This window comes from Giraffa tippelskirchi, chromosome 13 (assembly GCF_054371585.1).
Source record: "Giraffa tippelskirchi isolate mGirTip1 chromosome 13, T2T-mGirTip1v1.2.pri, whole genome shotgun sequence".
Classification (NCBI taxonomy): Eukaryota; Metazoa; Chordata; class Mammalia; order Artiodactyla; family Giraffidae; genus Giraffa; species Giraffa tippelskirchi.
In genome coordinates this window covers 32125622-32269800 of record NC_137287.1, presented here as the reverse complement: position 1 = coordinate 32269800, position 144179 = coordinate 32125622, and the positions used below count along the sequence as shown (strand labels likewise).

The 144179-nt window shown below is 40.8% G+C and overlaps 1 protein-coding gene, 2 long non-coding RNA genes and 1 other non-coding gene across 42 annotated transcripts; 1 reads left to right on the top strand and 3 right to left on the bottom strand.

Annotated features, from left to right (window-relative positions):
• Positions 1–8998: 8998 nt before the first annotated feature.
• LOC145533661 (U6 spliceosomal RNA) lies at positions 8999–9105 on the bottom strand. The gene has a single exon (XR_014074241.1). It is a non-coding gene; the product is annotated as a U6 spliceosomal RNA (small nuclear RNA).
• A 20587-nt stretch (positions 9106–29692) lies between these two features.
• On the bottom strand, positions 29693–40655 carry LOC145532986 (uncharacterized). Its single transcript, XR_014073741.1, has 2 exons — positions 39414–40655; positions 29693–29845 (listed from the first exon to the last, which is right to left on the bottom strand). It is a non-coding gene; the product is annotated as an uncharacterized LOC145532986 (long non-coding RNA).
• A 31732-nt stretch (positions 40656–72387) lies between these two features.
• Positions 72388–142367, top strand: ATF7IP2 (activating transcription factor 7 interacting protein 2). 39 transcript variants are annotated; one of them, XM_081559250.1, is made up of 15 exons: positions 72388–72468; positions 73567–73713; positions 73810–73913; positions 90071–90187; positions 91399–92255; positions 93272–93396; positions 97561–97695; positions 101126–101224; positions 104213–104370; positions 123828–123965; positions 129048–129118; positions 130151–130212; positions 130650–130719; positions 140604–140689; positions 141301–142367. In XM_081559250.1, the coding sequence occupies exons 5-15, from the start codon at positions 91409–91411 to the stop codon at positions 141712–141714; spliced, it is 2205 nt and encodes a 734-aa protein (XP_081415376.1). In that variant the 5' UTR covers positions 72388–72468; positions 73567–73713; positions 73810–73913; positions 90071–90187; positions 91399–91408; the 3' UTR covers positions 141715–142367. The 39 variants fall into 39 exon arrangements, with proteins under 39 accessions (XP_081415376.1, XP_081415378.1, XP_081415373.1 ...); XM_081559252.1 differs by having other exon boundaries at positions 73798–73913; XM_081559247.1 differs by lacking the exon at positions 90071–90187 and adding an exon at positions 73014–73132 and having other exon boundaries at positions 73798–73913.
• Positions 121274–126810, bottom strand: LOC145532985 (uncharacterized). The gene is made up of 2 exons (XR_014073740.1): positions 126456–126810; positions 121274–122487 (listed from the first exon to the last, which is right to left on the bottom strand). It is a non-coding gene; the product is annotated as an uncharacterized LOC145532985 (long non-coding RNA).
• Positions 142368–144179: the final 1812 nt, after the last annotated feature.

Here is a 144179-nt window from a genome sequence, read left to right as displayed (position 1 = left end):
GAGTCATCATAATGACCATAGCAATGTCTCATGAGAAGCCAGGATGGCTCACATGCCATTCCTGTTTGTAGCCAGCAATGTGGCATAATGTGATTGGCCTACCTTTCCCCAGGTCAGGGAATCTGAACAAGATCTACACTAGCTGGGAAGAAGAGAGGGAGATATATGGTTTTAGGCAATAAACAATGTCTGCCACACTAGAGGAATCTGTTGAATGGTAGGGATATTTAATAATATCCTAAAAACTGAGAACATCAAGGCTATATATTGTCACCCTGCTTATTTAACTTATATGCAGAGTACATCATGAGAAATGCTGGGCTGGATGAAGCACAGGCTGGAATCAAGATTGCCAGGAGAAATATCAATAACCTCAGATATGCAGATGACACCACCCTTATGGAAGAAAGTGAAGAAGAACTAAAGAGCCTCTTGGTGAAAGTGAAAGAGGAGAGTGAAAAAGTTGGCTTAAAGCTCAACATTCAGAAAACTAAGATCATGGCATCCGGTCCCATCACGTCATGGCAGATAGATGGGGAAACAGTGGAAACAGCATCTGACTTTATTTTTCTGGGCTCCAAAATCACTGCAGATGGTGACTGCAGCCATGAAATTAAAAGATGCTTACTCCTTGGAAGGAAAGTTATGACCAACCTAGACAGCATATTAAAAAAGCAGAGACATTACTTTGCCAACAAAGGTCCATCTAGTCAAGGCTATGGTTTTTCCAGTGGTCATGTATGGATGTGAGAGTAGGACAGTAAAGAAAGCTGAGCGCCGCAGAATTGATGCTTTTGAACTGTGGTGTTGGAGAAGACTCTTGAGAGTCCCTTGGACTGCAAAGAGATCCAACCAGTGCATCCTAAAGGAGATCAGTCCTGGGTGTTCATTGGAAGGACTGATGTTGAAACTGAAACTCCAATACTTTGGCCACCTCATGCGAAGAGCTGACTCATTGGAAAAGACCCTGATGCTGGGAAAGATTGAGGGCAGGAGGAGAAGGGGACGACAGAGGATGAGATGGCTGGATGGCATCACCGACTTGATGGACATAGGTTTGGGTGGACTCAGGGAGTTGGTGATGGACAGGGAGGCCTTGCGTGCTGCGGTTCATGGGGTCGCAAAGAGTTGGACACAACTGAGCGACTGAACTGAACTGAACTGAAAAACTGAGAAGGAAATTTGAGACCAAAACACCGAGCATGCACTTTATGGAAGTGCAATTATGAAGTTTATTGTGGGTAACTTACATACAGGCAGGACTGGGCAGATGACAATCCAGAAGCATTCGCATCTGGACTCTGAGCCTTTAAAGGGATACAGTGGGATTTAAATGTCAGGGAACGTAGGATTCCTGTGTGCTGTTTTCTGTCTCTCATGAGCCCTCTGTTCCTTATCAGTTCCTGGTAACAGGAACGAGTGGAGCGGCACGCTGCTCCCAGGACTGAGGTCATGGGATGGAATGTATGCATGGATTTCCTTCATTAACTTTTCCATACGGTGAAAGTGATTAGTCACGACCCTCTTTCTTAAGATATGGATTGTCTTCTGGCCTTATGACCTCTATTACTCCTGTTTCCTTGGTAACTTGCAAGTCTGGTCTTTTGATCTTTATCGTTGCTGAAAAAGCTACCTTGTAGAACAGTATATATACTCTCACGGAGTTCAATAAAACACCCTTGTTCCACTAGAGACTTGGGTCCCCGTGTCTTTCTTTCTCTCCCTCTCTTTCTCTCTCTCTGACTAAGTTCTCTGGAGTGTGGAAACCTACCGAGCTCACTTTCCTGCCTGGGCTTTCAAGACCTCCTCGAGAGGACGCCCTGTGCCTTTGTGAGCGGTACAAGCCCTGTTCTAGGGCTTTATTGGTTTTCTGCATAACCCAGGGAATATTGGTCTCTTTCCTTCTTTCACTTTCTTACTGTCGACTCTGGACCACCAGATTCCGGTCCATTAAAGGACAGAAACATTAAAGGGGCCAAAGTTGAAGATATAATCTGAACACTAAGGGAAAAGCACGACTACAATGATGGGAATTGGGGATTTTTTTTTTTCCCCCGGGGTGGGTCTCATGATCATTCACCATCTGTGTGAACAAAGACATTCTCCCAGTTTCCACATCAGAAAAAGCCAAGGGTAAAAGTTGATAGGAAACTTATCTGGCTTGGGCACATTCCTTGTGAGTAAGTTAAAGTTCAGTCATGCAGAAAGGGACAGGGATAGGGCTGAGGGCCTAAGATGAAACTGACAGAATGGAATCAGTATGCACCAGTACCAGTACCAGTACTAGTACCAGTTAGCTACTGCTGCATAACAAACAAGTCCAAAACTCAATTACTTAAAACAATAGGTATTTGGAATCCATAGGTCAGCATAGGTGGTTCTGCTGGTCTTAGTAGGCTCACATATCATCAGTGATAAGTGTGGGTTGGGTAGGTGGCTCTGCTGATCTGGGCTGGGCTTTCTCGCATGACAAGAGGCAGGCTGGCTGTAGGCTGAGGTGCCTCAAATTTCCCAACAAGGTTTTTCACTCTCCAGCAGTCTAACCTGGCCTTGTTCATATGACAGAGTTGGGATTCCAGAAGAAAAAGCAAAAGCTGAAAGGGCCTCTTAAGGTCTAGGCTCAAAACTGACATACCTTCAATTCTGCTGCATTCCATTGGCCTGAACATCTCATCAGACCAACCCAGACTGAAAGGCTGGGGAAACGACTCTAACTCTTGATGGGAGGAGCTACAGAGTCACATTATAAAGGGCGTTGTTAAAGGAAGAGATATAAGTGTTATGATGTTTTTTTGCAATCAAGCTGCCACACGTTTTTTTGTATTGAGAAACATTAAGCACACTTGTAAAGTGAGGTCATGTTTGTAAGTGGAAATGGATCACAACTGAGATGGAAAAATTGACCGTGCAAAAGGGAATTTCATTATCCTTGCAATCACACAAACCCACAATTTACACAATTGGGTCATTTGGACCATAGTGCTTTGGTGAGAATTTTATTGCATTATATACACACAGTCTATATACGCTGGCGATCCACTGTCCAAGAACTGATAAAGCCTGTCAATCAAGCAAAGCCATTGATTGGGTGTACTGCAGTAGAGGAGAGCATCATTTACAAGAGTCTTGGTAGTATCTCAAAACGGGGAAATTAGTGTTGGAAAGGAAAAGCTTTTCCTCTGTCTTCTTAGGTTCTTTATCAAGAGGCCTGTGAATTGCACTTTGCTGTTGTTGTTGTTTAATCACTAAGTCATGTCTGACTCTTTGCAACCCCATGGACTGTATAGCCTGCCAGGCTCCTCTGTCCATGGGATTTCCCAGGCAAGAATACCGGAGTGGGTTACCATTTCCTTCTCTAGGGGATCTTCCCAACCCAGGGATCGAATCTGAGTCTCCTGCACTGACAGGCAGATTATTTACCACTGAGCCACCTGGGAAGCCCTGTAAATTGCACTAGCAAAAGACCAATTAATAGGGGAAAAAAAATCACACAATTTTTACTAATATTTAAGTGCATGGGAGTTCACAGAAAAGAAGCGAAAACTTGGAAAAGTTGTTCAGGGACTTATGTACCCTTTTGGGGGCTGCTCTGGGGCTTCATTGCTGCCCTCAGACTTTCTCTAGTTGTGGTGAGCAGGGGCTACTCTAGTTGTGGCGCGCAGGTTTCTCGCTTCAGTGGCTTCTCTTGTTGTGGAGCACGGGCTCTACCTGCTCGCACTTCAGCAGTTGCAGCTCAAAAATTCTAGAACATGGACTTCAGTAGTTGTGGTGCACAGGCTTAGTTGCCCCCGCGGCTTATGAAATCTTCCCCGACCAGGGATGCAGATTTTTAACCACTGGACTACCAGGGAAGTCCTAGGTACACTTTCAAAAAATGAAAGAGAGTTTGGACTTCAAGAGACAATAAATTACGGGGAAATTACTAGAAAATATACAGAGAGAACTAATAGGAGAGCAGGAGTTATTTTAGTGAGGTCTGTGTATGCAAACTCACTTTGGTACAGACTCCCCACATTCAACAATAAGAGTCGCTTTTCTCTTGCGAGTAGTGGGGGAGAGGGGTGGATGCCATCCTCAAAGGGAAATGTATGCCCTGCTTTATAGTGCTTCCTAGGTGGCACAGTGGTAAAGAATCTGCCTGCCTGCCAATGCAGGAGACACACGTTCGATCCCTGTGTCAGGAAGATCCCCCTGAGAAGGAAATGGCAACCCACTCCAGTATTCTTGCCTGGAAAATCCCACAGACAGAGGAGCCTGGAGGGATACGGTCCATCGGGTCACAAGAGTTGGACACGACTGAGCACACACACAGGTGCACTTCAGTCAGATAAGGGGAGGGCAGAGACCTCTTCCTGTATCTGTTGACTCAACTGCCTTCACGGGAAAATAAACACCAAAATGGCATATTTTAAGGTGGCATATTCTGATCTCCTTTTTTAGCAGAGGGTATTTGCGGGACTTTAAGGCCTGGGCTGGGTGATTTTAATGTAGGCTCTGCAAGGTAGGAGACCATCTAGACTTGGACATAGCTTGTGACATAATAGCTTTGGGTAGGTGAGCCCGGTGATTCTAAGATCTTAAAAGCAAACCTTGACGAACAGTCTATTTTAGCTGGTTTGCAGTCTTATCTTCTAAGAGCAAGCATTTCCTGGAATCAATAGCTAACTGTTTTATGCCTGGTTTCTCTGTTATTTAATGTACGTATGGAAACACATTCCTGGTCCCAGTATGGTTTAATTCAGGCACAGGAAATTATGTCAGTTTCTGTTCTCATATATATTCAATGTGTTTTGTTTATCCCCTCCTTTTCTCCAACTCCACCTGTCTCCGGGTGAAATATTCCACGACCTTACTTCTCAAAAGTATGAAACAATTTTTGAACTGCACACAAAGTGTGTGTGTAAATCCAAGCAAAACAGGCAACACAACTCTGAAAAAGTTATCTCAGTTCTAGGCAGGGAATTAACTGAAAGCCCTGATTTCGCTATTTTTGCAAACAGGACACAGACTCCCACACAACCTCTTTTAAAAATCACTTCATCTTCAGAAAAGCTAGATTTCTCAACCAACGTTCGGTACATTTTTACAGTAACACTCTAAAAAGCTCTGACATTGACGGATTCCAAAGAAAATGAGGCAAGATCTAAAACTTAGAATACTACTCATGGAGCATATGGCTAGACGCTTTATTTAAAGGAAAGGACAAGGAATCCAGAATGACTATAATTAGAAAAACTTCATGCACTGCTCACAAGAACAAGTAGCTTTCCTGGTACCTGAATGTTTAAGATAATGGCCTCTGACATTTTGAAAAATGGCTATATTGTACCAAGTCAACAAAAGTGAAAAGGCATGGTCGGTGAGCTGAAAACTGTGTGATGTGACTTGTTTCTGGTGGTTTCTAGATAGGGTAAGATGATGGGCTGTAAGTGTCTTTTTTGTTGCCATGACAATCATTTCCTTTAGTAAGATGGACAACTGCACCATGAGCTGATGAGTTCAGCCAGTGCTGTAATAAGCTAAGATGAGTGGAAATCAGCCTCCTTTGGCAGATATGATCAGGCAGGCCTTCGACTCCCACCCTGCTCCATTCCATTCTTCACAGGGCAACAAGCACGCCCACAGTCCGGTATACAAAACCCATCAATGCCATCTTCCTGTGTCAGACTTAACGCCACTACCTGCCCCTGGCTCTCTCAACTTCTCAATTACATGAACGAAAAATTCTATATTTATTGCTTACTCTAGTCCGGTTTGTGTTTCTATCCTTTTCCACTGAAAAATCATTTTAAATATGTTTGGTGGTGATGATGGTGTATACCCTCCTATTTTGATATCTTTCTACAAACTTTGTTTTTGAAGTGGCCACTACTGAATTCCTATGTGCAGCCAAGTTTTTTTGTCTGGCAACAGAGTTTTTCCACAGAGACTCTCCAGAACTGGTTATTGACAATGGTCATAACTACAGATTTTTGTTAATACTGATGTTCTCTGTATAAACCCATCTGGAGTCAAAAACTGCAGTTGGGGAGGGAGGTAGGATTGGGGTTGCGCTCCAGTGAGGGAAGAGAAATCAGTGACCTTGTCAGCCATGAGAACTCAAAAAGGAATACAGAATTGTTATAAAGTCCCTGGCTTTCCATGTAACCCGGGCTTTGAAGACATATTAGAAGGGGTCCCCAATTTCATATTTTCTCAGTCCCCCCATCTCTCAAGCCTCTCTCCTTAAAGCTATATGAGAATATATTTTATTTAGGGGCCAGCTGCTCTGCCCAAGGAAAATGGAAAACAAGCATGTCTCTGAGGATAACAAATGTGGTTGACCTTGGGTGGAAGGGAGTGGTGCAGATAAAGGTCCTTGAAAGAGGAACAAGGAGCTGAAAAATATCACATGTCTTTGGGAAAGAGAGAATCATTGTAGAACAAGATAAGTGAGTGCTCCGAGCCTGTGTTGGGGTGGAAAATAGGACCCCTCAGCCCTTGGGCAGGAAGAGGAGGATAGTGGGTCTGAATGGTCCAGGGAAAAGCAGCTCGGAGAGAAGGGAGCGGGGATCAGGGATCTGTAGTAACCCATGTCTGCAGCGGCTTTTTCGACCTCAGTAATGAAGATGTGTCTGTACTTTCATCGGTTGGGAAGCTGATGTGAAAGGCTGAAAAATTCCTAACAGAGCTAAGACTGTGTGCCAGGTATCATTTTAAGTGTGTCTCATCTGGTAACCTACATAATGCTGTCAAAGAAAATGCAGTAAGGTAAAGTGGCGAAAACAAGATTGACTCAGAACTATCGCAACAGAGGGAAAGAGACCTCTGTGGGGAACCGGGCTCAATTTTGAAATCAACGAGGACCAGTGGGGACTCCTAGCCAGGGAGAAAAGTGGTGATTGGGGGCTGGAAAATCACTAAGAGGAAACACTGGGGATTCTGCCTAAAACAATCTAATGAGATTCTTGCTGAAAGTGGACCAAAGTGATCAGACATCACCTAGTGGTCAGACATCACCTGGAGGATGGGGGTAAAGGAGGAATTTGGTCAGACATCCATGCTGAGGGTGGGGGATGCTGGCTAAGCTGACTTAACAGCATTCTTGCTAAGACTGGGCCATGCCAAGAAGAGCATGGGAGCCCCCAAACTGAGTTCTACTTGGAAAGAGAGTTTAGAGGAGCTGATTAAAGTTTAGTCAAGGAGAGAGCTTTTGTCAACCCTTAAAACAGCTCTGAGAAATAGATAATGTTATTCCCTTTTACAGATGAGAACACTGGGTGTAGAGAGTCTGGCCAGCCACAGACTCGGTTCTCTGTGCTTAGGCAGAATACTTTACCGAGGGCACGGTGTGACTACATTAATCTAATGTAGATCTGACTCCTTTTTGCCAATCAACAGTCACACAATTTTTAACTTGTACTTCAATTTCAGCTCCTTGGAGAATCACTAACTACCACTTCAAGGTAACACTCCAAGGCCTCTCAAAATGAAATCCACATCTTTTCAAGTGAAGGGGATACGGACAGGCCACCCTGAAACATTCCACTTTGGCTTAAGCATCATGTTGAACTGAAGACACCTCCTGAAGTCCCTCATCTACCGAAAAGTAGAACCTCCTGAAAGAATTCAGTTGTCCTAAGTCCCCTCTCTATGAGCCACTCGAATCATCTCCTGAGGGGAGAAGTCAGTACCCCACCCAGACAGACATTGTCACAAGACTGTCCTGTCTCCCATCTAACCTTTTAAGGACTCATCAAGCTTTCCAAAGCATCGTTTTCTTCTCTATAGATACTCATTCTCCCACTACTGTTTCCCCTACTAAGGAACATAGATCTCAAATTCTAACCAATCCTCTGAGCTAGTTGTTATTGTTTAGGTGCTCAGTTGGGTCCAACTCTTTTAAGACCCTATGGACTATAGCCCATCAGCCTCCTCTGTTCATGGGATATTCCAGGCAGGAATACTGGAGTGGGTTGCCATGCCTCCTCCAGGGGATCTCCCCATCCCAGGAACTGAACTCTCATCTCTTTCGTCTTCTGCATTGGCAGGTGGGTTCTCTACCACTGAGCCACCAGGGAAGCCCCCTGAGCTACTTACCTTTCTCCCACGTACATGCACAGTGTACATGCTAGCACACATCTATTTGATTGATCCTTGTTTTTTTAAATTTATTTTCTATTGAAGGATAACTGCTTTACAGAATTTTGCTGTTTTCTGTCAAACCTCAACAAGAATCAGCCATAGGTATACATATATCCCCTCCCTTTTGAAACTCCTCCCATCCCCCTCCCCATCCCAGCCCTCTAGGTTGATACAGAGCCCCTGTTTGAGTTCCCTGAGACATACAGCAAATTCCCATTGGCTATCTATTTTACACATGGTAATGTAAGTTTCCATGTTACTCTTTCCATATATCTCACCCTCTCCTCCCCTCTCCCCATGTCCATATGTCTATTCTGTATGTCTGTTTCTCCACTGTTGCCCTCTAAGTAAATTCTTCAGTACCACTTTTCTAGATTCTGTATATGTGTTGGAATGTGGTATTCATCTTTCTCTTTCTGACTTACTTCACTCTGTATAATAGGTTCTAGGTTCATCCACCTCATTAGAACTGACTCAAATGTGTTACTTTTTATGGCTGAGTAATATTCCATTGTGTATATATACCACAACTTCTTTATCCATTCATCTCGATGGACATCTAGGTTGCTTCCATGTTCTAGCTGTTGTAAATAGTGCTGCAATAAACAATGGGATATATGTGTCTCTTTCAATTTTGGCTTCCTCAGGGTATATGCCTAGGAGTGGGATTTCTGGGTCACATGGTGGTTTTATTCCTAGTTTTTTAAGGAATCTCCATACTGTCTTCCATAGTGGCTGTATCAATTTACATTCCCACCAACAGTGCAAGAGAGTTCCTTTTTCTCCACACCCTCTCCAGCATTTACTGTTTGTAGACTTTTTGATGAGGGCCATTCTGACTGGTATGAGGTGATATCTCATTGTAGTTTTGATTAAAAATACGGAACACTTCACGAATTTCCATGTCATCCTTGCACAGAGGCCATGCTAATCTTTTCTGTATTGTTCCAATTTTAGTATATGTGCTGCTGAAGCGAGCACTGATTGATCTTTGTTAATTGGTCTTTTGTTGGTCTCGTTTACAGGGCCCCAGCTGAAAACACCTAAGATAGGTAGAGGGAAAAGATTTTTTTCTTCCCCTACACAATTCAGACCATCTTAAACACACCCTCCCTGTTTGGTGAAAGTCCATCCAGTCTTTTTTGCACAGTGAAGCAACAAGTAATTAAAAGCGAGTCCTATTTATCCAGAAGACAAACTTCATGACGTGGTCACATTTTCTGATGTCTCTACTCAGAGGTCTGGAGCCTAAAGGGTTGAGAGGAAGGGATAGCATGCAGTTTCTTTGTGGGTTTGGGGTTTTTTTTGCTTTTTTTTAAAATCGAGCGAGTTCACTTGGAGAAGGAAATGGCAACCCTCTCCAGTATTCTTGCCTCAGAAATCCTGTGGACAGAGGAACCTGGAAGGCTACAGTCCGTGGGGTTGCCAAGAGACAGACACAACTTAGCAACTAAGTAACAGAGAGCTTACAAAAACAGGGGGAGGAGCAAGATCAGGTTCTAGAAAGAAATACCTGGTTAAAGATTGTTAGGCAATAAAATTCATGACTAAGTTATTTGGGGTAAATGTTAACTTCATAGACAGGGCCATTAATCAGATAAAACCACCAATTAACAAAGACATCAAACAACAAAATTCCACTTCTATAGACAAGTTGCTCAAGTCTGTTGCCTGTTATCTGTACAGTGGAACTTGGTCTTGTCTTAATTTTTGAACAACTTTTATCTTCTCAACAAATAACCCTCTTTATATCCCCAGCCACTTCTCACACCCTAATTTCTTGGGTAAAGATGTCCATTGTGAAAATTAAGGCCTGTTGAACACATAAAACATAAAATCTTTCCTACCACACAACTCAATTTGCAGTATTTCTTGACTCTTACTGCTACACAGATATAAAGAGCACATGTCAAAATTTGAATCGTAATATCCTTGCCCTTTGGCTTCTTTCTTGGTCTGTTTTGAATGGTTTTCTTGTTATCGCATCAGATGTAATGGCGGTATCTATTATGATCCTCTGAGTAGCAAGCAGTGGACATCCATGTTCACTGTCTTGAACAATAAGAAAGATATGCATGCTAAATGCCATCATTCAAGTCCAACTCTTTGTGACCCTATGGGCTATAGTCTGTCAAGGCTCCTCTGTACTAGGATTCTTCCAGGCAACAATATTGGAGTAGGTTGCCATACCCTTCTCCATAGGATCTTCCCGACCCAGGGATCAAACCTGCAGCTCTTATGTCTCCTGTATTGGCAGGTGGGTTCTTTACCACTAATGTCACCTGGGAAGCTCCTAATAAGGATATGCTGCTGCTACTGCTAAATCACTTCAGTCGTGTCTGACTCTGTGCGACCCCATAGACGGCAGCCCACCAGGCTCCCCCGTCCCTGGGATTCTCCAGGCAAGAACACTGGAGTAGGTTGCCATTTCCTTCTCCAATGCGTGAAAGTGAAAAGTGAAAGTGAAGTTGCTCAGTCGCCTCCAACCCTTAGCAACTCCATGGACTGCAGCCTACAAGGCTCCTCCGCCCATATCATCCCACAAAATTAATAAGCCCAGCAACAGAGAGCATTTAGCTGAGACTGATATAGCAGCTCAGTGATGTCACCAATGACCTGGTTTCTCTTGATTTTTCCTCAATTTCCCTAAAACTGGCTTCAAAGTAAGACTGAGAAGGGGTTCAGAACATGGCACCCCCAAACATGTCTCTTTGACATATTGATCAACTTAAGCTGCTGACATCTGAGAAACAGCAGATGTAGAAAGGTCTCTGTGACCACTGTTTACTTTTTTTTTTAATATATATTATTTATTTATTTGTCTGTGCTGGGTCTTAGCTGTGATCTAGTTCCCTGACCATTGGGAGGAGTCTTAGCCACTGGACTACCAGGACAATCCCTACAAACATTCTTAAGACAGTCATGACTCCTGAGAAATAAAACAGTTTTTCCTGGTTGCCTGAAGTTGATCAGATACCAGCCCCAACTCTGTAGGTGGGGTCTCAATCTTACCTCAATTGTTTGGCTAATTTTGTTTAAGAAAATTCAGTGGACTGATGCCAATAGGAAGGAATGGGTGATAGGCAACAAGGAATAAGATTCAACTACAATAGCTTAACTTAATTGTGAACACTGTACCTCTACCTTCTAAAACATATTGAGACAAAAGATTTAAATATCGGTGGGAAGCTTTCTGGGCTTCCCTGATGGTGCTAGTGGTAAAGAATCTGCCTGCCCATGTAGGAGGCATAAGAGAGCGGGTTTGATCCCTGGGTCAGGAAGGTTCCCTGGAGGAGGGCCTGGAAACCCACTATAGTTTTCTTGCCTGGAGAATTCCATGGACAGAGGAGTCTGGCAGGCTACAGTCCACAGGGTTGCAAAGAGCCAGACACTACTAAAGTAACTTACCATGCATGCACAGAAAACTTTGTAAAAGTGCTTCTGTTCAAAAACAGTATGGAAGTTCTTCAAAAAAACTAAAAATAGAACTACCATCAGTTCAGTTCAGTCGCTCAGTCCTGTCCGCCTCTTTGCGACCCCATGAATCGCAGCACATTGAGGCCGGGGGTGGCGGCCGAGAGGAGTTACCCCATGCCCGAGGCCAGGGGCAGCAGCTGAGAGGAGCTAGCCCGCACCCGAGGCGGGGGGTGGGGGGGGGCGGGGAGGGCAGCAGCGGCCCAGAGGTGGAGAGAATTACCCCAGGTCCAAGGAGCGGCGGCTGCGTGGGCACAGGAAGGCCGAGAGGAGTTACTCCACATTCAAGGTCAGGAGGGACCGTCATGACATGGTCAACAAAAGAGTCCGAAATGCAGTACTTGGATGCAATCTCAAAAACGACAGAATGATCTCTGTTCGTTTCCAAGGCAAACCATTCAATATCATGGTAATCCAAGGCTATGCCCCAACCAGCAACGCTTAAGAATTTGAACTTGAACAGTTCTATGAAGACCTACAAGACCTTTTAGAACTAACACCCAAAAAAGATGTCCTTTGCATTATAGGGGACTGGAATGCAAAAGTAGCAAGTCAGGAAACACCTGGCGCAACAGGCAAATTTGGCCTTGGAGTACAGAATGAAGCAGGGCAAAGGCTAATAGAGTTTTGCAAAGAAAACACACTGGTCATAGCAAACACCCTCTTCCAACAACACAAGAGAAGAGTCTACACATGGACATCACCAGATGGTCAACACCGAAATCAGATTGATTATATTCTTTGCAGCCAAAGATGGAGAACTACCATACAATCCAGCAATTCCACTCCTGGGTATATATCCAAAGAAGATGAAAATACTATTTCAAAAAGATACATTTACCCCAATGTTAATAGCAGCATTATTTACAATAGCCATGACATGGAAGAAACCTAAGCATCTATCAAGAGATGAATGGGTAAAGAAAATGCGATGTGTGTATATATCCTAAAAAAGAATGGAACCCTAAAAAAGAATGAAATTCTGCCACTTACAACAATGCGGATTGACCTAGAGAGTATTATGTTTAACGAAATAAGTCAGAGAAAGACAAATACTCTATGTTATCACTTATATGTGGAATCTAAAAAATAAAACACACTAATTTATATAGCAAAAGAGAAACAGACTCAGATATAGAAAACTAACAGTTACCAGTGGGGAGCAGGAAGTGGGAGGGGCATGGGAGTGGTATGGGATTAAGAGATACAAACTATTATGTTAAAAATGGATAAGCAACAAGGATATATTGCACAGCACAGGGAAATATAACCATTATTTTATAATAACTTTAAATAGAGTTTAATCCAAAAATATTGAATCACTATGCTGTACACCTGTAATATAATATTGTAAATCAACTATATTTCAATAAAGTATATGGGATGACAGTATGCACACCAGGCCTGGAACAGTGTTTATTGGAGGAAATAATAGAGAAGGGGCAATGGAGTTCTGTGACCTCACTCCCCTCCAATGCCCATTTTCATAAGGGGCAGAAAACAGACTTTGCAGAGTCAGATAATTGTCTAGGAGATGAACCCGAACCTCCTGGCTTACCAGCTCTGCGGCTAAGGATGCACCAGCCTCTCTTTAATGTGACCTTGGTTGCCAGAGTCCAGCTCCAGCGGGTCCAGAGTTCCCTCAGGAAGGACGGCGTCGGCGATACGAATGAGAAGACACAGCAAGTCTCAGCGTTTCCAAGTATCTCCCCACTTTATTGTTTTTAAGACAGCTTTTATATTTTTGGTGGTATATAGAAACAAATGTAAAGTATAGAGTCATACCAATTCAGCTTAAGGGACATACCAATTCAGCTTAATGGGTATATCTTAATGGGCCTATCAAGTTAGCTCAATGGGCCAGCAGCTTCAACCCTCATCGAAGCTATTTGCATGTCTTTAGTTACAAAAAAGCCTCATTTTGTTTACATCATCTTCTGGCCTGGTGGCCTGCTAACACCTTGTGACTCTCTATTGATAAAGGTTGATCAATTAGAACACTTTTGTATAGGGCACATCAGGAAAGAATTCATCCACAGGAAGTTTTAAGGTAAAACCTGTTTTTGGTAATTTACTCTATGCCTTGAGCTTAACAGAAAAGAATGCAGTTCCATAAAGTCAAAGAACAGCAAGCTGAAGGTCAGCTCTAAGTAAGAATCATCAGTTAAATCTACAATTGTCTTACTATTTGTATTAAAGCTAAACTATTATTTATATAAATTTTTAACTATTATGCTTTTATTATATAGGCTGTTAAGAGTAAAAACATAGTGAGTAAATATAGACTAAGTAACAGTTTCATAAAGCAATATTTCTTATATTTCCTAACAAGCCTTTTTTCCTGTGAAGGGTTTTTGTGCCCATTGGGGCTTTCTGTGCGGAGGCTCTCAATGCTGTTTTATTATTAAGGAATAGTCATGCACATTAGCTCCAAAGGCACAGGTACATTTATTAAACAACCCAATATGTTAGCAAAAGGAATTTCGATCAGCATACTCTATATCCCAGATAATTTTATTTAGGGTGCTACCATTCAGGGGCCTTGTTGATATGAGGTTTCAGAATGATCTTTTTTAGAAGGGAATCAGGAAAGGCCTTTTACCTAAGTCATAGAAAATAAGAAGAGGTTTATTATAGTAAACATCAGAAAGACAGATATCTTTAAGGTGAGCGCTAAGGCAGCCTTCCGAGAATCCCTGAGGCCTGAGAAGCCTTGCTCAAATCAGTCCTCTTTCTCATGACCCTGTCATGAGTGGGGATCTCGTGAGCTGGCTCCCGGCACTTGGTCTGTGGTCCAAGTCTTGAAGATACAGACATTTAGTATGACAGACCACCTCAGCCTTATTCTACCACATCAGGACGCTGCCAGAAAGGTTATTCTTTTCACTCTCAGCTTTAACCAGTTTCTGTAATCCAGACAGACTTTTTCCATAGGAAGCTAGCTTCGTCTCTAGGAGGCTAGTCTGCAGGGAAACAGCATCTGGACAAGTTAATCCTTGCCTCTCCGCCCACCCCGTGATTTCAAAGGATAGCTTCCGTGTGTCCTATTCCTGTCCACTACCAGACTTGTACCTGTACCCGCTGAACCCATAGGGTTGTAAAGCAAGTCTCTGGCTTTACTGTAGTAGATACTGAAGGATGGTTAAAACAGTGAGCAGCCAAAGAATTAACACCCGAGGGACTTCCCTGCCGGTCCAATGGCTAAGACTCTGTGCTTCTGAAACCCATCTGGATGAGATGAGGTCAGGGTGCGTGTATCGTACCCGAGCTCATGGCCCCTACGAGGAAGAGGAATTTCCTCACGAAGCTGGGCAGTCAGCAGTGATCACTCCAGGCTTGTGACGAGGAAGGAGAATTTTACTGAAAGGAAAACAAAAGACTTCTGACATAAACATCAGAAGGGGATAACAGAGAATACCCCTATCATTTTCTTGAGCAGAGCATTACATACTTTTCAAAAGAATATCTCAAGGTCGTAAAAGTTTTACCAGACCCTTTCCCAAGGCATACATCCTGAGATAACACCAGTACAAGATTAGCCAGCAGGAACAAGTTCCTGCAAAGAAGGAAAAAGATGCTTTCAAACAAGATACACTGTTGCTACATAATCATTAACACAGGGCCTACCCCGTGACTGCTAACACAAAGAAAGTGTATACCTCCCTAAGAGCCTTGGACTACTTATCAACCTGCCTGAAGTTAACTATATCACTTCTAATTCAGGGGGCCCAGGTTCAATCACTGGTCAGGGAACTAGATTCCACATACCACAACTAAAGATCTCACATGCCACAACGAAGAACCAGTGCAGCCAAATAAATAAGTATTAAAAAAAATAAGAAGAAGAAGACCTAAAGTCCTCCCAAAAACCAGGGACTAAGGGATCCCAGAGCAGATAAGACAAGAGGTTCCAGGCTGCTGGTCAGGGCACCTTACTCAGTCATTCTACCTGTTTCTATATATAGGAGTCTGTTCTACCTTGCCACCAGTGTGACTCTAAGCACAACACAGTTTGGTCAGGGTACAATCCACCCCTTATCCAGTTTGCTAGGATGCTGAAACTCGAGCCACTTAACTTGCTTATCTGGTCTAGCAGTGACAGATCCCATATGGATCTCACCAGGTCATGAACCCCTCAAACTCAGAAATGAAACCTCATGTGAAGCTGAAATTTCATGTATTGGGCTGGCCAAAAAGTTCATTCAGCTTTTTCTGTAAGATGGAATACCCTACAATATTTGGCCAACCCAATACTTTGGTTGTGGATCCTAGGAGGAAGTCCTGGAAAATGTGGATGGCTACCCCAGAGTGAAGACCATATTCACTAAAGGCAGACTGCAGATGACTGTCTAGACAGTTAGAAAAGTCCAAGGGCACGTAGTTCATTCCAGGAAGTATAGTCATTCATGGTCATTGTCGGAGCTGTTTCTACTGGAGGGCATAAGCTTTGAGTAGTGAAATAAGACTGAATCTGTAGCTATGGCTGAGGAGTGTGCATGGCCCGGGGAGGAAACGAGGTGCTTTGTAAGCCCGGAAACCTGGGTCCTTTCTTAGTGGTTTCACGGGCAGGCATTAGGTACGGTAACATGATAGAGGATGCCAAGGGATAGAGTACTGGGAGCAGACCTGGCATGGTGACTACTCTCCCCTCCACTTCTGATTCCAGACTAATCCTCCACATCTCTAGCCCCATCTTAGAGACAATCAGGGAGGAAGAAGCTTTCCTCTACCCTTCTTGGTTCTTCCAGCTGGTCTAAGACTTAAAATGACATGAGACATGGGACTGACCTGGAGGTCCAGTGGTTAATACCCCGAGCTCCCAGATATTAGCGTATGTAAAATAATAGCCAATGGGAATTTGCTGTATGACTCAGGGAACTCAAACAGGGGCTCTGTGACACCCTAGAGGTGTGCAATGGGGAGGGTAGTGGGAGAGAGGTTCAAGAGGGAGGGGACATATGTATACCTATGACTGATTCATGTTGATATTTGGCAGAAAACAACAAAATTCTGTAAAGCAATTACCCTTCAATTAAAAAATTAATTAATTAAAAACTAAGAAAAAAAAAACACCCCAACCTCCCGGTGCAGCAGGCCCAGATTCAATCCCTGGTCAGGGAACTAAGGTCCCACATGCCACACGGAATGGCCAAAAATATGTGTGTGTGAGTTGCTTAGTTGTGTCTGACTCTTTGCGACCCATGGACTGTAGCCGACTAGTCTCCTGTGTCCATGGAATTCTCTTGGCAAGAATACTGGAGTGGGTTGCCATTCCCTTCTCCAGGGGGATCTTCCTAACCCAGGGATTGAACTCATCTCCTGCATTGCAGGCAGATTCCTTACCATCTGAGCCACCAGGGAAGTCCCCCCAAAACAATGAATAAATAAAAATTAAAAGACATCAATTTTTTTAAATATCAAATTTATATTAAAAAATGACATGAGATAGATTAGCAGAAGAAAAGCAAACAAAAGTTAAATAATATGCATACCTGGGAAAGACCCAGAAAAACTGAGCAACTCACCAAAATGGTTAAAAACCTTAAATGCAAAAGAGAGTGAAGATAAAAGAGAACTTTAGAAGTAGAGGTTTGGGACTTCAAGAGTGAGGAAGGCAATTGACATTGAGATGGTAAAGCAAACGTTTGCTAAACAAATGTCTGCTGGGCCTTGCCGTACATGAGACAGAGAGTGGACTCTGCTCTTTGAGAGTTTCCCCCACCATGCCTACTCCATATTCTTCTCAGTTATCTCTGGTGAGAGCTCCACTCTGGGAATAGGCTTTCTATCTAAATTCTTTCAGGCAGTTAGGGAAAAGGTCAAAGTTTCTTCTTGAGTCTTTGGGTGCGCCTTGAATGTTTTCAGTTCTAAATAATCCATAGGGACTTCTCTGGTGGTCCAATGGTTAAGAATTCGCCTGCTGATGCAGGGGACACAGATTTGATCCCTGGTCCAGGAAGATTCCCCCATGCCTCGGAGCAACTAAGTCCATGTGCCACAACTACTGAGCTCTAGAGCCCATGCTCTGCAACAAGAGAAACCACGCAGTGAGGAGCTCACGTACCACAATTAGAGACAGCCTCCTGTACAATGAAGACCCAGCATGGCAAAGATGGATAAAATTTAAAAACAAAACAAAAACAAATAATTCTCATGTCAAGAGAGACATTCTGGGGTGGTTTGTCATGCTTGCCTACAAGTTTTGCTTTGCTCTCAAAACAATCAACCTAGGGAGCCTTTTCTCCAGCTTTAGATTAGGTTGTATTTTCACAAATACCAGAGGAAGTGCTCGGCTTGTGTTTGAAAGAATGTCAAACAGAAATAACTGCTCTTATATACTAGAATCACATTCAGGGCAATAAGATAGATATTTATCCTATGATAAGCATCACTTCCAAAGTGAGGCCTGGGGATTACAGCAGATTCCTGTCCCCTATTCAAGCTCAGGAGGAACACAGACATAGGCCACCGAGTGCAAAATCGTGGGCAACAGTTACAGTGTCTTTTTCTGGTAGCCATCGCTCTCTCTCCTAAGCATTATTCATTTAAATTGAATATCTATCATGTGACTTCACCTGACAGTCTGGTTTTTGTGTGTGATTAGCTGATATTGCAGTTTGTCTATAAATTCAAGGAGAAATAAAACAATTCCTGCCAACCAAAGGCCCTTCTACACCAATATGAAAATACAGTTTAATATGAAGTAAGCATGATAGTATTTATACGAAAGCCAGGCAGCACAAAAGTGACTGCAGTCTGAACAGAATCTGACATCAATCTATATAGAAAAGTATAGGCAAGAATAATTAAAGCCACCTTCATCTCTGAGACTGTCTCTATATACCTTCAAAGTTAGCCTGGAGGGTAAATGTGTTTACAGCTCAAAGGATCAGAAACCCGGTGGATTTGTATTGCAAAATCAAAAGGTTAGCCCTCCTATAGGGCCTATTCTGTTTCCCAAAAACATCCCAAGGTGAGGGAGAGGAGGTGTCAGGGAGGAAAAAGTTTTCCTGGACCTTCTTAGAGACTCTAGGTCTAAAAATTGAACCCACAGAGACAGGAGAAGAGCATACAAATTTATTTAATATAAGTTTTATGTGACACTGGAGCCTTCATAAGGAAATGAAGACCTAAAGAGACAGATTACGGTATTTGTATACTAGGTTTGATGAAGGTGTGAAGGACGAAACAGACAGAACAGGCTCCATCTTGAAAGCAGGACTCCATCTTGGGCCAGACTGTGGACTTTGAGCTATATGCCCAGTATCTATGGAAACGACATACCAGCTGGAAAACCAGGTCCCCAGAAGGAAGAGCCCCAGCGCTCGTACCTAGACTCACTATTGCTTAAAAGAATACCCTAATTATCTGTGTAACCGAATAGAATCATACATTTTATTATGCTTATTGGGGTATGACCACAGGCCTATTGATAATTGTCCACTGTTAACTACCTAGGTTTAAGGCATATGAATCACAGGTTAACTTTGATTGTATCTTTCTTTTCCTTTGTTCAGACTAGTTTCAGGGAATTTGGGGAGGTGGGTTTGGGCACATATACTTAGGGTATATAAGGTTTTCACAAAAGCTGCTCTGGGTCCTTGGCTAAGAGGAGACTCTGCCTTGGGCCCGCCGGTTTAGTAAACTGCACTCCACTATCTGCACTGTCCTTCTGAGTGAGTTTGTTTCCCAGAACGCGTGGCTACAACAGGTGGACAGTTGTGGAGGACAAGTTAAGGAGTTGTTGTTTAGTCGCAAAGTCGTGTTTGACTCTTTTGTGACCCCGTGGACTGTAGCACCCAAGGTTTCTCTGTCCATGGGATTTCCCAGGCGAGGATTGTAGGGTAAGGGAAATAGAGAAAGCGAGGTTCGGAGAAAGAACGAGACCGGCACTTTATAAGAACAGATCACCTTTATTGAGGCGAGAAGGGGCAGCAGTCAGATTAGTGAGCTGCTGCATTAACCCAAGAAAAGAGTAAGTATATATATGCATGTATGTGGAAATCTACTGTCTTAAGGGGACCTGTTCTCTGAGGTTGTTCAGATTAGTTATCTCTTAAACAGCTGGGGCAAGAAATTCTGGAGATCAGCCAGAGGCTGGGACCAGCTGGGAGCTGGGCATAATCAACCTTAATGTATTTTTTTCTTTGAGTGAGAGAGTTCTTTGTTTTGCATAGAATGGTGGGGAGGACCCAGAGGGGAGTTTTAGCTCCAGGCTATTTTGAGCCGTGTAACTTTCCTTCAAGGATACTGGAGTGGGTTGCCCTTTCCTTCTCCAGGGGATCTTCCTGACCGATGGGCTGAACTCCAGACTCCTGTGTGGCTGGTGGATTCTTTACTTCTAGCCACCTGGGAAGCCCTAGTCATGGAGTATGAGGTCTAACTGAAGTAAATTGGGGGAAACTTAGCAAGACTGGTTGGTTAGGATTTTTCTTGGTGTCCCTCTGTCTTCAGAGACAAGAATGCTCCATTCCCAGGTATAGGGAGGGCACTTCTCACCTGAGGGTTTTATGGCCTATTTCTGGAAATGAAGGTGGGAGGGGAGGAGAAGGTCTGAGCAATTTTGCTTCTTCTACTGTTTACTCAAACTCTTTCAGCCTAAAATATTGAATATGTCAAGGTACCATGTTTCAGGCTAGTGTGTCCTGAACACATTAGAGGCAATCACCTCCCTTCTATTTTTTAAACGAAGAAAGTTTGCTCATCTTACCCTGACCTGGCCTGCTCCTGTCTTTCCTGCAACTGCTACTAATCACCTAGTAAAACAAATCATACAAAAACTGCCAGAATCTATTTTACATAGATCTTTATATGTTTATAGAAGTAATACACAAACATTCCTGTAAAGTTTTTTTGAAAAACACAGAAGTGTACAGAATGGAAAGGTGAAATTTTCTCCCTCCCCCACCCTCCACCACAGCCCACCTTGCCGCCAATCCTCCCCTTTCTTTAGAAGGAACTCTGACCTATTTTTATGTGTATCAAGAAACAAAGACAGAAGTGGTCTGAATAGTTAGGTAGATTCTCTGGCTTCCTGGGTCTTTTGCATCTCAAAGATGTTAAGGCCATCAAATCAGAGTCTGTGGCATTGAAGGCCATTTATTGCATGAGGTTTTTCATTTATTTATAATGAATTTTATCTGAAAGTCAAACCTTGCCAGACATTAACCTTGACAGTTTGATCAATGAATCGAGAAGATTTGTGATGGAGTCCTGGTCTAACTAAGATTTCTGGGCTTGTGTTGATGAATTTTGACAAATTAAAAGATCCTGGGAATTTTCCCTGGTGGTCCAGTGGTTATGTTATAGCCACGCGTTTCGGGAAACAAGCTCACTCAAAAGGACGATGCAGATAGTGAAGTGCAGTTTATTACACCAGCCGGCCCAAAGCAGAGTCTCCTCTTAGCCAAGGACCCCGACCAGCATTTGTGAAAATCTTTTATACCCCATGTGTACGTGTCTGAACCCACCACCCCAACTTCCTTGAGACTTACATAAACAAAGGAAAGCTAAATACAATCACAATAATCCCATCATTCATGTGTTATGTGTTCAAACAGTCGATAATCAATAAGCCCGAGGTTACATTCCAATGTCCGAAGGTAGGGGAATCAGTGTATGTTTTCTCTTAGGTGATGAGTAACCTGGATACAATCTTCAAGATTCCCCTGTCCGGAGGGGGTCTTATCCTTCTATCCCTGGTCTGGGAACTAAGATCTTGTAAGCTGTGAAGCGCGGCCAAAAAAAGAAAAAAATAAAAGATACTAAAGGTGCCTCTTCTCTCCCTTCTTTCCTTTCTTCCTCTGTTGCAGAAACCAGTACTCAAGAAACCAAGTACCACATTCGGAGAGTCGGAGAACTCAGGTTTATTACGCTGGTGGGCCCAGAGGAGTTCACACTCCAAGCTCTGAGCCCCGAACAGAGGGGCTACAGAGTTTTTATGTACAGATTATAGGGGGCAAAACAAGCTGCTATAGGCTGCTTTAAACTAAGGGGTTTCACGCGGGGAAGGAACAGCAGTCAAGACAGGGAGGGGGATGCGTGACCTTTACACGGACAGGCATGATTAAGCAGGTTTGCAGGGGCTGGGCAACTGCAAAAAGCAGGACAAGGATGAGTGAGATAAGCTCACTTTCTGAGACTAGGTGACCTACGTGATCCAGACTTTGTAAGGAGCAAGCTGAGTTACAGAGGCAGAATGAGCAGGAGGTTATGTAAAATTTTAACTTTTCCTCTTCACTTCCTCTTCCCTTTCTTCACACTGGGAACATTCTTCCTGACCAGTTTCACACTTGCCAAAGACTTCTATTACTGCCTTCGGTAGTGTAAGGTAACAGAACTAGAGAGGGCGAGGTTCGGACAAAGAATGATCCTCTACAGAAACAGATCACCTTTAATGAGGCGAGAAGGAGCAGCAGTCAGACCAGTGAGCTGTTGTGCTAAGTCAAGAAAAGAGTAGGTGTATATATAGAAAACATATATATGCGGAGATATATTGTTTGGAGGGGGTTTGTTTTTCTTCAAGATTATTTTGATTAGTTGGCTTCTAACAACTGGGGCAAGGAATTCCTGAGATGGGCCAGAGACTGGGACCGGCTGGGGGCTGAACATAATCAATCTTAATGTTCATTCCTTTCTTCGGGGGAGAAAGTTCTTTATTCTGTATAGACTGGAGAAAGATCAGAGGGGAGTTTTAACTCCAGGATATTTTGAGCCGTGTAGCTTTCCTTCAATTAGGATAATTCTGAAGCTCAATCCACCCTACAGCCTAGCACATCCTGATATGTCTCAGCAAGACTGGCAGCCCAGAGTGGCTCCACCACCCAACCCAACGTCCAAACAGAAATCGGAGTATAACCCTGGATTTCACCCTCTTTTCGGTCCCCCACATCAAATTGATGTCCAAGTCCAGTGCCTTCTACTTCCTTGTTAGCTCTTAAATACAGAACTTTACAACGAGTGGGCCCTACACACTGCTGTGTCCCAGACACGGTGAGGGTGGGCTGAATTATCAGTGCGGCAGCTGCAGGAGGTGAGGGGCAGATCCCCGGGCCTGGTGGCCTTGATCTTGGGTGGCCTCAGCCTGCAACATCTTGGAGTGGGTCTTGGGATCCCAGCAGGAGATTGGGCTGGGTCATGGTGGTGAGAGCACCAGGTCCTAGCCACTAGATCAGAAAAGAATTCCCACAAGGACAGAAAGTAGTAAAACTAAGTATTTATTAGGAAGGAAAAAAAAGAGTACGTGTGGATAGGCACATGGGCAGACTCAGAGGGAGACAGAGTCGCTGAATCGTGCTTTCGTGGCAGTTTAAATTACTTTCGTGAGGCATTTCTTGCGGGTTTCCTTTGACCAATCATTTTGGTTTGCCTGGTTGACCGTCCATATTTGCTGTATCTCAGGATCCTCCCAGGTGTGCACACACCTCTCTTAGCCAAAATGGATTTTACTGAGAAGGCATATGGGTAGGGAACATCCCTTGACCTAACTCTCCTTTGGCCTCCAAGGAGTCTTTTCTCTGCACGCGTGGTCAGGGAGGTCTCCTAACTTTGAGAATGTGAAATAAGTGATCTGGGCAGGGTCCAGTCTCCTCCCTTAATTGTTCTCCTATTCTCATCTTGGAGTTTCATCCCACAGGGAATGAATCTCTAATTGCTTTACTCTGGAGAGGGGGTGGGGATAGGGTGGAGAGGAATATGCCTCATGCCTCAGCCCCAACTTGTGAGCACTGCCCTCCAAGCATCCTAGTGCACAGGATGTACAGCATAACTTTTTTTCCCCAAAGGAGGAAGGATGTATTACTTGCATCAAGTAAGGAGAACACTTGCTATCCCAAAGCAGTGTCTCAATAGCAGCACTTTTCCGTGTTCCGTGTCCTCTCCTCTCCATCTCCACGGCCATCGTGACTGTGGTCCCCACCTGGTGTCATCTCTCTGCTTCAAGCCTGCGCGTCCACTCCACACTCCAGACCAGAGCCTGTCGCTGACCATACACTTTCCTGCTTCTTTGTCATCCACAGGATAAACTTCAGGCTCATAGTCCAATCAACCAGGCTGTAGGACTCTTCTGTATGCATTTAACCTTTCCTGCCTTCTCTCTCCCTCCATTCCCTTCTTCACCTACTTTCTAGGCACGCCAAACCACAGATTTATCCATTATTCCTTCAGTGCCATTCCAAAAATCAAAACCCAAAATCGTTTTAACAACCAAACATTTTCCTTTCTTTCACAGCAAATTCATTTCGTAGCAAATGACTGACTGGTGGCTATTTATGGTCTTAATTTGTTACACTTAGTGTACATATTTATACATTTTCCCTACAGATGAATTAATAGTTTTCTATACTCACTGAGAAGTTATGAAAATATGTGTAGGTATCTGTAAGGCGAGTACGGAAAAAAGAGAAGGAGCCGGGTAGTCAGGCAAAGAAAAAGGAATTTATTAAAGGGAAACAAAAGAGTGACTGGCCCTTGAGAAGAACCAGCAGCCCACCCTTCTAATGGATCCCTCTTTTATTTTTTTTCGTCTTGCATAACTAAAACTTTTTATTCGTTAAACAGAATTCTGATGGATCCCTCTTATACCCCGTAGATGGGAAATCAGGTCCCCTGAAGCAGGGTGGTTAGTTTATCTTTAGCCTGCAACTGGAGTCACGTAGTCTTGAGAGAGCCAGAGGTGTTCCATGGTAGGGTAGTCACGTAGTCTTGGGAAACTAAGTGCCAGAGGCGAAAACAGGATGTAGCTTGAGCAAAGTAGTCAGTCTCATGGGTCACTGTGACTTCTTTTGTTTGCAAGGTCAGCACAATGATACATTTTAACAATAAGCTCCCATGCAGACCCTATCAGTATCAAATTGCCAACATCCACTGGATCATAGAAAAAGTAAGAGAATTCCAGAAAAACATCTACTTCTGCTTCATTGACTACGCTAAAGCCTTTGACTGTGTGGATCACAACAGACTGTGTGGGGGGCAGCCTGAGAACAAACAGGATCTGCTTTGGGAGCTGCCTTGTTGGCTCAAGGGTCAATTCCAGACATAGTTCTCTGTCCCGCCACCCCTTATTAATCATTAACCTTAAGGAAACATCTTGCAGCCCCTGGAGCGCATCTGACGCAGGACAATGGCTTTTACGACCTGAGTCCTGAGAAACAAAGTCTTAAGATCTTGATTGATCGCTTTATGTTCTTTATGTGATCTTTGGTGCAAAGAATGTATTGTATAAGAATTTCCTGGTATAAGGGTATAAAAACCTGTGTGTAAAATAAACAGTCATCACTGACTGCAGTGATCCTCTCAACCCCGCTGTGTCTGTATCTACTTATTTCTCAGCCGAGAAATCCCACGTTTGTGCCTACGTTGACTCGTCGGCCGGTCCCGACAAGACTGTGGGAAGTTCTTAAAGAGATGGGAATATCAGATCACCTTACCTGCCTTCTGAGAAACCTGTATGCAGGTCAAAAAGCAACAGTTAGAACCAGACATGGAACAACGGACTAGTTTCAAATTGGGAAAGGAGTACGTCAAGGCTGTATACTGTCACCCTGCTTATTGAACTTATATGCAGAGTACATCATGCGAAATGCCAGGCTGGATAAAGCTCAAGCTGGAATCAAGATTGCCAGGAGAAATATCAATAACCTCAGATATGCAGATGACTTTACCACTAGAGCCACTGGCATATCAGGTGGCCCTAGTGGTAAAGAACTCCCTTGCCAATGCACAAGACTTAAGAGACCAGGATTGGATCCCTGGGCTGGGAAGATCTCCTGGAGAAGGAAATGGCAACCCACTCCAGTATTCTTGCCTGGAGAATCCTATGGACAGAGGAGTCTGGCTGGCTACATTCCATGGGGTCGCAAAGGATCGAATACAACTGAGGCGACTAAGCATGCATGCATGCACATGCAGATGACACCATCCTTATTGCAGAAAGCAAAAAGGGCCTACAGAGGCTCTTGATAAAGGTGAAAGAGGAGAGTGAAAAAGTTGGCTTAAAAGTCAACTCAACATTCAAAAAACTATGATCATGACATCCAGTCCCATCACTTCATGGCAAATAGATGGGGAAACAATGGAAACAGTGACGGATTTTATTTTCTTGGGCTGCAAAATCATTGCAGATGATGACTGCAGCCATGAAATTAAAAGATGCTTGCTCCTTGGAAGAAAAGCTATGACCAACCTAGAGAATGTATTAAAAAGCAGAAACATTACTTTGCCAATGAAGGTCTGTCTAGCCAAAGCTATCGTTTTTCCAATAGTCATGTAAGGATGTGAGAGTTGGACCATAAAGAAGGCTGAGCACTGAAGAGTTGATGCTTTTGAACTGTGTGTTGGAGAAGACTCTTAAGAGTCCCTTGGACTGCAAGGAGATAAAACCAGTCAATCCTAAAGGAAAAGAAAAGATAGTGCTAAGTCATGTCCAACTCTTGCAATCTCATGAACTGTAGCCCACCAGGCTCCTCTTTCCATGAGATTCTCCAGGCAAGAATAATAGGGTGGGTTGCCATTTCCTTCTCCAAAAGTTGCTCACTCGTGTCCGACTCTTTGCAGCCCCATGGACTATACTATCCATGGAATTCTCCAGGCCAGAATACTGGAATGGGTAGCCTTTCCCTTCTCCAGGGAATCTTCCCAACCCAGGGATCAAACCCAGGTCTTCTGCATTGCAGGTGGATTCTTTACCAGCTGAGCCGCAAGGGAAGCCCAAGAATATTGGAGTGGGTAGCCTATCATCCCTTCTCCAGTGAATCTTCCTGACCCAGGAATTGACCTGGGGTCTCCTGCACTGCAGGCAGATTCTTTACCAACTGAACTATCAGGGAAGCCCAATTCTAAAGGAAATTAATCCTAAATATTCATTGGAAGGACTGACACTGAAGCTGAAGTTCCAATACTTTGGGCCACCTGATGCAAAGAGCTGACTCATTAGAAAAGACCCTGATGCTATGAAAGATTGAAGGCAGGAGGAGAAGGGGGTGACAGAGGATGAGATGGTTGGACAGCATCACCGATTCAATGAAGATGAGTTTGAGCAAACTCCAGGAGATGGTGAAGGACAGGGAAGCCTGGTGTGTTACAGTCCATGGGGTCACAAAGAGTTAGACACGATTGAGTAACTGAATAACAATTCTAAAATAAAAAATTCTGATTTCTGAAATATAGTTCACCATTAGGATTTTGAATAAGTGAGAGTAGACCTATAGCAGATACTGGAATCCTTTGGGCAGGGGGCCTCAGTTCCTTTTCACCTGAGTTTCTTCTCCTGACCCTCTCCACAGGCTGAACAGCCTTGCTCACAGCATGGCGGCTGGGTTCCAAGAAGGGGACAGAGGGAAAGGAAGTGAAAGTTGTCCATTTCTTTCTTTACATTTATTTATGTATGTATCTATTTATTTATTTATTGGCCATTGCATGCAGGATTTTAGTTCCCCGACCAAGAATCAAACTCATGCCGCTACAGTAGAAGCACAGAGCGTTAACCACTGGACTGTTCGGGAATTCCCAAAGCTTTCCATTTCTAAAGCACAGCATCACTTCCACCTACACATTACTAGTCACAGATCTTGATGGGAGGAGTGTCACAGAATTTTGCAACGTTTTATTAAACAACCAGAATACTACTACCCACTCTTCAAGTAGCAGTTCCAACACCATCCCCTCTGAGAACATTCCTGAACTTCTTGTAAGAATGCAAAATACTCCTCCTTTGTATTTACCTACAGTGGGTAGAGAATTTCCTTTTTTTAAATCAACTTTACTGAGACAAATATAATATACATACATATTAAACATAATATACATACAATGAAACTCCCCTATTGTAAGGCTATAGTTTGATGGGGTTTTGACGAATGTATACACGTGTGTAATCACCACCACAATCAAGATCTAGAAAATTACCATCATACTAAAAAGCTCCCCACACGTGAAAGAGCTGTGTTGAGGCTTTTGTTGCTCTTGTTTTTTCTGCTGCTGTTTTCTTGTTCATTTATTTGTTTGTGTGATTGGTTGGTTGGCTGGTTTGAGCTAGGAAAAGGGGAAGTGAGAGTAAAGAAAATCTATGGTTACAGTCTACTCTTCTGAATTAAGGGATGTAGATGGAACCATGCATTTGTCCACTGCTGCTAACTATAAAGGGGCTTCCCCAGTAGCTCGGTGGTAAAGAATCCGCCTGCAGTGCGGGAGCCGCAGGAGACTCAGGTTCAATCCCTGGGTCTGGAAGATCCCCTGGAGGAGGACACTGCAGCCCACTCCAGTATTCTTGCCTGAAGAAGCCCATGGACAGAGAAGCCAGGCGGGCCACAGCCATAGGGTCACAAAGAATTGGACACAACTGAAGCAACTGAGTACACACACAAGCCAACCATAAAAGTTTGGTAGTTCCAAGCCTTGTTATGCTTTGTCTCACTAAGCAAGTTGGGTATGAAGAGGAAAATTTTCAACTTACACCCAGGTAGAAATAACTTCATGCTCCTCTGCTTCTGTATCTCAATTTGCTCCTTGCAAAGTCAAGTAAGATACATAGTTTCCGCGGTGGGCGGGGAGGGGGAATGGAAACTTACAATGCTAGGAGCTGAAACTTACCTCACTCACCCTTGTCCTACTTTTGAAATTACCCACCCCCTGTAATCCTGCTTAACCATGTTTGTTTGTGTAAAGGTCAGGCATTCCCCCCTTGCTGTGCCCTAACTACTGTTCCCCACTGCACAAAACCCCTAAAAGGAGCCTATTATCAGTCAGCACCGCCCACTGAAGTCTGATGTCATGCACTGCCTATAAAAACTTTGTAAACCCTTTGTTCCAGCCTCAGAGCTGGAAGTGTTAACTCCTCTGGGCCTGGGGGCGTAATCAAGTTCTCCAGCTCTCCACGTCGGTCAGGCTTCTGCAACAGGTGAAGTGAGTAACGGTCAAGTCTCCAGCTCTGCAAGCACGAGTTACATTCAATCTCATTTCTGCTTAAAATGCTCCAATGGCTTCATGATTTTTAGAATTGTTAGGTAGTTAGAATAGGAAACAGGAGTCCAAAATGGCGGTGGCTAAAAGACAAGGAAGGGAAAAGCCCGGGAAAATAGAACAAAGGAAGGGCAAAGGAAGGTCCGAGGACCGGAGTGAGAACTTCAGGTAGAACAGCACTCCTGGCTAAGCCCAATTTGCATAGGGCAGGCCCAGGGGGAAGAGAAAAACATATAAAAAGAGGAGCCAAAGCGTGCTGTCTCTCTCTCCTGCGCGCTGGGGCGTTCCTCTCTTCGTGTCTTTGGGTCGACGGTCGGCATGCCCTCATGCTTCGAGGATGGATTTTCCTGCTATTATCTAAATAAAAGAGCTGTAACACTGATTCGTCTAAGAGCTATAAGACGGTCTGTTCGAGACCAGAGAGCTGTAACCCGGTCTGTCCAAGACCTGAGAGCTGTGACCCACCGAGGGCTCTAATGTCCATCACTCCAAATCTTTGTTGTGATGAGGCAGAACCAAGGAGCATACACTCGCCTGACAGAATGAAATTTGACTCCCTTGCCCCAGATGATACCACTGTGACCTGGCCTCTGGGACTCACTCTGCTATGTTCACATGGCTATCCTTTAGTTCTCCAACTCAGGGTGTTCCTACCTCAGGGCCTTTGCACTAGCTGTCCCCTCTTTCTGTCCATCAAACAGCTCTTTACAATGTCACCTCCTCAGAAGAGCTGAACCTGAATTCCTGACCCAAATACATTCTCTTGGGTATCACGGTATCAGTATGAATCCAAAGATTCCACTTTTGAACAGGGAGTGTAGAAATATGTGGACCTCAGGCCCTTCTCTAGTGTGTGTTCTGGTAATAAGCTGTATCTTAGGGCTAAGGATCCCTGGGGGCACTCTGTTAGTGAAATCAAACTTGTGACAAAACACATGATTGTAGCATTTATCATACAGTATTAAAATTACTGATTGACTTGTCCACTTTAATTTCAGGTGACAAATCCCTTGAGGACATAAACTGTTCTTGATCACCGTGACCCTGGCACACAACAGATATGCTCATTAAATATATATTGAATGACTAAAGAAATAAATGAGTAAAACTGTTGATGCAAATAATCAATAATCTATGATAAGGAACAGAAGACAGTTTTATTTGAGCCAAACTGAGGACTATAGCCCAGGAGATGATCTCTCAGTAGTTTTGAGAAATTCCTCTGGTGGAAGCTGGGTTTTCAGCACAGTTTTATATCAGAACAAACATCAAACACGACAGGGGTGCATTCCTACAAGGTTTCAAAAGAGATAGATTAACATGTACACAGAGAGCGTGTATGATCCTGGGGTCTGGGAATGGAACCTTCTTTTCAAGGGAGTGCTAACATTGGACCCATAGGAAGGAAATCATTTTATCCTTATCTTCAAAGAGGACATTCTTTACCTGAAGAGTTAAGGCTGATGTACAACGTATGTTTGACAGGACATAAGTCAGGCAGTTGTGCTTCACACAAAATTTAAGGCCTAATCATGTATAAGCCAGAATGACATCCCCATACTTGAATATCTGAACTTTTTTTCCATCAAAACCTATAATGCTAAAACTGACCAGTTTAATATGAGAAGCCACAGTCACTGATTGAGGCTTTGAGTTAATACCTAACAAGAATTTTGTCATTTCTATGTTGGTCCCTTACTCTAGTTCCTCCATGTGATGGTTAATTTTATGTGTCAGCTTGACTAGACTAAGGGATACACAGATAGCTGGTAAGATAGTTTTCATCTTCTAATAATCAATTTTTGACCCCTTGGCTAGATATTTAGTATATGTAGAAGTGGAATTATTGAGTGGTATGATCAGTTCAGTTCAGTTCAGTCGCTCAGTCATGTCTGACTCTTTGCGACCCCATGAACCGCAGCACGCCAGGCCTTCCTGTCCATCACCAACTCCCGGAGTTTACCCAAACTCATGTCCATCGAGTCGGTGATGCCATCCAACCATCTCATCCTCTGTTGTCCCCTTCTCCTCCTGCCCACAATCCTATCCAGCATTAGGGTCTTTTCCAATGAGTCAACTCTTTGCATGAGGTGGCCAAAGTACTGGAGTTTCAGCTTCAACATCAGTCCTTCCAATGAATACCCAGGACTGATCTCCTTTAGGATGGACTGGTTGGAACTTCTTGCAGTTCAAGGGACTCTCAAGAGTCTTCTCCAACACCACAGTTCAAAAGCATCAATTCTTCAGTGATCAGCTTTCTTAACAGTCCAACTCTCACATCCATACATGACCACTGGAAAAACCATAGCCTTGACTAGACGGACCTTTGTTGGCAAAGTAATGTCTCTGCTTTTCAATATGCTGTCTAGGTTGACCATAACTTTCCTTCCAAGGAGTAAGTGTCTTTTGATTTCATGACTGCAATCACCATCAGCAGTGATTTTGGAGCCCCCCAAAAATAATGTCTGACACTGTTTCCACTGTTTCCCCATCTATTTCCCATGAAGTGATGGGACCAGATGCCATGATCTTAGTTTTCTGAATGTTGAGCTTTAAGCCAACTTTTTCACTCTCCTCTTTCACTTTCATCAAGAGGCTTTTTAGTTCCTCTTCACTTTCTGCCATAACAGTGGTGTCATCTGCATATCTGAGGTTATTGATATTTCTCCCAGCAATCTTGATTCCAGCTTGTGCTTCTTCCAGCCCAGCGTTTCTCATGATGTACTCTGCATTTAAGTTAAATAAGCACGGTGACAATATACAATCTTGACATGCTCCTTTTCCTATTTGGAACCAGTCTGTTGTTCCACGTCCAATTCTAACTGTTGCTTCCTGATATGCATACAGGTTTCTCAAGAGGCAGGTCAGGTGGTCTGGTATTCCCATCTCTTTCAGCATTTTCCATAGTTTATTGTGATCCACACAGTCAAAGGCTTTGGCACAGTCAATAAAGCAGAAATAGATGTTTTTCTGGAACTCTCTTGCTTTTTTGATGATCCAGCAGATGTTGGCAATTTGATCTCTGGTTCCTCTGCCTTTTCTAAAACCAGCTTGAACATCTGGAAGTTCATGGTTCACGTATTGCTGAAGCCTGGCTTGGAAAATTTTGAGTATTACTTTACTAGCATGTGAGATGAGTGCAATTGTGTGGTAGTTTGAGCATTCTTTGGCATTGCCTTTCTTTGGGATTGGAATGAAAACTGACCTTTTCCAGTCCTGTGGCCACTGCTGAGTTTTCCAGATTTGCTGGCATATCAAGTGCAGCACTTTCACAGCATCATCTTTCAGGATTTGAAATAGTTCAACTGGAATTCCATCACCTCCACTAGCTTTGTTCGTAGTGATGCTTTCTAAGGCCCACTTGACTTCACATTCCATGATGTCTGGTTCTAGGTGAGGGTTCACACCATCATGATTATCTGGGTCATGAAGATCTTTTTTGTACAGTTCTGTGTATTCTTGCCACCTCTTCTTAATATCTTCTGCTTCTGTTAGATCCATACCATTTCTGTCCTTTATCGAGCTCATCTTTGCATGTAATGTCCCCTTGGTATCTCTAATTTTCTTGAAGAGATCTCTAGTCTTTCCCATTCTGTTGTTTTCCTCTATTTCTTTGCATTGATCGCTGAGGAAGGCTTTCTTCTCTCTCCTTGCTATTCTTTGGAACTCTGCATTCAGATGGGAATATCTTTCCTTTTCTCCTTTGCTTTTCACTTCTCTTCTTTTCCCAGCTATTTGTAAGGCCTCTTCAGACAGCCATTTTGCTTTTTTGCATTTCTTTTCCATAGAGAGTGGTATGATAAACATGTTTAATTATGTATATCAATATATAATATATGTCAGGTCTTCCCTGATAGCTCAGTTGGTAGAGAATCCTCCTGCAATGCAGGAGACCCTGGTTTGATTCCTGGATCGGGAAGATCCACTGGAGAAGGGATATGCTACCCACTCCAGGATTCTTGGGCTTTCCTGGTGGCTCAGCTGGGAAAGAATCCACCTGCAATGCAGGAGACCTGGGTTCGATCCTTGGGTTGGCAAGGTCCCCTGGAGAAGGGAAAGGCTACCCACTCCAGTTATTCTGGCCTAGAGAATTCCATGGACAGTATAGTCCATGGGGTTGCAAAGAGTCAGACATGACTGAGCAACTTTCACTTTCACTTTCATACTCTATGTATGTATATTTAAATTATATATACATTATATATATATATATGCGTGGTAAGTCACTTCAGTCTTGTCCAACTCTTTGCGGCACTTTCGTCTCAGGTTAAAAGGATTTGTTAACAAAATAGGTCACTCGTTATATACAAATAAATAATGCCGATATTTATTAGAGAATTATCTATCTTACATTCAATATACTAACATTAAAAGAAAAGAAATAGAAACAGCAGAGGATACATCACCAAACTGAGTTTTGACCAACATCCAGATTTAAACAGCACTGGGAAGTCATGTGTCACAGCACATCTGGAGTCCCAGTTTGGAAAAGTTCCCAGGCAGCGCAACTCTGTAGGTGAGACTTCAAACATTGCGTTTGGGGTTCCTGTTTATAATCCCAGCACACAAACTGATATCATCATTAATCTGTGAGTAAATAGCAGCTCTGGTTTCATGTTAATATTGTTTGCTTTGTCTTGTAAAAGTTGGAATGTTGTTAAGCCTGGGGCTTGGTTGGCCAGAGCCCCTCCAGGGGCTCAGGAATCTCAAGATTTATCCGCCATCTTATCTATGGGGCTGCAAGTCTTGCCCTCACAGCAGGCAGTCATTCACAGTCTGGGCAGTGTCCAGGCAGATTAAAAGCAAGGTCAGAGGCCTGCTCTGCTTTGTCTCTGAAGCCTAAACTAGACTAGTTAATTTCCCTAGCAGTGACTCTATGGACTGTAGCCCATCAGGCTCCTCTGTCCATGGGATTCTCCAGGCAAGAATACTGGAATGGGTTGCCATGCCCTCCTCCAGGGGTTCTTCTAGACCCAGGGATCAAACCCATGTCTCCTGTGGTTCCTGCATTGCAGGCAGCTTCTTTACTGCTGAGCCACTGGGGAAGCCCCATATGTGTATGTGTATGTAATATTGCCAAGCTATGTTCCAAAGTGGTTGTACTATTTGTCATTTCCACCAGCAAAATACAAGAATCCAGTGTCTAGACATCTTCATCAACACTTGGTATTGTGTGTCTTTTTTTTAAATTGTGAGTATAGTGATTGACAATATTTCAGGTGTACAGTACAGCAGAGTACTTCAGTTATACCTACATGTATACATTCTTTTTCAGACTCTTTTCCATTATAGATCACTACATGATACTGAATATAGTTCCATTTGCTATGCAGTAGGTCCTTGCTGTTTTGTGTATCCTTTAAATTTTGGACATTCTACATACTGAGTGAAGTAAATAAGACAGAGAAGGAGAAATATTGTGTGACATCCCTTACATGTGAAATCTAAAAAGAAATGATACAAATCAACTTACTTACAAAACAGAAAGAGACTCATAGTCTTAGAGAATGAACCTATGGTTGCCAAGGGAAATGGATAGTTTGGAATGGACAGGTACACACTGCTATATTCAAAATGGATAACCAACAAGGACCTACTGTATAGGAAAATATATATATATATATATATATAAATTAATTCATAAATCAACATACATTTTCATAAAGTGAGAAATGTATGGTTAACATCATGTATTGTTCAAGGCCCTGAAAATAAAACCTATCGTACCAAAAAAAAAAAGTTTTTTTCAACATTCTAGAGGGTGTATAATGATATCTTACCAGGGTTCTATGTGGCATTTCCCTGATGACCAACTATGCTGAAACTTTTTCATGTGTTTCAAGATCATTCTGAGACAGGCTGAACCTGGCACGTGGGACCCTTTGCTGCAGTGCATGCTGCTGCTGCTGCTAAGCCGCCTCGTGTCTGACTCCGTGCGATTCCATAGACAGCAGCCCACCATATACCTGGACAAATATTTCCTCGAGCAACAAAATACCTAGAAACCATAAGGGACTGAAAATAACTGAATGCATGCTTGGTTGGGGCAAATTATGGAAAAGATACAAAAAGACCAAAGAAGCCCAACTGCCACTTCTGAAGAGCCAGGAGCACAGACTGGATACTAAGCATGACCTCCGTACATAGCACCACCTAAGGGGTGGGGAAGCCACCTAAGCCATCCCCCTGACCTGACCCCTGGACGTGCCCCTACACTCACCCCATATAAGGAACCAGCTCGTCCCCTCTTAGGGAGGGAGCAAGGGAATCTGTTACTTGTTTTCATTTCCTCCTGCTGCCTCAGGAGCCACAATAAAGCCTTGCCTCAATTTTTTGTCTGGCCTTATATCAATTTCTATTGATTAAGGAAGGCCAGGAACCCTGGTTGGTAAGTAACAACTCCAAGGTAAAATAGAATAAATGAACTTCAACCCAAAGGCAAAAAATGAACAAACAAGAAAACACAAGCTTCTAACTTGTACCCTGAAACCTCTAACCAATGGATTTAAAGACCACTTGCCTCTAAAATTCAGCTTCATGCACTTCCTAAAGTTCAGATATGGTGAACCCCTTCCTGCTTCTCCCATTTTTAGAAAGGTCTGTGCAGTTTCCACCATTCCGATAACACTATGGCATAGCTACAGTCCTGCACCCAAGTTGCTTACCAAAATGGAACCAGATGTAGAGTGAACAATCCCCTTGTTCTTGTGTAGACCAAGACTTGAAAGCAACCTGTAGAGTTTGTCCCACTGATGTGGACATTGTAAAAATATTTCACTTATCATATTTCAGAAATTGATATATTTTTTAAGAGAATATTAAATGCTGAGATTTGTTTTATATGCATCTTGCATTTAATTGGCTGAAGATACATCTGAATTCTTAAGAAAAAATATCAAATGCCTTCAAGAAGTGGGCTTTGATTGGATTGATAGAAGAGAGGATACTTATGTTACAGTTACGAAAAGAGGAGTGACTTGTTAGGGAAATTAAAATGGAAGAAGTCTTGTTCAGGCTTCAGAAGCAGGAGAGTATCAGGCCTCTGACCTGTTTCTGACCTGCCTGAACACTGCCCAGATTCTGTACCTGCCCACAAGCACAGCAAGTCATGTGGCACTTTAGATAAGAAGGGGAGTGGAAGGAGGAAGGGATTGTTAGGGAATTTGGGATGGAAATGTACACACTGCTATATTTAAAATGCATAACCAACAAGGACCTACTATATAGCATGTGGAACTCTGCTCAATGTTATGTGGCAGCCTGGATGAGAGGAGAGTTTGAGGGAAGAACGGATACATGTGTATGTATGGCTGAGTCCCTTCACTGTTCATCTGAAACTATCAGACATTGTTAATCAGCTATACCCAATATAAATTTTTTTTTTAAAAAAATTGGGGGTAGGGGAAGAGTAGGTCTTGGAATTCTTGAATCCCTGGAGGTCTGGTCAACCCTCTGGGGTCTAATGAAATCCTATGACTCACAAGAAACAAATAGCATTGTAAAAAGATTAAAGTAAAACCAGAGCTGCTTTTGCACACAAACTAATGATGATATCAGTTTGTGGCCTAGGATAATAAGCAGGAGCCCCTGAAATTACAACGTGCAGTCTCACCCATGGAGTGGACACACTGCCTGGGAACATTTCCCAACTGGGACTCCAGATTGCTGTTTACAAGTCAATTCCCAACGCTGTTTAATCTGGATGTTGGTCGACTCAAATTGGTGATGTATGTGCTGTTATTTTTCTCTATTGTTTATATTTCATTTCTTTTAATGACTGTATATGGAAATTAAGTCAAATAATCTTCTATTAAATATTGAAATTGTTGTGTATGTTGTGTTTCTTTTGCTAACGAATCCTTCGAATCCAAAACAAAAGTAAAACTTTCCACAAAACAGAACTATCAGTTCAGTTCAGTTCAGTTGCTCAGTCGTGTCCGACTCTTTGCGACCCCATGAATTGCAGCACGCCAGGCCTCTCTGTCCATCACCAACTCCTAGAGTCTACCCAAACCCATGTCCATTGAGTCAGTGATGCCATCCAACCATCTCATCCTCTGTCGTCACCTTCTCCTCCTGCCCCCAATCCTACCCAGCATTAGGGTCTTTTCCAATGAGTCAACTCTTCTCATGAGGTGGCCAAAGTATTGGAGTTTCAGCTTCAACATCAGTCCTTCCAATGAACACCCAGGATTGATCTCCTTTAGGATGGATTGATTGGATCTCCTTGCAGTCCAAGGGACTCTCAAGAGTCTTCTCCAACACCACAGTTCAAAAGCATCAATTCTTCGGCGCTCAGCTTTCTTCAACGTCCAACTCTCACATCCATACATGACCACTGGAAAAACCACAGCCTTGACTAGATGGACTTTTGTTGGCAAAGTAATGTCTCTGCTTTCAAATATGCTATCTAGGTTGGCCATAACCTTCCTTCCAAGGAGTAAGTGTCTTTTAATTTCATGACTGCAATCACCATCAGCAGTGATTTTGGAGCCCCCAAAAATAAAGTCTGACACTGTTTCCACTGTTTCCCCGTCTAACTCCCATGAAGTGATGGGACCAGAGGCCATGATCTTAGTTTTCTGAACATTGAGCTTTAAGCCAACTTTTTCACTCTCCTCTTTCACTCTCATCAAGAGGCTCTTTAGTTCTTCTTCACTTTCTGCCATAAGGGTGGTGTCATCTGCATATCTGAGGTTATTGATATTTCTCCCAGCAATCTTGATTCCAGCTTGTGTTTCTTCCAGCCCGGCATTTCTCATGATGTACTCTGAATATAAGTTAAATAAGCAGGGTGACAGTATACAGCCTTGACGTACTCCTTTTCCTATTTGGAACCAGTCTGTTGTTCCATGTCCAGTTCTAACTGTTGCTTCCTGACTTGCATACAAGTTTCTCAAGAGATAAGTCAGATGATCTGGTATTCCCATCTCTTTCAGAATTTTCCATAGTTCATTGCGATCCACACAGTCAAAGGCTTTGGCATAGTCAATAAAGCAGAAATGGATGTTTTTCTGGAACTCTCTTGCTTTTTCGATGATCGAGCAGATATTGGCAATTTGATCTCTGGTTCCTCTGCCTTTTCTAAAACCAGCTTGAACATCTGGAAGTTCACAGTTCACGTATTGCTGAAGCCTGGCTTGGAGAATTTTGAGCATTACTTTACTAGCATGTGAGATGAGTGTGAACCAAAACAAAACAGGTATTGCAACAGATTAACTCTTTTTAAAAAAATGTGTTTGTTTATTTTTGGCTGTGCTGGGTCTTCGTTGCTGCATGCAGGCTTTCTCCAGTTGTGGTGAGCAGGGACTACTCTCTACTTGCAATGCGCAGGCTTCTCACTGCAGTGGTTTCTCTTGTTGCAGAGCACAAGGGCGTGGGCTCAGTAGTTTCAGCACACAGGGTCAACTGCCCCGCAGCCTACTTGATCTTCCCGGATCAGGAATTGAACCCGTGTTTCCTGCACTGGCAAGCAGATTCTTAACCAATGGACCACCAGGGAAGTCCCAGATTGACTTTTAACAGGAAGTCCATGACTGGGAAATGATACAGATTTTTGGACAAACTTAAGCCTAAGGCAGGAACCTGTGATGCAGAGCAAGTTATGGCATGATCAAACGTGCCATGTAATCAAACGTGATACCTGCCTCACTTGAATGGATGTTTTGAGCGCTATTGTTTATTCCTGCCACAGGAATGATGCATGCTAAGTAGGGCCCACTCCTTCACTGTGAGTCCAAGAATGGAAAGACACATCTGGCGGAAGTAGAGCCACTACTGACTTGTGACTGTTGTGGGTTGAACTGAGTCCCCCGAAAAGATAAATCCCAGCCCCCAGTAACTGTGAATGGGACCTTATTTGGAGATAAGCTCTTTGCAGATGTAATTAGTTAAAATGAGGTTATACTAGATTATGATGTGCTGTCAACCCAATACAACTGGTGTCCTAAGAAGAAGAAGAGAGAATACACAGAGACACAGGGAAGGGGGCCATGTGAGAACAGAGGCAGAGGTTAGTGATCTTCTAGCTACAAGATAAGAACTCCAAGGACTGCTGGCATCCATGAGACACCAGGAGAGGGGAATGGAACAGATTCTTTCTCAGCACCTCCAGAAGAAATCAACCCTACCAACATTTTGGTTTTAGACCTCTGCCCCCAGAATCATGAGAGAATACATAAATTCTTTAGTCACTCAGTTTGTGGTACTTTGTCATGGTAGCTCTATTCAGCACCCAATGCAAACATAAGCAAGTGAATAATTAACCTCTGTTCCTGGAAATCATTAAGATGTTAGTGTTATTTTTTAAATGGTTTAAAGTTAATGTGTGCATTATGGAAACTGAAAAACACAGGAAGCAAAGTACACAAACATCATCCATAATCATAAGTATTTTGCAGCTTGATGTATCCTTCCAGGTCCTATGCTTGTACACACAGAACTAAGCAAATATTTTTACATGGTTGAGACTGTACAGTATGTATCATTCATTGTCACACATCATGATCAAGCAAATGTGTCAATTCAAGTCCAAAAGTCCTAAGTATTTTGATAACCAAGAATACCCTACACCCATCTGTTCTCTATGTCTGTGTCCTCATTGCTGCCCTGCAACTAGGTTCATCAGTACCATCTTTCTAGATTCCATATACGTGGGTTAATATACAGTATTTGTCTTTCTCTTTCTGACTTATTTCACTCTATATAATAGGCTCTAGGTTTATCCGCCTCATTAGGATGGACTCAAATGCATTTTTTTTATAGGAGAGAGCTCAATCTGGTGCTCTGTGACAACTTAAAGGGGTGGGATGGGGTGGGAGATGGGTGAGTGGTTCAGGAGGAAGGGGACATATGTATACCTGTGACTGATTCACGTTGATGTATGAGGAAGGCTTCCTATCTCTCCTTGCTATTCTTTGGAACTCTGCATTCAGATGGGAATATCTTTCCTTTTCTCCTTTGCTTTTCACTTCTCTTCTTTTCACAGCTATTTGAAAATAGCTGGAAGTGGCCTCCTCAGACAGCCATTTTGCTTTTTTGCATTTCTTTTCCATGGGGATGGTCTTGATCCCTGTCTCCTGTACAATGTCACGAACCTCTGTCCATAGTTCATCAGGCACTCTGTCTATCAGATCTAGTCCCTTAAATCTATTTGTCACTTCCACTGTATAATCATAAGGGATTTGATTTAGGTCATACCTGAATGGTCTAGTGGTTTTTCCTACTTTCTTCAATTTAAGTCTGAATTTGGCAATAAGGAGTTCATGATCTGAGCCACAGTCCGCTCCCAGTCTTGTTTTTGCTGACTGTATAGAGCTTCTCCATCTTTGGCTGCAAAGAATATAATCAATCTGATTTTGGTGTTGACCATCTGGTGATGTCCATGTGTAGAGCCTTCTCTTGTGTTTTTGGAAGAGGGTGTTTGCTATGACCAGTGCGTTCTCTTGGCAAAACTCTATTAGCCTTTGCCCTGCTTCATTCTGTACTCCAAGGCCAAATTTGCCTGTTATGCCAGGTGTTTCTTGACTTGCTACTTTTGCATTCCAGTCCCCTATAATGCAAAGGACATCTTTTTTGGGTGTTAGTTCTAAAAGGTCTTGTAGGTCTTCATAGAACCATTCAAGTTCAGCTTCTTCAGCATTACTGGTCGGGACGTAGACTTAGATTACCGTGATATTGAATGCTTTGCCTTGTAAATGAACAGCGATCATTCTGTTGTTTTTGAGATTGCATCCAAGTACTGCATCTCAGAATCTTTTGTTGACCATGATGGCTACTCCATTTCTTCTAAGGGATTCCTGCCCACAGTAGTAGATATAATGGTCATCTGAGTTAAATTCACCCATTCCAGTCCATCTTAGTTCGCTGATTCCTAGAATGTTGACGTTCACTCTTGCCATCTCCTGTTTGACCAATTCCAATTTGCCTTGATTCATGGACCTAACATTCCAGGTTCCTATGCAATATTGCTCTTGACAGCATCGGACTTTGCTTCTATCACCAGTCACATCCATAGCTGGGTATAGTTTTTGCTTTGGCTCCATCCCATCATTCTTTCTGGTGTTATTTCTCCACTGATCTCCAGTAGCGTGAAGCGGCGGCTGCATGAGCACAGGAGGGCCGAGAGGAGTTACTCCACATTCAAGGTCAGGAGGGGCCGCTGTGAGTAGATACCCCTTGTCCAAGGTAAGGAGCAACGGCTGCACTTTGCTGGAGCAGCCGTGAAGAGATACCCCACGTCCAAGGTAAGAGAAACCCAAGTAAGACGGTAGGTGTTGCGAGAGGGCATCAGAGGGCAGACACACTGAAACTATAACTACAGAAAACTAGCCGATCTGATCACACAGACCACAGCCTTGTCTGTCTCAATGAAACTAAGCCATGCTGTGTGGGGCCACTCAAGATGGATGGGTCATGGTGGAGAGGTCTGACAGAATGTGGTCCACTGGAGAAGGGCATGACAAACCACTGCAGTATTCTTGCCTTGAGAACCCCATGAACAGTATGAACAGTATGAAAACAACATACCATACAACTTCTCAATTTTCTAGGTGATCGAGGCTATTGAGTATCTCCCACCAAGGTTCAGCTCTCTCTTCCTAGAGTCACCTATCTTGGAGTCCTTTTACCACCAACAAAAAGATATATTACTACCAATAGAAAGTCCCTTATATCCACCCTACCACTCCCTACCTCAAAAATAAGATCCTGTCCTTCTTGGGTTTAGCTGGATATCTACGCCTCTGGATTTCTAATTTTGCCTTTTGGCACAACCTCTATATCCAGCCACCCGAGGAGATCTTTCAGAACCCCTAGAGCTAAAATCCGGAGAAGGCAATGGCACCCCACTCCAGTACTCTTGCCTGGAAAATCCCATGGATGGAGGAGCCTGGTAGGCTACGGTCCATGGGGTCGCTAAGAGTCGGACACGACTGAGCGACTTTACTTTCACTTTTCCCTTTAATGCACTGGAGAAGGAAATGGCAACCCACTCCAGTATTCTTGCCTGGAGAATCCTAGGGATGGCAGAGCCTGGTGGGCTGCCGTCTATGGGGTCGCACAGAGTCGGACACGACTGAAGCGACTTAACAGCAGCAGCAGCAGCAGAGCTAAAATCAAATGTCCATTCAGCTTTTAACACCCTTGAGCAATCCATTCTCTCAGCCCCAGATTTAACACTTCCTGACCTTTCTCGCCCCTTTATACTCTACACTACTGAGAGACACAAAATTGCCCTAGGAGTTTGGGGACAAAATCAGGGCCCCTCCTTCACCCCTGTCGCTTATCTATCAAAGCAATTAGATGCCACAGTTTGAGGACGGCCAGCCTGCCGATGTGCTCTGGCAGCAGCTGGAGTCCTCGCTCAGGAAAGTAAAAAAGTGACTCTCGGGGCACCCACTGTCATTCATTTACCACGTGACCTTAAGGACTTACTTTCTCATAAATCTCTGACTCTTCCTATCTCCTTTATGCATCCAACTAATTCATGTCACCCTTCTCGAATTTCCCGAGTTCTCCTTTGAACATTGTCCTACTCTCAACCCTGCCACCCTTATCCCTACTTCTTCTGAGCCCCCCATCCATACTTGCAAAGAGGCATTAGAAGACCTGATGCCCCGTTTCTCCCACATTCCCTCAACCCCTTTAAATAACCCTGAATTTACTTGGTATATTGATGGCAGATCCTCTATGACATCAGAAGGGAAAAAAGTAGCTGGATAATGCAATTGCCTCTGACACCGAAATTACTGAATCCCAATCCCTCCCCTTGGGAACCTCTTCCCAAAAGGCAGAACTTATTGCACTAACTAGAGCCCTTACCCTTGCAGCTAACAAGAGAGCAAACATACACACTAATTCTAAATATACTTTCCACATCATGCACTCACATGCTGCCATCTGGAAGGAGCAAGGGCTCCTATCTACCAAAGACTCTCCCACAACTAACGGCCTGCTTATACTCCAACTTTTAAAAGCAGCTAACATGCCAACTGAAGTAGGCATCATACATTGCCGAGGTCACCAGGTGGCCCTCAGACCCCATTTCCTGGGGCAAAGATGCTGCAGAGAAGCAAAACAAGCTTCACTCCGATCACCAGCTCAACAATTTATAGTAATCCCCAACATAAAGCCCATTTACCTCCCTGAAGGAAAACCACAATTATTACAAGAGGGAGCCACAACCACAAGGAGACTGGTTACAAAAACAGGGCCTCTATGTCCTTCCCCAATCTCAGGCCACACAGATTGTTACATTCATCAGGCCCTATGTGTAGGCACTAAACCTCTTTATCATCTCTTAAGACCTCTTATCACCTATCCTAACCTTCTTTCACTCCTACAACAAATCACTCATCCTTGTATTATCTGCTCCTCAGTCTCACGGCAGGGAGCCCTAAAGCCTATTCCCCTCATTCCGAACACATCAGACTTGAGGACATATCCCAGGAGAGGAGTGGCAAATTGACTTCACTCACATGCCTCCAACACGAAAAATAAAACTCATGCTTACTCTAGTAGACACTTTTTCAGGGTGGATTAAGGCTTCTCCTATGAGATCAGAAACTGCCTCAGAGGTAACACAGTTTCTCTTATGAGAAATCATCCCTTGCTTTGGCACTCTCTCTCCAATCCAATAATGGACCAGTTTTTATCTCCCAAATCACTCAACAGGTAGCCCAATCCCTTGGCATAACCTGGAAACTACATATTCCTTACAGACCCCAATCCTTGGGAAAAGTAGAAAAGGCAAACTCTATTCACAAAACACACCTGACCCAACTCTCTCTAGAACTACAAAGGCCATGGACCGAACTCCTTCCCATGGCTTTGGCTCGCATTAGGGCTACTCCACAGGCCCCATCTTTCCTCAGTCCTTTTAATCTCATGTATGGATGCCCTTTTCTCTTCGGTCAGTTCCCTACTGCTACCCCTTGCTGGGAGATTATCTTCCCACCCTTAACTTTATTAGACACTTCATAAGAGAACATGCAGATCGCTCTCTCCCAAAGCCTCATCAAACGAATTCAGCTGACTTAACACTCATACCCAGGGAGCGAGTCCTGCTTAAGGCCTTACACCATAAGGATCTCCAGTCTCGATGGACTGGTCCATTTGAGGTCATTCTAACCGCACCAACAGCTGCTAAACTAGCAGGTCATTCCTCTTGGTTTCATATCTCTAGATTAAAGTGGGCCCCAGGAGACTCTCCATCTCTGCCAAGAAACATTCCCCACTTAGACGCTCCTTGCTAGACAAGCACTGTTCTTGGGACCCACCAGCCTTCAAATGGATCGAATTCCAGAAGAAACAGAACAGCCAAAAACAAGTATCGACAAGTAAAACAAAAACAGATGTATTTGTTACTAATTGGACTGGGATTTCCCCTACTTACCCTATCCACAATAAGACTTTACTCTGTGTCTCCCCCTGAGTGGACTATCATTCAAAAGCTTTCCCTCTGTTTTACCTACTTCTCCATAGTTCTTGATGTTTGGGCATGGCCCTCCTCTTACTGTGATCAGCCTAGATGAATTCATTATCCACTTTCCTTCACATGGTAACAGAAGCGCTTACCTTTCCTGGAAACACCACTGTTACCGATCTCCCCTTACTCCTTGACTTTACAACCGATCTTTGGCTCCAGGGAGATTTCATAGAATTCACACCAACCCAAATTGATTTCTACACCTGGATTCTTATTTTTATCATTTTCTCCCCTTAGACATGAGATGTCACATCGTGATTTTGCTCTTACTCCCTCTTCTTTTACAGTCCAACCTTCACATTAATACCCTGCCTATAACTCACCCTACCTCAAACCTTGCCTACCTATTCAGAACTCTAAATCTGACCCATCGTTTACTCAGTACCTCAAACCTGACCCTGGCCAGTGATTGTTGGATTTGCTTATCCATCTCCTATTTCCACAGATCAACGGACTCATGTAAACTCTTCTCTTTAACACACATATAAAGGAGAATCTCTCTTTTTATCATATATATGTTTTAATATTCAATTGATCAAATTCACAATCCTGACAAGATACTGACCTCCTTCCTTACAGATCTCACTTCTACTCATAAAGGACCCCCTATAGGAGGACCCACCACCTCTGTCTACAACAACAGACTCTTTTCTGTTTTTTCCAGGCAAAACTCGATGAACAATTCTTACCGTCAACTGGGAACTATACCGCCACACCTCTGTAATCACACTTCCCATCTCTCCTTCCCTTCAGGCCGATCTGTCTATCATGTCTCAGGAACTGCAGGACATTCTCTTACTTTCTCAGGGAGACTCCCTCCTGCATATGGTGTAAATACTCCTCTTGTAACGGCTACACTGGCAAGTTCACTGTCAGTTTCAGAGACTACTAACAAGTTCCCAGTGAAGAGGAAATGTTAAAATTTTACATAACCTCCTTCTTCTGCCTCTGTAACTCAGCTTGCCCCTTGCAAAGTCTGGATCACGTAGTCTCAGAAAGTGGGGACTTGCAATACTAGGAACTGGAGTTTATCTCACTCACCCTTGTCCTGCTCTTTGCAACCGCCCAACCCCTGCAAACCTGCTTAATCATGCCTGTCCAGGCCAGGCATTCCCCTCCCCATCTTGACCACTGTTCCCGCACACGCAAAACCCCTTAGTTTAAACCAGCCTATTAACAGCTAGTGTTGTCGACTACAGTCTGTCTATAAAAACTCTGTAATCCCTTAGTTCGGGGCTCAGGGCTTGGAGTGTGAACTCCTCTGGGCCCACTGGAGTAATAAACCTGAGTTCTCCAACTCTCCGAGTGTGGTGCTTGGTTTCTCGAGTACTGGTTTCTGCAACACCAGAAAGACTCCTATTTGCTATCGATTTCAGCTGTTGTCTTCTTCTTACTCCTGGAATATTTTTCTTATGTGGAACCACTACCTATTTATGTCTTCCCACTAACTGAACAGGAACATGCACCCTGGTATACCTAGCCCCAGATATTTCTATTGCTCCTAACAATCAGACCCTTCCTATCCCACTAACTCATAACTGACCCAGATGGGCAATTTCATTCATTCCTCTATTAATCAGTTTAAAAATAGCAGCTGGGATTGGGACAGGGACCGCAGGACTCACAACCTCTTTAAATTACTATCAAAGCCTTTCTAAAGACCTCACTGACAGCCTAGAATAAAGAGCTAACAGCCTTATCACTATCCAAAACCAGCTAGATTCCCTGGCAGCCATGATCTTCCAAAACAGAAGAGGATTAGACCTCCTCACAGCAGAAAAGGGAGGCCTATGCCTATTTTTGGAGGAAGCCTGCTGCTTCTACGCCAATAAATCAGGCGTTGTAAAGGAAGAAGCAAGAAATCTGACAAACAGGGCCTCGCGAATACGTCAACACCTCAGTAATTCATGGGAAAACTGATTAAGCAATTGAAATTGGATGCCCTGGGTTGTACCTTTTCTAGGCCTTCTCCTTCTACTTACCCTTATTCTAACTTTCAGCCCATGTTTAATGCATCTTTTTTCAAAATTTCTTCAGGACCACTTACACGCCTTCACCAACCGAACTATCCATGAGCTACTTCTAACTCATTCAGGTTATCAAAAACTTCAATCCCACACAAATCCCCTCAACCCATATTCCATCCTTTTCTTATCTCACCCCCACAATGGCCATGTCCCACAGGAAGCAGTTACAGAAGACTGACCTTCTCACCTTATCCTAAATCAAAAAGGCTGGAAAGATAGGGCCCCATGAGGGCTCATTGATAAGATGGCTCATTACGTTGACCTTGCAAACTAAGAATAAAATCACAGAGATCCTTCAGACTGACCAAATTGCCCAAATGACATTCTGTTTTCTCACTGGCGCCTACCTTCTCAAAACTACAAGACCACCAGATTCCAGACCTCTAGCTACATGACCACAGGACTCAACTACAGGCTAAAAATTAACCATCCCTACATAGAATTTTTCACTGGTGGAGCATAAGAAAGACCCTGTCAGAAAGGGAGGATGCTGGTTCTCCTTAAGGGCCAGTCACCCTCTCTTTTCCCTCTAATAAATTTCCCTTTTCTTGCCTGACTGCCCAGCTTGCTCTCTTTTTCTCTGCACTCGCCTTACTTTATTTCTACACAGCTGACGGGCCAGGGCCTTCTCACTGGCCGCTGTTCCGGGTGGTTGAGTGGCTAGGATCCAGCTCGCTCACTGCATGGCCTGACTTCAATCTCGGGCTGGGAACTGAAACCCTGCTTCAAGATGCCACAGGTCGAGATCACCTGTGATCTTATTTGGTGCCAAAACTGGGAATTCAAAGTAAACCCAGCTTATTCCATCTGCTCCTTTGGGCCTCTGACTTTAACTCTTGCCCTCTTCCCCTTGCTCGCTGCTTTACTTTCTAGTCAAGTCCAACCCCGCAGGCCTTGTCCTGCCCTAGGACCCTTGCTAACATGCCTGCACACATTTTTCTCAAGATGGATTCCAGCTCAGAGGCCAATGGAGGTGGGGAGGGCTTTGCATCCTATATTATAGGGTGGTGCCCCTCCTCTGTTTTGACCTCCAAGGAACCTTTCTGCACATGTGCAGTGTCTCCCTTGCCCCAAGGATGGGAAATATGTGACCTCTTGATCTCTTGATCCCTTTTGATCTCTTCCATGGCTGTTATCTTAAAGTGTCCTCAAGAAACAAAGCCTGGCTTTTTATCTGTTTCTGTTGTTATTTCACAGAATATCAAGGAGAGGTAAGAAAGCCTTCCTAAGTGATCAGTGCAAAGAAATAGAGGAAAACAACAGAATGGGAAAGGCTAGAGATCTCTTCAAGAAAATGAGAGCTACCAAAGGAACGTTTCATGCAAAGATGGACACAATAAAGGACAGAAATGGTATGGACCTAACAGAAGCAGAAGATATTAAGAAGAGATGGCAAGAATACAAAGAACTGTACAAAAAGATCTTCATGACCCAGATAATCACAATGGTGTGATTACTCACCTAGAGCCAGACATCCTAGAATGGGAAGTCAAGGGGATCTTAAGAAGCATCCCTACAAACAAAACCAGTGGAGGTGATGGAATTCTAGTTGAGCTATTTCAAACCCTAAAAGATGATGCTGTGAAAGTGCCATACTCAATACGCCAGCAAATCTGGAAAACTCAGTGGTGGCCATAGGACTGGAAAAGGTCAGTTTTCATTCCAATCCCAAAGAAAGGCAATGCCAAAGAATGCTCAAACTACCGCACAATTGCACTCATCTCACATGCTAGCAAAGTGATGCTCAAAATTCTCCAAGCCAGGCTTCAACAGTACATGAACCATGAACTTACAGATGTTCAAGCTGGTTTTAGAAAAGGCAGAGGAACAAGAGATCAAATTTCCAACATCTGCTGGATCATCGAAAAAGCAAGAGAGTTCCTGAAAAACATCTACTTCTGCTTTATTGACTACACCAAAGCCTTTGACTGTGTGGATCACAACACACTGTGGGAAATTCTGAAAGAGATGGGAATACCAGACCACCTGACCTGCCTCCTGTGAAATTGGTATGCAGGTCAAGAAGCAACAGTTAGAACTGAACATGGAACAACAGACTGGTTCCAAATTGGAAAAGGAGTACGTCAGGGGTGTATGTTGTCACCCTGCTTATTTAACTTATATGCAGAGTACATCATGAGAAATGCTGGACTGGATGAAGCACAAGCTGGAATCAAGACCGCTGGAGAAATATCAATAACCTCATATATACAGATGACACCACACTTATGGCAGAAAGCGAAGAACTAAAGAGCCTCTTGATGAAAGTGAAAGAGGAGAGTGGAAAAGTTGGCTTAAACTCAACATTCAGAAAGCTAAGATCATGGCATCCAGTCCCATCACTTCATGGCAAATTGATGGGGAAACAGTGGAAACAGTGGCTGGCTTTATTTCGGGGGGCTTCAAAATCACTGCAGATGGTGACTGCAGCCATGAAATTAAAAGACACTTACTCTTTGGAAACAAATTATGACCAACCTAGATAGCATATTAAAAAGCAGAGACATTACTTTGTCGACAAATGTCCATCTAGTCAAAGCTATTGTTTTTCCAGTAGTCATGTATGGATGTGAGAGTTGGACTATAAAGAAAGCTGACCACTTTTGAATTGTGGTGTTGGAAAAGACTCTTGAGAGTCCCTTGGACTGCAAGGAGACCCAACCAGTCCATCCTAAAGGAAATCAGTCCTGAATATTCACTGGAAGTACTGATGCGGAATCTGAAACTCCAATACTTGGGGCACCTGATGTGAAGAACTGACTCCTTGGAAAAGACCCTGATGCTGGGAAAGATTGAAGGCAGGAGAAGGGGACGACAGAGGATGAGAGGGTTGGATGGCATCACTAGCCTCAATGGACATGAGTCTGAGTAAGCTCTGGGAGTTGGTGATGGACAGGGAGGCCTGACATGTTGCAGTCCGTGGGGTCACAGAGTCGACACTGCTGAAGACTGAACTGAACTGTTGTTATTTCTATTTTGAAGTACAGATGAGAGGTTGATTGTAAATCTTAGCCTAGACCCCACCTTCTTCCTTCCTCAGGAAATGTAAATAAGATGCTATTTGTAAATGCATAGCCTGGAGCCCATCTATCTCCTGCCTCAGCCTCAGATAAGGAAGCAGCTCACACTCCCCTACCAACTCCCAACCCACCCCACCCCCAACCCCTCAGGGAGTGAGCAAGGGAAACTTTATTTCTTTTCACTCTCTCCTGCTGCAGTTGTTGGTGGTGTTGTTCAGTCACCCAGTCATGTCTGACTCACTGCATCCCCACGGACTGCAGCATGCCAGGCCGCCCTGTCCCTCACCATCTCCTGGAGTTTGCCCAAGTTCATGCTCATCGAAGCTCCGATACTTTGGCCACCTGATGCGAAGAACCTGACTCATTGGAGAATTTGGCCACCTGACTCATTGGAAAAGACCCCGATGCTGGGCAAGATTGAAGGCAGGAGGAGAAGAGGGCGACAGAGGATGAGATGGTTGGATTGCATTACCAACTCGATGGACATGAGTTTGAGCAAGCTACGGTGTTGTGGAATCCAGAGTTGCTAAACATACCTCGGAGGACACTCAAGACAGAGAAGTACAGTTTATTACGCCAGTGGGTCCAAGGGCAATCAGCTCCCAACAATAACCCCGATGACTGGAGGGCTTGGTTTTATACCCCTGCTATGTGACTGGTTACATGTACTTAGTTTTACAGCATGAAGTTGCAGGGAGAATTAACAATTAAAGTTAAAAGGGACTGTATGTCAAGGGGACATTGCTATCGTTAATCTAACTGAGACAACCAGACCTTTACTTCCAATCTTTGTTTCCCATCTGTGAAGAGGGGGTTTCCATGGAGACCTGGTTTTTCTTTAACAATGGTTTCCTCATTCTTGAACAAGGTTCAGGCCCAGTTCACATCCTCCCTTAAGATGGTTGACAGTCTCCAAGACAGATTCCCTCTTGCTCTCCTCCCAGTGGCCACCAACACCGGGAATTGGTGATGGACATGGAAGCTTGGTATGCTGCAGTCCATGGGGTCACAAAGAGTCGGGCATGACTGAGTGACTGAACTGAACTGAACGTGAAGGAGTCCTTGGGCCTAGCAAAGAAAACAACGGTCTCAAAGGCCCTTGCTGAATCATCAAACTTCGGTTAAAACAAAACCAAACTTTAAGTCCTGCCCTGATGCCCCGAGCCAGTTTCATCTACCTGGGGCTTATCACCCCCTGCCCAAAACCTCCCACCCCCTGTTCAACTACATATGGCATCTCAACTAAAGATTACCCAAAACGTCCCACCTGACTAACATTTCCCTTATCGCTCCCACAGCCTCCCTTTAAACATGAAGCCTCCCTGGTCCCTCTCACGCTAGGCCGACTGTCACCCCTCTTTGCCTGAATAAAGGTAACCTACCTCCACTGAGGTTGTCTCTCCTTTTCTGCCTCAGCCTGAACTATACCTTTCATTCTTGGTGCTGAAACCCAGGAGAGGGCAAGGCAATCATCTCTCTCTCCCCGCCCCCCTCTCATTGTTTTCCCTTTTCCCGGAATCTGGGAACGTGAACACCCGTAGAGCTCCCTTCCTGCCAGGGATCATAAGTTCCCCTCGGGGACGCCTAGTGCCTTCATGAGTGGTGCAAGCCTTGTCCTAAGACTTTATTGGTGCTTTATGTACCCCCAGGCCTCCGTCTCTATCCCCTTTTCTCTCTCTCTCTCTGACGACCTCTGGAACAGGGAACTCTTGCCATTCGACTGCTCTACATGCAACACTCGACTCAAGCCGGCGCCTAGATTAAGGTAAGATCCAGACGGTGTTCTAGAGGTGCCCTAGGACCCAGTCCTCTCCAGGCCCCGGGGACCCGCAGCCTAAGCCCACTCTGTAGGCAACGGTGGGGGACGCTCCACCTCGACACAGAGCTCTCTTCTCATAACTCCTATTGCGACTATGAGTGATGACTCAAACTCCTAATAGGAGCCTCTGCTTGCCTTTCAATTATGGGGTCTGGCCAATTTGTCCCAAAAGATTCCCCTCTGGCCTGTGTTCTCAAAAATCTCAAACCACTCTTACTCACTGAACTCAAAGCTAACCGCTTAAAACAACTCTGTATACAGATCTGGCCTCAATACCAACTGGACAAGACCACTGGCCTGAATTTGGCACATCTGACTTTAACGTTCTTCAAAATGTTACCGACTTCCTTAAACGGAATGGGAAGTGGTGGGGGGTCCCATATGCCCAAGCCTTTTGGGTCCTTCGGAGTAGGCCCTCCCTATGCAAGGCCTGCTCCACCCATGAGGTCCTTCTATGCACCTTGCCTCCCAAGCAAAAGGGCTCTTCTTCTTCAACTAACCACCGATCATGACCTTCTGCACTGCTGGAGTCTGACCCCGTGGAAGAGCCCCCTCCCTACCAGCCACACCGCCAACCCTCTCCATCCAACTCACCTACTGACTCCGAAACGTCTCCTGACCCTCCCGCAACCCCGCTACCCCATCTCCCCAACTCCCCCTTCCCCCTCCCCTCCCCCCGGCCACAGGGTCACATACCAACACATGTTTCCCCTGAGAGAGGTGGCAGGACTAGAGGGCCCCACCCAAGTCCACGTGCCATTTTCACGGTCAGACGTGAGCCAGATAGAAGAAAAGTTAGGATCATTTTCTGAAAACCCTACCAGATACAGAAAAGAACTCCTGAGACTCTCCCAGGCCTATAACCTCACATGGAGTGACATATATTATATCCTAAATGCCACTCTCACCCCAGATGAGGAAGACCGTATCTGGTAAGTGGTGAAAGCCCATGCCGATCACTTACATAACCAAGACTGGGATAGCCCAGTTGCTGATGAGGCGGTGCCTCAATTAGATCCCCATTGGACGTATCAGCCCAGTGACCCAGGTATCAGGAGACTCAATCCTATGATTACCTGCCTTCTATAAGGAATGCAGGAAAATACTCATATCCATGTCAATTATGATAAAGTCAGGGAAATCACCCAAGGAGTGGACGAAAATCCAGCCTTATTCTTGGCACGCCTCACAGAGGCAGTCCAGAAGTATACCAATCTAGCTATCACCACCCCTGCTGGGTTACTGGAGAAGGCAATGGCACCCCCACTCCAGTACTCTTGCCTGGAAAATCCCATGGACGGAGGAGCCTGGTAGGCTGCAGTCCATGGGGTCACGAAGAGTCGGACACGACGGAGCGACTTCACTTTCACTTTTCACTTTAGTGCACTGGAGAAGGAAATGGCAACCCACTCCAGTGTTCTTGCCTGGAGAATCCCAGGGATGGAGGAGCGTGGTGGGCTGCCATCTATGGGGTCACACAGAGTCGGACACGACAGAAGCGACTTAGCAGCAGCAGCAGCTGGGTTACTCTACCTTCATGTTCAATTCATCAGCCAGTCCGCCCCTGACATTAGATGCAAGTTTCGACAACTAGAGAAGGGCCCTGAGACCCCCCCCAAAGAGACCTTCTAGAAGTAGCCTTCAAGGTGTTCAATAATAAAGAGGAGGAGGCTAAGAGAGAAAAAGACCATGAGAGAAAAGCTAAATATGCCTTTTTGGCGGCAGCAATTAAGGGAAGAGATCAGCCCAGCCCAAGTCATCCCAAACTGGGGCTTAAGATCCCCACCAGACTCTGCTTCCAAGGCAACCAGTCAGGACATTGGGCAAAGGCATGCCCGAACTCATGGCCCCCAATAAAAGCATGCCCAATCTGTGGTCAGTGGGGACACTGGAAGATGGACTGTCTCCAGGGATGCCCTGGCACCCCTGGGGAGGTCCCCACCTCCCAAACCTGGAGAGTGGAGTGTCCACAGAGATCCCCCTGGAAAGATCCCCACTTCTCCCTGGAACCCCAGCCCAACTCTACAAGAGTTGTTCCAATGATGGGACCTGGGTTCCAGCCCCCCTGCCCATGTCCCGGACACGAGCTTGGAACTTAGGGTAGAGGGGGTAGTGGCCGGGAAAAAGACCTCCTTTGTAGTAGACAATGAAGCCGCTTTCTCTCTTTTAACTTCCTACTCTGGCCCAACTCAAGACTCAGAACTCACAATCAAGGGGGTCTCTCGAGTTCCCTCAAGGCCAAAAATCAGCCCTCCACTACTCTGTCAATTTGGAAAATCGACCCTCATACACTCACTCCTAGGGAGAGATTTGTTATCCAAATTGGGGGTCTTTATTACCATACCCCCCCTCTATAGATACAGAGGGGAGGGTATCTATAGATACAGATCTGTATCTATAGATTGGTATCTGATCTATAGATACAGATCTGTATCTGTATCTATAGATACAGATCTGTATCTATAGATTGGTATCTGATCTATAGATACAGATTTGTATCTGTATCTATAGATACAGATCTAGAGACTGTATCTATACAGGTGCAGATGGCACATGGACCATCCCTCTCCCTCACCCCTGACCTTCCCTTGGATCTACCCACCTTAGACCCCCAAGTCTGGGACACTGATCATCCATCCATAGCCAAACATCATCCCCCAGTCCACATTACCCTAAAAGACCCCAGACTATAATCACCCAACAGAGGCCCACAAGGGACTTAAGCCTACCATAGACCATCTTCTTCAAGCATCCATCTTAATTCCTACCCATTCACCACACAACACCCCTATTCTGGCAGTAAGGAATGGACCAAACTCTTGGAGACTGGTCCAGGATCTGTGAAAAATCAATGAGGCTGTCAGGCCGACATTCCCAGAAGTCCCTAACCCTTACACCCTCTGTCCACCATACCCCTAACTACAACCCACTTCACGGTATTAGATCTCATAGACACCTTTTTCACCATCCCCATCCACACCCTCTCCCAACCCCTTTTCGTCTTCACCTGGCAAGACCCAGAGACTCATGTTTCCCAACAACTAACATGGACAGACAGACCCCACTTTTTTGGACAGGCTTTACAAAAGAGCCTTCAGACACTCGATCTAGCCCCGAGTAATATCCTCCAATATGTAGATGACCTCCTCCTTTGTAGCCCAACCCAAAAACTCTGCCTCCAACATACTGCCAAACTCCTTGGGGCCCTGGGATCCTGGGGTTATCGGGTGTCCCGATCCAAGGCCCATTCCAAAAACAAAAAGGGAACTCCTGTCTATCCTCGGCCTCCTAAACTATTTCTGTATCTGGATTCCTAATTTCTCCCTCATTGCAAAGCTGCTCTATGAGGCAACTAATGGATGTCTGGATGAGCCCCTCTTTAACCCCTCCTTGCTGGCCAATCCTATTTGCCAGCTCACCCAGAGCCTCCTCCAAGTGCCAACTCTCCACCTGCCAGATCATACCAGACCATTCTTTCTCTTTGCCTATTCCAACCAAGGACTGGCCCTGGGGCTTCTATGTCAGCAGGCTGGAGACACCTGGGCTCCCATAGCCTATCTGTCAAAACAGCTTGACATGGTGACCAAGGGGTGGCCTCCCTGTATACAGGCCATTGCTGCTATCGCAGCCCTCGAACTCGAAGCAAATAAACTCTTTAGGCATGCCCCTTTAACAGTTTGTTCTCCACATACCTTCTGAGACTTACTATCACATCGGGCTTTCCTCTCCCTTCCCCCTTCCAGGGTACAGGTCCTACATGCCTTTCTCCTCGACCCTCAGCTCTCATTCTCCACCTGCTCTCCCCTTAACGCTGCCAGTTTATCACCCACTTCCTCTACTACAGACCCCCTCCTACATAGCTGCAGCCTAACAGTAGATCTTACCAAAAACCCCTTCCAACATTTAACAGATCAGCCCATCCTAGACCCAGACACCCCACACTGGTTCATTGATGGCAGCTCTCAAAAATCCCCACCCTTCACGGCAGTATATGCCATCATCCAGGGAGACCTTCATCACAATCACGGGACCCAGACAATTGAAGCTTCACCTCTGCCACCTCACACCACCTCCCAACAGGCAGAACTGATAGCTTTCACAAGAGCTTTGACTCTGGCTAAAAATCTAAGGGTTAACATCCACACAGACTCCAAATATGCCTATAACATACTTCACTCAAACATCCTAATATGGAGAGAAAGGGGTTTCCTAACCCAAAAGGGATCCCCCATTATTAATTCAGACCTGATCCACAAACTTCTAGAGGCAGCACTTTTACCAAAGCCGCCATCCTCCACTGTAGGGGACATCAAAAGGGAAGTCTCATATCAGCCTACAACAATGCCGCAGACCAGAAGGCAAAGGAGATAGCCCTGTCCCATCCCTCCCTCCAGTCATCTTAGCCCTGACTCCATCCGACCCTCCCACCACCAGAGAAATCCTCTCTTATCTACACTCACTCTTTCATCTCTCATCCAAGACACTCCAACAGTTCCTCTGCAACCACTTCCCCATATCTACTGCTGAACAACAATATTTAGATAACCTTACCGGCTCCTGTCAGATATGTCAACATACTAATCCCAATTCCAACCTTAAACCTACATCCTTTCCAACCCATCAAATGCGAGGCAACCTCCCAGCACAGGATTGGCAGATAGACTTTACTCATATGCCCCCGGTTCGGAGACTTAGATACCTCCTGGTCCTTGTGGACACCTTTTTGGGATGGGTAGAAGCATTTCCCACCACAAACAAAAGAGCCCACACCGTGGCCCAAATCCTCCTCACAGAAATTAGCCCCAGGTTTGGCCTACCTTCATCCCTACAGTCTGATAATGGCCCGGAATTTACGTCCAAGGTCACCCAACAACTTGTCCAATCCTTACAGAAATTTCACATTCCATATCATCTCCAGTCCTCAGGAAAGGTAGAAAGGAAGAATAGAATAATCAAAGAAACTCTTACCAAACTAACCCTCGAGGTACATCTGGATTGGATTAAACTACTGTTCTCCTCAGAGTACCGGCTTTGCCCAGAAAGCCCCTGGGGCTGAGCCCTTTTGAGGTGATATATGGAAGGCCCATGCTCCCTCCTGGACTCCCCCCTGAACCTCCTCCCACACCAAGCTTCCTACACTCCCCTCTGACGGAACTCCGCAATGCCCTCAGGAAATACATCAACCACAACCTCGCCTGCCCCGATCCCCAAGCTCCCTTGCCCCCTTTACAAACTGGGGACATGGTTCACCTGTCCGATAATCCCCAGGGTGACCTAACCCCAAAGTGGCAGGGACCATTAAAAATCATCCTCTTTACCCCGACTGCAGCTAAACACGCAAAGGTCACCTGCTGGGCACACCTCTCTCGCCTAAACGGGTCACCTCCAATCCTGTGCTGCCGTCCTTAACTGACACCTATCAGGTCTCCCTTACAGGGCCCACCTCCTTAAAAATCACCTGGCGACAACCCCTGTCAACCATCCGAGAGGACACTGAATGACCTGGACACTCCTTAACCTACAACTGTTCCCAACCCAACTACTACAAGACCTCTGGACCAGCGCCCCGACCAGAACCTCCTTTGAAGATCTGACCACTCTGGTGCCTCATCCGTGGCTCCAGGGGACCGTCTACAACCTAAGCCCAGACAAAACTGATTTCTTTACTCTCATTCTCTACATCATTCTACATCCCAATGAACACTGTTCCTCCTCAGATTCAAGCAGCCCCCAACTTGGGGCCTTCCACCCCTCGCCCTGACTGGCCTCTCCCCGTCTCTCTAACCATAACTGCACTCTTAATCTTAGTCCTTGCTATAGGCCTAGTAACTGTCTCCCCTCAGGACTGGCCACCTATCCTTCGTCTTTCCATGGGTATCGCTTACATCGCTAGCTGTGTTCTACTCCTAGGGTGCTATTTCCTCTGCACCGCCTAACTAACAGACCCGTGACTCCCCTGTTCCTTATCCTTGCTACACTCCCCTGCCTTCTCACTAGTCCCTGTCCCTGCTCAGACGTTTACTCCTATGTTCCTTCCACATGTTATAATACGGCTCCAAGACCATGCATCATGAACCTCAGGGAGGGGGTCCAAATCCCTACTCGCTGTTAAAGTACAGAAGAGAGGGAGTTTCGTGAGCACCTGCCATAAGCCAAATGGAAGAAACATATGTTTCTATCCAATTACCCACTGGGGGTACTCAGACAGGGGAGGGTACTAGATCAATATCTGGAAAAGAAACAAGAACAAGTCATAAAGACCATGATTTCCCAGTTACAGGCGACCCCTGAGCCTTATAAATGCCTAGATCTCCTTTCCCAATTACAGCCTCTCCTAAAACCTCCCTCTGACAACCATCACCTTTACCCGCCTTCTCAACTCTTCTTTCCAATTCTTCCAGTACACACAACACACATCCCAGTGTTGGATATGCATGTCACTGTGTCCCTCACACACATAGCAATTCCCTTACCCTCAACCTGGTTGTCACAGGGCAACTGTACCTCCTCTTCCCAACAAAATCTACACAACTCATTGGGCCAGTCTCTGACAACGTCCTTCTCTCACCCTCTTCAAACCTAACCTGTATCAACTACTCTAGTCCCAACTACACTGGTTTTACAAACTCCGCTCCCTCCTTCTGCTCCACTTGGGTTCTCTGGAACAGCACAAATAATTGTACCAACCCGGGAATCTTCATTCTCTGCGGGACCTACACATATTCATGTCTCCCCCTTGGACCCCCGTGGACCTTGCATCTTGGTCTTCCTGACCCCAGGTGTAACATTCCTTAAAGAAGCAGAGATAGAACAAATAGTCTACCCCCAAGGGGAACTTTCCCACAGTAAAAAACGAGCTGTCATAGCCCTACTCCTGATTGGGACTGGCGTAGCAGCAGCCCTAGGCACCGGGATTGGGGCTTCTCGACCTCAGCCCATTTCTACTACAAGCTGCCCCAAGAACTTAATGAGAATATGGAGCAGGTAGTGGAGTCCTTCGTTTCGGTCCAAAGACAAATTAACTCATTAGCCTCTGTGGCCCTACAAAATAGGCGAGCCCTGGACCTTCTCACCGTGCAAAAGGGAGGGACCTGCCTTTTCCTAGGAGAGGACTGCTGCTATTTTGTTAATGAAACAGGCATAGTCTAGGGCAGAGTCAAAGAACTTAGAGACAGAATCGAACGCCGCAGAAAAGAGATACAAAACCTTCACACTCCCCAAAACCTGTTCCAACTGGCCCTCCCTTGGTTGCTCCCTTTCCTGGGACCATTGGTACTTACCATTTTACTCCTCTTATTTGGACCCTGTCTCTTCAATCTCTTTCCCAAGTTTCTGCAAGAACAGATTCAGGCCATCTCTCAAGACCAAGTCAAGATCATTCTGCTCGAGAGCGTCACACCAAGCTGAGGAAAAGGAGACCCTGGGCCCTAGGACGATCTTCCATTCCAGACCCATAACCGTTGCCCCTATCCAGCAGGAAGTAGCCAGAGAGATACGGCACCCTTTTTCCCATTTTTTATGATTTCAGGGTCTGGAATGAAGGAGTCCTTGGGCCTAGAAAAGAAAACAACAGTCTCAAAGGCCCTTGCTGAGTCATCTAACTTCGGAGAAAACAAAACCGAACGTTAAGTCCCGCCCCAATGCTCCCGGCCGGTTGCATCTACCTGGGACTTATCACCCCCTGCCCAAAACCTCCCACCCCCTGTTCAACTACAAATGCCATCTCAACTAAAGATTACCCAAAACGTCCCACCAGACTAACGTTTCCCTTATCGCTTCCACAAACCTCCCTTTAAATACGAAGCCTCCCTGATCCCTCTCGCACTCAGCCTGGTCATCAGGCCGACTGTCGTCCCTCCTTGCCTGAATAAAGGTAACCCACCTCCATTGAGATCATCTCTCCTTCTTTTCTGCCTTGGCCTGAACTATACTTTACACAGAAAACTAAGATCATGGCATCCGGTCCCATCACTTCATGGCAAATAGATGGGGAAACAGTGGAAACAGAGACAGACTTTATTTTGGGGGGCTCCAAAATCACTGCAGATAGTGACTGCAGCCATGAAATTAAAAGACGCTTGCTTCTTGGAAGAAAAGTTATGACCAACCTAGACAGCATATTATAAAGCAGAGACATTACTTTGCCGACAAAGGTCCATCTAGTCAAAGCTGTGGTTTTTTCCAGTAGTCATGTATGGATGTGAGAGTTGGACTATATAAAGAAAGCTGAGTGCCAAAGAATTGATGCTTTTGAACTGTGGTGTTGAAGAAGACTCTTGAGAGTTCCTTGGACTGCAAGGAGATCCAACCAGTCCATCCTAAAGGAAATCGGTCCTGAATAGTCATTGGAAGGACTGATGCTGAATCTGAAACTCCAATACTTTGGGCACCTGATGTGAAGAACTGACTCATTGGAAAAGATCCTGATGCTGGGAAAGGTTGAAGGCGGGAGGAGAAGGGGAAAACAGAGGATCAGAGGGTTGGATGACATCACCGACTCAATGGACAGGAGTTTTGAGAAAACTCTGGGAGTTGATGATTGACAGGGAGGCCTGGTGTGCTGCAGTCCATGGGGTCACAAAGAGTCAGACACGACTGAGCGACTGAACTGAACTGAACTATTGTTATTTCTATTTTGAAGTGCAGATGAGAGGCTGATTGTAAATGCTTAGCCTAGACCCCACCTTCCTCTTTCCTTAGGAAATGTAAATAAGATGCTATTTGCAAATGAATAACCTGGAGCTCTGCCTCAGCCTCAGATAAGAAAGCAGCTCACACTCCTCTACCAACTCCCAACCCACCCCACCCCCAACCCCTCAGGGAGTGAGCAAGGGAAACTTTATTTCTTTTCACTCTCTCCTGCTGCAGTTGTTGGTGGTGTTGTTCAGTCGCCCAGTCATGCCTGACTCACTGCAACCCCATGGACTGCAGCACGCCAGGCCTCCCTGTCCCTCACCATCTCCTGGAGTTTGCCCAAGTTCATGCTCATCGAAGCTCTGATACTTTGGCCACCCAATGCGAAGAACTGACTCATTGGAAAAGACCCTGATGCTGGGCAAGATTGAAGGCAGGAGGAGAAGAGGGCGACAGAGGATGAGATGGTTGAATGGCATTACCGACTTGATGGACATGAGTTTGAGCAAGCTACGGTGTTGTGGAATCCAGAGTTGCAAAACACACTTCGGAGGACACTCAAGACAGAGGATTACAGTTTATTATGCCAGCGGGTCCAAGGGGAATCGGCTCCCAAGAAGGACCCCGATGACTTTGGAGGGCTCGGTTTTATACCCTGGTTATGTGACTGGTTACATGTACTTAGTTTTACAACATGAAGTTGCATGGAGAATTAACAATTAAGTTAAAAGGGACTATATGTCAAAGGGACATTGCTATCATTAATCTAACAGAGATTAACAGTTAATTAATTAATCTAACAGAGATTAATCAGAGATTAGTCTAGTCAGAGATTAGTCTAATCAAGAGATTAATCTAGTCAGAGATTAACCTAACTGAGACAACCAGACCTTTACTTCCAATCTTTGTTTCCCATCTATGAGGAGGGGGTTTCCATGAAGACCTGGTTTTCTTTACAATGGTTTCCTCATTCTCGAACAAGGTTCAGGCCCAGTTCACATCCTGCCTTACGATGGCTGACAGTCTCCAAGATGGATTCCCTCTTGCTCTCCTCCCAGTGGCCCCCAACACGGGGAACTGGTGATGGACATGGAAGCTTGGTGTGCTGCAGTCCATGGGGTCACAAAGAGTTGGGCAAGACCGAATGACTGAACTGAACTGAATGGATGTTCACTGCATCAGTGATGTCAACCAGCCATTTCATCCTCGAATGCCCTCTTCTCCTTCTACCCTCAATCTTTCCCATAATCAAGGACTTTTCCAGTGAGTTGTCTGTTCACATCAGATGACCAAAATACTGGAGCTTCAGCTTCAGCATCAGTCCTTCCATTGAATATTCAGGGTTGATCTCCCTTAAGATTGACTGGTTTTATCTCCTTGCTGTCCAAGAGACTTTCAGGAGTCTTCTCCAGCACCACAGTTTGAAAGCATCAATTCTTTGGTGTTCTGGCTTCTTTACAGTCCAGCTCTCACAACTGTACATGAACACTGGGAAGACTATAGCCTTTGACTATGTGGACCTTTATTGGCAGAGTAATGTCTCTACTTTTCAACACACTATCTAGATTTGTCATCACTTTACTGCCAAGAAGTAATCATCTTCTGATTTCATGGCTGCAGTCACCATCTGCAGTGATTTTAAAGCCCAAGAAGAGGAAATCTGTCACTACATCCACCTTTTCTCCTTTCATTTGTCATGCAGTAATGGGGCCGGATGCCATGATATTAGTTTTTTTAATATGTAGTCTTAAGCTGTCTTTCACTCTCCTCCTTCACCCTCATCAAGAGGCTCTTTAGTTCCTCTTTGCTTTCTGCCATTAGAATGGTATCATCTGCATATCTGAGGTTGGTAATGTTTCTCCTGCCTATTTTGATTCCAGTTTGTAATTCATCCAGCTGGCATTTTTCATAATGTCCTCAGTATATAGGTTAAACAAATAGGGTGACAGTAAACAGCCCTGTCGTACTCCTTTCTTGATCTTGAACCAACCAATTGTTCCATACAGGGTTCTAACTGTTGCTTCTTAACCCGTATACAGGTTTCTCAGGAGACAGGGAAGATGATCTGGTACTCCCATCTCTCTAAGACCTTTCCACAGTTTGTCATGATGCACACTGTCAAAGGCTTTAGTGTAGTCAATGAAACAGAGATAGATATTTTTCTGAAATTCCCTCGCTTTCTCTATAATCCAGCAGATGCTGGCAATTTGATCTCTAGTTCCTCTTCCTTTTATAAACCCAGCTTGGATATCCAGAAGTTCTTGGTTAACATAATGCTGAAGCCTAGCATGCAAGATTTTAAGCATGAATGTTGCTGCAGTAGCAGCCTCAATATAGCCTTGTCTGAATTTCATATCTGGTGTCTTAAATTTCTATTGATGAAGGAGTCCAAGAACCTTGGTCAGTCACAGACTAGCAGTATCTTTTACATCTAGGAAGTCTAGTTGCTGTAAACCCCATATTATCTGTTCATTACATGCACTATGATATACACAGCAATACAAATGAAAGGTAGGACCCTAAAGGGCAATGGTGAATCTTGCCTAAGAATAAACACACTTGCTTAGCCAACCCTTTGTATCTCTATCTCCTCTATCCTCCCCCAAACCAATGCACAAATACACACAATGTGTGCCCAAAGGAGTAGTTTGGCCAAATTAATATTTCTTCTTAATCTGAACAAAAAGATATTTACAAAATGTTATTTTACTACCTCTGCTTTTAATATATATTAGGCACTTCAGAACATTTAGAAAGACTAGATATTTTTAAAAAGTACTTAGCATTGTCAGCTATATATAGTGAGGAATAAAATGCACATATGGAACAGTAGTTTTACTAGGAAAATATCTTCCAAACTTGGCCAGTCTGGCAGAGAAGCTTCTTCTCTTCCTCCTCACACCTTCTGCTCCATGTCCTCTAAACTACAGAAAAAAACGTGGACATTGTGTGCACCTAATGTGGCTTCTAGAGGTCATCTTAACAACATCATTTCAAAAAGCCATTCCAGAAGACAATTTATGATTTTTTTTAAACAAATGGCTCTGTAAAAGTCATGGGATTTTCCTTCTTTAAATTAAAAAAAATTTTTATTATGTAGACCATCTTTAAAGTTTTTATTATATTTGTTACAACGTTGCCTCTGTTTTGTGTTTTGGTTTTTTGGCAGTGAGTCATGTGGAATCTTAGCTCTCCATTCAGGGATTGAACCTGCACCCTCCACATCGGAAAGTGAAGTCTCAACTGCTAGACCGCCAGGGAGGTCTCCAAGTCATGTGATTTTCTAACCCTACTTCACCATATGTTGGGCAACCGCTTTACAGCTGGAAGCCCTAGATGTAGCAGAAGTCTTCTTTTGAAAGCCTGGGAGAGAAGTGAAGAGCATCATTTCTATAATCTATGTACAGGTCTTTCATAAATGGCCAGCAAATCTCCCTAAAGGATGGTGGGCATCTCCTACTGGCCCAATGCAGTGTGTGTATGTGAGTGTGTGTCAGTCACTCAGTTATGTCCAACTCTTTGCAACGCCATGGACTGTAGCCCTCCAGGCTCCTCTGTCCATATGATTTCCCAGGCAAGAATACTGGAGTGGGTTGCCATTTCCTTCTCCAGGGGATCTTCCTGATCGAGGGACTGAACTCATGTCTCCTGCATTGGCTGGCAGATTCTTTATAGCTGAGCCACCTGGGAAGCCCAGCCCAACACAATATGCTATTCTGTTATCTCTGGCTTCCAGTGTCAAGACCCAAGGGCCACCAGTGCCCCAACTGTAATTGCCACAGTTCACTCCTGGGCCCTGAAAAGCTTCATCCACATTGTTTGGGACCAGTCAGTCACCCCAGGTGCTGGATTGGTGTGATAACTTGGCCTGATACTGAGATGGCCAAGCTTACACCAGCCTAGACCAGCCTTCTCTGCCCTGGGTGCCCTTCCAGTGGTCGTCTTTGTTCTTGCTCCACCAAGCATACCACCCCAAGACCCCACGTCCTCTGCAGCCTGGTGGGGGTTCACCTCGGCCCAACCCAGACAGGGCAGCCTCTGTGACTTGAGGCGAGGCCCACAGAGGCCTGCAGCCATCAGGGCATAGGGATGGAGGAATCCCTGCTGCCTTGGGACCTAGGGGTAGATGCAAGTGATGGGTGGGGATGGGTGTGGGAGGTGGCAGGGCTGGGGGTGGGGTGGGAGGAGCTAAAGTCCTAGGTCTTCCTGGGCTTCTTATCTTCTGTCTGCCAGAAACTGGGGCAAAACTCCCCCTCCCCTTTTTAAACTGCAACAGAGCTAACACAGTTGGCTGAAGTTGTTATCATTAAATAACCTTGTGCTTCCACCTCAAAATTTCAAGTTATTCTGAATCCACAGGATCTTAGTGCACTAGGGAGATGAAAGGAAACACTATTTTTTGATTGCTACTTTTTTCTTAATGTTTGGGCTACTTTGGGTTTTCTGTTGCTTGCAAAACATCCTAACCGATAAAAGTCCAGTCCTTTCTTCCTGGAACAACTTCCCTTTTAGACTAACTTTCCTGTGAATCCACCATTTGGCAATTACTGTCAAATTTTTATACAGTTACCATTTATTAAAGCATTTTTTCCCACTTAGGGTTCCTTAATTTGTAGAACAAGGGAACAAGACAGAAAGGTATTCATTGCATAATGTGTATAAAAGAAAATAGGAGGGAATATCATGCTAGGTCTAAAAGTTGGGAATTAGCTAAATAAGTTACTGTACATCTGTACAACAGAATATGGTGCCCTAGTCTTTAAGAAGAATGAGCTAGGTTTATGCAGACATGGAAAGAACTTCATGATATTATGTCTTTAAAAAAAACAACAACAGCAATTATTTACTTATTTGGCTGCGCCAGGTCTCAGTTGCCTACATGGGATCTTCAGTTGCGGAATACAGATTCTTTTACGTGCAGCATGTAGGATCTATTTCCCTACTAGGGATTGAACCCAGGCCCCCTGCGTTGGGAGTATAGAGTCCTGGCCACCGGACCAGGGAAGTCCCAAGGTATTGTGTCTTGACTGATAAACAGATGGTAGGATGGGCCCATTCATGTACTAATAAAAGCTATAAACTTGCACATGCCATGTGAACAGATGTGTGTATATATGTGTGTAAGTAGGAAAAAAGCTGTAAAGTCACGGTAGGAAGCTTAGAGTGGGATTGTAGGTAAGTTTAGTTGTGAATGTGTGTGAGTGCATGCTAAGTCGCTTCAGCTATGTCTGACTCTTTGTGACCCTAGAGACTATAGCCCACCAGGCTCCTCTCCATGGGATTCACCAGGCAAGAATACTGGAGTGGGTTGCCAGGCCCTCCTCCAGGGGATCTTCTTGACCCAGGGATCCAACCTGGGTCTCCTGTGGCTACTGCATTGCAGATACATTCTTTACCACTGAGCCATCAGGGAAGCCCTTAGATGTGAACAGGGGATTTCAAGTTTTACTGTGTGGAATATGCTTGTATATGGTTTGTGTTTCATAAGGATGCACACAGATAGTCATTGGGTACATTTAAAAAAATCAAAATCATTTAATGGGTTTGTGGTGATGGTTTTAAAATCAGCCCACAATTTCTAGAATACTCCTCCATCTAAGAGGATGCTCCTGATGCTCCAGGCTAAGTTGTACTTTCCTGCTCAGAACTGGGATCAACTATTTTTCTTAGAAGCTCGAGCTTCTTGGAGTGGAAAATAACACATAGACTGAAACTTGGGGGAGTTCACTGCCATTAGATTGGTCATTATTTCTTGGATTTTTCCATGGGGAAAGTTAGAAATGCGTATTTCTTTTGCTTTCAAGAGAGAAAATAGATTATGAATTCACAGTGTATAAAAAAGTTATTCGGATGAAGGTGCTTTCATGGTGTGATGAATATGCAGTTTCCCATTCTTTTTTTTTTTTTCAGTTGCTTTTTAAAATTTTAGTTGCTAAGGACACAGGACACACCATCAAATAATTTTTTTCTTTTGGTAATGAATCTTCTATTTTAGTTAGAAAGACAGAAACAATTATCCTCTCTTTTTCTAATATAGTTACTTGTTTCTGAATCATTCAAATTAAATTGAGTTGTTGCATAATCAAAATTAATATCTTTTTGAGGTCTAACTAAATATTTTTAAAATAATATTTTTGAGACAGAGAAGTAAAAAGAACAAAAATATTCTGTAATCTCAGCCCTCAGAAGATTACCACTAATATTTTTAATAAAAATTCTACATATACACGTTAAATGCTTATGGATTAGAAGATTCAATATTGTTAAGATGTCAGTTCTCTATACTTGTCTATGTATACAATACAAACAAAATCAATATCAGTGTGATTTTCTTATGTAAAGTGACAAGTGGATTCTATAATTTATATGGAAATGAGAAGGACTTGGAATAGGCAAAACAATTCTAAAAACGAGTAACAAAGTTGGAGGATTTATACTCTCTAAATTAGAGGCCTACTATAAAGCCACAGTAATCAAAACTATGGGATATTGGCATGAGGATAATTATATAAATCAATAGAAAAAAACAATGAGTCCAGAAATAGATTTGTACATGGTTAAATTGCTTTTTTGGAGAAGGCAGTGGCACCCCACTGCAGTACTCTTGCCTGGAAAATCCCATGGATGGAGGAGCCTGGTAGGCTACAGTCCATGGAGTCGCTAAGAGTCGGACACGACTGAGTGACTTCATTTTCACTTTTCCCTTTCATGCACTGGAGAAGGAAATGGCAACCCACTCCAGTATTCTTGCCTGGAGAATCCCAGGGATGGCGGATCCTGGTGGGCTGCCGTCTATGGGGTCGCACAGAGTTGGACACGACTGAAGGGACTTAGCAGCAGCAGCAGTAGCAGCAGATTGCTTTTTAGTAAATATGTCAAGCAATTCAAAGAGGGAAAAGAACAGTCTTTTCAAAAATGTTATTGAAATGAGAAAAATAGTATGAACAAAGAAGTGAACCTTGATCCTACCTTATACCATCAACAAAAATTAACTCAACATTGATCTGCTGCTGCTGCTAAGTCACTTCAGTCGTGTCCAACTCTGTGCGACCCCACAGACGGCAGCCCACCAGGCTCTGCCTTCCCTGGGATTCTCCAGGGGAGAACACTGGAGTGGGTTGCCATTTCCTTCTCCAGTGCATGAAAGTGAAAAGTGAAAGTGAAGTCGCTCGGTCGTGTCCGACTCCTAGCAACCCCATGGACTGCAGCCTACCAGGTTCCTCTGTCCATGGGATTTTCCAGGCAAGAGTACTGGAGTGGGTTCCCATTGATCTAGATCCGTATATAAAAGCTATAGTTATAAAATGTCTAAAAGAAAACATAAGTGTGAATCATTGCCATGTTGTTGACTGCTGGGGTTCTGCAAACTATGGATTACTGACCAAATCAGAGCCACTATCTGCTTTTGTAAATAAAGTTTTATTGAGACACAGACAAGCTCATTTAATTAAATATTGCCTATGATTGCTTTCACTCTACAGGAGCTGACCTGAGTAACTGTAACAGAGACCTGGTGGCCCACAAAGCCTTAATTATTACCTGTTTTTTTTTGTAAAAACTCCTATGTATCTTGGCTCTCCCATTACCTCTTTGGAAAAGTCCCTCAGAGCTATCTGAGAGGCTGTGTCCAGGCTTACATTCTCAGTAAAGCCCCAAATAAAACATATTTCTCAACTCTCAGGTTGTACATTTTTTTCAGTTGACATCTATAAGGATGTAATAATGTTATCACAATCATCCCTGATTTTAGTAATGTGACTGAATTAATTCTAAATTCCTTATCTGGTACTAAGTCACTTGTCTCACCCTTCTCCCACATCACCCTTGTCTCTCAGCAACTCTATATGTACTCTCTAACTATATTCAAAATTGCTATTTTCTCAAGAGATCAAATTTGTGGTTGGGGCAGGGGTGGCAAGAAAAGGGGTGGGGAAGCAGCAGGAATAAGATGAACCAAGTCAAAAGGTACAATCTTCCAGTTATAAGATAAATAAGTATAGAGATGTAACATACAATATGCTCAGTACAATCAACACTGCTATATGTTCCAAATCGGGAAAGGAGTACATCAAGGCTGTATATTGTCACCCTGCTTATTTAACTTACAGGCAGAGTACATCATGTGAAATGCCGCACTGGATAAAGCACAAGCGAGACTCAAGATTGCTAGGAGAAATATCAATAACCTCAGATACGCAGATGACATCACACTTACAGCAGAAAGCAAAGAAAAACTAAGAGCTTCTTGAAAGTGAAAGAGAAGAGCGAAAAAGTTGGCTTAAAACTCAACATTCAGAAAGCTAAGATCATGGCATCTGGTCCCATCACATCATGTCCTCTGGTCCCATCAGTTCAGTTGAGTTCAGTCGCTCAGTCGTGTCCAACTCTCTGTGACCCCATGAATTGCAGCACACCAGGCTTCCCTGTCCATCACCAACTCCCGGAGTTTACCCAAACCCATGTCCATCGAGTCAGTGATGCCATCCAACCATCTCATCCTCTGTCGTCCCCTTCTCCTCTTGCCCCCATTCCTTCCCAGCATTAGGGTCTTTTCTAATGAGTCAACTCTTTGCATGAGGTGGCCAAAGTATTGGAGTTTCAGCTTCAACATCAGTCCTTCCAATGAACACTCAGGACTGATCTCCTTTAGGATGGACTGGTTGGATCTCCTTGCAGTCTAAGGGACTCTCAAGAGTCTTCCCCAACACCACAGTTCAAAAGCATCAATTCTTCGGGGCTCAGCTTTCTTCACCATCCAACTCTCACATCCATACGTGACTACTGGAAAAACCATAGCCTTGACTAGACGGACCTTTGTTGGCAAAGTAACGTCTCTGCTTTTAAATATGCTATCTAGGTTGGTCATAACCTTCCTTCCAAGGAGTAAGTGTCTTTTACTTTCATGGCTGCAATCACCATCAGCAGTGATTTTGGAGCCCCCAAAAATAAAGCCTGACACTGTTTCCACTGTTTCCCCATCTAATTCCCATGAAGTGATGGGACCAGATGCCATGATCTTCGTTTTCTGAACGTTGAGCTTTAAGCCAACTTTTTCACTCTCCTCTTTCACTCTCATCAAGAGGCTCTTTAGTTCTTCTTCACTTTCTGCCATAAGGGTGGTGTCATCTGCATATCTGAGGTTATTGCTATTTCTCCCAGCAATCTTGATTCCAGCTTGTGTTTCTTCCAGCCCAGCGTTTCTCATGATGTACTCTGCATAGAAGTTAAATAAGCAGGGTGACAATATACAGCCTTGACATGCTCCTTTTCCTATTTGGAACCAGTCTGTCGTTCCATGTCCAGTTCTAACCGTTGCTTCCTGACCTGCATACAGGTTTCTCAAGAGACAGGTCAGATGGTCTGATATTCCCATCTCTTTCAGAATTTTCCACAGTTTCTTGTGATCCACACAGTCAAAGGCTTTGGCATAGCCAATAAAGCAGAAATAGATGTTTTTCTGGAACTCTCTTGCTCTTTCGATGATCCAGTGGATGTTGGCAATTTGATCTCTGGTTCCTCTGCCTTTTCTAAAACCAGCTTGAACATCTGGAAGTTCATGGTTCACGTATTGCTGAAGCCTGGCTTGGAAAATTTTGAGTATTACTTTACTAGCATGTGAGATGAGTGCAATTGTGTGGTAGTTTGAGCATTCTTTGGCATTGCCTTTCTTTGGGATTGGAATGAAAACTGACCTTTTCCAGTCCTGTGGCCACTGATGAGTTTCCCAGATTTGCTGGCATATTGAGTGCAGCACTTTCACAGCATCATCTTTCAGGATTTGAAATAGCTCAACTGGAATTCTGTCACCTCCACTAGCTTTGTTTGTAGTGATGCTTTCTAAGGCCCACTTGACTTCACATTCCATGATGTCTGGTTCTAGGTGAGTGATCACACCATCATGATTATCTGGGTCGTGAAGATCTTTTTTGTACAGTTCTGTGTATTCTTGCCACCTCTTCTTAATATCTTCTGCTTCTGTTAGATCCATACCATTTCTGTCCTTTATCGAGCTCATCTTTGCATGTAATGTCCCCTTGGTATCTCTAATTTTCTTGAAGAGATCTCTAGTCTTTCCCATTCTGTTATTTTCCTCTATTTCTTTGCATTGATTGCTGAGGAAGGCTTTCTTATCTCCCCTTGCTATTCTTTGGAACGCTGCATTCAGATGGGAATATCTTTCCTTTTCTCCTTTGCTTTTTGCTTCTCTTCTTTTCCCAGCTATTTGTAAGGCCTCTTCAGACAACCATTTTGCTTTTTTGCATTTCTTTTCCATGGGGATGGTCTTGATCCCTGTCTCCTGTACAATGTCACGAACCTCTGTCCATAGTTCATCAAGCACTCTGTCAATCAGATCTAGTACCTTAAATCTATTTGTCACTTCCACTGTATAATCATAAGGGATTTGATTTAGGTCATACCTGAATGGTCTAGTGGTTTTCCCTACTTTCTTCAATTTAAGTCTGTATTTGGCAATAAGGAGTTCACGATCTGAGCCACATCAGCTCCCGGTCTTGTTTTTGCTAAATGTATAGAGCTTCTCCATCTTTGGCTGCAAAGAATATAATCAATCCGATTTCGGTGTTGACCATCTGGTGATGTCCATGTGTATAGTCTTCTCTTGTGTTGTTGGAAGAGGGTGTTTGTCATGACCAGTGCATTCTCTTGGCAAAACTCTATTAGCCTTTGCCCTGCTTCATTCTGTATTCCAAGGCAAAATTTGCCTGTTACTCCAGGTGTTTCCTGACTTGCTACTTTTGCATTCCAGTCCCCTATAATGAAAATGGCATCTTTTTTGGGTGTTAGTTCTAAAACGTCTTGTAGGTCTTCATAGAACTGTTCAAGTTCAGCTTCTGTAGCGTTACTGGTCAGGGCATAGCCTTGGATTACCGTGATATTGAATGGCTTGCCTTGGAAACGAACAGAGATCATTCTGTTGTTTTTGAGATTGCATCCAAGTACTGCATTTCGGACTCTTTTGTTGACCATGATGGCTACTCCATTTCTTCTAAGGGATTCCTGCCCACAGTAGTAGATATAATGGTCCCATCACTTCATGGCAAATAGATGGGGAAACAATGGAAACAGTGAGAGATTTTATTTCGAGGGACTTCAAAATCACTGCAGATGATGACCGCAGCCATGAAAGTAAAAGAAGCTTTCTCCTTGGAAGCAAAGCTATGACCAACCTAGACAGCATATTAAAAAGCAGGGACGTTACTTTACCAACAAGGTCCGTCTAGTCAAAGCTATGGGTTTTCCAGTAGTCATGTATGGATGTGAGAGTTGGACCATAAAGAAATATGAACGCCAAAGAATTGATGCTTTTGAACTGTAGTGTTGGAGAAGGCTCTTGAGAGTCCCTGGGACTGCAAGGAGATTTAACCAGTCCATCCTAAGGGAAATCAGTCCTGAATATTCATTGGAATGACTGATGCTGAAGCTGTAACTCCAATAGTTTGGCCACCTGATGCAAAGTACAAACTCATTGGAAAAGACCCCAATGCTGGGAAAGATTGAGGGCAAGAGGAGAAGTGGACGACAGAGGATGATATGGTTGGATGGTATCACCAACGCGATGGACATGAGTTTGAGTAGGTTCCAGGAGTTGGTGATGGACAGGGGAGCCTGGTGTGCTGCAGTGCATGGGGTCGCAAAGAGTCGGACAGGACTGAGTGACTGAACTGAACTAAACAAAGTGAAGTTTCTAAAGAGTAAATTCTAAGAGTTCTCATCACACACACACATAACTTTTTCTATTTCTTTAATTTTGTATTTATATATGACGGACGTCCATTAAATTTACTGTGGTAATCGTCTCTGGAGGTATGTCAAATCATAATGCTGTACACCTTAAATTTATACAAGGCTGTGTGTCAATTATATCTCAATAAAACAAGAAGAAAAATTATTTTATGAAGCAAAACAACTGTGCAAAGGATGGCAATATTTTACATTTTTCCCAGTTTCCCTAGTGTTTGACATAAAACAGCTGGATTCTCATATCTGTTCCTGCATTCAACTTGTAGCAAAAGACTTGTCAATTTCCTAGAAGCTTCTGGAAAATTCGATTTAACTTCTTGAGATTATGAGAATAAAAAAGGCCAATAACATCTTTCTATTGTTAAGAAAATAGCTTTGATCTTACAGACCTCCAGGGATCCCTGGACCACATTTTTGGGAACCAACTGGATAACATTACCTATTTCTATGAATAATCTATTTCTAGATCGTCCAGTTTTGGCTCTTTTTTCTCGTAGCCAGTAGTTACTAGTACAAAGCAGGCAGCTCTATCCTCCGTGATGAGGCGGCCTTAAATTAGATCAAGTGTGCTTAATTAGAGAATTCACTTTAATCACTAAAAAAGCGGTTATCCGGCAGCGGAGTAGGTCTCCCGACGTTTGACGCGGCCTAGCGTGGCAATTCTGTTTAGGAAACGCAAGAAAATACGACCGTTGGCCTGTGTCACACAATTTAAGTTGTCAAAAAAACATGAAATCGAGATCTACGGAATTTTATTGAAGTGTTTTAAAACTTTAAATGCCTGCAGACGGGCCGCCTGTTTTTGTAAATAGTGATTTTCGGAAAACTTTCAGTGACTCAAATGCAAGGCCTGGCTTAGGAGCCTAGTCACGCGACTCGCGGGTGACCGACCCAACACGCAGACAGAAAGTCGTGCGCCTGGAGGAGAACTCTCAGCACCCCTCAGCCGACTTCCACTTCCCTGCCCCCTCCAGCCGGTCGCTTCTGATTGGCTGGGCTGCCGCAAGTGCGCTCTGCCATTGGCCGGAAGTCCGTCGGAGGTGGGCACAGAGAGACTTATCTCAGCCGGTTCACAGGAAGAGCTTCATTGTGCTCGGCGGTTGCAGTGTCCGGAGGTAGAGCTTGAAGTGCAAAGGCAGAGAAGCAGCCAGCGCGGCACCGCTCTAGGTACGTTGGAACCGGGCGAGAGCCCCGCGCGAGCAGCGGTTGGCCGGGACGGCAGTTTCTTTGGCGCCGCGTGCCTCCCTGAGGGCCGGTCCCCGGAAGCCTTGGAGCGCCGCGCGAGCCTGGCGGTTGTGGCGGGGTTGACTCCAAGGCTTCTATGGAGTCGCTGGGGTGCCGACCTGGCTGGGAAGACGCCGGCGAAGGGCGAAAAGACGTATCTCCTCCCGCTGTCGGAGCGGGCGGCGAGCGAAGCGGGAGTGGCGGGCGGCGGCGTGTGCAAGTCCCCTCAGGGTTTGGTACTTGGCGAGTAAGTACAAGGTTGGGGCCCGACGGGACTACTTTTAGAAACTGACGGAGAAAGTGTAGTCCCCCGCTCCATCTTTGGGATTCCGTTGCCACATTTCCAGGAGTTGTTTTAGTTATAATTATCTGAAGAAACCAGGGGCCAGAAGTTGTGTTCTTGTCCTGGCGGCGTGGAGGCTTTCCTTGATGTATGTTGTTCGAAGGCACCAGAACATTTGATGCCCAAATGCCTTTTTAAATTAAAGCACCTGGAGCACAAGCGTGTGACGTACACCTGTGGAGCTCATCCGTGTAGGGATGCTGTGATTGAAGGATGAAAACCGTGTACCAGCAGGTGTGGTTCTTTAACACAGTTTATTTTTGAGTAAGTTAAAAAAAAAAAAAAAGACCATATCCTGCTTCTCGCCCCCCCCCACCTACTTTCTCCAAACGCCCCTCCCCCACCTACTTTCTCCTTTTTTGCGAAGTTCAAGAATGTGTTCTGTACAGAGGAAGCAGTTATTTTGCTTTTTCTCTCTAAAACCTCACTGTGCTTGGAAAACTGACTTCTATGTTGAAAATGAAATTTCCAACATTGTAAGCCAGCACGTGTTGTTCTTTTGTGAAGGGCTAATATTCATTGCTCTAAAGACTTATGTATGGTCAAGACCTAGGAAAAGATGATCGTACTGAATAATTCATTAGAAACAAAATGTTAAAAAGTAGGAGAATTATGTGAAATCCAGTTAAGCGGGCTATTATGCTAGATTGGGATTTAATACTCTTTTCATGATTATTTTGTCATATATTTACTTATAGCCAGTAAAATGATCGGCGACATAAGTATTTGCCAAACAAATGGGGAAGAACATTCAAGATAATTTGTATCACAGGAAAGCTATTGAAAAAACAAAAATGAAGCGTCTGGCTTGAAGGACTAATTACACTGAATTCAGCTCTTATGAAGTATGTCTTAGTTTATTCATCTTTCGATACATTTTTGGAAATGTTGAGTCTGACCATAATCAAATTAATCTACTTAACTCTCAGTCTTATCTACAGATTTTTACAGACTACATCCTAAGATTGACTTCTGCCTCAACAGAAATGCATGAACAATGTGTTATTGGAAATGATTTGCATCCTTTAAGAACTGGTATATCTAGGTACATCTTGAATTTTCTGCTCTGCTTTCCTTATTGACTCTTGTACTTCACCTCAGCCTTCAATTCTACTATATTTTCTTGGTACATAGTATCTTGAATTCTGGTCTGAAAATATTGCATGATCCCTGCATTGTTGCCTGTGCATATCATGTAGTTCTGTTACAGTGGATGTGTACAGATGTATTTCATTTGATGTAATCAAATTTTAAATAACATAGTTGTTAAAAATAAAAATAAACTTTGATTTTAAATGCACAAGAGTATTCTTAAGTTGAATGAGATTATTACATATAAAATACAAATAACCATATTCTGTCTTATTCTGTCTCATATCTTTACTTCATTTAAATACTTATTCCATTCTCTGAGGCTTAATTAAACCTCAACCCATACCTTTCAAATGCATTACCATAGACTCAGGTAACTTTGTATCCCTTGCTTCACCAATCTTAAGTAGGACAGAAAGCTTGTAGTCAGGCCATATCTAGAGGGAAGTAACCATAACTCTGTCAATTGGGTAGATAATTGAATATAATGTGAATTTTTGAACTTATTAAATTTCTAGGGGTATAAGCGGTGTGTGTGTATAGATAACTAAGTTATGTAGCGGTATTATATGTATCTATTAAATGTGGTACCATTAGTATATGTTTGAGGTTCTATGATATATAGTGCTGCCTATGGTATAGTTACTGCAACAGTTACTGAGGTCTGTTCTGGTCCTCTTCATTAAGGAAAAAGTAGCAGCATTAAATAAAGCTTCTACATGAAAAGCATCTTGCTGAGAATTTAAAAATAATACACATCTCAGCCCACAAAGATCATGACTAAAATATATATTTCTAATGGGAAATTCGGATGAGGAAGTAGTTCTCTTAGGGAAAGATGTTTGCTGAAGAAATGGTCTTTAACCTTGACCTTAAAGTGAGTGAAGAAAAGGGAGAATGTTGGTATATGGCAGTTTTGATGAGTTTGAAAAAAGTTAAGGCTTAATTTGTAGGAAATTTGGAGATAAAATTTGATAGCTTTAGGAAAAAGGAAATACAAAAAAGATAATGCAGTCATGATTCTCTGGTTATTTGCTTGTAACAACTCAAGTATTGGTTTAATTACGTGATCAAAAGGTGTATAGGTATAGAAAAGAGCTAAATTCTCATCTGTGTAAGTATAGGACCATGATAGTGGCTAAAATTTGTAACTCAGGAAATATGAGTGAGCATATTTTAAAATACTGAGATTAATTTAAAAAAAAAGTTATATTAGTTAAAAGTGATTGCCATAGGCAGTGAGTGTTGACAACCAGCTGTTTCATTGTGAACATTTTATACTGCTTAATTGTATGCTATTACATTGAAAAAGAAAATTTTTAAGTGAAAGCAAAATTCTCCTAGCACTTAGATGTTAGTGCTGCTGGTCCATGGACCACAGTTAGAGTAGTAATAGTATTCATGCTCATTGTAAGACCTGACACAAGTTGGTCATGTTTTGTCATTTTCTTGATCACTATATATCCCTTAACAGTAACTTTGTCACATCATAGTATCTGATTTTTACTTGTGATAGGAGATTTCTTTGAGTCTTAAGATCCTTGGTATAAATACTGGCTCCTGGATTGTGTGTGTTTTTAAACTTTTTTTAAAGTTATACAACCTAGCTTAGATTCATTTTGATAATTTAAATGTAAAATATAACAATTGTGCTTTATTTAGTATTGATAATATATTAAGGTAGTATTTCAACAGGAAGCAACCCGAGTGAGAGATATTTTGTAATGAAGAAAACCAGTCCACCACCAGAAGTACAGAAAATAAATGCAATCATGATGTACCCATAGCTTTAAACTTTATAAGGGGGAGGAGAGATTGATTTAATAGAAAGAAACAGACAAATTGACAACAGTAGTAGACCACTCTGAAAACACTCTTAATAGCTGGAAAAATATGGACAACACAGCTAAGAAATTTGAACTGGTTGACGTCGACATAGAATAACACTGTACCCAGCAATGTTGGAATACATGTTCTACTCAAATACACGTGGACCTTTTGGAAAACTTGGCCATGGAAATAGCCTCAACAAATATTACAGGATTGAAATTATTCAGAAGATTCTCTAATTACAGTGGAATTAAATTAAGCTAAACTTCAACAACAAAAATGCAACTTGGAAATCTACAATTGCCTGGAAATTAATGTATTTCTAAATAATGGACAGATCATTATTTGCCTCCACAGAAGGAATTACAATGGAAATTAGAAAGTATTTCAAACCAAATGAGAATCGAGGTTTTATCAGAATTTATGAGACTCAACTAAGGTAGAGCTTAGGAAATTTTGTAGCTTTAAATGCAAAAGAATGAAAAGGAAATGTGACTGAAAGTTAACGATCTGAATTTTCATCTTGATCTAGAAGAAAATCAGGCCTGAAGAAAATTGAATCATTGGACATCCCTGGTGGTCCAGTGGTTTGGAATCCTCCTGCCAATGCAGAGTACACAGGTTCAATCCCTGGTCCAGAAGATTCCACATGCCATGAGGCAACCAGGCCCATGCACCAGAACTACTGAGCCTGCCCTCTGGATCCCATGATCTACAACTACTGAGCATACTTGCCACAGATTCTGAAACCCGTGAGCCCTTAGAGCCTGTTCTCCACAAGAGAACCCGCCACAACTAGAGAAAGCCTACCATGCACCAACAAAAGACTCAGACCAGCAAAAAGGAAAACTTGAATCATGAAACTAACAGGAAATGATGAAATGTTTGGAACGCTACATGTAATAGAAAACTAGAAGTCAATGCTGTGAGAGTATTGATTAAATGGATAAAACTCTAGTAAGAGTGACCAAGAAAAGGAGAAAAAACATCCCTATATCAAGAATAAAAAGAGACATCACTACAGATCTTGATTACATTACAAGTGTAATTGGAAGATATTATGAAGAACCTTTGTACAATTCTTCTGTGTCTTCTTGCCACCTCTTCTTAATATCTTCTGCTTCTGTTAGGTCCATACCATTTCTGTCCCTTATCGAGCCATCTTGGCATGAAATGTTCCCTTGCTATCTCTAATTTTCTTGAAGAGATCTCTAGTTTTTCCCAATCTGTTGTTTTCCTCTATTTCTTTGCACTGATCACTGAGGAAGGCTTTCTTATCTCCCCTTGCTATTCTTTGGAACGCTGCATTCAGATGGGAATATCTTTCCTTTTCTCCTTTGCTTTTTGCTTCTCTTCTTTTCCCAGCTATTTCTAAGGCCTCCTCGGACAGCCATTTTGCTTTTTTGCATTTCTTTTCCATGGGGATGGTCTTGATCCCTGTCTCCTGTACAATGTCACGAACCTCTGTCCATAGTTCATCAGGCACTCTGTCAATCAGATCTAGTACCTTAAATCTATTTGTCACTTCCACTGTATAATCATAAGGGATTTGATTTAGGTCATACCTGAATGATATAGTGGTTTTCCCTACTTTCTTCAATTTAAGTCTGAATTTGGCAATAAGGAGTTCATGATCTGAGCCACAGTCAGCTCCCGGTCTTGTTTTTGCTGACTGTATACAGCTTCTCCATCTTTGGCTGCAAAGAATATAATCAATCCGATTTCGGTGTTGACCATCTGGTGATGTCCATGTGTATAGTCTTCTCGTGTTGTTGGAAGAGGGTGTTTGTCATGACCAGTGCGTTCTCTTGGCAAAACTCTATTAGCCTTTGCCCTGCTTCATTCTGTACTTCGAGGCCAAATTTGCCTGTTACTCCAGGTGTTTCCTGACTTGCTACTTTTGCATTCCAGTCCCCTATAATGAAAACGGCATCTTTTTTGGGTGTTAGTTCTAGAAGGTCTTGTAGGTCTTCATAGAACCGTTGAAGTTCAGCTTCTTTAGCGTTACTGGTCGGGGCATAGCCTTGGATTACCGTGATATTGCATGGTTTGCCTTGGAAACAAACAGAGATCATCCTGTTGTTTTTGAGATTGCATCCAAGTACTGCATTTCAGACTCTTTTGTTGACCATGATGGCTACTCCATTTCTTCTAAGGGATTCCTGCCCACAGTAGTAGATATAATGGTCATCTGAGTTAAATTCATCCATCCCAGTCCATCTTAGTTCGCTGATTCCTAGAATGTCGACGTTCACTCTTGCCATCTCCTGTTTGACCACTTCCATTTTGCCTTGATTCATGGACCTAACATTCCAGGTTCCTATGCAATATTGCTCTTTACAGCATCGGACTTTGCTTCTATCACCAGTGACATCCACAGCTGGGTATTGTTTTTGCTTTGGCTTCATCCCATCATTCTTTCTGGAGTTATTTCTCCACTGATCTCCAGTAGCATATTGGGCACCTACCAACCTAGGGAGTTCATCTTTCAGTGTCCTATCTTTTCGCCTTTTCATACTGTTCATGGGGTTCTCAGGCAAGAATACTGTAGTGGTTTGCCATGCCCTTCTCCAGTGGACCACATTCTGTCAGACCTCTCCACCATGACCCATCTGTCTTGAGTGGCCCCACACGGCATGGCTTAGTTCATTGAGTTAGACAAGGCTGTGGTCCGTGTGATCAGATTAGGTAGTTTTCTGTAGTTATAGTTTCAGTGTGTCTGCCCTCTGATACCCTCTCACAACACCTACCGTCTTACTTGGGTTTCTCTTACCTTGGATGTGGGATATCTCTTCATGGCTGCTCCAGCAAAGTGCAGCCGTTGCTCCTTACCTTGGACAAGGCGTATCTACTCACGACGGTCCCTCCTGACCTTGAATGTGGAGTAACTCCTCTTGGCCCTCCTGTGCCCACGCAGCCGCTGCTCCTGGGACCTGGGGTAACTCCTCTCGGCCGCTGCCCCCAGCCTCCAGTGTGATCACTCACCTAGAGCCAGACATCCTGAAATGTGAAGTCAAGTGGGCCTTAGAAAGCATCACTATGAACAAGGCTAGTGGAGGTGATGGAATTCCAGTTGAGCTATTTCAAATCCTGAAAGATGATGCTGTGAAAGTGCTGCACTCGATATGCCAGCAAATCTGGAAAACGCAGCAGTGGCCACAGGACTGGAAAAGGTCAGTTTTCGTTCCAATCCCAAAGAAAGGCAATGCCAAAGAATGCTCAAACTACCGCACAATTGCACTCGTCTCCCACGCTAGTAAAGTAATGCTCAAAATTCTCCAAGCCAGGCTTCAGCAATACGTGAACCATGAACTTCCAGATGTTCAAGCTGGTTTTAGAAAAGGCAGAGGAACCAGAGATCAAATTGCCAACATCCACTGGATCATCGAAAGAGCATGAGAGTTCCAGAAAAACATCTATTTCTGCTTTATTGACTATGCCAAAGCCTTTGACTGTGTGGATCACAATAAACTGTGGAAGGTTCTGAAAGAGATGGGAATACCAGACCATCTGACCTGTCTCTTGAGAAACCTGTACTGCAGGTCAGGAAGCAACAGTTAGAACTGGACATGGAATGACAGACTGGTTCCAAATAGGAAAAGGAGTACGTCAAGGCTGTATATTGTCACCCTGCTTATTTAACTTCTATGCAGAGTACATCATGAGAAACGATGGGCTGGAAGAAGCACAAGCTGGAATCGAGATTGCTGGGAGAAATATCAATAACCTCAGATATGCAGATGACACCACCCTTATGGCAGAAAGTGAAGAAGAACTAAAGAGACTCTTGATGAAAGTGAAAGAGGGGAGTGAAAAAGTTGGCTTCAAGCTCAACATTCAGAAAACTAAGATCATGGCATCTGGTCCCATCACTTCATGGGAAATAGATGGGGAAACAGTGGAAACAGTGTCAGACTTTATTTTTTGGGCTCCAAAATCACTGCTGATGGTGACTGCAGCCATGAAAGTAAAAGACACTTGCTCCTTGGAAGGAAGGTTATGACCAACCTAGATAGCATATTTGAAAGCAGAGACATTACTTGGGCAACAAAAGTCCGTCTAGTCAAGGCTATGGTTTTTCCAGTGGTCACATATAGATGTGAGAGTTGGATGGTGAAGAAAGCTGAGCGCCGAAGAATTGATGCTTTTGAACTGTGGTGTTGGAGAAGATTCTTGAGAGTCCCTTAGACTGCAAGGAGATCCAACCAGTCCATCCTAAAGGAGATCAGTCCTGGGTATTCATTGGAAGGAGTGATGTTGAAGCTGAAACTCTAATACTTTGGCCACCTCATGTGAAGAGTTGACTCATTCGAAAGGACCCTAATGCTGGGAAGGATTGGGGGCAGCAGGAGAAGGGCACAACAAGAGGATGAGATGGTTGGATGGCATCACTGACTTGATGGACATGGGTTTGGGTAAACTCCGGGAGTTGGTGATGGACAGGGAGGCCTGGCGTGCTGCGATTCATGGAGTCACAAAGAGTTGGACACGACTGAGTGACTGAACTGAACTCACTGAACTGAACTGATGAAGAACCTTATGAACTAGGAATTCTGTTAAGTTTTGAAGTATTTTATGGAAAAAGAAAATTAACAGAGAAAGACAAAATATGGATGATCCTGTATTTTAAAATATTCACTCATAATTGAAAACCTTTATCACAAACTTAACTCCAAGCCCAGATGGCATTATGATGAATTATTTCTAAAATTTAAGGAAGGAGTAATACTACTTGCAAAGACAAACTCATCAGAATTAAAAAAAAAAAATGACAACAGTTTTTTATATGAAGCCTGAATAACCTTGATTTCAAAACCTGATAAAGAAAAGCTATGACTCATCTTTCTTGTAATATTGATACAAATCCTAAACAAAATGTTACCAAGTTGAATACAGGAACATGAAGAAATTTTTTTTAAAATGTACATATTATGACTGACAGATTTATTTCAGGAATAATCTAGGATTAATATTTTTAGAGCTCAACCAATATGATACAGATTAATTGGGAAAATGAGGTCATATGATCATCTAAACATATGAAAAGGATAAAATCAAAAATACATTAATGATAAAACCTTCTGGGAATGAAAGGATATTTTATATTTAATGGTGTTAGTGAAACCACATACCCTCTTCAGGATTGATGATGAGAGATGGATGCCCATTAACAGCATACCTATTCATAGCATACTGTAGGTTCTAACTAATACAGTAAGAAAATGAGGATTAGTACAAAAATAGGAAGTTCAAAAGAAGTTATTAGGTTTAATAAGTGAGTTTAATGAATTAGAGATAGCAATTATATTTCTCTATGGTATGAGGCCGAAAAAAATGAGATATAAAATGATGCCACATACAAAGCATTAAAAAATGAATACCTATGGCAGTAAAGGAATAGAGGAACAAAAGACATGAGACATGTAAAACAAAAAGTAAAATGGCAGCCATAAATCCAACTATATCAATATCAAGTGTGAATGGATTAGACTATTCAAATACCAGATTGTCAGACTGAATGAAACATGACATCCAAGTATATGCTATCTGTAGGAGACACACTTAGATTGAAAGATACAATTATGTTGAAAGTAAAAGGATTTTAGAAAGCCATGTGAATAGCAACCATAAGGAAACTAGAGTAGGTATACTAATTTAAGACAAAATAGTCTTTAAAGATTAGAGGCAAAAAGGGACATTTTATAATAAAAGTTGCCTTCTCGTAGGTAGTTAAAACAATGAGAAAAATATGCAACTAAGAATAGCACTAAAATAGGTGGAGTGAATACTGACAAGAATGGAGAAATAGAAAATTCAACAATAATGGTTAGAGACTAAAACACTTTCTAAGTAACAGATCAATTAGAAAAGATTTGAGTAACTCTATGAACCAACTAGACTGAAGAAGCATCTTTTGAACATTCAGCCAAATAAAAGCAGAATATATTCTCAAACGAACATAGAAAAATTTTCAGTGTAGATATTATGTTAGGCTTTAAAACTTCCAACACGTTTTAGAGGACTGAGATCACAACAAAGTATGTTCTCTGACCACAGTGGAATGAAATTAGAATTGAAAAAGCAGAAGAAATTTGAGAAATTCACAGCCATGAGGAAATTAAACAACACATTCCTAAATATTAATAACTAGTGGGTCAAAGAAGAAATCACAAGAGAAGTTAGAAAATACTTTGACGTTAAAAAAAGTGAAGACATTAAGCATTTTGGGTGCAAATAGTTTCACTTAGAAGGAAATTTGTAGTGATAAATGCCCATATTTAAAAAAAAAATAAGACTTCAATAAACTAACTTTTAACTTTAATACAAAAAGAAGAAACTAAACCTAAATAGAATGAAGAAAATAATAAGAATTAGAGTGGAAATTACTAATAAAATGGGGAGAAAAATGTAAAATTAAGGAAATTCCAAAAGTTTCCAAAAACATCAACAAAATTGACAAACCTTTACCTAGAGTGACCATGAAAAAGACTCAAATTACTAAAATATGGAATGAAAGGGTACATTACTACTGATCTTTTAGAAGTTAAAAAGATTGTAAGAGACTACTATAGAATGATTCATTTATATACCAATCGATTAATTGATGAATTGGACAAATTCTTAGCAAGACTCAAATGAACAAAACTGACGCAAGAAGAAATAGAAAACCTGAAAAGAGATTGAAGTAAAACAAAGAAAAACTCATTATCAGATGGTTTTACTGTTGAATTCTAACAAATGTTTAAACATACCAATTTTTAACAAATTTTTCTAACAAATAAAAGAGGAAGGCAGGCCAGTATTATCTCGATAACAAAATCAGAGTTACAAGAAAACTACAGCACAATATCTTTTATGAATATAGGTGCAAAGATTGTCAACAAAATGCTAGCAAGTTGAATCCAGCGATGTCATGACCATGTGAAATTTATACCAGGAAAGCATCTTTTTCTTTGGTGCACAGCCTTCATTGTCATGGTCGAACTCTCGCATCCATATATGACTACTGCAGAAACCATAGCTTTGACCATATGGATCTTTGTTGGCAAAGTGATGTCTCTACTTTTTAGTACGCTGTCTGGGTTTGTCATAGCTTTTCTTCCGAGGAGTAAGCATCTTCTAATTTTGTGGCTGCAGTCACCGTCAGCAGTGATTTTGGAGCCCAAGAAAAATCTGTCACTTTTTCCTCCATCTATTTGCCATGAAGTGATGGGACCGGATGCCATGATCTTAGTTTTTTGAATGTTGAGTTTTAAACCAGCTTTTTCGTTCTCCTCTTTTCATCTTCATCAAGAGCCTTTTTAGTTGCTGTTCACTTCCTGCCATTAGGATGGTATTACCTGCATATCTGAGGTTGTTGATGTTTCTCCTGGCAATCTTGATTTCAGCTTGTGATTTATCCAGCCTTGCATTTTGCATGATATACTCTGCATTTAAGTTAAATAAGCAGGGTGACAATATACAGCATTTTTGTACTCTTGCCAGTTTTGAGCTACTCTGTTGTTCCATGTCTGGTTCTAACTATTGCTTTTTGACTTGCAAACAGGTTTCTCAAGAGACAGGTAAGGTGGTCCGGTATTCCTATCTCTTAAAAAGTTTTCCACAGATTGTGATCCATACAGTCAAAAGCTTTAGAGTAGTCAGTGAAGCAGAATTAGATATTTTTCTGGAATCCTCTTGCTTTTTCTATGATCCAGCAGATGTTGGCAATTTGATCTCTGGTTCCTCTGCCTTTTCTAAATCCAGCTTGAACATCTGGGAGTTCTCGGTTCATGTACTGTTGAAGTCTAACTTGAAGGATTTTGAGCTTTATCTTACTATCATGTGAAATGAGCACAATTGTACTGTAGTTTGAATATTCTTTGGCATTGCCTTTCTTTAGGATTGGAATGAAAACTGACCTTTTCCAGCCCCGTGGCCATTGCTAAGTTTTCCAAATTTGTTGGCATATTGAGTGTAGCACTGTAACAGTATCATCTTTTAGGATTTGAAATAGCTCAGCGGGAATTCATCACTTCCCCTAACTTTGTTGGTAGTGATGCTTCCTAAGGCCCGCTTGACTTCATTCTCCAGGATGCCTGGCTGTAGATGAATGAACCCATCACCGTGGTTATCTGGGTCATTAAGACCTTTTTTGTATAGTTCTGTGTATTCTTGCCACTTCTTAATATCTTCTGTTTCTGTTAGTTCCTTGTCCTTTCTGTCCTTTATTGTGTCCATTTTTGCATGAAATATTCCCTTGCTATCTTCAGTTTTCTTGAAGAAATCTGTTCTTTCCCATTCTGTTTTCCTCTGTTTCTTTGCATTGATCACTTAGGAAGGCTTTCTTATCTCTCCTTGGTATTCTCTGGAACTCTGCATTCAGTTGAGTATATCTTTCCCTTTCTCCTTTACCTTTTGCTTCTCTTGTTTTTTCAACCATTTGTAAGGTCTCCTCAGATGACCATTTTGCCTTCTTGCATTTCTTTTTTTGGGGGGATGTTTTTGATCCCTGTCTCCTGTACCATGTTGTGAACCACTATCCATAGTTCTTCAGGCACTCTGTCTACCAGATTTAATTCTTTTAATCTATTCATCACCTCTGCTGCATAATCATAAGAGATTTGATTTATGTCATACCTGAATCATCTTAGTGGTTTTCCCTACTTTCTTCAATTTAAGCCTGAATTTTGCAATAAGGAGTTCATGATTTGAGCCACAAGCAGCTCCAGGTCTTTTGTGTTGACTGTAAGGAGCTTCTCCATCTTCAGCTACGAAGAATATAATCAGTGTGATTTCGGTATTGACCATCTGGTGATGTCCATGTGTAGAGTCGTCTCTTGTGTTGTTGGAAGAGGGGGTTTGCTCTGATCATTATGTTCTCTTGCAAAACTCTTAGCCTTTGCCCTGCTTCCTTTTGTACTCCCAAGGCCAAACTTGCCTGTTACTTCAGGTATCTCTTGACTTCCTGCTTTTTTGCATTTTAGTCCCTTATAAAAAGGACATCTATTTTTGGTGTTAGTTCTAGGTCTTGTAGGTATTCATAGAACTGTTCGACTTCAGTTTCTTTGGCAATAGTGGTTGGGGCATAGACTTGGATTACTGTTACATCAAATGGTTTGCCTTGGAAGTAAACTGAGATCATTCTGTTGTTTTTGAGATTGCACCCAAGAACTGCATTTTGGAGTCTTTTGTTGACTATGAGGGCTACTCCATTTTTTTCTAAGGGATTCTTGCCCACAGTAGTAGATGTAATAGTCATCTGAAATCAGTTTGCCCGTTCCTGTCCATTTTAGTTAACTCATTCCTAAGATGTTGACATTCACTCTTGCCATCTCCTGCTTAACCACATTTAATTTACCTTGATTCATGGACCTAACATTCTAGGTTCCTATTCAGTATTGTTGTTTACAGCATCAAACTTTACTTTTTACCACCCAGACATATCCACAACTGAGCATTTCTCCTTTGGCCCATTCTTTTCATTCTTTCTGGAGCTATTTCTCTGCTCTCTTCCAGTAGATACCTATTGACTTGTGGTGCTTATCTTCCCGTGTCATATCTTTTTGCCTTTTCATACTGTTCATGGTGTTTTCAAGGCAAGAATACTGAAGTGGTTTGCCATTCCCTTCTCCAGTGGACTGCATTTTGTCAGAACTCTCCACCATGACCCGTCCATCTTGGATGGCCCTGCACAGCATGGGTCATATCTTTATTAAGCATGTGTAAACCTATGGAAAGCATATGTAAACCTTAAAAAAATAGGACATTTTCATACTAAAATGACATGGAGATAACATTAAGAAAATGTAAAACATAACAGCAACAAGTTATAAAAATCCAAGGGCATAAAACCAAATGTAAAGTATTAATGTGTGATTAATTAATATGATAAATGCAAATTGGATTAAATTCTCCTATAAAAAGACAGATTCATTTGTTTAAAATATTCTCAATAAATTTTGTAAGCAACATCTAAAACAATTCGGTGGGATGGACAACAATATATTCAGCTGAATTACATCGTCAGATAAAATAGAACAAAAGAGGCAATTAGGTTATGTTTTTAAAGTTTAAAATTAACAGAATGTTTTCAAACAATTACAGGCATACCTTGCTTTATTGCACTTAATTGTTGCTTTAGAGATACTGTGTTTTCTACAAACTGAAGGGTTGTGGCATCCTTGCTTCGACCAACTCTGTGGGCACCATTTATCTAACAGCCTTTGTCCAATGGTGTCTGTCGTATTTTGGTAATTCTTATAATATTTCAAGCCTTTTCATTATTTTATTTGCTATGGTGATCTGTGATCATTGACCTTTGACATTCCTATTGGAATTGTTTTGGCATTTTTGGGGAGTAAAGTATTTTAACATTAAGGTATGTACATTGTTCTTTTAGTCTGTTGTACACTAAGCACGCGTACTAAGTCGCTTCAGTCATGTCTGACTCTTTGCAACCCTATGGACTGTAGCCTGCCAGCCTCCTTTGTCCAGGTGGCACTAGTGATAAAGAACATACTTGCCAATGCAGGATACGTAAGAGACTTGGGGTCAATCCTTGGGTTGGGAAGATCCCCTGAAGGAGGGCACAGCAACCCACTCCAGGCTTATTTGCAGCAAAGGATTCAAGCTGGTTGAAAAGTCAGCTTGGTAATATCAGTGTTCCCCAATTAGACTGAGTTATGGGCTTCCCAGGTGGCACTAGTGATAAAGAACCTGCCTGCCAATGCAGGAGACATCAGAGATGCAGATTCGATCCCTGGGTCAGGAAGATCCTCTGGAGAAGGGCATGGCAACACACTTCAGTATTCTTGCCTGGAGAATCCCATGGATAGAGGAGCCTGGCAGGTTGCAGTCCATAGTGCCACCCAGAGTTGAACATAACTGAAGCGACTTAGCACACATGCGTGCACGCATTGCTTTTTATGCTCCCAGTAATAAGTTTCATTCTCTCAACCTCTCTGCAACATGTAAGCCATTTCTTCACCTTGTGGGCAGTTACCAGTACAGATGAGCCTTGACAACATAGGGGTTAGAGCTACTGACCCTCCACACAGTCAGAAATCACTGTATAACTTTATAGTTGGTACTCCATATCCTCAGACTCAACCAACTGTGGATGAATCCAGTAGTACAGTAGTATATATTCAGTGCAAAAATCTGAGTATAAGTGAATCCACTTGTTTCAAACACATGTTGTCCAAGTGTCAGCTGGACTTCTCTGAGCCTTTTACAAGTTTTATTTGTACCCTTAAGCATTTTGATGTAGAGGTTTTCCTAAGTATCTAAAGTTTTATCGACTACAAGTTGCACACTGTTAAGATGAAGTATTTTTTTGTAAACTTGATGAGTAATTCACTGTGAAAAATCATACCAATTATATGTTCATTCTGAGTTTTGCATTCCTCTTATATTTTTATCATTGTGGTCATTGTGCAGCCTGTAGTGTAGCTCCATGTTCTCCAATAAATTAGATCAGAAAGCTTCTCTACCACCAGTAGGCCTCCCTATTTCACACATTACCATGGGGTAGGGAGGAAGTTCTCGAAGAAGAGAGATTACATTTTAGCATAAAAGGAAGTAATCGATAAATCTTTCTGTATTAAAATTAGGAGTAAAGAAAAACCACAGAATGAGAGAAAATACCCGTAAGTCATATAGCAAAGGGTTATTCATATATATAGTATATTCATAATTTATTGAGTTCTCCTGAAAAATAAGACAACCCAGTAGAAGAAAATGAGCAAGACATAACCGGGAGTTTTGCAGACAAGGAAACAGGTATAGCCAGTAAACATGAAAAAATACCAGTAATTAGTGAAATGCAAATTAAGACAGTGAGATACACATCTGTATCCAAGTAGATTGATAAAAATTAGGTCTAGCAATACCAGGGGCTCAAGAAGATGTGAATAACAGTTACTTGTACACATCTCCTGCAGGGATGTAAATTGGTACAACTACTTTGAAAAGTAAGTTGGCTCTCTTGAGAACTTGAAAATTTGTGCAACTTACTGCTACCCAACAAACCCACTCAAGAAATACTTACAGATACACACCTTGAAGAAAATATGTTCACAGCAGCATTGTTATTAAGAAAAACAAAAAAGATAAAAATGGAAATGACTCAAATATCCTTCATAGGTAACTGAAGAAACAAATTTTGTTTTACTGACCTGGTCCTTTATTATAATATCATGAAAATGTATGAAGATATAATCACGTGAGTGAAAAAACAAGTATTAGGAAACTATACTGAGCCACCAGGGACTTTAAGGAAACTATAGTTTGCTGAAAAACAAGTATAATCAAACTTCATTGTTTCGCACGACATTTGTAATGAAACTATAATTCACAAAAGGCAATAGATATATAAACTCAACAGTCAGGTTACAGATTACCTCAGGATGGGGAAGAGAGAAGGGGCACGGTATGGAAAACATAGATAAATGCAAGTTGCTAGTAGTATTTGGTTAAATGGTGGATGGATCAGAGATACTCAGTATCTTCAGAATGTTATTATACATCATAATATATATTACATGTGTGTTTTTTTTTTAATTTGTTTCTTTTTAACTGCACTTGGGTCTACACTGCTGTGTGCATTCTTTCTCTAGTTGCAGCAAGCATTGGCTTCTCATTGCATTGACTTCTCTTGTGGAACATGGGCTCTAGGTATGTGGGCTTCAGTAGCTGTGGTGCAGTCTCAATAGTTATGGCTCACTGGCTCTAGAGCACTGGCTTAGTAGTTGTGGCACAGAGGCTTATTTATTCCACAGCATGTGGGATCTTCTTGGTGTGCGTGCGTGCATGTTCAGTCATGTCAGACTCTTTGGGACCTTATAGACTCTAACCCACCAGGTTACTCTGTCCATGGGATTTTCCAGGCAAGAATACTAGGGTAGGTTGCCATTCCCTTCTCCAGGGTAACTTCCCAGTCCAGGATTGAACCTGTGTCTCCTGCATTGTCAGGTGGATTCTTTACCACTATACCACCAGGGAAACCATACATGTCTTTATGCATCAAATGTAGAAGCATATTTATCTCAAAGTTTTTTACAGCTTTTCGCTAGTTGGGGACTTTTCCAAAGGCCCTAAAAATGACCACAGCAGTGTGTTCCCTTAGTTGGTGTTTGTAAGGTTTACAAAAGTAAGATATTTTAACTGTAATCATAAAAACTGTTGTCTCTCATTTTAATTTCATCTTACCCTTGCTTCACCTAGCAAAAGAATTGCTTCAGGTATTTTGTGATTGGAGATATACTTAGTGTGTCTTTAATAGGATACATTTGTGGCTCACAGTCACTTTTGAGTGTATTCAGTTACTGCTGTCAGCTTTATTGTGATGGGAATGTGTTCTGTGGTGCCTGGCACCTGGAATATCTGAGTAGTGAAGGAGCTAAAAATTGTAATTTATGAAGCCAGAAGATAGGGAAAATTTTTTCTAATTATTTGATGTTTAAAATTTTAACTAGGGAATTTAGTTCTCATAGATTTCCCCTCAAAAGATAACTTTTATTAGAAATATATTCAATAACACATTCAAGTAGAGAAATTCATTATACATATTTTTCCTTTTGATAGAACTCTACCTTTCAAATAAAACAGATTTTTTTTTGGTTGTTTGTTTTTAAATGACACAGAGCTGTAGCATTATCAATAAGAATTTATATTTTTAGATGAAGTTGATTGTTGTATACATCCTGATTTTTGGTTTAAAATTAATCAGCCCAGAACAGATGGTCAAATTGTGGCATATTCAAGTGATAGACTACTGTACAGCAATGAGGAAGAATGATCTACAATTAAACAGAACATGCATGAATCTCAGAAACATAAGGAAGAGTGAAAGAAGCCAGACACTAAAAAGTGCTTGTTGTGTAATTTCATTTATATAAAATATAAAAAGTGGCTTAAATTCATCTATGCTGTTAGATTGCAGGCTAGTGATTACCCCTGGGAGAGGGGGAGCCAGTGACTAGAAGGAGAAGTATGAGGGGACTTCTGGGGGACTGAAATTATTGATTTTTTTATTCTTTTATTTCTTTAACTTTTTTGAAGAGTGGTTTTAGACTCACAGCAAAATTAAGAGGAAAATAATAGATTTCTCCTAGATCCCTTGCTCTATACATGTATAACCTCTGCCATTATGAATATCCCCTACCAGAGTGGTGTATTTGTTGTAACTGATGAACCTATGAATCTTTCTCTTTTTAATCTAGATTCTAGTTAAAGGGTTGTATTCAGTTTGTGAAAATTCTTTTAACTGTGTACACATGATATGTGCACCTTTCCTAGGTATTATGCTCAGTAAAAAAGTTTGGAAAAGAAAAAAAAAAACACACCCAAAATAAAAGAAGTAAAAATTGATCAACCTCGCTCTAGAAGAAACTTGGTTTCTCCATTTTCTCAATGGTGAATATTACAAAAACTGTATTCATAAAGAGGCAATCAAATATATAGTCAAATAGGGAAAGTAGAATTCTGTCTTGTATCAGGCCCTTAATGAAAGTGTGCTATTTTTCTGGATTTTCTGATTTTGAAGTATGCGTGACAGATTTTTGAAATTTGAATTTGTGGGGTTTTTTCTCCTTCTTTAAGTAAGATTCACTCAGCCTTCAGGTCTCAAAAAACCTGGAATTGTTCCTGATCAAATGATATATTGAATGAAAAGTATATATATAATCAATGAAAGCTTCAAGTAAGAAAATAGATAAGGATAAATCAAAAAATTATTCAGGTGACTTTGACTGGGTTTGTTGTTGTTGTTTAGTTGCTAAGTTGTGTCCAAGTCTCTGCAATCCCATGGACCTTACCCCGCCCCACTGGGTTATTTGTACCTTGAAAAGTCTTAGACTCTGTCTTTGAGTTTAGTAAGTGTGCTTTATAGTTTGTTAGGTAACTGGTCTACCATCTATTATATAGTTGTTTTATTTATATTTGCCTTGTGATTTGGCAGTTTTCTTCTAAACCATTTACCTATCTATGGTTTAGATTGGACTTAATGTGAATAATGAGAAATACAGATAAATACTGTTTTTCCCTGCTATGTAGTAGATTTTTATTTAACAGAAATAATTCAGGATTAAGAAAGTATTGAAACCTAACTTGCTTTTCTGATTTGAACTAGCATCATGTTGTGTATCTTAGTGCTCATTTCATACTGATAACTGTTGGGAATCAGCTCTCGCAGTACCATTAATTTGGAAATTGGAATATTAGGAAGGCTTTAATAAAGGTGCCACGTGATATAGAAAATGGAATAGCCCATATAAAACATTGTTTATCTGTTTTTATGAAAAAATGTTTCAAGTATGGCCTGCTTGGATTATTTAAATTAGAACTCAATGGTTATAGTAGTGAGGTGTCATAACAAAAAGTGGCCTGATAAATGATCAGACTTGGTATCAAATAAAGGCTTACTGGCAGTATAAATTTTGACTTTGTATAGTTAGTTATAGAACAATGTTTAATTATCAGTGACACAGATGAAAATGGATATAATTTTCAATAAAAATAATTATCTATATCTGGCACATAGTCGCAACATTATTTTAATATTGTAAATAAATATTAGCTTTTGTCTGTTAGAGAAGTGCATTCAACTATGGTCTTTTACATTCCAGGATATGAAAGATGGCAAGTCCAGATAGAAGTAAACGGAAGATTTTAAAAGCCAAAAAAACAATGCCTGTAAGTTGCCGGAAGCAAGTAGAGATCCTGACTAAGTCAAGGAATGTTGAAGCACTAAGAACAGCAGCAATTGAGAATAATGTATCAAGTGGTAATCAGAATTCAAGTACTGATGTCATAAGTAGCAAATGTAGACATTCTGAAAATGATGCTTCCTCATTGAACTCCATCAAAAATTCAGTATGTGAACCAAAAAGTAAAGAATTTTCTCAGAATTTAATAAAACCACTAGAAATTATTGATTCGGAAACAAGATTGGAATACACAGAAGAACAAGTTGTGTACCCTTATGAAAAGCCAAGTAAAACAGTAGAATTTCCCAGGAAACTCTTTATACAGAAGGCAAAAGATCCACAAAATACTTCTGAAAATCATTTTGGATGTCAGGCAAGTGTAACAAGATCCTTTTTCGAACATGAAGAAGATTGTAATCTGAAATCCATTTGCCATTTATCCAGTGTATTGAGTGGTATAGTTCAAATTCCAGAGTCTACAAAAACAAATTCCTTGGATGATAAGAGAATTGACAAGATAGTTTCCTATTTAGAAGCAAATTCCAGTGCTGAGTTATATGATAAAAAGCAAAGTGACATTTTAATTTTCAGTTCAGATGACCCTTTTGTGCCTGCTGATAAAATACCTAAGTTGGTGAATTCAGTCATTTCAAGTAACTGTGCTGATGACATTTTGAAAAGTGAAGAATCCTATAGAACCTGTCTTTCCAGCATTTTAAGTTGTGAAAATATAGACACAAAGTGGCTGTCTTCACTTGACACTGATAGTAGTAACAGTAAGTGAATACTTATATATCTCTTGGAGAAATTAAAATAGTTACTTTGCTTGGGGGGGATTTCATTATCTCAGATATAGATACAGTAGAATCCTTATAGACAGGAAAACAGTAAATGATGACAATAATTATTTCAGAGTATCTTGTTTTTAAACCATTCTTGGCAGTGATGGGGAATGGTATCCTCTGTCTCCAAAGGGAAGTAAGTTCTGGCAAAGAAGGAATCTATCACTTTCCTTTGAAAGTACAACAGGATTAAAAAGTGGTTTGTAGAAATTGTTTGCTTCATTGACACCTTTTCTGTTTTTGGAGTTTTATTAATAAGAAGGCTAGTTGAGAGAGTGGGTTTTAAAAATAGTTGATGAACCCATTTCTTTCCATAGAATTGACCTATATATCACATGCCAAGTATAAGCTGATAGATAATAAGCATACATATGCATACAGGTTTGTGTGTATGTAGTGTAAGAAATACATCAAATAATTAACCAATGAAGTTTTAGAATTATAAAATCATTAAAATAGCACAAGTAAATTTTATTAAAAGGGTGTTTTATAGCTTAATGAAATACAAGAAAAAAATGATTTCATAGGAGAAATATATTTGTTTTCTTGTCTAGGCTACAGAGTAATCATTTAACAAGGTGAATTTTAAATTGCTTAAAAGTAATAGTAGGGTCACCTATTAAAAATGTGTTGGACTGCCTAAATAACTATAAAAATAATGTAAGACCACTCAACTGTAAATAGAAGATCTAATGCTGTAATTTATTCAATTATTATTAAATAAGCATTAAGTGTGTATTAAGATGGGAGGAAAGTGTATCCCAGACCAGTACTAAGATTTTTTTTTTTTAATTTGTTGGAATTTTTTATACAATTACATTTTCTAAAAAATTCTCCCATGGTCACATTTTAGTTTTTAAATTTGCTTAGGGGTCCCTAAATTAGAAAATCCCCCTGTTTTTTTTCATTAGAAGGGATATTTTTATCTCTGATCTTTTCATCTTCCCAAGGCCATAATCAAAAGAAGAGGACCTTTTCAGAAAACAAAGAAAATGTTAAGCGTGTGAAACCTTCAGAGCAAATTAATGAAAATATTTCTGTAGCTCTGGAAAAGCAAACAGCATTGCTGGAACAGGTAAAATATTGGGGTTAAATATTTGCTTCAGAAGCTTACTTTTGACGAGTAAAAGGTAGTAAAAGTTAATTGATCTACACAGTGAGTACAGATAACTTTCATGATGAAGGATTAGTACATGAAAACTGAATTAGCAGGTGGAGGTATTAGGAAAAAATAATTGTTAACATCACATCTCTAGATCCTTGAAAATGGTCCTTTACAGAGAGAAGGCTAGAGAATCATGTGAAGGGAGAGAGCTGTGGTATTAATAGAGAATAGGCTTTTCGGTCAGTATTTTGCTCAAATCTTTCAAGTCAGGTACTACATGACCTTGAGCTTTGTGAACAATTCTGTCTCTCTTGTAGTGGTCATGGGATTTTTTGATCTCCAGCTATAGCTGTTTGTTATCACAGTTGATACTTCATAGAGTCAGGCAGCCCAGACTTGCATTGTAAAGTCCTGCTACATTCAGGTTCACTTGCCCTCATTTCCAAGTTTATACAGATATGTTGCATTATCTGACATTTTGCTTTTCTGGCATCATTAAATGCACTTTTTCTTTTCTTTTTGCCCTATTTCATCTCATTGTACTACAGTTTCTATACATGTCTGATTTACTCTGAGTTTGAGTATAATGAGCTTCAAATTTAGTCAGTCCTGTATCAGGACTTGTTTTGATGGTCATGTTTTGCTATTTTATTACCACTGAAATGCTACAACTAAAAGTCATTATGTGATAGATTAATGTCTGTTATTAGCTATGATGGATCAAAATGTCTCAATCCAAACTATCCTACTGTTTCAGAAACGAAAACACTACTGTTTCTAAAACAGCCCATTACAATTACGTAGTTATATATTATATGAATATATATTTGCATAATAAATGGAAACCTTTTGAAAGACTCACAGAATCAGCTTAAAAGGTGAGGCAACACTTTCACCCTTTCTACCTCTTAATTTCTTCTGCAAGACAAAGAAGACATTATAAAAAATACGTAAATATTCTGTTGTTTGCAAGAATGAGGTAGCAGAATTATGTTAAGCGTGTGTGTGTGTACGTGCACATGTGCACGCATGCTCAGTCTCTCAGTCATATCCAACCGTTTGTAGCTCCATGAGTTGTAGCCCACCAGGCTCCTCTGTCCGTGGGATTTCCCAGGCAAGAATACTGAAATGAGTTGCCATTTCCTATTCCGGGGATCTTCCTGACCCAGGGATCCAACCCGCGTCTTTTGCATGGATATATCTTAAGAGGTTGGGGATTGCAGATGTGTTATTCCCAGTGAGTTAGTAGCTGAATTCAGAAATAAGTTCTGATGTGGACATATAAAGACAAAATTTATTCTTTGAACATTTTAATTTTTCTGGCATGGAAAAGTCAGAGTTTCATTCACTGCTGTTATCTGCCTCACAAAATAGTTGGTCCACATTGCCACAGAATACGGTCTTTTCCATTGAGGTTTAGAGAATACAGTTTGTTATCCTCCCTAGCCACTGCCACCAGAAGTTTCTTGCATTGTCCAGAGACAAAGGTTTTTAGCTAATTCCTTTTATCTGTCTCCCGGTAGCTAACTCTCACTCATTTGATATTTTGATTCCTGTCTAAACAGTTGGTTCCCTGAACCACATCTGTTTGTTTTCATTATTTGAATCCCAGTCGAGTAGAGCTTCCCATTCTGACGTTGTTCTTACCTACTGAGAGAGTCCGAAAGCTGTTGACTCATCTTTTGAGGTTTCAGAAGGATCTTGTCCTGGTGTATTCCAATTAAACTACTGAAGTAGACAGGGGTTTTCTTCTGAACTCTGAAGTTATTCACCCTATGCACCATTGTAGGTTTGTTGAGTCAGATAGGATACATAATTGCCAGTCTTTCTTTAATATTTAGGCCACTTTGCCTGCCATATGTAAATTGTAGCTAGGACTTCATCTGATTCCATAATTTTAGTCACATTACCATCAGTAGAAGACATTTATGAGGTATTTGGTGGAGGTTATTGTGCCCTCCTTCTGTATGAAGAATGTCACCACTAAATGAGAACGAATGTCTCTGCTACGCCATAGGAATCATGCCTTAATGGGCAGTTAGTCCAAAGTAACGAAGTTTTAAGTGTTTGCCTTCCTCTGAATCATCAAGAGTACTTGTTTAAATTGTGTTTATTTTAAATTGAGCTCACTAATAATTGTTTTAAGCTTCTTTTTTCTCAAACTTACTTGATGAGAATCATTAGTGGTGCCTGTTAAATATACAACTTTCCAGGCCCCTTTCCAGGAAATTGTTTGATGAATCCAGGTTAGAGCCTAAGAATTTGTAATTTTTAACAAGTATTCCATGTGATTCTTCCTTACCAGGGAAGTTTGACGAACACTGTGTTCCTTTTGCTTCTTAGCAAAACAGTATTTCCGTATACAGAACGGACATGTTTTTCCAAAATTTCACTGAGGTATGAGCTTCACATATTGACCTTAGTCAGTGAACTGGCAAGCATGCAGTAATGCATAAAAACCATACATGGGTTGATAGGTAACGGCTGTCAGTAAAAATAATATGAGTTTCTGAGCATTTACTTATATAATACATTTATTTTAAGCAGTTAATTTAATCAGATATTCAAAAATTGTAAGAATACAAGTGATAATCATGTCTAATAATGTTAAGAAATCACTGAAGAAATGTTAATGAAGCACTACAGAAGAAATAGAGTAGACAGTAATTTTGAGGAGCAAGAACAGTTGGGAGTGAGAAGGAAAAACCTTGCGAATAATCAAAATTACTGATAATGACTAGTCATCCAAGTGACATCAGTATAAATGAATTTAACATAGAAACTGTTCTAATTTTGAACCCCAAGTTATAAGATATTAGGGGAAGATATAAATATTACTAATAAGTACCTTAATTATATCATGACAGGTTTTGTGCTAAAAGAGAGTAACTACTCAGTTGTGAGAGTTGCTTAAAGGAGCATATACATTGAGCAAACACCTGTAGTGAATATTTCTGAACGTATGGCTCAGCAGAGCTGTTCATTTTCCTGGGCATTGAGATTAATTATGCTCCCTGAAAATAGGCCAGTCTGTTTTCTGAAAACAAGCCAGATAATGAAATTTATTAGTGCTTCATGTGCTAACTACTATAATCTGATAGAATAGCATGCATTATGCCAGATAACATTAGTCACATAATTGTCACTATGCTATGCTATGCTATGCTAAGTCGCTTCAGTCGTGTCCGACTCTGTGCGACCCCATAGACGGCAGCTCACCAGGCTCCGCCGTCCCCAGGATTCTCCAGGCAAGAATACTGGAGTGGGTTGCCATTTCCTTCTCCAATGCATGATAGTGAAAAGTGAAAGTGAAGTCGCTCAGTCGTGTCCGACTCTTAGCGACCCCATGGACTGTAGCCTACCAGGCTCCTCCGTCCATGGGGTTTTCCAGGCAAGAGTACTGGAGTGGGGTGCCATTGACTTCACCGATAATTGTCACTAGTATCTTGCAATTTTAACAATAAGAAAGTCTTCCCTACTCCCCATCCCCACCCCCCAAATAAAACTATGTAAGGAGATTATTTTGCATATTTATGTCCTTTCTCTCAATTCAGTGTTTTCCATTTTACAGAGCTCTTATGCATATTATCGTTTTATGTTCTTATGAAAATCCTACGAGCATCCCTTTTTCAACACTGTATGACATCTATCCTTTGTGGATAGGGCAAATGAAGCTCAGAGGTGTTGTGACTTCCTAAAGGTCATATAGCTTGTTAATGACAGGGTCAAGGCTCCAATTTTCATAATTTGCTTTATATCTGCTACAGATCAACCAGCCATTTGAGATAAGTACAGTCTCTTTTCATAGAGTACTAAGTTTCAGTTATGGTCATCCAAAATATATATAAATGGGACTAAATTGGCTTTTGTATTATGGAATTCAACTGAAACTGTAGGAAACTAAAATTAGTATTGGGAGAATAAACAATTTCTAACTTATTCATATATTGTTAGATGTGTTCTGATGAATTTGATTTTTAACTTTTATAAAACTTACTGATATACAAATATATAAATAAAGTACATTTTACTAGTTACAGTAAACCTAGAAAAAAGCAAAGCTGTTTTCAAGAAGTAGAAATAAATTGCTTTTAAATTTAAAACATGGGGTGTTTTTTTATTTTTAAATTCTAGGTCAGGCATTTGGTTCGACAGGAGATCTATAGTATAAATTACAAACTATTTGATAACAAACTGAGAGAATTGACTGAACGCATTGGGAAGACACAGTGCAAGAATAAACATGAAGCAATAGCAGATGAGCTCTTCGTAAGTTTCTAATATCATTTGGTTTCATTTGAGTCCTTTTAAAAAGTAGAATTTAATGATGTACATGTTAGGAAAGGAAAATAAAGGTAGGCTGAAATCTGATCCCTGGCCACAACCTGATATATTAATACTATACATATAATTTATTATACCTCAGCTGTTTTGGTCCTTGAGAAATACTTGTAGAACTATCAGCCATTCAGTGTCAATTCAAAAATACATTCTGTGTTAGAGTTTGTATAACCTGTTTCAGGCTTTCTTTAGGTTTCTTTTTGTTTTATTTTACTCTTCTAGGGTTACTTGTTGATTGGTATTTCTATCACCATTAATTTCATGGTGAACTAATTAGAAGTTTTATTTTCTTTTTTAATCTTCCATTCTTGGACATCTTACACTAGAGTCAAACCTGATTTAAATGTTTGCCTTACATAAGAATTTCTCATATTTGGTGGATGCCTTCCAACAACACAAGAGAAGACTCTACACATGGACATCACCAGATGGTCAACACCAAAATCAGATTGATTACATTCTTTGCAGCCAAAGATGGAGAAGCTCTATACAGCAAAAACAAGACCGGGAGCAGACTGCGGCTCAGATCATGAACTCCTTATTGCCAAATTCAGACTTAAATTGAAGAAAGTAGGGAAAACCACTAGACCATTCAGGTATGACCTAAATCAAATCCCTTATGATTATACAGTGGAAGTGAGAAATAGATGTAAGGGACTAGATCTGATAGACAGAGTGCCTGATGAACTATGGATGGAGGTTCGTGACATTGTACAGAAGACAGGGATCAAGACCATCCCCATGGAAAAGAAATGCAAAAAAGCAAAATGGCTGTCCGAGGAGGCCTTACAAATAGCTGGGAAAAGAAGAGAAGCGAAAAACAAAGGAGAAAAGGAAAGATATAAGCAGCTGAATGCAGAGTTCCAAATAGCAAGGAGAGATAAGAAAGCCTTCCTCAGTGATCAGTGCAAAGAAATAGAGGAAAACAACAGAATGGGAAAGACTGGAGATCTCTTCAAAAAAATTAAGAGATGCCAAGGGAACATTTCATGCAAAGATGGGCTCAATAAAGGACAGAAATGGTATGGACCTAACAGAAGCAGAAGATATTAAGAAGAGGTGGCAAGAATACACAGAAGAACTGTACAAAAAAGATCTTCATGACCCAGATAATCACGATGGTGTGATCACTCACCTAGAGCCGGACATCCTGGAATGTGAAGTCAAATGGGCCTTTGAAAGCATCACTATGAACAAAGCTAGTGGAGGTGATGGAATTCCAGTTGAGCTATTTCAAATCCTGAAAGATGATGCTGTGAAAGTGCTGCACTCGATATGCCAGCAAATCTGGAAAACACAGCAGTGGCCACAGGACTGGAAAAGGTCAGTTTTCGTTCCAATCCCAAAGAAAGGCAATGCCAAAGAATGCTCAAACTACCACACAATTGCACTCATCTCCCACGCTAGTAAAGTAATGCTCAAAATTCTCCAAGCCAGGCTTCAGCAATATGTGAACCGTGAACTTCCAGATGTTCAGGCTGGTTTTAGAAAAGGCAGAGGAACCAGAGATCAAATTGCCAACATCCACTGGATCATCAAAAGAGCATGAGAGTTCCAGAAAAACATCTATTTCTGCTTTACTGACTATGCCAAAGCCTTTGACTGTGTGGATCACAATAAACTGTGGAAGGTTCTGAAAGAGATGGGAATACCAGACCATCTGACCTGTCTCTTGAGAAACCTGTATGCAGGTCAGGCAGCAACGGTTAGAGCTGGACATGGAACAATACACTGGTTCCAAATAGGAAAAGGAGTACGTCAAGGCTGTACATTGTCACCCTGCTTATTTAACTTCTATGCAGAGTACATCATGAGAAACGCTGGGCTGGAAGAAACACAAGCTGGAATCAAGATTGCCGGGAGAAATAGCAATAACCTCAGATATAGGTGACACCACCCTTATGGCAGAAAGTGAAGAAGAACTAAAGAGCCTCTTGATGAGAGTGAAAGAGGAGAGTGAAAAAGTTGGCTTAAAGCTCAACGTTCAGAAAACTAAGATCATGGCATCTGGTCCCATCACTTCATGGGAAAAAGATGGGGAAACAGTGAAAACAGTGTCAGACTTTATTTTTTGGGGCTCCAAAATCACTGCTGATGGTGATTGCAGCCATGAAATTAAAAGACGCTTACTCCTTGGGAGGAAGGTTATGGCCAACCTAGATAGCATATTAAAAAGCAGAGACATTACTTTGCCAACAAAGGTCCGTCTAGTCAGTTCAGTTCAGTTTAGTCGCTCAGTCGTGTCCGACTCTTTGTGACCCCATGAATTGCAGCACACCAGGCCTTTCTGTCCATCACCAACTCCTGGAGTCTACCCAAACCCATGTCCATCGAGTCAATGATCCCATCCAACCATCTCATCCTCTGTCGTCCCCTTCTCCTCTTGCCCCCAATCCTATCCAGCATTAGGGTCTTTTCCAGTGAGTCAACTCTTCGCATGAGGTGGCCAAAGTATTGAAGTTTCAGCTTCAACATCAGTCCTTCCAATGAACACCCAGGACTGATCTCCTTTAGGATGGACTGGTTGGATCTCCTTGCAGTCTAAGGGACTCTCAAGAGTCTTCTCCAACACCACAGTTCAGAAGCATCAATTCTTCGGCACTCAGCTTTCTTCACCGTCCAACTCTCACATCCATACATGACCACTGGAAAAACCATAGCCTTGACTAGACGGATGGTGATTGCAGCCATGAAATTAAAAGACGCTTACTCCTTGGAAGGAAGGTTATGGCCAACCTAGATAGCATATTTAAAAGCAGAGACATTACTTTGCCAACAAAAGTCCGTCTAGTCAAGGCTATGGTTTTTCCAGTGGTCATGTATGGATGTGAGAGTTGGACGGTGAAGAAAGCTGAGCGCTGCAGAATTGATGCTTCTGAACTGTGGTGTTGGAGAAGACTCTTGAGAGTCCCATGGACTGCAAGGTGATCCAACCAGTCCATCTTAAAGGAGATCAGTCCTGGGTGTTCATTGGAAGGACTGATGTTGAAGCTGAAACTCCAATACTTTGGCCACCTCATGCGAAGAGTTGCCTCATTGGAAAAGACCCTAATGCTGGGTAGGATTGGGGGCAGGAGGAGAAGGGGACAGCAGAGGATGAGATGGTTTCATGGCATCACTGATTCGATGGACATGGGTTTGGGTAAACTCGGGGAGTTGGTGATGGACAGGGAGGCTTGGTGATGCACAGGGAGGCCTGGTGTGCTGCAGTTCCTGGGGTCGCAAAGAGTTGGACACGACTGAGTGACTGAACTGAACTAAGTCTCACAAAACTACATGGCGAATAGTTTTCTCGCCATCTCTATATGATATATTTTTTCATACTCCGGTTTTGTATTTATTTGTTTTTTTCTTCTAGGCAAAAATAGGAAAACTTCAAAGACGTTTTAAAGCGGTGTTGTTACCTCAAAGGCATTGTGTGGAACCAAACGTGGTATCCAACAGTACAACTTGTAAGGTTGGTATAAATGTATAGGAGTTTTAATAACTTGCTTGACCAACATTATAAGTAGTTGGATTGTAAGAACAGAATATACTTCCAGATGAAGACATGGGTTTAAAAGATAATAAATTTCTACTTAAGAATATTCCTGTGACTGGAGAAGATACCCTCAAGTAGCCAAAAGTAATGCCACTTGTATTTCTTTTATAAAATGAGTAGAGGTGATTTGTGATCACCTACACTGCCTCCCTCTCTGTCATTTTATCAGGATGAAAAATTTCAAACATACACAGAAAAGCTAAAAGAATTTTACGGTGAATGCTTGTATAGTCAATGTCTAACTTCTACCTTTATTATTTGAATATATTTATATTTGTCATGTATCTGTCATTCTACTCATCACCCAAGCCATCTTTATGTTTGGTCGATTCATTAGTACTAATGTATTTTGTATCAAAATACACTTTGCAGTGTTCACTTTCAAAATATCTTATTAACATGAGTGTCATTAAATAGAGTTTAGTATCTATTTATAGTTTTTATAGAAAATTTTAAATAATCTTAAGTATACATTCACTGAATTTTTTTCTTCTGTCTTTATTCCCTTTAGTATCATATATGTACTAGCCTCAATAACTCAATTACAAAGCATTTTCTTCCCTGTTTTCTGAAAGTTTGTGTAAGATTTTTATTATTTCTTCAGATATTTGACAAAATCCACCTCTGAAAACCATCTGGGCCAGAAGTTTTCTTATAAGACTTTTTCCTCAAAATGCAATTCTTTAATAACATAAAGCAATTAAGATTTTTCTGTTTTATCTTTTGTATTAGTTTTATAAGTTATCTTAGCAAGGAATTTGTCCATTTTATCTACGTTGTTGGTTTTGTTGGCATAAAGTTATTGATAAAATTCCCTTGTCATTTTAATATTTGTAAATCTGTAGTGAAATACTCTTTCATTTCTGTTAGTTGTATAAACCATGTTTTCTTTTTTTTTTTATCAGTCTTATTTTGGATGTAATTTTTTCTTTTTCCAGCTTCTTAAGAGAGAAAGAGCTTAAATTTTTAACCTTTTTTTCTGCTAGAAAATATGTAAAGATACAAGTTTTCTTCTAAGCACTGCTTTTTCTAAGCATCCTCTTAGCGCTTATATTATGTACTTCTCAGTGTAGAGAGTATAATAATAATGTGTATTATACTGTATTTTTGTTTTCCATTAGTTCAAAATAATTTCTTATTTCTCTTGTGGTATTGTTCTTTGATCTGTGAATTATTTAGAAGTATATGTTTAATTTTCAGACATTTCTAGCTATCTTAATTTTATTGATATCTGTTTTGGTCAAAGAACATACTAGATAAAATTTCAATCTTGAGTTATTGACACTTAGTTTATGCCCAAGGTATGCTTTCCTCTGGTGAATGTTCCATGTACACTTGAAAAGAATATTGGGTGTAATATTCTATAAGTTTCACATCTGTGCTAATTGTATCAAGATGGTTGATAGTGGTGAATCATGGCTCCCAAAAGATGTCCTGATCTAATCCCCAGAACCTGTGAGTATATTACTTAATGTACTTAAAAGAAGCTTATAAATGGTAAGATTATCCTAGTGGGCTCAATATGATCACGGGAGTCCTTATAAAATGGACTGAAGGTTAAAGACAGAAAATAGAGATGGGACAATGAAAGCAGAGGTTGTATGATTGCACTGAAGATGGAGGCAAGGGCTACAAGCTAAGGAATGCTGGCAGCTCCTAGAAACTGGAAAAAAGGAAATGGATTCTCTCCTGAAGCCTCCAGAAGGGATCCAGCCCTGCTAACAACTTGATCTTAATAAAACCAGTTTCAGACTTCTGGCCTTCAGAAGTGTGATAGAATAAATTTCTGTTGTTTTAAAACACCTAGTTTGTGGTAATTTGTTATCACAGCCTCCAAAAACTAATACAGGATGTGGTACCAGGAAATATGGTGTGCTGTGTAACAAATACCTAAAAATGTGAAAGTGGATTTGGAATGGTAGAGGCTGGAGGAATATTGAGGAGCATGATTTTTCAAAAGCTTGAATTGCCTTGAATAGACTTAGTAGAAATATTGATATTAAAGTCTGCAAATAAGGGCTCAGGAGGAAATGAGGAACATCTTAGATTTTATGTTTTATATTTATATTATATATATATATATTTATATTTTAAGAAAATACCTAAATCTTCATAAACAGACTGTTGGTAGAAATATGGACATTTAAAAGCACTGTCTGTGATGACTCAAATAAGGAACATATTATTGGAAATTGGGGAGGAGGGGGTTCTTGTTACATTGTGGCAGACAGCTTAGCTGAAATGTGACCTACAGTGATATAACATGGAAAGCAGAATTTGTAAGTGATAAGCTTGTATTTTTATTAGGCTGTTGAGATTTTTGAGCAAAGTGTTGAAAGTTTGGCTTGGTTTCTTGCTTGTTACAGTAAAATGTGAGAGAGAAGAGATAAATTGAAGGAGAAACTGTTTAGCAAAAAGGAACCAGTATTTGATTTGGGAAATTATTAGACTATCCAAAACTCATCAACTAGAGAAGAGCAAGTTGGAAAATTTGTTCATTTCTGGTCTTCACTTTATTACTATAAGTATAAAAAATAAAATTTTCTTTGTTAAAACCAAATGTTTATTAATTCCTAAAATTCAGTATAATAGGAATAAAATATCTTCTTCATTCTTCTGTGTCTTAAGTACTTAGATATTTGTTTTTCCTTCTCTTAAAGCAAAGAAGTTGCTTCATGTTGTCATGATTTTTATTTCTTTGAAGTATTTTTTAAAAATTCATTTTGGTAGAGTAACTGCAATCATGGTCATCAGCCATTGATACACATATAATTTGTTTTACCATATGTATGCAAAAATATTTTGAGAACAATTTCCAAGTGAAATTTTAACCTATCAATTTTGTGTGGAAGACCACAGTTGGTAACCCTCCCCTCAACTGCTTTTTCCTCACCCAATTAACAGGTTGCAAATTCAGAGAGGATGAATTTGGATAAGAATCCAGAGTCAGTTAATAGTCCACAGGAAAGGAAAACTGTGAAATCTGAAACATCTAACCCTTCAGAAAAAGCAAGTGAAAAGATTAATTTGTCAGGAGAACATAATGGAGCTATTTCTGAAAGGTAGGCATTTCTATAAAAATGCATGATGCTTATCTAAATGCTTATCTAAATGTGTTTGTAAACACACGTACTCTTTTTCTCAACTCTCGTAAAATAGCTTAAAGTTTCCTATTTATATGAAAACTATTTTTGTCCATTATGAAGAAATAGGTTCTCCGAAAGTTTAATTGTTGTTTTAACTGTACTAAATAAGACATTGAATTGGTTAGATAATCAGGTTTTTCACTGTGATGCTTTCTATCTTTGATATGGCAACCAGAGTGATAAACTGGATTCATTCTAGTAGTTTCCACTTCTACACATAGAAGAATCAAGGCCCTATGAAACAGTGGTTTTAAAAAATTACACAGAAGTGTAAAATTAGGAAAATAATACAGGGAAAAAAGTGTCAAAATTAGTTCCCTGCATGTTGAAAGTGTATAGTACACGATAACGTCAAATTAGAGTGAATAGACTAACTTATTCATCTAATTGATCACAAAGCAGCTGAGACACACCTTATCTCCAGTCTAGTCTAATAAAAGATTTGGGGCAGGGAAGAAGTAATTTAGTTTAACAGAGAAGCTTGATTGGTGATCTTGGCCTGGATTGATGTTCAAGGGTAGAGGGGTGGGGAAATTTTAATGAATTATTTTTACTGGTGACTCTCAACAGTTTTTGAGCTTTATAATATTATTTATTTACTTATTTATTTTCACTCCTTAAAATATCCTATGGTTTTGCTTTTATATGGTAAATTATACCTCAGCTTTTAAAAAGAGGAAAATATATAACCAAAAATAAGTGAGTTAAATAATGGCCGATGAATGGAGAATATATCACTTTTCTCCCCCAAATGACTGTGCATCCTCAAGTATGCTATAAAGTTGAAGAGAAGCGTTTCAGATCTATGCCATTTACATGCAGTTTTTACTCTTCAGAAGAAATCCTAATGTTCCATGATATTGAGGTCTGCGTTTTAGTTTGAATCAGGAAGCTGCTATGAAGAAGGCATTTATTTAGTTGGCAAAGAAAGGAGTCACATTTCAGTGAGTCTTTATTGCTGCCACTTACTGATGCCTGTGCTAAAACTCATAAAGTGACAGAAAAATAAAATGCTTTTGATAGAAATGAAAAAGTGAAGATACCATTAAAATAACATTTTATAGGCTGATATGCCAAATTTATCAGTGGCTTATATCTATGATATGAACAATTCACCTTTCCATGCTCTATAATGAAGGCAGAATGTACAATTTATGAAACTGTTTGAGGCAGCACTGTCAGCCCAAGGTGAGTGTGAGAATAGGTGTATACAAGAAATGTGCAACTTGACCCTGGTAAGTAAGTAGGTGAGGTTGAGTGGTGAGTTTCATAAAACATTTAAGGAAGAAACAATACCAGTTTTAAACAAACCATACCAAATATAAAAATAAGAGGGACTATTCTCCAGTTCATTTCATGAGACTAGATACTAAAGTGTATTAACTCTGACATGTTGATAATAAAATCAATTGTAGAATTTTACAGAGATGGAAATTACAGTTTACTTTTACCCACAAATAATTCAAATTATCCTAAACAAGAGACCAGTAAACCAAATTCAACAATCTATAAAAGTTGAGTTTGTTCCAGGAATGCTGTAATGTTGGTTTAACAATAACGAGTTAACTTAAGTAATGTGCTAGGAGCGTCATCATCAGCTAACAATAGATGTAGGATTTAATAAAATACCTGTTTTATGATTAAAAACAAATTCTTAGCAAACTTGGAATAAGAGGTAACTTCCTTAATCTAATAAACAGTATCTATAAAAACCCTAAAACTAATCTGATAGTGAAATATGGGAAATATTCCCTTTGAGATAAAAATAGAATGGTGCCTGCTGTTACCACTTTAATGTTATACTGATATCTTGGCTAATGCAAAAAAAAAGAAAAATATAAAAGATTAAAAGAGAACAGTAAATATTATTGCAGAGATGATTGGGATATTATATATATGTAGAAAATCCAATGGAACTTATACATAAATTATTATGATTAATTAGAATTTAGCACGATTGCTAAGCTCAAGTATATAAGAAATCAGTTGTATTCTTATATACCAAATATGGGCTTCCCTGATGGCTCAGACAGTAAAGAATCTGCCTGCAATGTGGGAGAGCCAGATTCTATCCCTCATGGCAAGATCCCCTGGAGAAATGAATGGCTACCCATTCCAGTATTCTTGCCTTGAGAATTCCATAGACGGAGGAGGCTGGTAAGCCACGGTTCATGAGGTCATAAAGAGTTGGACACGTAACTGAATGACTAGCACACATACGAGATATAAAAAATTAGAAAATGAAAAAATTTTAAACATAATAGTATTAAACATATCAAGTACCTAAAAATACAATTATCAGGCATGTAACTCTGAAGGAAATTACAAAACTTTGAGATACTAAAGAAGACTTCACTGAAGAAATGTACCATGTTTATGCTTTGGACGATGCAGTATTAGAAATTGCTGTTGCTGCTGCTAAGTCGCTTCAGTTGTGTCCGACTCTGTGTGACCCCATAGACGGCAGCCCACCAGGCTTCTCCATCCCTGGGATTCTCCAGGCAAGAATACTGGAGTGGGTTGCCATTCCCTTCTCCAAGAAATTGCTGTTACTTTCGTTCAAGTTAATTTATAGAGTAAAATATCAGTCAGTTTCATAGTGTGCAATTTTATGGAACTTGACTAGTTGATTTAATTCTAAAATGGTAAGACAAATGCAGTGGGTTAAGAGGTCAAGATACCTTTTAAACAGAGAAAAAAACTAAAAGGAGTTTGGCATCAGACATCAGGACATTATGAAACTACAGTAATTAGGATAATGTGATATTGGCAAATGATGGAATAGAGATGTATAACAGTATCTGGAAACTTCTACATCGATATATTTGTGATTTGTGTTGGAGATTGTATGGCAGATCATTGGGGAAATGATTAACTTTTCAGTTCAGTTCAGTCTTAGTCGTGTCCAACTCTTTGTGACCCCATGCACTGCAGCATGCCAAACTTCCCTGTCCATCACCAACTCCCAGAGCTTGCTCAAACTCATGTCCATCAAGTCGGTGATGCCACCCAACCCATCTCGTCCTCTGTCGTCCACTTCTCCTCGCTCCTTCAGTCTTTCCAGCATCAGGATCTTTTCCAGTGAGTCAGTTCTTTGCCTCAGGTGGCCGAAGTATTGGAACTTGAGCATCAGTCCTTCCAATGAATATTCAGGACTGATTTCCTTTAGGATGCACTGGTTGGACTTCCTTATAGTCCAAGGGATTCTCGAGTCTTCTCCAACACCACAATTCAAAAGCATCAGTTCTTCAGCGCTCAGCCTTCTTTATGGTCCAGCTCTCACATGCATACATGACTCCTGGAGAAACCATAGCTTTGACGAGACAGACTTTCGTTGGCAAAATGTTTCTGCTTTTTAATATGCTGTCTAGGTTGATCATAGCTTTTCTCCCGAGGAGCAAGCATCTTTTAATTTTCACGGCTGCAGTCACCATATGCAGTGATTTTGGAGCCCAAGAAAATAAAGTCTGTCACTGTTGCCATTGTTTTTTTTCCACCTATTTGCCATGAAGTGATGGGACCAGATGCCATGATCTTCGTTTTTTGAATGGTGAGGTTTAAACCAGCTTTTTCACTGCCCTCTTTCACTTTCCTCAAGAGGCTCTTCAGTTCCTTTACGCTTTGTGCCATAAGGGTGGTGTCATCTACATATCTAAGGTTATTGATATTTCTCACGCAATCTTGATTCCAGCATATGCTTCATCCAGCCCAGCATTTCGCATGATGTACTCTGCATATAAGTTAAATAAACAGGGTGACAATATACAACCTTGATGTACTCCTTTCCCAGTTTGGAACCAGTCCATTGTTCAATGTCCAGTTCTAACTGTTACTTCTTGACCTGTGTACAGATTTCTCAGGAAGCAGGTAAGGTGGTGTGGTATTCCCATCTCTTTCAGAATTTTCCACAGTTTGTTGTGATCCACACAGTCAAAGGCTTTGACATAGTCAATAAAGCAGAAATAGATGTTTTTCTGGAACTCTCTTGCCTTTTCTGTGATCGAGCAGATGTTGGCAATTTGATCTCTGGTTCCTCTGTCTTTTCCAAATCCAGCATGAACATCTTGGAGTTCTTGGTTCACGTACTGTTGAAGCCTAGCTTGGAGAATTTTGAGCATTACTTTGCTAACATGTGAAATGAGTGCAGTTGTGTCGTAGTTTGAACATTCTTTAGCATTGCCCTTCTTTGGGACTGGAATGAAAACTGACCTTTTCCAGTCCTGTGGCCACTGCTGAATTTTCCAAATTTGTTGGCATATTGAATGCAGCACTTTCACAGCATCATCTTTTAAGATTTGAAATAGCTCAACTGGAATTCCACTAGCTTTGTTCGTAGTTCAGTTCAGTCGCTCAGTCATGTCCAACTCTTTGTGACCCCATGAATCGCAGCACGCCAGGCCTCCCTGTCCGTCACCAACTCCCAGAGTTTACCAAAACGCATGTCCATTGAGTTGGTGATGCCATCCAACCATCTCATCCTCTGTCCCCTTCTCCTCCTGCCCCCAATCCTTCCTAGCATCAGGGTCTTTTCCAGTGAGTCAGCTCTTCGCATGAGGTGGCCAAAGTATTGGAGTTTCAGCTTCAACATCAGTCCTTCCAGTGAACACCCAGGATTGATCTCCTTTAGGATGGACTGGTTGGATCTCCTTGCAGTCCAAGGGACTCTGCAGAGTCTTCTCCAACACCACAGTTCAAAAGCATCAATTCTTCAGCTCTCAGCTTTCTTCACCGTCCAACTCTCACATCCATACATGACCACTGGAAAAACCACAGCCTTGACTAGACGGACCTTTGTTGGCAAAGTAATGTCTCTGCTTTTTAATATGCTATCTAGGTTTGTCATAACCTTCCTTCCAAGGAGTAAGCATCTTTTAATTTCATGGCTGAAATCGCCATCTGCAGTGATTTTGGAGCCCCCAAAAATAAAGTCTGAAACTGTTTCCCCATCTATTTGCCATGAAGTGATGGGACCAGATGCCATGATCTTAGTTTTCTGAATGTTGAGCTTTAAGCCAACTTTTTCACTCTCCTCTTTCACTTTCTTCAAGAGGCTTTTTAGTTCCTCTTCACCTTCTGCCATAAGAGTGGTGTCATCTGCATATCTGAGTTGATTGATATTTCTCCCGGCAATCTTGATTGCAGTTTCTGCTTCTTCCAGCCCAGCGTTTCTCATGATGTACTCTGCATATAAGTTAAATAAGCAGGGTGACAATATACAGCCTTGACGTACTCCTTTTCCTATTTGGAACCAGTCTGTCATTCCATGTCCAGTTCTAACTGTTGCTTCCTGACCTGCATACAGGTTTCTCAAGAGACAGGTCAGGTGGTCTGGTATTCCCATCTCTTTCAGAATTTTCCACAGTTTCTTGTGATCCACACAGTCAAAGGCTTTGGCATAGTCAGTAAAGCAGAAATAGATGTTTTTCTGGAACTCTCTTGCTCTTTCGATGATCCAGTGGATGTTGGCAATTTGATCTCTGGTTCCTCTGTCTTTTCTAAAACCAGCTTGAACATGTGGAAGTTTGTAGTGATGCTTCCTAATTTCCACTTGACTTCGCACTCAAAGATGTCTGGCTCTAGGTGAATGATCCCACCATCATGGTTATCTGGGTCATTAAGATCTTTTTTGTGTAGTTCTGTGTATTCTTGCCACCTCTTCTTAATATCTTCTGCTTCTGTTAGCGGAGAAGGCAATGGCACCCCACTCCAGTACTCTTGCCTGGAAAATCCCATGGACAGAAGAGCCTGGTAGGCTGCAGTCCATGGGGTCGCTAAGAGTCGGATACGACTGAGCGACTTAACTTTCACTTTTCACTTTCATGCACTGGAGAAGGAAATGGCAACCCACTCCAGTATCCTTGCCTGGAGAATCCCAGGGACGGTGGAGCCTGGTGGGCTGCCGTCTATGGGGTCGCACAGAGTCGGACACGACTGATGTGACTCAGCAGCAGCAGCAGCTTCTGTTAGGTCCATACCATTTGTGTCCTTTATTGGGCCCATCTTTGCATGAAATGTTCCTTTGGTATCTCTAATTTTCTTGACGAGATCTCTAGTCTTTCCCATTCTATTGTTTTCCTGTTTCTTTGCACTGTTCACTTAGTAAGGCTTTCTTATTTCTCCCTGTTATTCTTTGGAGCTCTCTATTCAGGTGGGTATATTTTCCTTTTCTCCTTTGCCTTTTGTTTCTCTTTTTTTCTCAGCTATTTGTAAGGTCTCCTCAGACAACCATTTTGCCTTTTTTGCATTTCTTTTTCTTGGAGATGGTTTTGATCACCACCTCCTATAAAATGTTAAGAACTACCATCTATCATTCTTCAGGCACTCTATCAGATCTAATCCTTTGAATCTATTTGTCACTTTCACTGTATATTTGTAAGGTATTTGATTTAGGTCATACCTGAATGACCTAGTGGTTTTCCCTACTTTCTTCACTAAAGGTCTGAATTTTGCAATAAGGAGTTTGTGATCTTAGCCACAGTCAGCTCCCGGTCTTATCTTTGCTGACTGTTTAGATCTTCTCCAGTTTCTGTTGCAAAGAATATAATCAATCTGATTTTGGTATTGACCATCTAGTGATGTCCATATGTAGAGCCGTCTCTCATATTGTTGGAAGAGGGAGTTTGGTATAAATGGCCAATAAACATATGAAAAGGTGCTCATCTTCACTAAGTAATCAGGGAAATGCAAATTAAAACCACATTGAGATACCATTTCATAGTGGTTAAGGAAAAGCTTCCCTCATAGCTCAGTTGGTCAAGAATCCACCTGCAATGCAGGAGCTGCTGCTGCTGCTGCTAAGTCGCTTCAGTCGTGTCTGACTCTGTGCGACCCCATAGACGGCAGCCTACCAGGCTCCGCCATCCCTGGGATTCTCCAGGCAAGAATACTGGAGTGGGTTGCCATTTCCTTCTCCAGTGCATGAAAGGGAAAAGTGAAAGTGAAGTCACTCAGTCGTGTCCGACTCTTAGCGACCCCATGGACGGTAGCCTACCAGGCTCCTCCATCCATGGGATTTTCCAGGCAAGAGTACTGGAGTGGGGTGCCATTGCCTTCTCCGCAATGCAGGAGACCCTGGTTCAATTCCTGGGTCAGGAAGATCCACTGGAGAAGGGATAGGCTACCCATTCCAGTATTCATGGGCTTCCCTTGTGGCTCAGCTGGTAAAGAATCCGCCTGCAATGCGGGAGACTTGGGTTGGGAAGATCCCCTGGAGAAGGGAAAGGCTACCATTCCACTCCAGTGTTCTGTCCTGGAGAATTTCAGACTGTATAGTCCATGGGATCGCAAAGAGTCGGACATGAGTGAGTGACTTTCACTTTCAAAGAAAAGTAAAACATTTTAAATTCTGACAGTACTAGGTATTGATGAGGGTTTGAGATAGAGAATTGGTTTTATTTAATATTTTGTTGTTGGGTGAGTAAATTGGTATAGTTCTTCAGAAAAAATTTGGCATTATCTCGAAATATTGAAGATCTGAATGTCCTTTGTCCTAATAGTTTTATCCCTCAATAAATACCCTAGCTAGAAACATGTACACATGTGCAATAGGACATATGTATATATATTTAGGAATGTTTATTAGCAGCATTTTCCATAGTAGCTAAAAACCAGAAGGAAAAAAATCCATCTGCAGTTTAACAGAAGAATAATTGCTGTAAATCCATACTGTGGAATTCTGTACATTAACAAAAATGAACTGCAGTACATGTAACCACATGAATTACTTCCACAAAAAAAACATAATTGAAAGGAGTATACAAGGAATAGTGTGATTCCAGTTCAAATGAAGTTCATCCAGCAAAAACTATGTTATTTATGGATTCAGAGGTAGATAGTGAATCTAAAGAGTAAAAAGGGATTAGTACCACAAATACTATTTATGGAGGAGATTTATGATTCAGGATAGAGGCATGTGGATTTCTGCAGTGCTAATAATTTAAAATATATTTATCTGAGTAGGGGCTATGTGAATAATAGCTTTATAATTTATTAAACTGAGCATGTATTTTTAATCCAACCTGAAGATAATTATTAATTAGAAATTTTAGATTATGTTTAGTGTAATCTTACTGCTTTATGTTGGCTCATAACTATAATCTTAATATTTGTTTTCTATTTGTCCATTATTTTTGATGCTTTTCCCTTATCTATGTCTTTTTCTCTACTTACGTGATTCTTCTTTTGGATTTCTTTTTTTTTTCCATTTCGCGTTTCCTCATTAATTACTCATCTTTCAACCTTTAGGAAAACACATCTTTTGACCTAAAGGATAACCTTTAGAAGTTTTCCTGAAGATCATGATATGTATTCTTGACTCTAACATTACAGTCTAATATGAATTGCTACTTTTACCATTTTATAGACAGTGCGTGACCTTAGAACACTTTTTAACTCCATTCACTGCTTCCTCCCCTTGTTTGTTTCATGCATTTGAGTTTTACATTATTTTAAATGTCATAAGACAATATCATTACTTTGTAAAATCATTCACTTAGAGTTCCTCAAATATGATTGACTCTTGAACAATAGGGTTTGAACTGCTCAGTTTACTTATATACATGGATATAATGGATTTTTTTCAGTAAAAATAGTACCTGTAAGCAAATATGAATCTCTCAGTTTCATTTTTGATGTCTAATGTTAATAATACATATACTATCTATGGTATTTTGTATCTTATAGGACAAATATCTTATAGGTACTGACAAACAATTCATCTTGTAAACAGACTATATAAATTTACAGTATCAGTAAATACAAAAGAGTACTATAACTGTATTTTCCTTATGATTTTCTTAATATTTTCTATAACTTGCTTTATTGAAAGAATACAGTATATAATATACAAAATATGTGTGAACTGACTATTTATGTTACCAGTAAGGCTTCTGGTCAATAGTAGTCTATTTCTAGTTTTTGCTGTTGTTGTTTAGTCATAAGGTCATGTCCATGTTTAGTCATAAAGTCAAAAGTCATGTCTTTTGACCCCATAGACGGCAGCCCACCAAGCTCCTCTGTCTATGGAGTTTCCCGGGCAAGAATACTGGAGTAGGTTGCCATATCCTTCCTCAGGGGATCTTCCCAACCTGGGGCTCAAACCCAGGTCTCCTGCTTGGCAGGTAGATTCTTTACTACTGAGCCACCTATGAGGCCCATTACTAGTTTTGAGGGGAGTCAGAAGTTTATACTTGGATTGCAACTGCAAGGGGGGCTGGCACCCCTAAGCTTTCATTGTGCAAGAGTGAACTGTATTTACCCATCTGTTGCTCTTCATTTCTTCCTGTATTTCCATCAAGGATACTTTTTCTTCTGCCTCAAGAATTCCATTTAGTACTTATTTTTAAAATTCTGCCAAGGACATTGTATTTGTCTGGAAAAAACTTCATATGTCTTTATTTTAAAATATTTTAACCTGGTATTGAATTATAAGTTGGCAGTTACTTTTAGCACTTTCAAGATGTCATTACCTTGTTTTCAGACTTTTATGATTGCTTTTGAACAGTTAGATATCCATCTTATTATTCCTTCTTTGAGGATAGTGTGTGTATTTCTGTAGCTGTTTTCAAGATAGTCTATATATATCTTTGATTTTCACCAGTCATATTCTGTCATGTGGAGGGGGAATAGTTTATCCTGATTGGAGCTCAAAGTTCTTGAATCTGTGACTTCATGTCTTTTCATTATCTTTGAAAAATTCTTGGTTATTTTCCTTTTAGATACTGGTTTTGCACCATCCTATCTCTTCTCCCCTTCTCATATTCCAGTTACATTCTTCTCTATACACTCCATCTTTTTTGTTCTCTGTGCTATTTCCACTATTTTCTAGTTTATTTATTCTATCTTCAACTGTATCCAAGTGGCTGTTAAATACTCATGTATTTAGTTCTTAGTTTCAGTTTAATTTTCCAATCTCTTCTTCCCATTGGACCCATTTTTAATAGATTCAAGTAAGTCCTCTGGTGAAATTCTTCATCTTGTCGTCACATGTTGAACATTTTAATTGCTATTATTTTCTGATTTCTTAGCACTCATATATTTCTGTTTACTGAACAGGTCATCTTTGCCTTGTTTCTTTTATTTACATACTTAGGGCTACACTGGGTCTTCATTGCTTTGTGTGCGCTTTCTCTAGTTGTGGCAAGTGATAGCCGTTCTTCGCTGTGGTCCCCTGGCTTCTCATTGCAATGGCTTCTCTTATGGCTTTAGGCCCACGGATTCCAGTAGTTGCAGCATGGAGGCTCAGTAGTTGTGGCTTGCGGGCTTAGAGCACAGGCTCAGTAGTTGTGGTGCACAGATTTAGTTGTTCTGAGGCGTGTGGAATCTTCCTGGACCAGGCAGGGGTCGAACTCGTGTCCCCTGCACTGAGAAGTGGGTTCTTACCCACTGTGACACCAGGGAAGTCCACCCTGTTTCTTAGTACACTTTCTGATTTTTTTGTTTGAACCTTGGACATTGTGTATTAAAAATTTTGGAGGCTCTAAATGGTATTATCTTTTATCAGAGTGAATTCACCCTATATTCTGGCAGGAGGCAGAGAGAGGGACACAGCCTCTTTTACTGAAGGTTTTAAAATGTATCCATAAATTCTTTGATAGTCCTGGTGGCTCAGACAATAAAGAATCCACCAGCAATGCTGGAGACCCAGGTTCAATCCCTGGGTCAGGAAGATCCCCTGGAGAAGAGAATGGTAACCCACCACATTATTCATGCCTGGAGGATCCCATGGACAGAGGAGCCTGGCAGGCTACAGTCCATGGGGTCCAAAAGAGCCGGACATGACTGAGCAGCTAATACTTTTAACTTTCCCATTATAAGGTAGAGCCTAATTCCTGGCTTGGGCTGTACTTAGTGACAGCAAATAGGATACAAAAGTGGCAAAGTGACAGTATGTAACTAAATCACTACAGACATTGTAGCTTTCTTTCTCTTGGATTGCTTGCTCTGGGGCAGGTTAAATACCACAATAACGTGGGGACAACATAGGTTTCTTGAGGACATCAAGCAGCCTGTGCTGTCCCACATGGTGAAGCACCTTGCCAACAACCATGTGAGTAAGCCCTTTGAACATGCCACCCCAGTCATATCTTCAGTGACTGCAGCCCCTGCCAGCATCCTGACTGTGAGCTTGTGAGATATCCTGAGCCTAAACCCCGCAACTCTACAGTTCTATACTTTTCCTGCAGAAACTGTGAGGTAATAAAAGTTATTTTTTATAGCCATTATGTTTGGGGGGAAATTGTTATATAGCAATATGTAAATAGTACAATATTTCAATCCAGTTGGGAATTGGGCAGAATTGAGGCTGATTTGCAGTTTTTAGACTTGACTTATTCTGATTTTCCTCCATTCCTGTGGTCTAGCTTTTTTTTTTTTTTTTTTTTTTTTTAGCTGATCTTGGTATTCCAATTTTTGTCTCCCCAGTACAGTTCACTTTGATATCAGTCACTTTGTTCTTGGCATCTTTGTATTCCTGTGTGGTTTAGTTGGCAGATGCCTTGAGAGGACATCAGTAGCAAGTGTCTAGCCCACTTCTTTTTGGGATCTTATTAATAGTTCTTTATAATCCTGGCTTTCATCAGAGCTTTCTGATGTCTTCAAACAGATACTTTAATTTTTTTTTCTTAAAAATTGTTTTTAATATAGCTTCTTAAATTTTTCAAATGTGGGCCCTCCATCATAGCTATTCTACATAGCAATTTATGTATGTAACTTTTCTATACATAGTAATTTATTTAAAATTTTTTAGAATATTTAAGAAATAAAGGAGCTTTTTAAAAAGTAAAGGGGAAATATTGTTCTTTCTATTTTTATAACTCTAGAGAAAGCCGTGAGACTTTATAATTGTTTCTTCTGATACCTCAGGTGTTGAAGGAATTAGTGTCACTTCTAACTTTCTGTGTCTATAGTAATGGTTCAATTTAGAAGTTTAAGTATTTTCTTTTTAGAATGTGAAGAAAAAAGGCAGTAACAGCTGAGCCAGAAAACTCATAGAAGAGAAGGCTTGTGAACCAGAATATGTATCTGATGAAAAAGGAACTTGCTTAAATAGGAAGAAAATGCCTTTATATGCAATCATTTCCAAAGATAAAAAGCATCATGGTCTAAGGCACCCAAGAACAGACCACTTCACCAGTGTTGATGCAATGAAACATTAATATTGTCTAAAAAATAAGCCTTACATTGAATTTCATATGAAGAAATGTTTGCAGAGATACAAAGGAGAAAATAGTAGTTACCAGCCATAGTATAAAACTTTACACTGTTTTTCATGTGCTCCTTCCTACTCATTATTAATACTTATTTAATCTTACATTTATTACATATCTCTCTTTAACCAAGTTTCCTGCCACCAAAACACTCAGCTAGTAAATAAATGGCAGAGCCAGGATTTAGACCCAGACAGTTTTAGACTCCAGATCCCTTCTGTTAGGCTACTTTATTGTAACATTACCTGGAGAATTTTAATTACTAATTTTAGACACAGAAGTTTTTCTCCAAGGTAGAATATAAGTAGAAACATAGGTGCATCTAGAAGACCATGAAAATCATCAGTGTCCACAGTTTCCCTCCCAGATATGGTTTCTTAAAGAGCCATCACTGGAACCAGTTAGTGGAACAGTTACATATGAAAGTTACATATCATTAAATGCTTGTGGAATTCCAGTCTTTAGTGGAATTCATTTAGATGTATAGATGAATTTCTCAAGCATTAGCAACTTTACATGTACTCACAATTTTTAAAATAATATTGACATATATTACCTACTGAAAAGTGCACAAGTAGTAAATGTATAGCTTTGACAAAGTAAACATATTTTGAAAATATCACCCAGATGAAAAAAACAACAGTGGCATGTGTTCTGCCTCACACCAGTCACCAGCCCCACCCTTACCGCACTGACATCAGTAAACATCATCCTAACTTCTAACCCCATGTATTGTTTTTGTTTCCTTTTCACCTTTATATAATGGAATCATACTTAATGAACTCTAATTTCTTGCCTCTTTTGCCCAAATTTATGTGTTGAGAGATTCATCCATGCTGTTGCTTAGCAACAATGATTTGATCATTTTTATTGCTATATAATGTCCATCACATGAATATACCACAACTTACTCCATTCACAACTCTTGATGGACATCTAAGTTATTTGCAGATGGGAAAATTATGATTAGTGCTGCTCTGAACATTCTTTTGCATGTCTGTTGGTGAATATGTGTGTGTGTGTATATCTATATATATCTATATATGTACACATATATTTCTGTTGGACCTTTGATTGTAAGTGGAATTGTTGGTAGGTCCTAGAATATGTATATTCTCAGGTTTGATACTACTAAACACTTTGCCAAAGAAGTTGTATCAAGTTACACTCCCAATGAGAGTGTATGAGCTGTTTGTTGTTCCATGTCCTTGCCAACACTTGATGTTATCTGCGCTTTTCACTTTAGCCTCACTGGTATGTTTACAGTGTCACTTACGAGCATGCCTTGTTTCATCATGCTTTGCTTTATTTTGCTTCACAGATACTATGTTTGTTTCTTTTACACATTGAAGGTTCATGGCAGCCCTGCATCAGATAAGTCTATTGGCACTATTTTTCTAATAGCATTTGCTCACTTTGTGTCTTTGTGTCACATTTTGGCAGTTCTCACAATATTTCATGCTGCTACTTTCCCATTATTAAATTATATTGTCATGGTGATTTGTAATCAGTGATCTTTGATATTACTGTTCTATTTGTTTTGGGTTGCCACAAACCATACTCATATACGACATCAAACTTAATAAATATGTGCATTCTGACTGCTCCGCTGACCCCCATCTATCTCCCTCTTCTTCGGCCTTCCTACTGCCTGAGATTTAACAATATTGAAATTAGGCTAATGAATAACCCTGCAATGGCCTCGTAAGTGTTGAAGTGAAAAGAAGACCCACATGTCTCTCACTTGTAAGTCAAAGGCTAGAAATGATTAAGCTTAATAAGGAGGGCATGTTGGAAACTTTGAGATGGGCAGAAAACTAGGCCTCTTGAACCAAATAGTTGGCCAAGCTGTGAATGATGAATGCAAAGAAGTTCTCGAAGGAAATTAAACGTGCTACTCCAGAGCACGTGAATGACAAGAAAGAAACAACCTTATTGCTGATATAGAGAAAGTTTTAAAGGCCTGGATAAGATCAACCAGAACATTCGCTTAAGCCAAAGCCTAACCCAGAGCAAGGCTCTAACTTCAATTCTATGAAGGATTAGAGTGATGATGAGGAAGCTGCAGAAAAAATGTTTCAGAGGTTGGTTCATGAGGTTTAAGGGAAAAAAACCATATCCATAACATAAAAGTGTGAGGTTAAGCATCAAGTGCTGATGTAGAAGTTGCAGAAAACTATCCAGAAGATCTGCCAAAGATAATTAATGAAGGTGGTAACATTAAACAAAAGTGTAGATGAAACCATCTTATTTTGCAGGATGACATGTAGGACTTTCATAACAGAGAAGTCAATGTCTGGCTTCAGAATTTCAAAGGACATTGGGACATCCTTGGTGGTCCAGGGGCTAAGATTCCAACCTCCCAGTGCAGGGGGTTCAGGTTTGATCCCTGGTCAGGCAGCTAGATCCCACATGCCACAACTAAGTTTGCATGTTGCAACTAAAAGATCCTGCATGCTGCAATGAAGATTGAAGATCCCAAGTTCTGTTACTAAAACACAGCGCAACCTACTTAATTTTTAAAAGTCTGACCTCCTTGGGCCCTGACTTTAAAAAAAAAAAATTCAAAGGACAAGCTAACTCTCTTTTTGAAGGCTAATGTAGCTGGTGACTTTTAAATTGAAGCCAGTGCTCATTTACCCTTCCAAAAATCTCAGGGCTCCTAAGAAGTATGCTAAATCTACTTTGCTTATGCTGTATAAGTAGAGCAACAATGGCTGGCTGACAGCATACCCAGGCTTAAATTACTGAATATTTTACTCAACTGAATGTTTGAGACCTACTGCTCAGAAAAAACTTTCCTCTCAAAATTACTGCTCATTGACAATGCACCTGGCCACCCAAGAGCTCTGATGGAGATGTACAGTGGGATTAATGTTGTTTTCATGCCTGCTAACAGAACATCTTTTCTGCAGCCCATGGATCAGGAGTAATTTCAACTTTCAATTTTATTATTTTAAATATTTTGTATAGCTATTGCTGCTATAGATAGTGATTCCTGCAATGGATCTGAGCAAAGTAATTTGAAAACTTCCTGGAAAGAAATTACCATTCTAGATAGATTAAGAACATTCATGATTCATGACAAGAAGTCAAAAGGTCAACATTAACAGAAGTTTGGAGGAGGTTGATTCTAAATTTCATGGATGGCTTTGAGGGGTTCAGGACTTCAGTGGAGGAAGTAACGGTAAATGTGGTGGAATAGCAAGAGAAGCGGAGCCTGAAGATGACTGAATTGCTGCAATCTCATTGTAACCTTTGATGGACAGAGAAATTGGTTTCTTGATGGAGATCCTGTGAAGACTGTTGAAGGGACAACAAAGGATTTAGAATATCACATAAACTTAGTTGATAAAGCAGTGACTAAGTCTGAGAAGATTGACTCCAATTTTTAAAGAAGTTTTTCTGTGGATAAAATGCTAATGCTATAGAAACACCAGTCGCTTTGTGATGGGATGAGTTAATTCATGCAGCAGATTTAACTGTTATCTTAAGAAATTGCCATAGCCACCCCAGCCTTCAGCAACTCCCACCACACTGATCGGTCAGCAGCCATCAACATCGACACAAGATCATCCATCAGCAAAAAGATTACAACTTACTGAAGGCACACATGATGGGTTAGCATCTTTGGGCAATTAAGTATTTTTAAATAAAGGTATGTACATTATTTTTTTAGACATAATGCTTTTACACACTTAATACTACTGTGTAATATATAGCACAGTATAGTATAGTAAACATAACTTTTATATGCACTGGGAAATCAAAAAAATTCATGTGATCCACTTTATTGAGTTATTTGCTTAATATTATTATGGTCTGGAATCAGACATGCAATATCTCTGTGGTATGCCTGTATTCGTTTTAATTGTTTCCTTCTAATAATGAAATTAAATACTTTTTTATGTTTGGTAGTAATTTGGGTAACTTCCTTCATTAAGTTTCTCCAAGACTTGTATATTTTCCTTTTGAGTTGCCTGTCTTAAATTTTCAGTTAGATTTATTTACCAAGAATATCTTTTCCCTTTCTAATTTTACCACTTTTCCAGGCAAGAATACTGGAGTGGGTAGCCATTCCCTTCTCCAGGCTTAGAAACTTTCCTGGATTTTGAGCTTTTCAGATTTTCCTGACCCAGAGATCAAACCTGGTTCTCCTGCATTGCAGGCAGAATATTATTTTTCTGATAAATGTTCCATCTGGTTTTAACTATTTTCTCTATCTTTCCTCAATAGTTTTAAAACTAACTTTCATAGTTTTTTTTTATGTCCTTGTTTTATAACTCCAGTATCACAATCATCTGTGTATATGTTTTTCTCTCAGTTACCAGTCATTTGATTCTGTCAGTGTACTTGATAATTTCTGAAGAATTGTTGAGGCTCTGGATAATATCTTCCTATAGACAAGATTTATTCTGTCCTCTGGCAGATAGAGTAGGGCCTGGTCACCTAGTCTGCTCAGAGAAGGGTATAAATTCAGGCCTGTTACTTTGATTAGTCTCCTAATACATCGAGTTCACTCTGACTTGGAAGACGTAGCCCTTGGTGGATTCCAGCTGAAAGCTTGTAGTGTTCACTAGGGCCTCTCCTCTTTGGTGGCTTCTAAATCTTTACCTTACCTCCCCAAACCAAAATTTCAATGAGATTGACAGAAATTTTACTCTGCTTTTTAAAGTCTTTCTGCTTAATGTCTTAGACTCTTAAACAATGTCATGTTTGATCTCCTGTAGCAGCAAATAAAGATACTAAAAACATTAGAGATATTAAATGAAGCATTTTGAGCTTGAGAAGAGAGTTTTGTCTGTAGTGTAATGAATATCTGAAAAGAGTGGCTTATAGTTTTTTGTAGTTAGGCAACAGAATTAATACAGCTATTAGTCTTCCATACACTATATGACTAGTAGAAAAAAATATATACAAGATAAACTTTGTAAGTTTTGTTAGAGACCAGAAATGACTAGAAGAGTAAAATATCATTGATAAAAAATTTGGATCTGAACATTTTTTATTTATTGAACTTAGAAATAATCTCTTTTGTCAGAATCTCTTATTGATAATTTTGATATAAAAATTATTCAATTAAATCTGGGTTTAAAAGTGTACTTGAGAAACAGTTGATTTCACAAAAGTGGAAATCACTGTATGGAGAAACATCTCCTGTTCATTAAGTATTAACTGCTAAAGGAATTGTTCTTTTGTTGTAAACATCCAGAAGACTCGACCAAAGAAAAAAAGTGTGTTCAGACATTGTTCAACAAGGAACACAAGACTATGATCCCTGTGAGAAAGGAAACAAATGAAATGCACCAAACAATTGTGCCAACTCTGCCTGGAGGCATTTTCTAAGTTGAAAAACGGGTGGGAGGAGCCCAAACAGCCTGCCTGGTCTTGGTACCTTTAGATCAGATATTGGAGAATCTGAATTACCTAGAAGTTTTGAGGCAGAACAATGAAGAAGAGGTAATTGCATAAAGGCAGAACTCAAGTCTGCAAAGGGAACCCATCAAATCATTGGCTGGTCACAGATCTATATAAGCAAAGAATAGAAAAATGAGAGGGTTGGGTAAGAACTAATGTAAGGAAGAGGGCTAGACATTTTCTGGTGATTGCAAAGAGCTGGGAACATTTTTTTTTTCTCACTGGCTATAGTGAAGAGACTTAAATGGAACAACAGGTCAAGTTCTTGGACTTCTATAGCTGTAGTGGGCTAAATTAGTCCTAGACTAAAAGACTGCAATGGACCTATCCCAACAAGCTAAAAGGACTCAAAGGAGTCAAACTAATCCTCAGTAATTTAACTTTATGTGAGAATAAAGTCCAACACACTCTGATGGAATGAAACATCATACAACAGTGTAAATTTTACAGTGTCTGACATCTGCTAGAAAATTACTAGGCATGCAAAATATGAAAAATATAACCCATAACAAGGAGAAAACCAAAATGATAGAAACAGGCCTAGAATTAACATGGTTGATGGGTTTACCATATAACAACATAAAATAGCAATTATCAGTGCTGCTGCTACTAAGTCGCTTCAGTTGTGTCCAACTCTGTGCGACCCCATAGACAGCAGCCCACCAGGGTCCGCCGTCCCTGGGATTCTTCAGGCAAGAATACTGGAGTGGGTTGCCATTTCCTTCAGTGCATGAAAGTGAAAAGTGAAAGTGAAGTTGCTCAGTCATGTCCAACTCTTAGCGACCCCATAGACTGTAGCCTTCCAGGCTCCTCCATCCATGGAATTTTCCAATTATCACTATATATTCTTCATATCCAACAATATAGAGCAAAATGTCAACATGACAAGAGAAATGGAAGATATAAAAAAATGCAAATGTACTTCTAGAGATGAGAAAGACTAAATTGAAAAGTACATTGGATAGGATTAATAACAGATAACTACTGACTTTTTAAGAATCAGTGAAATATCATTAGAAACTGTTCAAACAAAAGCATGAGGAGAAAAAGTACAGAGCATGAGAAACTTGAATAGTATCAATCAGTCTAATATATGTATATCATTGTAGTCATCACTAGGCGGGGGGGGGGGGCAGGAAAATACATCTAAAATTTTTCCAAATTTGATGAAAATTCTAAACCCATAAATAGAAAGGAACAAAAGTTAACAAACCTAAGAAGAAGCAAAAGGAAAGCACATCGTTACCAGGTTGCTAAAAATCAGTGTTGACAAGGAAATCTTAAAAGCAGCCAGAGAGAAAAGACACATTACATGGAAAGGAACAAAAACAGGATGTGGGTTCTCAAACTTTAAAGAGGTTGAAAACAAGACATCTCTAAAGTACTGAAGTGGAGTGACATCTCTAGTTGATTAAGAGAGAAACTGTCTCAGTTTCTGCAGTTCTACACTCAGTGAAAATATCTTTCAGACGTGTACAAGAAAAACTTTTTCACACTAAAAAAAAAAAAGTGAAAATACATCAGCAGCAGACCTGAACTACAGGAGTGTAAAGGAGCTTAGTCGGGTAGAAGGAAAATAATACCAGATGGAAAATAGGATGTATGCAAAGGTAAAGTAATGAAGAGTGCTAGAAGTTATAAATATGTGGATAAATATATTTTATTGTGTTTCTATAGAGAGTACCTATCTATGTATGCTCAGTCATGGACTATATCCTGCCAGACTTCTCTGTCCATGAAATTTTCCAGACAAGAATACCGTAGTGGATTGCCGTTTCCTGCTCTAGGGGATCTTCTTGACCCACGGATCGAACCCACATCTCCTGCATCTCCTGCATTGGTGGACAGATTGTTTACCACTGCTCCACCTGGGGAGCCCCGTATAAGGTCTGTGTCTGTGTATGCTGCTGCTGCTGCTAAGTCGCTTCAGTCGTGTCCGACTCGGTGCGACCCTGTAGACGGCAGCCCACCAGGCTCCACTGTCCCTGGGATTCTCCAGGCAAGAATACTAGAGTGGGTTGCCATATCCTTCTCCAGTGCATGAAAGTGAAAAGTGAAAGTGAAGTTGCTCAGTCGTGTCCGACTCTTAGTGACCCCATGAACTGTAGCCTACCAGGCTCCTCCGTCCATGGGATTTTCCAGGCAAGAGGACTGGAGTGGGGTGCCATTGCCTTCTCCGATGTCTGTGTATATACCACACTATTCCTCTGTACTATGCAGTGTGTGTATATATGTTATATGTAATGCTGTTTTCTTATAGTATTTCTATATGCAGGCAATAAACAATTTAAAATTTTAAATTAATGCCACTTATGAATATAATATCATCAAAGAAGGTGATATTCATAGGAGTAAATTACCAGAATATATATACATAAGACCTAACTTCAGAACTACAAAGTAGACTTCAGATTTCTGGTCTAGCATGTGAGGTGTCATCACTCCATGCTAACAAGTAAAAAGCTGAACCAACTGAAAAAAATTAACCACTCATCTCTGATCCACCATAGAAGTAAGGTCATTGAGCAAACTACTGCCCCTCAAATTGGAGAGAGAAACGGAGAATCAAAACATCCTGGAACGGGATCAGAAACCTCCACGGCAACCACTGCTGGAGTAGGGAAACCCAAATTGTAATTGCTGAAGGCTCAGAGTAGATAAATCTCAGTTAAAAACTCCAAGGCAGGAGGAAGGGGGGGTCGGTGTCCTGGTATTGGAGAAGGCACAGTTTTGTGAGTTTTACCTATGCGAGCTCTACTGATCTTCACTGGAAAAAAATGCTTTCATGCTTCCAGCAATGGGCAAGGTAGAAAGCTTTTGAATAGGCCTGCCCTCAGGAGACACTATTACCAGAGATGAACCTACCTGGGGGAAAGAAAACATGGAACATGTGCTCCCTTCAGCATTACACATGGAGGAAGAGAAATAGCCAACTCCAGCCCCCTCTGGCCATCCTGTCCCACCTAAGAGGGCTGTGGGGACAGAGACGCACTAGTGAATTTCACATTCTAGGGGCACAGGCTCACTAAAAGGCCTACTCATAGGAAAAGTAGAGTGCCTCCTCTTCCCGCACATTTTACCACTGCATTACTGAAGGCCTGTTTACCATAGTCATTACTGAAGGCCTGTTTACCATAGTTCCTTTTAACCAGTACATCATGTCTACCTTTCAACAACAATATGACCAGACTAAAAAGCAAAAACACAATTTGAAGACACAGAACGAGCATCAGAACCAGTTTCAGATATGGCAGGAATGTTCAAATTATCAGACCAGGAATTTTTTAGAAACTATGATTAATGTACTTTAACGGAAAGAGACAAAATCCAAGAACTGGTAATATAAACAGAGAGATAGAAATTCTAAGAAAAATGCTTGAGATAAAAACTACTGACAGAATTGAAGAAAGCCTTTTATGGGCTTATTAGTTAGACATTGCTGAGAAAAGCAGTGACGGACTTTAATAATATGACTAAGAGGAAAAAAAAAAAAAAAGACAAAACAGTAACAACCCAGAATATCCAGGAGCTCAGGATGCCTACTACAAAGGGAGTTACATATGCATAATGGGAATTCCAGAAGGAAGAAAGAAAGGAACAAAAGCAATGTTTGAAGTAACAGTGACTAAGAATTTCTCCCAAATAAACGTTAGAGACCAAACCACAGATCCAGGGAGCTCAGAGAACACCAAGCAGGATAAATACCAAACACATACACCTAAACATAATTTAAACTTCAGAAAATGGAAGCTATCTTGAAAGCCAAGGAAAAAGCACCTTATCTATAGAGGAGCTAAGGCAAGAGTTACATCAACTTCTTTAAACTATACAAACAATAAGAAAGAGTGAAGTATTTCAAGTGTTATGAGAACATTTACCAACCTAAAATACTTTGCACTGTGGACATATCCTTCAAAGGTGAAGGAGAGATAGACTTTCTCAGACAAACAAAAATTTAGGGTATTAGTTGCCAGTAGATCTGCTTTACAGGAAATGTTAAAAATTCTTCATAGAGAAGGAAAATGGTAAGTCAGAAAATCAGATATACATAAAGAAAAGGAATAAGTAAACATAAAGTAGAACCTTTTAGTTTTCTTCTTAGTTGATTTAACTGACAAGAGTTTGCTCAGATTAATAGCAACAGTATATTTGATTGTGTATGCATCTGTGTGCTCGTTAACACACTTACTCTAAGTGAAATGAATGGCAGCAGTGATTCAAGGAACAGAAAGAAGAATTAGGACTATTTTATTATTAAAAGGTACTTGTAGGGGCTTTATCAGTGACTCAACAGATAAGAATCTGCCTGCCGTGCAGGAGACTTGGGTTCAATTCCTGGGTCGGGAAGATCCCCTGGAGGAGGAAATGGCAACCCACTCCAGTATTCTTGTTGGGAAATTCCATGGACAGAAGAGCCTGATGAGCTACAGTTAATGGGGTTGCAAAGAGTCGGATGTAGCTGAGTACGAAGGTACTTCTTGTGAAGCAGTGTAGTATTTATTTGACAGCTGACTTGGATTAGTTGTCAATGTGTGTTGCAAACTCTAGGGCAGTCACTAATTACAATAGTATAGTATGCTAAAAAAGAGAAAATAGAATCATATAAAATGTAGTTTTATTCATAATTGCCAAAACTTGCCCCAGGATGTCCTTCCATAAGTGAATGGGTAAACAAATGTGGTACATTCAGACAATAGAATACTATTTAGTGCTAAAAAAAAAAAAAAAAAATGAGCCATCAAGCTATGAAAAGACATTGAGGAAACTTAAATGTATATTAGTAAGTGAAAGAAGCCAATCTGAGAAAGCTGTATACTGATGATTTCAGCTACATGACATTCTAGAAAAGGTAAAACTATGGAGATAGTAAGAAATCAAATGTTGCCAGAAGTTAGTAGGGAGGGATGAATAGGCAAAGCACAGGGGATTTGGGGGCAGTGAAACTATTTTATATTATACCGTAATGGTGGATACCTGTCATTATACATTTGTCAAGATCCATAGAACATCCTAACACTAAGAGTAAATGCTACTGTGGTACTTCCCTGGTGGTCCAGCGGCTGACTCTGTGCTCCCAGTGCAGGGGCCCCGGGTTCGATCCCTGGTCAAGGAACCAGATCCCACATGTCACAACGAAGAGTGCAGCGCCTATACCGCAGCTGGAAGTCCTGCATGCCACAACGAAAGATCCCTGTGCCACAACTAAGACCCCGTACAGCCAAATAGTTTTAAAGAGAGTGAATGCTATTGTAAACTATGAACTTTGGCGATAATGGTAATGTTAGCGTAGTTTCATCAGTTGTAACAGGAGTACCACTGTGGTACAGGATTTTGTGGGAGATTGTGTGTGGGAGGGGTTAGGGGGTATATGGGAAAACACTGTACTTTCTACTCAACTTTACTATAAATGTAAAACTGCTGTTGGAAAAGTTATTTAGTAATTTTTAAATGTACACAATATTAACGAGACCGATTAAAGGAGGTATAAATATATAGTGAGATGCCATGTTTACAAATCAGAAAATTCATTGTTGATGTCACTTCACCCAGATTGTTCTATATATTTAATGCACTCTTAATCAAAATCTTGGCTTCCTTTTCTGTAGAAAGTAACAAATGGATCCAAAACTTGTGTGAAATGTTTCCTTGGTGCCTCAGTGGTCAAGAATCTGCCTGCCAGTGCAGGAGACAATGGGTTCAATCCCTTGTGCAGGAAGATCGCACATGCCACAGAGCAACTAAGCCCATACATACACCACAGATATTGAGCCTGTGCTCTGGAGCCCAGGAGCCACAACTGCTATGCCCATGTGCTTGTGAAGCCCACATACTGTAGGGCCTGTGCTCCACAGCAATGAGACACCCACACACCACAACCAGAGAAAAGCCTGTACAGCATTGAAGACCCAGCACAACCAAAAATAAACTAACAACAACAAAAAAAACCACCTTGTGTGAAATGCAAAAGAGAAGATGAAAACAGTGTTATAAAAGAATAACATTGGAAGAAAGACATACACTACCTGAGTTCAACTTACTGTGAAGCTATAAGAGTTAAGAGAAGGGTGTTGGCATGAGGAAAGAAATATAAATCAATGGACAAATTAGAGTATGCGGAGAGTCCATTGGTTTTCAATGAAGTTGCCAAAGTAATATAATAGGGAAGAGGTTGTCTTTTCAACAAGTGTTGCTGGAGTAACCAGTGGGGAAAAGTGAACCTCTTACAGCATATACAAAAATAACTTGACTCAGACCAAACAGCAAAGCTGAGAATTAAAAGCATCTATAAGAAAATGACACAATCTTGTATACCAGTCACGTGAAATTCATGTAGCAAATTAAATCGGCTTACTGAAATTTGCATTAAGATTTTCTTAACAAAAATTACGATTTTAAATGTCAGATTCAAAAAAGTGCAGTCAGAGTAAAATGGAGAAGACAGACTTCTGACTCAGAATATTCTGTAACCATAATCAGCATCATTTATCATCCTTTCCTCAGTTTCTTAATGTGTGGTAACTGTTGCTACTATAGTGATATAATGTAAAGTAGTGGCAGAATTAATTTTTTAATATATTTTTTATACTTCTCCATCTGTAACAAAGAATTTGTTTCTTTTATACATTGTTTCATTTTCATGAAGGCATATATGTGTGCTAGAGTGACATTTGTATATTTTGTACATGTACAGATATCATATACTTATAGATTATACATTTGGCTTTATTGTAAATGAATCTCTCCTAAATTTTAAGGATCTCTACTAAATTCATTGTATATCATGAACTTTTGATTATATAAATAATTGGCTATACCCAGGGTTTCTTGGGTACTTGGTTAATCATCTTCATTCTGACTACCCCCACCAGTTGTTAGATTAAAACATATCAGTTATGAAATGGTAAAATGGAATAATTAATAACCATTTTGCTTATCTCAACATAATAATACATGTTTGTTTCATTTTAGTAACGATGATGTCCTATTGATTTCTGTGGAAAGTCCTAATTTGACAACTCCAGTTACATCAAATCCAACAGGTATCTTAAGTTGATTAAAATATGATCTGTCAAATCAGAAAGCCTCAAATCAGTATTTGTTTAAAATAGAATTGAAAATTCTGCTCTCAAAAAATGTTTAATTTATATCTGTGATTAACCTGAATAAATCAGTTGATTGTTTAATTAAGTTGAGGTTCTTTTTAACCTTGTGTTAATCAATTTATGGCCTTTTCTTTCTTGTTGTTTCTTTACTTGTGTTGCATGGCTTTACAAATTATAAAATTACTTACCTTTCATATCTGTTATTTGTACTTGTTTGTTCTGGTCTTATTGGTGGTAGTGATGTACTTAGAATTTAAAGTTTGGCTAATCTTTGATTTTTTTTTAACTTAAAAAAAATAACACCTATGTTACTCTTTAGAGTTTCTCATCATACTTAGGTAAAAATCTTTAACCTTAGATGCCCAATCAATTTCCTTTCCCTTAAAATAGCTGTCTTGTTGGCTCATAATTTCTTCTTCAAAATTCCCCATTTCATTTTCATTTTTAGTATATATTAGAGAATTTAATTTGCATCTTATTTTCAGAAAACTTTATCTCACTTACACAACTATTTAATTGCCCTCATGATTTGGGCTGTTAAGATTGTAAATCAGATACTTAAGGGATATTACGCATTTATCTGATGCCTTTACTGGTTCTATGAAGCATCCTCTTCAGCCATTGCAGGTGGTCTAATCTAAAGATACTATAAATAAAAAAATATATATATACATTTCCAAGTTTATTTCCTCAAATAAACAGTAGTTTACAGATGGATACTCAAAAAAGAGTTACTAATATAGTTGTAAAGGTACCAAAGGACAAAACCTTTTGAACCAAAATTAGATTTTGCTTTTTTTGGACTGGTTTGTTGGTCTTTGGAATAAGTCACTTGAGTTACAATTTTTTATGATTATATAATGGTTAGTTAGCATCCCCATTATTCTTTAAGCATTTGTATATTATAAGGTCCATAAATACTTAATAGTTAGTAAACTTGTCAAATGTTCATATTTTAATTTCTTTCAGCTACTGGAAAAATTACATCAGGAAATTCTAACAATTCAGCTGATGCTGAAAAGAGAGCTATGGTAGGTAGTAAACATTGTCTCTGAATATTGTTTATTTGAATATGTTAGTTCTAGGAACTTTAGTGTTGCTACATATTGGATGACTCATCTATGTTATTCATTCTTTGGGAAAGTCATTTTCTGAGAAATTAATATCTGACTAGTTAGCATGACCAGGTTCCAGTCCAGCTTAAACATTAAAAAGCAAACAGCTAGTGATAAACATGTTTCACAGCCGTATTTATTACCAGATTAATTCATTTAGACTCTCCTTAGTCATCCTCACAGAAACTGGTAGTATTTTACAAGCTTCTCTTTCATAGTAGAGTTGAACTAAACCGTAAAACTTAAAGAATGTTCAATCTCTAGCTTATAAATGGTGATTTGAAATAACGTGTTTTATTTTTAAAAATACGTTTTCTGTTGAGGCAAAATCTTATTTTTTAACAACTTTCCAGGCTATAGAGAAGAAGAAACATGATTCTGTGATTGATCTGACGAAAGAAGGCCTGTCAAACTGCAACAAAGGTAAAAGATTTTTCTTTTTCAAGAAAGTGGGAAAGGGTAACAACTCAAAATACATTTGACCCATTTATGAAGTTTTTTGTGTGTGTTAGTATACATTAATTTTATTGTGTAGATTTATGGAGCTGCCACTACAATCAAATTATACAACTGTTACATCACTCCCAAGGTTCCCTCATACTACCTGTAAGGGTTTTTCAGGGTTTTTGCCCAGTCCCTAAATCCTGGCACGGAGAAGGCAATGGCACCCCACTCCAGTACTCTTGCCTGGGAAACCCCATGGACGGAGGAGCCTGGTAGGCTACAGCCCATGGGGTCTCGAAGAGTCAGACACGACTGAGCGACTTCACTTTCACTTTTCGCTTTCATGCACTGGAGAAGGAAATGGCAACCCACTCCAATATTCTTGCCTGGAGATTCCCAGGGACGAAGGAGCCTGGTGGGCTGCCGTCTATGGGGTCGCACAGAGTCGGACATGACTAAAGCAACTTAGCAGCAGCAGCAAATCCTGGCAACCACTAATCTGTTCCTCACTACTGTATTATTGTGTGAATGTTATATAAATGTGATATATGTATCCTTCTTTCACTCAGCATAATTTCCCCCAAGGGTCATCCAGGTTGTTGAGCAAGTATTCCTTTTTATTGCTGAGTAGTAGTCCATGGTGTGAATGTGTAGTAATTTATGCATTCACTCATCTAGGTTGCCTGGGGCTATTGGAAATCTCTATTTTACCTGTGAGACACACCTGTTCTCTTTAAACAATAGTGGCTATGAGAGGATGCTAGGGCATAACATGAAAATGTGACAGCAGTGCCCTCTTTCTCATATTTAAACTAAAAGAAGTAAAATACAGTGTCCTAGGGCTGCTAATCAGTTACAAGTTTTCATCTCTTAAATTACACTTGTGTGTTTATGGTACTGTTTTGATGAAATATTTGAATTCCACTTGTTAGGATTGGTAAATTATGTAATACTTAAAAACTGAGATTACTATAGGAACTATACAGTCCAGTTCATTTTCCCATCACAACTGTGGATCCAAAGGTTGGAACCATTGAAAGCTTTAGGAACTTCATGATAGAATCAAAAAACCCTTCAGTTTCCAATTTCAAAAAGATTAAAATGAATTGGAGTCCATAATGAATCTGGTTATATTTTTGTCTTTAGGGTAAAATCCAAATTCCCTAACAAGATAATATAGAATTCTTTTATTAAGTATCTTTAAATTTTTTTTTTTAATTTTTAAATGGTAGATAATTGCTTTTTAATGCTGTGTTGGTTTCTGCCATACAGCAAATCAGCCATAAGTATACATATGTCCCCTCCCTCTTGAAAGTTCCTCTCATCCTATACAGAATGTTTAATGACTTAGACCTTGAAAACTTTTTTAGCTTTATCTTCTACAAATTCCTTCCCTTTGCCTTAATAGCGTCTCAGTAGGTAGTGCTGCATCTCTCCTTGCCATCACTACATACGCTGTTCTCTCTGCCAGGAATGCTTTCCTCTCTGTACCTCCCCAGGCTTGTCTGATGACCCCACTTCTCATACTTTAATATATTCAGTTTAGACACTTGTGCTGAACTATTCCTTCCAGGCAGAAATTGGCAATCTTTGCTCTCCTTACCCTTGGTATTTTGTGTATGCCTATATTATACTTTTATTTTTCTGTTCTATAATTGTTTCTGCACATACCTGTCTTCCTAAAAAGACTTAATATTCTTTGCAGCAACTTTAATGTTTTTATTAATCTGTGTATTTTCATCTTTTTAGCATAGTGCTTGGCACACAGTATACTTTTCCCCAAAAAATGTTGAATAAATACAGATTTTGCATTAAATAGTTTTAAAAGAAATTTAAGTTTATATACTGTGAACAGGATTGTAAATTAATTTTTCTGGAAGACATTTTGTTACATCAAAACTTCACAAATATGCAAGCCTTGTGACTCAATTCTTTGAATAATTATCTGAAAAGCCTAAAGTATAGAGGAAATATGAAAATGTTCATTGCAGTGCTATTCATGAAAACTTTGGAAACCCTTAAATTTCTAGAAATAAGAGATTAATTGCAAAAATTAGATTTATATGGTACAACCATATTCAGCCACTAAAAGTAATGTCAAAGAAGTATATATATTTACATAAACATGTTAATAATATATCAAGAGAAAAAAGTTATGAAAGTACATATGTAGACTCAGGGTGGAGTTAATGGGATCAGACTTAAACTAGTAGAAAACTAAACAAGTGTAGGAAAAATTTTTTCACATATTACAGTACAGGACTGCAGTCTCTGAGAGAAGGAAATGAAGGAGATGAGCCCTATGAGTTGCGCCAGCTTTCTTCCTAGATTGCCGTCCTCTGATGGAAATCCCAAGCAGAGAGAGGCTGTCTTGCTCAGGCAGAGCAGAGACAGAGATTGACATTCAGAGAGGCCGAGGCAGCTGGAATGAGGGGAAGAATACTATCAGATGAGGAAGCCACTCAGAGAGAGAGTTCCAAGAGGTTAGCATAGGAGTCCTCTTGAGTCTTTGCTGAAATATCAAGTCACACACGCATAGAGTGATTTCATGAAATGGGGCAGAGTGACCAATGAGCTTTATGCTAAACATTTTCCAGAGCTCAAACAGCAGTGGGAAATGTTTCAGATCTGACATACCATAGTGGCAGATTCTCACTGAATATATGGGTGTAAACTCATCTTAGAGCAAAGGCAACTCTAGCTTTGCCCTAATAAAACTGAAATAAGTGGCTAATCACACAAAGCCTACTTCTTTTCAAAGAAGACAATAGAATTCAACACACAACCATGTAAAATTGATAATATTCACCATCGAATTTTAAAAAGCCACTTGTGATATGAGGAAGAAAAATGGAATCCAAAACCAGGAGAAAAATTAGTCAAAAGAAAGACTTTTGACAGAAGACAGAATTAACAGACTAAGACCTTAAAAGAACTGATAGAAATATACTCAAAGTTTTAAAGGAAAACATGAACAAATAAGAGAAATAAAAGATAGAAAATCAAATGAAGTAAAAAGAAATTACTGAAAGTTCAGTGGATGGAATAAACAGCATATTAAGCAGCCACACTGTTGGACTGAATAACAAAACAAGACCCAACTATGACAGCTACATGATGTGCATTAAATATAAATATATGGATAGGTTAAAATTAAAAAGGTGTAAGATTGTAAGCCACGCAGACACTAATCATAAGAAAGTTAGAGTGGCTATATTATTATCAGACAAACTTAAGAACAAGGAATATTACCAGGGAAAGAAAAGGCTGTTTCATAACAGTGCAACAGTCATTTCATCAGAAAGGCACACTAAACCTATGTTTATGGGACTTCCCTGGTGGTCCGGTGGTTAAGAATCTGCTTTCCAATGCAGGGAATGTGGGTTCAGTCCTCGGTAGGGGAACTAAAATCCCACATGCCATGGGGCAGCTAAGCCCACGTGCCACAGTTACTGAGCCTGTGCACCACAGCTACTGAGCCTGCGTGCTCTAGAGCCCTTGCACTACCAACAGGAGAAGTCCATGCACACTACAACTAGAGTAAGCCCACACACCGCAACCAAAAAACAAACCAGTTGTTTTGGCTCACCCAGTGCAGCCAAAACACAAACAAATCTACACTTCGGCACATTATGGTAGAACTTCAAGATTCCTAATATAAAAACTAATTGGACTAAAATTATAAATAGAAATATAAACAATTACAATTTGAGGTTCTAAGACTCCCTTCTCAGTAATTGATACAATATATAGTCAGTAAAGTTATAGAACCCTGAGCAACACTATCAACCAACTTAATAAGCTACTTGACAGTTATAGAACACTCAAACACAGTCACAGAAGAATATGCGTTCTTTTTAAGTGCATATGAAACATACCACAAAACTGGTTGTGGAACATAAAACTAGTCTCAGTATAGTTAAAAGGATAGAGAACATATTCTATGATTACAGATACAATACAACTAGTAATCAGTAACAGAAAGCTATTTGGGTAATGCCTAGATATTTGGAAACTAAAGATTACATTTCTCAGTAACCCATGAGTCAAAGATATCAAAAGGGAAGTTTAAAAATATTTTTAACTGAATGAAAAAACAGCGTATCAAAATATGAGGGAATGCAGCTAAAGCTGTGCTTAAAGGAAATTATTAGCATTAAATATTTATATTAGGAAAAATAGAAAGTAAAATGGAAGTCTAACATGAATAACCTAAGATTCTGCCTTAAGACATTGCTTTGCCAACAAAGGTCTGTCAAGTCAAAGCTATGGTTTTTCCAGTAGCCATGTATGGATATGAGAGTTGGACCGTAAAGAAGGCTGAGTGCCAAAGAATTGATGTTTTTGAGCTATGGTGTTGGAGAAGACTCTTGAGAGTCCCTTGGACTGCAAGGAGATCCAACCAGTCCATCCTACAGGAAATCAGTCCTGAATATTCATTGGAAGAACTGATGCTGAAACTGAAGCTCTAATACTTTGGCCACCTAATGCAAAGAGCTGACTCATTAGAAAAGACCCTGATGTTGGGAAAGATTGAAGGCAGAAGGAGAAGGGGACGACAGAGGATGAGATGGGTGGATGGTATCACTTATTCAATGGACGTGAGTTTGAGCAAGTTCCGGGAGATGGTAATGGACAGGGAAGCCTGGCGTGCTGCAGTCTATGGTGTTGCAGAGTTGAACACTACTGAGCGACTGAAAAGAAATGAAAAAAAAGCAAAATGGCTGTCTGAGGAGCCCTTACAAATAGCTGTGAAAAGAAGAGAAGTGAAAAGCAAAGAAGAAAAGGAAAGATATTCCCATCTGAATGCAGAGTTCCAAAGAATAGCAAGGAGAGATAAGAAAGCCTTCCTCAGCGATCAATGCAAAGAAATAGAGGAAAACAACAGAATGGGAAAGACTAGAGATCTCTTCAAGATAATTAGAGATACCAAGGGAACATTTCATGAAAAGATGGGCTCAATAAATGACAGAAATGGTATGGACCTAACAGAAGCAGAAGATATTAAGAAGAGGTGGCAAGAATACACAGAAGAACTGTACAAAAAAAGATCTTCATGACCCAGATAATCACGATGGTGTGATCACTCACCTAGAGCCAGACATCCTGGAATGTGAAGTCAAATGGGCCTTAGAAAGCATCACTATGAACAAAGCTAGTGGAGGTGATGGAGTTCCAGTTGAGCTATTTCAAATCCTGAAAGATGATGCTGTGAAAGTGCTGCACTCGATATGCCAGCAAATCTGGAAAACTCAGCAGTGGCCACAGGACTGGAAAAGGTCAGTTTTCATTCCAATCCCAAAGAAAGGCAATGCCAAAGAATGCTCAAACTACTGCACAGTTCCACTCATCTCACGTGCTAGTAAAGTAATGCTCAAAATTCTCCAAGCCAGGCTTCAGCAATACGTGAACCGTGAACTTCCAGATGTTCAGGCTGGTTTTAGAAAAGGCAGAGGAACCAGAGATCAAATTGCCAACATCCACTGGATCATCGAAAGAGCAAGAGAGTTCCAGAAAAACATCTATTTCTGCTTTATTGGCTATGCCAAAGCCTTTGACTGTGTGGATCACAATAAACTGTGGAAAATTCTGAAAGAGATGGGAATACCAGACCATCTGACCTGTCTCTTGAGAAACCTGTATGCAGGTCAGGAAGCAACAGTTAGAACTGGACATGGAACGACAGACTGGTTCCAAATAGGAAAAGGAGTACTTCAAGGCTGTATATTGTCACCCTGCTTATTTAACTTCTATGCAGGGTACATCATGAGAAACGCTGGGCTGGAAGAAACACAAGCTGGAATCAAGATTGCCGGGAGAAATATCAATAACCTCAGATATGCAGATGACACCACCCTTATGGCAGAAAATGAAGAGCCTCTTGATGAAAGTGAAAGAGGAGAGTGAAAAAGTTGGCTTAAAGCTCAATGTTCAGAAAACTAAGATCATGGCATCTGGTCCCATCACTTCATGGGAAATAGATGGGGAAACAGTGGAAACAGTGTCAGACTTTATTGTTTGGGCTCCAAAATCACTGCAGATGGTGATTGCAGCCATGAAATTAAAAGACACTTACTCCTTGGAAGGAAGATTATGACCAACCTAGATAGCATATTTAAAAGCAGAGACATTACTTTGCCAACAAAGGTCCATCTAGTTAAGGCTATGGTTTTTCCAGTGATCGTGTATGGATGTGAGAGTCGGACAGTGAAGAAAGCTGAGCACCGAAGAATTGATGCTTTTGAACTGTGGTGTTGGAGAAGACTCTTGAGAGTCCCTTGGACTGCAAGGAGATCCAACCAGTCCATCCTAAAGGAGATCAGTCCTGGGTGTTCATTGGAAGGACTGATGTTGAAGCTGAAACTCCAGTACTTTGGCCACCTCATACGAAGAGTTGACTCATTGGAAAAGACCCTAATGCTGGGAAGGATTGGGGGCAGGAAGAGAAGGGCACGACAGAGGATGAGATGGTTGGATGGCATCTCCAGCTCGATGGACATGGGTTTGGTGATGGACAGGGAGGCCTGGTGTGCTGTGATTCATGGGGTCGCAAAGAGTTGGACACGACTGAGCGACTGAACTGATCTGAGCGACTGAACAACAGCAACTGCCTTAAGATGTTATTACATAAAGAACAAATTAAACCCAAAGCAAGTAGGTGACCCATCACTAGAGAAGATATGGGGATGGCAAATAAACAGAAGACAACATTCTCAACATTGTTCATCACTAGGGAAGTTAAGACCATAATGAGATATAGAACACATCCACTAAAATGGCTGAAATGAAAACAACTGAAAATATACAAAGTGTTGATAAGAATGTGGAACAACCTGGAATTCTCTTGCTTTGCCGGTAGGAATGTAAAATGGTAAAACCACTTCGGAAGTGGTTTTGCAGTTTATCAGCACATTAGCAATTAACACTATTATTCCACCTTCAAGTATTTTATCGAGAGAGATGAAAACCTACATCTACACAAAATGTGCGTGCTCTGTCGCTCCGACTCTGCAACCCTATGGACTGTAGCCCACCAGGCTCCTCTGTCCATGGGATTTTTCAGGCAAGAATACTGGAGTAGGTTGCCATTTCCTTCTGCAGGTGATATTCCAACCCAGGGATCAACGCTGCATCTCACATGTCTCCTGTATTGCAGGTGGATTCTTTACCACTGAGGCACTGGGGAAGCCCATCTATGCAAAGACTTTTACACAAATGTTCATAGCAACTTTGTTCATAATGCTCCCAAACTAGAAGCAACCCAAATGTCCATCAATAGATAAGTAGGTTGTGGCATAACTGTCTGTAGAGATAAGTACTACTCAACAATAAAAATGAACAAAATATATTACTATATACAACAACATTGATGAATCTCAGAAACAAAATGTTGAACAAAAGAATTCTACATACCATGTTAATTCAGTTTATGTCAAATTCTAGAAAAAGCAATCTAATCATTAGTGACAACAGACCTGTGGTTTCATGGGGCCAGTGATGAGAAAGGGATTGTGAATATTACTGCGTTTAAGCTTGTACTGCTCACTGCATGACAGGCCAGTAAATCAAGAGATGAGTTGTTAGGGCAAGAAGGAATGGCAGCTTCCTTCAGAAAGCCAGGAGACTTAAGAAGATGGTCAACTACTGTCCCAAAGAACCATCTTCTCCGAGTTAGAATTCAGGCTTCTTTTATACTAAAAGGGGAGGGAATGTGGTTGGTTGCTACAGACTTCTTGATGTCAGAATCCTTTGTTCTTGGCAGCTATTTGTTCACATAGGTCCTTTCACAGTGTTCCTCTAAACCTCCAGCAAGACAAATGCTATTCTCTGTTCTGCAACTTTTTAATCTCTGTAAATGGGAAATTGTTATATAACTTTAAGGTCAGCACCTTGAGAATGAGCTATCCTATATATTTCAGGCCATCAGCAGTGTTTTTAACTTATAGCAAAAGCAATAGAATACAAAGGTTCAAGTAAAAGAAATAGATCCAATATGGAATCAGATTCATTTGTATTATCAAAAGGGACACTATTTGGTGTAATATAAACATTCTGTCTTGAATTTGGTGAGGATTTCACAATAGTACATTTGTCAAAAAAGAGTTGCACATTTTAAATGGGTACTTTATACTGTATATAAATTGTATCTGAATAGTTCACTTTTATGGGCTTCCCTGGTAGCTCAGATGATAAAGAATTTGCCTTCAGTGCAGAAGACCCAGGTTTGATCCTTGGGTCAGGAAGATCCCCTGGAGAAGGGAATGGCTACCCACTTCAGTATTCTTTTCTGGAGAATTCCATGGACAGAGGAGCCTGGTGGGCTTATTGTCATGGGGTCACAAAGAGTCAGACACGACTGAGCGACTTCCACTTTCACTTTTAAATACAAACTTTAAAAATCATGTCTATAATATAAATATTTACAAGTGAATGCATGTACATATACATACAGCAAACCAAAGGGTTAAGTTGAAACTAGAAGCCACAATTCTCCCCTAGCAATTTAATGAGAAAGAATGTTAAAATAATGGGGTGCTTGCTACTGTTGTTTTGAGGATACAAAGTTCTAAAGTAACCATTACCCGTTTTTATATAGATAAGGATAAAAGCTGCAAGATGTTGACATTGATGATGCAGAGGATCTAAACATTAACTGATTTGGGATAAAAGTCCTGTTTTGTTTAAATTTGCTAAGGGCTTGTTGACCTACTACCTTGAAAGAAGGAATGTTAGTTACGGAGAGCTATTATCTGTTGGAATTTTTTGTGTGTGTGAAACTGTTCACTTGAAAATATATAGGTTATTTGTATTGGCTCTTGTGCATTGATTAACCTGCAGATTATGATTTCACAAATCTAGTTCAAATTAACAAACCCATTAAAAAGGCTGTGCAGATTACCTTACACTTAAAAGCATAAAATCATTACCTCTTCTAAAAAGATTTTTTAATACCAGTAAATAATGTGACTAATAAGATATCTTTGAAACACTATGTAGAATCTTAATTATCCTTGTCAGTTAAAAGGAAAACACAAATGAAAGAAATTTTATTTGAGGAGATTCATAAAATATATTAAACAGCTATTAATATATCACAGCACACACTGTGAATCAAAAATGGTTTTTGCTGCTTATTAAATATGTTCAAATTTCTGAAATTTCTAGCTATCAGGCCCTGCTTTCCAACATGGAGCCCTTTTTCTTACTATCCTCTTAATACTCTCCCCGGTTGTCCTCAAACTATTCTCGTACCTACCAAACTTTGTTTCTCTCCCTCACACCTACATTTTCTCTATTTTTCTCCTTTTCTTTCTTCTTCTAACCATCTCTCTTTCTTCCATTCTCTGTTCTGTCTCTCCTCCCTCCCCCTCCCTTTCAACAGCCCACAATTTATGTCTTATTCCCCCCTGGGCTACCATGGACCTCAGCAGTAGAGATACTTGCAACCCAGGTCTGCATGAGTTTTAGTCTGAATTCGCAGATCTTGTTTGTATCGCACATTCATACAGGATTGTGAACCGTTCTGTGTTTACAGACAACCGTGTTGACCTAACAGCCGCATCCGCCCCCTAAGACTGCTAAGCAGGAATCCCTTTTCTATGAGTAATGTTTCCTAGTTCCCAGCTGCACCACGACATACATGTTTCTCTTAAGAGGGGACTTTTTGTCATATTAAAGAAAAATTATCTATATTTGATACCTTTGGGTCTTGAACTTTTAGCAAAAGTTTATCTTATTTCACAGTTTTAAAATTTTAATTCACATTTACTTATTACACAAGATAAACACTACTGTTGGCTTTAAAGGTTATGGGATTGATTATTGCAGATAAATTTTACTTTTAAACTTTGTGTTGTTCACAGAAAGCCCAGTATCCACCCTTGAGTCATCTATGAAAGCTGTTTCAGTCTCAAAAGAGACAAACCCAGTGTCACAAGATGCAGCCCAGGTACTGATACAAAGTGTTCTGTAAGGGATATTTGCTCAAAGTTGAGTGAAAGCACCCATTTCATTAATGAAGAAACATTGGGTCACGTTTCAGCTTCGAAAGCACTTTAGTATGCTTTTTAAATGTGCTATTATGAATCTACTTATTTACTCAATTAAAATAATGTGATTGAATTTTCCAGAGGCTACAGAATTAAAACAAGTCCATTTTTTAATCCAACAAATTGGAAAAGATTTTTAAGAGTAGTAGCCATTGTTAATGAGGATGGAGTGAAATGGGTGTTCTTCTACACTTGTACTTTTCATGTAAATTGGCACAGTGTTTGGGAACACAGTTTGGCAATGAAATGGAATATTTCTCCAGAATGGCTTGGACCTAACCCATTCTAAATTAGTGGTACTCCAAAGTGTACAGATCTTAACTCCAAAAGAAGCTGATGTTTGAAAAAAGTGGATCTAGCCTCACGTATCCTTGAAGCATCCTTTTGCTCTTACGATTTTGATAAATGGATTGAGGAATGGGAAACATATTGTAGAACTGCAGTTGACCACTTTAAAAAATATTAGAGCCCACCAATCCAGCTTGCTAAACTTTCTATGAATGTGTTTTAGGTTCATGAGTCCTTTGAGCATCTGCCACCTCTCCCACAACCGCCGCTGCTACTGCCGGAACTGGTAGACAAAATCCGCGATACACTTCCTCCACAGAAGCCTGAGCTCAAAGTAAAACGGGTGCTGAGACCCAGGGGCATTGCCCTGACTTGGAACATCACCAAAATCAACCCCAAGTGCGCCCCTGTGGAAAGCTACCATCTCTTCCTGTGCCATGAGAACCCTAGTAATAAGCTGATCTGGAAGAAAATTGGAGAAATTAAAGCTTTACCACTCCCAATGGCCTGTACTTTATCTCAGTTTTTAGCTTCCAGCAAGTATTATTTTACTGTCCAATCAAAAGACATTTTTGGGCGATATGGACCATTTTGTGATATAAAATCCATTCCTGGGTTTTCTGAAAATCTTACCTAAATGTAAAAAATGTATTTGCTAGTTGCACATTTTGCGTTTTCATATTTGAATTATTTGTTTACAATGTTTCTGTAACACTATTCACTGTCTTAAAGGGCCAGTTCAGATTGTGAACCCTTCATACAGGGACAGTCCTCTTTCCCATGTTTTAAGTGGCCTCTTGTTTAATGAATTCTGATTTGCGTTCAGGAGGTACTTCCAATGGATATCACGGACCCATGCCACTCAGCCGTAGGTGCAATAACTTTGGTACTGTGGATCTGTTGCTTCTATGAGAAGCCCTAGGATGCAGGCAGCCACCATTTTCTCTGTTGACAGTCCACTTTTGGTGACTTGTTTGTGGTCCCATACAGATACAGGGAAATTGAGCCGTTTACTGAGGCCAGATCATCCCCCAGGGTGCATCTCCACCAAGGTTTTATGAGAAGAGATGTCTTCCCATTCTGTTCATATTCTAAAGGCTATGAGTTTGTACCCCCCCCATCTCCCTCCCTTTTGTTTTGGGCCATGTCAATCATTTGGGGAACCAGTCTAGAGGTTTTCCCTAAATCAGTTTGTATACTTAACATGTGTAATAAAGCTAGTTAAACGTTGTGTGCTGTGTACACAAAAAATACAGTAGCTCTTGTAAAATAAAAAATTATCCAACCCTCTGTTTGAGTTGAGGAAAATGAAGTTGTGTGCCTTAAATTTAAGGCTTTAATTTGCCAAACCCCTTTGTTCATTTCCTGGCTGCCATCGTTACTCAGAGAAAGACTATAACACAGAGGGCTCCCATAGATGTATCCTGCTTACCTCTGTCTTAGGGATCACTGATGTGATGCTGCGGCTCCTACAAATAGCCCAAGAAACTCAACAGGTGAGCACAGTGGACAAGTGTCAGTCAGGACCCAAGGGGAAAAACGGGATGAGTAACACTAGGAAGTTAAGAAAACAGAAAAACAGCTATTAGTGGGAAACTCTGTTCCCACAAAGAGGCTTTCTTGGCTGGTACATAGTGAAAGTTCAGATGTCAGAGGCTCTGAGATTTAAAAAACTGAACCAGGGAATGACTTTGCTTGGCATTTTGTGAATGCTGTCACCTATTCAGTCGTAAATAAAGTTGTTTTTCAGCCTCCTGTGTCTTTACCTTTTCAAACAGTATGACTGGAAGGGCCAGATTCTGAACTGAATTTGAAGAGATGAGCGCCCCCTGTGAGGTCCTGTTTCCAGCCCAGAGCGGTGGGTGGCATGCTGCAGCAGAGGACGAGGGCTTCACCTCCGGGACAGCGGCACCTTTGGGTTGGCATCAGCTGGACTTGCACTCACCAAGCGAGGCCCAGCGCCTTGACCCCAAAGCAGGACTTCAGTGTGCATCAGCAGAGTGAAACTGCTCCCCAACCAGCAGATCTTCTGGCCTGTTGCTGGGTAAACAAGTCTTCAGGAAGAGAACTTTTCACAATAACAGGAAGAGGAGGCACGCAGATGGCAAGCATCCTCAAACTGCAGGCTCAGAAAGCATTAGTGTTTGTTGCGTTATTTAGGGTCAAGGGCAAGATCCTCAACTGTTACCCACTAGGGACTCCAGAACAGAACCGGCCTGGGGACAAGACCAGGACCTGTACAGTTACATAGTGCAAAGTAAACACCCCACCCCCACCCAGGAAAAGTCTCATGTTCTTTTGGTGGGAAATCTTTATGCCTCTTAAGCAACAGAACCAAAGACAGACAGGCTAAAATTGACTATATTGAGAAAAGGCTGTGGGTAGTTTATGGAATTACCAGGGAGCTGAGAGACTCTGGCTTGGAAAACAGGAAAGGGGAAAAGATAACTTTGCAACAAATTCCTGTGAGGTTTCAGACTTGAGATGGTTTATGCAATTTATATTCTACCACCTAATAATATGTTGACTTTTAAAAATGCACAACTGTGATACGTCGACTTCAAAAAAAAATGCACAATGTGAGAGTTGTGAGTTAAGTTTTATTTGGGGTAAAATGAGGACTGCAGCCCAGGAGACAGCACTTCAGACAGCTCTGAGAAACCACTCCAAAGAGACGGGGGGAAGGTCAGAATATGTGTGATTTGGGTGAAGGGGAAATACATGCAATCAAGCACTTATATTTCCAAAAGGTTTCAATAGTCTGGTGAAGATTTTGCCAGTCACGAAGAGCGGTCTCCATGAAAGATTTTAGTGGTTTTCTAGATACGAGAAGATACAAGAATTGGGCTCGTAAAATCAACTCCTGAAAATACCTGTCTGAAAACCTGTTCTGCTAGTACCCCAACCCCTCAAAGCACAGAGGGACTCACTTCTCATCTCCACCCTGAACTCCTTTCAGGGGGTGTTGAAGGTCAGCAGCTGCAGCAGCACATGATTTAATCCTTGTAGGTGACAAGTGCCAGTTTGTAGTTGACAGTGAAGATGTTTTTCTGCCCATTTTAAAAATGTGGAAACAGCCCCTGGGAGCTACATCAGCTTGCC

What these genes read in the sequence shown, in the direction of transcription:
- ATF7IP2 (XM_081559232.1), top strand. Translation starts at nt 91,409, where the DNA reads ATGGCAAGTCCAGATAGAAGTAAACGGAAGATTTTAAAAGCCAAAAAA. An exon ending in AAACAGCATTGCTGGAACAG is followed by an intron (nt 93,397 to 97,560) that starts GTAAAATATTGG and finishes TTTAAATTCTAG; the next exon opens with GTCAGGCATTTGGTTCGACA. An exon ending in CAATAGCAGATGAGCTCTTC is followed by an intron (nt 97,696 to 101,125) that starts GTAAGTTTCTAA and finishes TTTTTCTTCTAG; the next exon opens with GCAAAAATAGGAAAACTTCA.